The 143809-nt window shown below is 39.3% G+C and overlaps 6 protein-coding genes and 2 non-coding genes across 17 annotated transcripts; 5 read left to right on the forward strand and 3 right to left on the reverse strand.

The window, feature by feature from the left end:
• Positions 1-7674: 7674 nt before the first annotated feature.
• Positions 7675-19541, forward strand: LOC128780476 (uncharacterized). 2 transcript variants are annotated; one of them, XM_071220806.1, is made up of 5 exons: positions 7675-7793; positions 8605-8700; positions 9659-9766; positions 15274-15358; positions 15925-19541. In XM_071220806.1, exons 1-4 carry the CDS (start codon positions 7709-7711, stop codon positions 15336-15338), a joined length of 354 nt encoding a protein of 117 aa, XP_071076907.1. In that variant the 5' UTR covers positions 7675-7708; the 3' UTR covers positions 15339-15358; positions 15925-19541. The 2 variants fall into 2 exon arrangements, with proteins under 2 accessions (XP_071076907.1, XP_071076908.1); XM_071220807.1 differs by lacking the exon at positions 8605-8700.
• Positions 19542-35185: 15644 nt separating this feature from the next.
• Positions 35186-43017, reverse strand: GABARAPL1 (GABA type A receptor associated protein like 1). Its single transcript, XM_024579360.4, has 4 exons — positions 42659-43017; positions 38390-38468; positions 37203-37321; positions 35186-36461 (listed from the first exon to the last, which is right to left on the reverse strand). The coding sequence occupies exons 1-4, from the start codon at positions 42746-42748 to the stop codon at positions 36396-36398; spliced, it is 354 nt and encodes a 117-aa protein (XP_024435128.1). The 5' UTR covers positions 42749-43017; the 3' UTR covers positions 35186-36395.
• Positions 43018-57948: 14931 nt separating this feature from the next.
• Positions 57949-58052, reverse strand: LOC112322099 (U6 spliceosomal RNA). Its single transcript, XR_002976592.2, has one exon. It is a non-coding gene; the product is annotated as a U6 spliceosomal RNA (small nuclear RNA).
• Positions 58053-59106: 1054 nt separating this feature from the next.
• TMEM52B (transmembrane protein 52B) lies at positions 59107-65948 on the reverse strand. Of its 6 annotated transcripts, none has more exons than XM_045187014.3 (6): positions 65896-65948; positions 65311-65458; positions 63496-63542; positions 61638-61676; positions 60925-61091; positions 59107-60007 (listed from the first exon to the last, which is right to left on the reverse strand). In XM_045187014.3, exons 2-6 carry the CDS (start codon positions 65362-65364, stop codon positions 59763-59765), a joined length of 552 nt encoding a protein of 183 aa, XP_045042949.2. In that variant the 5' UTR covers positions 65365-65458; positions 65896-65948; the 3' UTR covers positions 59107-59762. The 6 variants fall into 6 exon arrangements, with proteins under 6 accessions (XP_045042949.2, XP_045042953.2, XP_045042952.2 ...); XM_045187018.2 differs by having other exon boundaries at positions 65311-65450; positions 65896-65943; XM_045187017.2 differs by lacking the exon at positions 65896-65948 and adding an exon at positions 65715-65889 and having other exon boundaries at positions 65311-65450.
• On the forward strand, positions 62165-62294 carry LOC112322107 (small nucleolar RNA SNORA41). Its single transcript, XR_002976599.1, has one exon. It is a non-coding gene; the product is annotated as a small nucleolar RNA SNORA41 (small nucleolar RNA).
• Positions 65949-72781: 6833 nt separating the features above from the next.
• OLR1 (oxidized low density lipoprotein receptor 1) lies at positions 72782-85372 on the forward strand. Its single transcript, XM_024579571.4, has 6 exons — positions 72782-72886; positions 76278-76379; positions 77955-78200; positions 82268-82407; positions 82705-82820; positions 83072-85372. The coding sequence occupies exons 1-6, from the start codon at positions 72811-72813 to the stop codon at positions 83274-83276; spliced, it is 885 nt and encodes a 294-aa protein (XP_024435339.1). The 5' UTR covers positions 72782-72810; the 3' UTR covers positions 83277-85372.
• A 14778-nt stretch (positions 85373-100150) lies between these two features.
• On the forward strand, positions 100151-115712 carry CLEC7A (C-type lectin domain containing 7A). Of its 3 annotated transcripts, XM_045187023.2 has the most exons (7): positions 100151-100187; positions 101169-101332; positions 103101-103199; positions 107524-107675; positions 109148-109266; positions 110974-111006; positions 114455-115712. In XM_045187023.2, exons 2-7 carry the CDS (start codon positions 101248-101250, stop codon positions 114588-114590), a joined length of 624 nt encoding a protein of 207 aa, XP_045042958.2. In that variant the 5' UTR covers positions 100151-100187; positions 101169-101247; the 3' UTR covers positions 114591-115712. The 3 variants fall into 3 exon arrangements, with proteins under 3 accessions (XP_045042958.2, XP_045042961.2, XP_045042959.2); XM_045187026.2 differs by lacking the exons at positions 100151-100187; positions 110974-111006 and adding an exon at positions 106075-106212 and having other exon boundaries at positions 101145-101332; XM_045187024.2 differs by lacking the exons at positions 100151-100187; positions 110974-111006 and having other exon boundaries at positions 101145-101332.
• Positions 115713-125897: 10185 nt separating this feature from the next.
• Positions 125898-143406, forward strand: CLEC1A (C-type lectin domain family 1 member A). Of its 2 annotated transcripts, none has more exons than XM_045186762.3 (6): positions 125898-126221; positions 136209-136307; positions 137681-137857; positions 140258-140409; positions 141094-141209; positions 142271-143406. In XM_045186762.3, the coding sequence occupies exons 1-6, from the start codon at positions 126107-126109 to the stop codon at positions 142449-142451; spliced, it is 840 nt and encodes a 279-aa protein (XP_045042697.2). In that variant the 5' UTR covers positions 125898-126106; the 3' UTR covers positions 142452-143406. The 2 variants fall into 2 exon arrangements, with proteins under 2 accessions (XP_045042697.2, XP_024435264.2); XM_024579496.4 differs by having other exon boundaries at positions 125900-126221; positions 141091-141209.
• The last annotated feature ends 403 nt before the right edge of the window (positions 143407-143809 follow it).

The following is a 143809-nucleotide window of genomic DNA, read 5'->3' on the forward strand; positions in this document are numbered from 1 at the left end:
AGGGTGGATCTGGGTAGCAATGACAGCAAGCAGACCGCGCAGACTCAGTCAACAACCTGATTCTGATCACTCTGATCAGAGAATGTGGACAACTACATGACAGACACCGTTAAATCAGTAGCTGTAAGTTCCCTCTAGTTTTCAGCCCAGAGGAGGAGCATCTTACATCTGCCGGGGTAGGTTTCCAAATCCAGGTACCACAGGTGGGCCACTGGCAAAAACCTATCTCTAAGACAATAATTCTAAGAAAAAGAAAGTAATGAGATCTACCCACAGGAATTTGACTGAAGCTATGGGAAGGACTTTGGGTTCTGCCAACTGAGTGTAGTGACCGCATGGATTCTGGGGCCTGCATAGTTGGTGATGTGCCAAAACAGCTGCATCTGTATCAGATTTCAAATAGTCCAGTTATCAGTGAGCCAGACCTATGTATTTGGGGGACCTCTGTAATTCAAGAGACCCCTGGGCCCATCACTTTTCTTCAGATGATGAAGGTGGGGGTAAAATTTCTGAAAAGGGGCCAGGTGCCACATTTTCAGGTGAAGACAAGGCCCTGCTGGAACCAGGCTACTTCCACTCTTGAATATAACAATTTCACCACACCGGGAAACCTCGTAGTGTCTTTCTCACACGGTTATTGTTGATTTCAAGTTGTGTCACCCAAAACTGAAATGTCAGGGCAAGGAGTGCCCCCTTGTTGGTGTTCCGTTTTCATAAGAAACTTGATTTAGAGCCCATTAGTAGCTGTTTTTCAAATGAAATGTAAAAAGTAGCCCTGTTAAGGAGAAAAACAGTATATATCCTCAAGGGACACCTTCAGGTGGAGACTTCCTTCCTTTGCTAAGGCTGCATTTAGTAACATTATTAGTTGCGGAACGTGGTATTCCCAAGGGTTATTGAAGTCATGAGGAGGAAAGCATGCGACCGCTTGCCAGATATTACCAGCAACCCCTCGAAGTAATCTGATTTGCAGGTTCACCATCCAATAGAACGCCCCATACTTTCTCCAACACCCAGTAAGATTCTAAGCTTCTTTGTTGGAAGTGGGAGTGAAGGTGAAGAGGCAGCAGTGTTTCTATGACTTCTGGAGAAATCAAGTATTGCCAATCAGCCCATGTTGTCCCAAGGAGTTACTTGCAGAGCAAAGTCGTGCTGGCTGAGTCATAATACCATTGCTGGCCAGGCCTGATGAGACCCAGGCTTCTGACTTCCCAACTAATAAAGCATTACCTGTATAGTGAATGCTTTGGACATTGGTGGGTAGAGACATTTCCTACAAATCCTGACACCCTCCACACACACACATGCACATGCACATGCACACGCACATGTGCACACACTAGTGGCAGATGCCAGGGAGTTTGTCCCTCTAGCACTTCTCTACATGGGCCTCTTCTGATCCAGGGAAAACTTCTGGCACAGGCGGGATGGAGAAGTACCAGCATGTAATACATCAGTTCCGACTATGCACTCAAATAGAGAAGCAACAACAGTAGTGCATTGAATTGGCCCCTAGGTCTGCACCTATGAGATTGTGCAAACTTTGCTTTTCCATTACAGAGACTGCCAAACCCCATCAGCTAAATCTAGGACATACCTTTTCTCTGTGAGATTAAGTATAGAGATGCCATGGGTGGCTGTAACAAACAGAGCCTTATTATATATGATTTAATGGGCAATGACTTATATACAAAGAAAGTATTTTATTTGACTTTTGTTTTAAAGAATTCCATGAAGAGAAATTTTGGGGCGAGGAGGATATATTCTAATATATCTTTCAAACTAAAGCCACCAATATTAAATGGACTCTGAATATTTGAATATTCGGATTTTTTCATACATTCAGGAATCCACGGCAAGTAGGCATTTACTGTGGTTATGCAGAGAAATATTGTTTTGTGTTGTTTAATTTCTATTTTTTCTATTTTTTATTTTTATTTGGTTTTGGTTTTATTATGGATAAAAAATTTCCTTATATGAATGTTGTACATTTGGCAGCAAACACTTCCAATTGACATCATTTAACAAAAAGAAGAAACGGAAGTATGTGCATAAAATTCAGAGTTAACAATCTAAAAGCATACTATTGAATATTTTTGTAGAGCATATTTTGACTCGTCAAACGACATTTCTGTCAAAGCTAAAGGACCCGCGTTTTGGCCCAGGAGTGCCTGGCAGGATTTCTGGTGATCTGGATTTGATGCGCCCGCTACCATAGCTAAGGTGGTGGTTAGAGAAACATCCTTTCGAGTACAAAAGTACCTAAATGAGTGTGAACTGTGTAAAACCAAAGAATTGTGTGTCATAGAAGTCACCAAGAGAATTAGGATGAAAGTTAACAATTCCACAGGAATCTTTGGCCAATTCCCTTCCCTCTATCCCCAGCTCTCTTAAGGAGTGGTCAGTAAAACACCCTTCTCGGTTATCACCTACCACACTTGCTTATGCTACAGATTCCTCTACCTCACCTCAGACTTACTGCTTCAGTTTCTGTGGTAGGTCATGGGAATCTGAATTTTGGGTAGGCACCACAGGAATTTCTGAAGAATAAGATTGAGAAGCATTCTTCTGCTTTTATAAACTTTCACCCATGTTCAATTAATTTTAACACAATTTCCTAACATGAGACTATTGAGTCAACACTGATTAAGTACCTTCATTCTTTTCAAATAGGCATTTATTTTCTAAATCTGGGACCTAATTACTGTCTTAGGATAAGGGCAAAGTTAAACTAAATCAGCTTCCCTCAGATTATTGAAAGAAAAATGTTCTTCCTGAAAGAGGTTTTCTGAGCCAGGCTTCATGTAAATGTTCAGGCTGCATTAACACTGTCTCTCTGGCTAAAAAGATTACCAGGCAAGATTTTATTGTGTTCGTATTTCGTTGTTGTTTTTCCAGTTTATTGAGACATAATTGATATATAACATTGTGCAAACTTAGGGTATACAAGACAACTTAAGATACATATATATTGCAAAATGATCACCACAAATAAGTTAACATCCATCACCTCATGCAGTTACAAATTATTTTCCTTGTGATGAGGACTTTTAAGATCTACTCTTGTAGCAATATACTAAAATACAACATAGTATTATTAACAGTAATCACGTATATTCATTACATTGTACATTACATCCCCAGAATTTATCTTACAACTGAATGTCTGTACCCTGTGACCACCCTCACCCATGTTCTTCGCCCACCATGCCCACTTCTGGCAACAAATATGATCTGGTTCTATAAGTTTGTTTGTTGTTTGAGATTCCACATGTATGTGAGTTCATGCAGCACTCGCTTACTCCGTCTGATTTATGTCACTTAGCATAATGCCCTCAAGTTTCCTCCATGGCATCCCAACTAGCAGGACTTCCTCTTCTTTAAGGCTCAGTATTACATTGTGTGTGTGATATACAGTGAGCACCTTTGTCTTGTTCCTGATCTTAGAGAAAAAGCTTTCAAACTTTCACAGTTAAAAGTATGATGCTATAGCTGTGGGCTTGTCATAATACACACTTTGTTATCTTGAAGTATGTTTCTTTTTTTTCTTTCTATTTATTGTTGTTCAGCCCCTCCTTTTCCCCATTGTCTGTCCCCACAAGTCCCACTCATGCAGAGGAGACAAGATAACCAGTCCCCCAAGATGGGTAAGTCACTCTGCCATCCACCATGTTAGGGTTCGGAGAGAGTCCACTTCCGACCGAGTTGCTACTAGAATACGAAGGCCGAGTGACAGAGGGCCCCAGCACATCCTGCTTTCTCACAGGCTGATTTTCATTGAGTTCTTTTTGTAACCATGTTATTAAACTTTCATTATCTTTTAGAAGCTGTTGCTTTCTTCAAGTTTTTAAACTGGAGCTTCTAATTGTTCTTGTAATTTGCGTGCCTCTTGCTCTTTATGTCTAGAGACTGTTCATCACCTTGTAATTCCTTTTGTTCCTTTCGTAATTTTTCTTACTTTTCAGCCAAAAGTTTCGCTTGCAGAATGGTAACTGTATTCTTCGGTTTCAATTAACCCAAAGTTTTCAGATCCCCTTGTAACTTTGCGAAAATTTCATTTGCCTTAAGAAGTTCCGCTGATAATGATCTTATGGTACTTTCAAGTTTTCCTAGTTGTACCTGATTTTTCTTGCCATTTTCTTCTAAACCACCTTTTGTTCCTGGATTGTGTCAAATGTTTCTTTTGTTCTTAAAACAAGTCCAGTGCGTCTTATAGTCCAAAAAATACGGTAAGTAAAATCATATGGTATTTGTCTTTCCCTGACTGGCTTATTTCATATCGCAAAATACTCTCCAGGTCTATCCATGCTGTCCAAAAAGGTTAAGATTTCTTTCTTTTTCATGGCCAAGTAGTATTCCATTGTGTAAATGTACCACAGCTTTTTTATCTGCTCATCTAATGATGGGCACTTGGGCTGCTTCCTCATCTTCCGTGTTGTAAATAATGCTGAAATACACATGGGAGTGCATATATTATTTCTAATTAATGTTTCAGGTGAGGTGTGGCTAGAAAAAGTCCAGCCATCATTAGTATAATGAGAATAGTTTGCACGACATCAATGTAACCTTGCAGCCAAAGGACTGGAATAGGCATGTGTGAACAATCTGATGACCTCGCTGTACCAGTCAGTGGGGGTGGTAGACACCATTGACTAAGCATGTGTACTGTGTGGCCGTTGCATTCAAAATGACTGAGCAAGTAGAGTAACAAATTTGCATCAAATTTTGCATTAAGCTTGAACATTCCTTCACAGAAACTATTTGGATGATTCAGAAGGCCACAGCTATGGGCAACTGGTGACTGGCAGCTTCATCACAACAATGTGCCAGCTCATGCATCATGTCTCATGAAGAGTTTTTTGGTGAAACATCAAATCACCCAGGTAACCCAACCCCCTTACAGCCCAAATTTGGCACCCTGCAACTTTTGGCTTTTCCCAAAACTCAACTCACCTTTGAAAGGGAAGTGGTTTCAGTCCATTGATGAGATTCAGGAAAGTACGATGGAGCAGGTGGTAGCAATTGGGAGAGCGGTGTGAGGCCCCAAGGTGCCTACTTTGAAGGGGACTGAGGTGTCATTGTCCTGTGTGCAATGTTTCCTGTATCATGTATCTTCTTCAATAAATGTCTACTTTTCACATTACATGGCTGGATACCTTCTGGACAGACCTCGAAGTCCCAGAAGTAGAATCGCTGGGTCATAAGGCAGTTCAAACAGACTCACAGATACAGAGAACAGACTGACTGCTATGGAGGAGAGGGGGCTGGGAGGCTGGGTGAAAAAGGTAAAGAGGTTAAGAACAAAAACAGTAAACACAGATAACAATATGATGATTTCCAGAGGGAAAAAGGTGTGGGTGGAGCTAGGAGAGGTTCAAGGTGGAATAAACAGTGATGGAAAGAAACTTTACGTTGGCTGGTAAACACACAGTACAGTGTACAGGTGACGTATTATAGAATTATACCCTGCAACTTATATAATTCTATTAACCAATGTCACCCCAATGCATTCATTAAAAAGATACAGTATTGGATACATTCACCATCTACTTAGAAATAAAGAGAGAACTAATCAATTGGAAAAGAAGGGGAACGGACTATTCAAGAACGAGTGTGAATGACCTGCGGACATGGGCCGTGGGGTGGGGATGGACTGCAGGAGTGGGGTAGCGGGCTGGGTGGAGGAGGCCAAGGGTGAAAAACCAGGACAACTGTCATAGAATAACAATAACTAAAACATTTATAAAGTAATTAAGTTAGTGACACTGTAAAAAATGACATTTCTGAAGCTTCTCTGCAAAATATAGTACATAAAGACAAAAAGAAATTAAACACAAAGCAACTTATATAAATACCTAAAGGAAGCATTCCAGAAAAGGTGAAGAGATAAAGGGGCAGAAGTGTTCTCTGTTAAATTAATAACAAAGACTTTTCTAATGATAATAACACATCAACCCACAAATTTATGAAGTCCAACATTAATCAGGATAAAAGAAAGAAAAGTACACATTTGATAACAGCCAATGAACATCAAGAACGATAATAAATGTCCAAAATCAGCACTAGGGAAATGGTAATTATTTAAGCATTTTATTTTTTGGTCTGTTTGATGTATCAGAGCTATGTTAAAATTTCCCCAAATAACTGAGTTTTGTTTATTGCTTCTTTTGCATATATACCATTTATCCTTACTATATTTTAAAGTAATTTGGATATATTACTATGGAATTGAAACCTTTATTATTATAAAGAAACTCACCTTAAATATTACATTTTACATTAAAATGTATTTCCTCAGATATTAAGACCTATGATTGTTTTAATTTCATGTATTTGCATTATCCTACATATTTTAATCTTTTATTTCAATCATTGCATAACCTTATCTATTAGATGTCACTTTGGTAAGTAACACACACTTAAATTTTTTTTAAAACCCAAGTAATAAGTTTTATCTTTTTTACTGGAGCATTTAGAGGGTTAACATTTACTGTTGATATATTTTATTTTTTAATCAGTATCATAATTCTGTGCTTCTGTTCACCCTTTAATATTTACACTAGTATTTAATGCATGTGTACTAAAATTGCTATTGTCTGAAACTGACCGATATCTTTACCCTCTTCCAAAACAATATGAGACCCAAGAACTCTATGGTCTCTCAGTCAAATTATATACTTTTGCTTTGAAGTTTATTCCTATCCTATCTAAGTTTATTTCTACTGAAGTTTATTTCTAGTGACACCTGTGGTCACTGTGGTGTGTACATCTCAGAGCACATATTAGAAGGAAGACAGAATTTTACATACACACACTTTATAAATGATGGTCACTAAAAATAGTTATACAGAATAGAAAACTACATGTGAAGTAAAAATTTACCATTAGTCACTCAATAGTATTACATTGCAATCTTCAAATATCAGCTTCAGTGTATACTATATTACAAGTGCAGGCATAACAACATTTTTTTCTACAAATATAATACAAAATTATATTATTCAATAACTTGTACCCTTTACCCACTTAATATATTATGGAAAATTGTCCATATCACTTGCAGAACTCTCTCCTCTATATTAAGTGACTATATATGTGTGTTTTATTTCAAGAACCCATTATGATTTATTTCATCATCTAATTTATTGATAGGTAAATTGTTTCTTTTACTTTTCTAAAGAAAACATCCATTGATCACTTGAGCAATTAATAAATGTTATGAATAATTATGTTAACAGTAGTTATATTGAGGGAACAGGGTGTATGATTTTTTCATCTATAGGGTATGTTCTAATATTGTTTGAATTATTCAAAATGGGCGTGGATATTTAAAACCACAAAAATACTTCTAATCATTAGTATCTGTTACAATCTTATTTAAATATATCATTTATTTACATAAAATGTTTCTGTCTCCATGCTTTATTCATTGTATTTGAAAAAACAAGACAGAAGGAATTATGCTTAATATAATTTTAAAGTATAACAAAAAGTGAACAAGTGTTTCATTATACGTGGAAGACTAACAAATTTAATCTCTAGGCGGTAAGTTACATTGCTTTCCATTTTCTTCAGTGGAAACGGTAGTTTACATACTATGCTCAGAGTAAACTTCCTGTCTGGGGTGCAACATTGAGATCTGCCTTTCTGATCCTGTCTCACTCTGGCCCTCTGCACACCATCTGATCCATGCAATCGGACCTACACCATGGAGCCACCAAAGACGCCGGCTCTGTCAAGTTCTGGTCCTGAGCTTTATCCTTTGACAGAGGAATCTCACGAAATAAACACAGGTAAAATCAAATGCTGTTATTATTACTAATAAGTAATACATACATTTGATGAGAAAATATTACAAGTTGATGGCCAGATACTCTTAGGAGTTGAAAATCTTTTGTCTTTATATATGAATTTGACATTTGCTTTCATTAAGTGAATGGAATTTAAATTTCAGACAATTTTTTTGGTGCATAAATATTTACAATTGGACTGCAATTTCACATTTTTCGGAAAAATGTTATTGCTTTGGTGCCTATGACTTCTGCTTCACTTTCACTGTAGAAGTACATGCAGTGTGTTGCTGAGAGAATTTATCTACCTAAGAAGAATTCAGTTATTTTTTCTCATGCTCCTTTAATTAAGATTAAATTCAATTATAGAGAAAACAAAGATAGGCATTTAGAATAATTTTTGTATTTCCACTCTTGCCTCTGCAATCAGTGTTGCTTCTGATGCTATTGGCCACTATATTGTTACAATTTCTAGTCCACACTGCTATCAGTAGCAGTCCTATGAAAATCGCATTGCATAATTATTGTCTTAAGCACTATGCCATTGACTTTATAGACAATAACTTAACCTTCACAATGTATCTATGAATGAATACAGTTGTTATCCCTATTTCATAGATGAAGAAACTAAGAATGATTTTTAAAAACTTGCTACATTTTACAAAGTAATGACATGATTGACTCAATATTAAAACTCTGTACACATAAAAAGGAATAATTTTTGTTTATTCCTAACATGATTTTAATGATATATTTATGTATGTGTCCATATTAATAATAGTTGTTGAATACATTTTTATTATATATCTTCTAGAGTTTTGTGAGAAAAGTGTGACATACTCACAACTCAGAATTCATTGTTCTTCAAATATTCAGAAAAAAAATGTAACTAGGAATTTGAAGATAAAAGGTAAAAATACATTTAAAACTTTAGATTCTTGTTTTCCTAAAGATTTATTTATTTTTAAAGAGATGGGAAGGGAGGAAGAAAGAGAGGGAGAGAAACACCATCAGTTGCCTCTGGACTGGGGGCCTGCCCCACCCACCCTGTGCCCGCACCCCGACCAGGGAAGGAGCTGCAATGTGGGCATGTTCCCTGACCGGGACTCAAACCCGAGACACGCCGGTCAGGGTTAGATTCCTTTTTGTTTGTTTGAATATTTAATGAACTAATCACAACAAAAAATATTCCTAGACTAATCTGTGAGTCAAAATCCATCTCTTGTAGCAATAGTATTTAATTTCATACTGATGTAAGGTGCTGTGTTAAGGACAAGTGAGAAGGGGCAGTGAGCCACTGAGGGCCGCAGTGGTGCAGGACGGTGTGCCTCAGCCACAGAACAAACAATGGTTCCTATGTAGTTTCCCAGCTGGGTATTTTAGACTTAAAATGCCTCCGTATCTCAAAAACAGCGTGGACCTTTGAAGTATTTCATGGTAAATGGATTTGTATCAAAACTGTCACAGAATGTTTGGGCCAATTGCTACTGTAACTGTTTTATTTTTACATAATTCTGCAACAAGATGGAAGAAATCATTTCATTAAAAATTTGGAGAAGGTGATAAATTAAATTTATGATAGGATTTCTGACGTGCTCTTTTGTGGTATTTGAAAGATTTCTTTCATGGTACCGTTTGTTAGTTCACAAACAACCCACCCATAGATAAAAAAAATACTTATGTTTTCCGTGGCTGTAGCCAAACCTGCAAAATAATTGTGCGAATTCCCCTCACAGGCTGGGCTCTATTTGCCCAGAGTGTGTTGCTCCCATGAGCTTAGATTTCGGTCCCATTCAAATGGGTCGAATATTTCTGGCCGAAATTTTTCTAATGCAGCTCCTTTATCTTGTTTCCACTGCTCACATCAGCACCCCGCTTCTCTCTCCGGACGGCGTCTCCGTGGGCCCTGGCCACTGTGGTGTTTGCCTGCCTTTATTTAATTGTTCTGGTCGTAGCTGCGATTATGATAGCTAAAGGTGAGTACGTTTCAGAGCTACTTAATTAATTTGTTTCAAATGACTAGAATATAATTTTTAAAAGCCTTTCAAACTTATTCTAAGGATTTTCTCGTGGTATTTTTTTCTCATTTGGTATCTTAATTACATCGAATAATTTTATCGATTCATTTTTTGAATTTTCATTAAGAACATTGGCCCATGTGATCTTAGTGAAGAAAGCGGTGGGTAGACAAGTGTTTTGATAAAAAATGGGAAATAATACCAGCATTGTATATTTTATCATATTGTTATGACATTATATTCACCCTTCTGAGTGTAATAAAACATGAAAATATTTATAGACTTTATTGATGGAACAATGAGAAATTAACTGTTAAGGCATCAAGTCAAATAATTTTAAAAGGAGAGTTTAACAGAGGGAAGAAAAGCTGGAGAGATGGTGGGCCTGTATTCCTCAAAAAGTGAAACCTAGTGACCAGAATGTTGGACTGTGTCTATACCTGGGTTGAACTCAATATGTCTTAATAGTATTTAAAAAACAGATAGCCTTTAAAAGAGTCAGTCCACAAAATTCTTAATAAAGTCAGCAAATCAGAAATGGAAAAAATGTCTTCAAATATAGAAAGTAAGGTAAGATTTATAAAGCGGAAAAAACATATACTCAAAACACACAGAGTATAAATTCATGCAGAAGGCATAATTAGATCTAAAACAATTTTAATCTTAAAATGAATTATTTCATAATATAGCAGAATATAGAATTTTAATAATAATAATGTTAATATATAATTTTAATACAAAATGTTTAATAAATAAAAAACGTTTGAACATATGATTTCCTACAAAGACACTTATGATGACAAAGAAAGGCTCAAAACAATGTACAGAAATTGAATAAAATAACTATATTCTATAGAAAAACTAATTAATCAGTAATGTGCACCCAAATAGACACATGACTGACAATTTTTAAGGATGAACTTTAAAGTGTCTTCATAACAAAAATTGACCCCTAGATAAACTGTTAGTAGCTAGCAAAAGATGGAAGGTTCTCATCGAAATCAGTAAGATAAGAATAGCATTATAACAAATTATCTCCATACAAAGGAAAACATTTAAAGACAATATTCCTTAGAAACATAAAGCAAAAATCCTTCATAAAAGAGGTAACATAGTACACTACTGTACTAAAAGAATGCTACATGATGACCAAACTCTGGTTAAAATCACAAAGGGGTTTGGACATTTATCACGAGATTTGTCAATATATTATAGAAGAGAAAAATAAATAAAAAGTAAAGGAAAACATTTAACTTCCAGCTAAGGCAGAGGCATAGTTAGATATGCTTCACTTCTTCACACAACCAAAATAAGGATAACAACCAATTTAAAAACAAAAAACAACCAGAACTGCCAGAAAATCAAACTGTTTGGAAGTCTGACAACCAAGGAGTTAAAAAAGAAACATTCATCCAAAATGGTAAAAGGGTGGAAACAGCAGCTGGGGCCGAAAGGGCGTGCGGCAAGGCAATGGTTGCTGTACCGGGCAGGTGAAGTGGTGTTTGGCAGACTGGGTGGTCCCACAGTCACATGTGGATAAACGGGGAAGAACAACTGGGGAGCGAGACAGATTACACAACCTGGGGTTCCAGCACCTGGAATAAAGCCTCAAAACCTCTGGCTGTTAAAACCTGTGGGAGTTACATGGCGGGAGAAACTGCCAGTCTCATAGCAGAGTCCACCATAGGGTCCCACAGGGTCCTAGAACATGCACAAGCCCACCCACCAAGGAATCAGTGCCAGGGTAGTGCCAGAAAGGATGCAACTCACTTGTGGGAAGTGGGGGAAGTGACTGAAAGTGGAGCAAGAGCTGAACAAGAGGCATTGTTCCCTCTCTGACTGCTTCTCCACAAACAGCACCACAGCACAGCAATGTGGGTTGCCCCACCCTGGTGAATACCTAAGGTTCTGACCCTTATAATGTAACAGGTATGCCAAGACAAAAATATGGCCTAAATGAAAGAACAGAACAAAACTCCAAAAATAGAACTAAGTGATGAAGAGATAGTCAACCTTTCAGATGCAGAGTTCAAAACACTGGTGGTCAAGATGCTCACTGGAATGATTGCATATGGATGCAAACTAGAGGAAGAAGTGAAGGCTATGGAAAGTGAAATAAAGAAAAATATGCAGGGAACCCACAGTGAAGGGAGTTAAACCAGGACTCAAATCAATGATTTGGAACAGGAGGAAGAAATAAACATCCAACTGGAACAGAATGAAGAAACAAGAATTGCAAAATGAGGAGAGGCTTAGGAACCTCTGGGACAACTTTAAATGTTCCAACATCCAAATCATAGGGTGGCCAGAAAGAGAAGATGAAGAGCAAGAAATTGAAAACTTATTTGAACAAGTAATGAAAGAAAATTACCTTCATTTGGTAAAGGAAATAGACATGCAAGACCAGGAAGCTCAAACAGTCCCAAAGAAGTTGGACCCAAAGAGGAACACACCAAGACACATCATAATTACATTACCCAAGATTAAAGATAAAGAATCTTAAAAGCAGCAAGAGAAAAGGAGACTGTTACCTACAGGAGTTCCCATAAGACTATCAGCTGATTTCTCAAAACAAAAGCAAGAGCTGAACAAGGCAAGAAGGGACCAGAAAGAAGTATGCAAAGTCATGAAAAGCAAGGACCTACATCCAAGATTACTCCATCCAGCAAAGCTATCATTTAGGAAGGAAGGGCAGATAAAGTGCTTCCCAGATAAGGTCAAGTGAAAGGAGTGCATCATCATCAAGCCCTTACTATATGAAATGTTAAAGGAGCTTATCCAAAAAAAAGAAGATCAAAACTGCGAAGAGTAAAATGACAACAAAATCACAAATATCAATGACCAAACCTAAAAAAACAAAATAAAAGCAAACTAAGCAAACAACAAGAAGAGGAACAAAACCACAGAAATGGAGATCACTTGGAGGGTTATCAGCAGGGTGAAGGAGTGGGGAGAATGGGGGAAAAGGTACAGGGAATAAGAAGCATAATTGGTAGGTACAAAATAGACAGGGGAAGGGTAAGAATAATATAGAAATTGGAGAAACCGAAGAACTTCTATGTATGACCTGTGGACATGAACCGGGGTGGGGGGATGCGGAATGCTGGAGGGAATGAGGATACCAAGCAGAGGGGGAAAAGGGGGAGAAAAAAATGAGACAACTGTAATATCATAATCAATAAAATATACTTAAAATTTTTAAAGAAAACATTTAACTTGATTAAGAGTATGACAACTTTCAGCAAATATTATTTCTTACAGTGAATAGTTAGAATCATTTTTAATATAATCAGGAATACAAGGATGATTAGTATTACTCAACATTTCTTTGTATGTCCTGGTCAAAGAAAAGCAATAACGGAAGAAAATCTATTTAGTTATGACATAAATATCAAAAAGTAAACACTGACATTGCCACAGATGGTGTGCTTTCTTATCCAGACATTTCAAGAAAATATACTGAAAAAATAATCAAAATAAAAAATCTGTAATAAGAAAGCTAGAAAGAAAGTTAACAGAGCTTTATGATATACCAGAGAGTTACATAGTAACATCTAATATCTAGGTCCATATTTTAAGCCTGTTATTGACATTTCTTCTTAGATAGTTTAAAAAATACTTAGCACACAACGTTTCCAAACAGTCTATCTTCTCAACCAACATCAAGAAAAAAATCGGATACTTTAATACTGTTTTCTTCCTTGACACTTGATATCCCGTGAAATGAATCTGGGAGTGGCCTGTGGTATCTAACTGTCACTGGTTATCTCAACTTAGTGAATTATTGCACTTCTCTATCCCCACATTACAACCCATCTAACGCAAGACAGTAAACTTTGTCTTGATAAGCGGGAGAGAAAAGAGAAGCAGTTGAACCAACAGAAGTGTTTCCCTGTGTCAAATAAGCTAATCTTTTGTGGGAGATCTTCCTGGATATTATGGCCATGTAACAAATGAACTAGGGATGAAAAAGCAAGCGACAAAAAAGGAGGGGAAATTCTGTAAACAAACAAGAATATTTGGGGGTAATCATTTTAGTCAAGCATGGCTTGCTTATCCAATGATGCCTTAGGATCTGGCTTGATTATTTGGCTTCTCATTTTAAGGACAGAACAGTGTGGGCAGCTCTTTCATAGGGTTGCCAGGGATCAGAGCCAACTCAATGGCATATGACACATACATTTTCCGTGAGATAGAAAAGTTATAGGTCCATAGTCAACTGACATCAAATCAGTGACTAGCAGCAGCTACTGTAGGAGAATATATTTAAAATATGAATAATCCAGTTTATGGAACAAATTTGGAAGACTGCAAGCTTGAGGGAATGGAAAGTTGGTGACAATACTTTCTTTTGGTTTCATTGAATTGCCATAAGAAAAAAATCTCAACTTATTACTCTAAGTGGTCTGGTGAGGGAATGATGCAGCAATATTTCTTTCATGTATTCCCATGAGTGCAGCAAAGCACTTAGAGTATCTCATCCGGAGAATAAATGGCACAGTGAGAGGTCGGTACTTGATCAAATTGAAACACTTTGTCCCAAACAAATTACACGACTTGGTAATTGGACTGGGATCAGATCTCGATAAAGCAGGCGTGCAGACAGATTTTTCTCCACAATCCCCTGAAGTAACCACAGACCATCAGAGTAAAAGAAATTCAAGCTAGGAACATTCCATGCCCTCTCTATTTGAAAATTCAAGTTGTGCCAGCTGGAGTTCCAGGTCCTTCAAAATAAAGTGACACAGCCATGGGAAATGACGTGGGTTAAAGGTTTTGTGTTTGAAGATAGTTATACATAGAGCGATTAAGAAAAACAGTCTACGTTTGTAATCTTTTAATTTTAATAAGTTTGAATTTCAGCCTATACACAATTGATCATCTCCAAAGGTGATGAGAGGGTGGTGTTGTTCAGGCTGTTGCAATGGAGGTGTTCACTCTGGAAGCATTTTGAGGAAAATGTTGGCAAATGAGAACTAGAGACAGTCAGCTTGTAGAACACTATAATGCTTGATATAAAAATAATAAAATCTGAAAAGGGAAAGTTTTGTGGTGTTGTGAAGAAGGGAACAGGTATATGAAGCATTGCGGTGATAGAACAAATACTTTGTGATTGATTGAACGTGCGCGACGGCAAAAGTGTTTGCGTCAAAGATGACTTAGGTCACAATGTCCTGACCTTTCCATGTTTACTAATTGCTTAGAATGGCATCAATCAAATGTGAAAACTTGAAATTATTAAAGCCTCGGTTATTAATTCATAAACCTCCATCCATCATCAGTAAAACTTTAATATCACTCACATGCGAATGAAAATTTATAATATATTCCTCAGTTAAGAACAAAAGTGATGAATAAATTGCATTTAAGAAATTTTAGATTTCAATTTTGTTTGTAGTCTCAAATTTTTCAAAGAGGGGATAGTCTTAAAATATATATTCATTTGCAAATTTTATGACTTTCAGTTCAGTATCTAGAGAGAATGCTAAAGGCGCAGGAGAGCAATCTGCAAAATGAGACTGCACATTAGGAAATCGTACAGGAAAACAGGTATGTATTGAATTACAATGGGAATCTTGTCCCACATGGAAGCTCTTGAAATCTAGATGTATATATACAGCTAATAGATATCAGATCGAAGTTGCATATCTATGGTGTGCTTAGCAGAAAAATGTTCATGTATCAGAACTTCCCTTGAAGTTATGGAAGATAACTAAAAATAATAATTTAAAAATTATAATACACTGAGTAACCATGGGTGATAGTTTATATTCATGCATGTACTTTTCAAAACATATTTTATTAAGTTCACATACAACATTACATGAGTTTCCCGTGTACAACAGAGCGATCCAGCATTTATCCACCTTGTGATGGGATCGCCATAATGTAGTGATCATCTGTCACCATACCAAGTTATTGCAATATTATTGACTGTGTTTCCAGTGCTATACATTGCATCCCCATGGCTTATTTATTTGATAAGTGGAAGTTTATACCTCTTATTCCCCTTTACTTTTTTCACCCATCCTCCCACCTCCCTCCCCCTGGCAATCATTCAGTTGTTGTCTGTATCTGAGTCTGTTTCTGGTTTTTTGTTGTTGTTGTTTGTTTAGGTTTTTTTAGATTCCACATAAAATTTCTCCTTCTTTAAAGAAACCTGATATATTATTTCTGCTGAAAATATAATCTTGGCAGCAAGAAAACACTTCTGAAGCGCTGAGTTCCAGTCTTATCAAGCAGGACAAATAGCAAGGAAGCACTGGACGTGCACGGCATGCTATCCATTCCTCTATTTTCTTATACAGAAGATAATTACAAATAGAGACTTTTCAACATCTTGTGTTCATTCAATCATGTAAAGCGACATATTATAATTGGAGATCTCTTCATCAAACAGCAAATATCGAAATAGGGACTTCAAATGATTGTGTAATTTTTCAATTTTAAATATATTTACATACAGATGTAAATATACAACCTGTAAAAATTTCAGACCTTGGTAAATAAATGGGGGAGAAAATCATGTGGGACATAGAAAACTAGACTTGGCACCTAAGATACGGCTGATGTTTTTTGATTGCTTCTCGTATTTCTGGCACCAGCACCTCAGTGACTGCGTGTATTAAAGCAGGTGCTGTCCCAATGTCCTGTGACACAGTGCTGTCATTGTTGCCGTCATAATAATAAGGAATCGAAGGCCCAGAGAGGGTGAGAAGTGTTTCAAAGGTCGTACAGCGAGTAAGAATTAGCATCAAGATTTAAGCCAAGACAGACTTTCTCTCGAGACGATGAACTTAACCTAGATGCTTTGCTGACCCCAGAACAGTAAGTCGTATCAAACCCAGCTGCATGAATATTGCTTCTTTGGAAACGGTCAGGGCTGCTTATACCAGTAGATTTATATTTTTCTCCCCTGGATGTATCGTTCAGACAGGAAAAATGATTAAAAAAACTTTCCAGAATCGAATTTCACAAAAGCTCGTTAAGTGATGCCATTAGACTCCAGCGGGCATGAAGAACACAGGTTTTCTTTATTGTTTGGTTCTCCTCTACTGTTTTCCTTTTTCACTGCGTCCAAGTTCTGTTTTCCCTTCAGCAAAGACTTCAAGCTGTGTCAGCGGTGGTGGACTCCTGGCATGTAGGCAGGCACTTTCCTTCTGGTGCTCGTGGGAGGCACTCCTCAGAAATACAGCATCCTTCCCCACTGAGGGGGACTCCACTTCGGATAATTTTCAACAAAGCGCATCTGAATGTCTCCCCCGTTGAACTGCTGTCTATATATTATGCTTCAAACTGAACCTGTATATACAGATCACCAGAGAATGCTTTCAGAAAGAGCAAGGAAAATATATTTAAAAATAAAGGTAAAAACAGGATATGGTCACACTATTTAAAGACATAGAAGTAGAAATGGGTGCTAACTACCCGTTATATATTCTTTTTAAGTGAAATGTGTTGGGGTGACAGTGGATAATAACTTAACTTTTCTAGGGACCCCACAGTCTATCAAAGGGTAGTTGGCTACCCCCCCTTCTTATATGTTTAGAAAAGATCTTATATGCTACATGTATATTCCCTGAAAAAAGGCAATATTGGCATCTCAGAAAGAAAGCAATGAGCTATGAAAAAATAAAGTATCTACTTCTCTTCACAGCCTGTTGACAATAAGGCTCCTGAATTTTGTAGCACTTGGGGTAGTCGGAATAGTCTCTCTGTCCATAAGAGTACCTCCCACCTGTTACTGACAAATTTGTATGCATGTGTTAACATTTTAAGTGACCTCATTTTTTAAATTCCATGGAGATATACACCAAAGTAAAAAAGCTAAACCCTGCCCCCTGGCTGGGTAGTTCAGTGGGTTGAGAATTCAGTGGGCCTGCGAATCAAAGGGCTGCCTGTTCGTTTCCTGGTCAGGGCACATGCCTGGATTGCAGGCCAGGCCCCCAGCAGGGGGTGCTTGGCAGGCAACCACACATTGATGTTTCTCTCCCTCCCTTTCTCCCTCCCTTCCCCTCTCTAAAAATAAATAAATAAAACTTTTTTTTTAAATGCTACCCCCCCCCCACCACCAAATTGTTACTTTTTTGTTTAGAATGACCATCTGGAAAAGAAAATATTTAGAAAAGAGAAGTGTACAGAAAACTAGGAATGCTGGGGTGGAAAGAGGCTGAATAGATTGTAGAATTCTGTTACGATTAGGTTGCTTCTGCGATAGTAAAATAGGGACAGTGGTAAAGCATAGGTGCTTACTTCCTGTGTGTACTTTGAGCCCGAGTCTGGTGGAGTGCACGAGAATGGTGCTCACTGTGTCTGAATGCGCACCACCCACGGAAGCGGGGACGTCTGCGAGAAACAACCCCCAGCTTGTCGCCGGCACTGTTTTAACTCTAAAGCCTTTAATAAATTAAACTGAATAACTGCTAACTGTTTATTTTTTTTAATAAAGATCCTCTGTGAGAGAACAACGTAAAGAAACTAAAATTCGATCACTGAGATTTTAAAGCCAAGTTCTCTGTAGCGCATCCCCGCGTGCGGGTCTAAGTAGTTGTCTCGGAGTCACGAAGTTTCAGCGTAAGTTGGAGTTTTGAATAGTGGTCGAGTCTGAAATCCACTTGCAAAAATGTCTGAACAATTTGATTTCTCGTGTGCCTCAGTCTGATTTCACGGACAGTCTCCTCATCGCATTGGCCGGCCTCCCCCTAACGTTCTAAGTGCTTTTTCACTGGCTCAGCCCAGCTCTTAAAAACTCTTGCACCTTTCCTTTCCGGAGTTGAATTCAACATCTCTCCCTGGGTGCAGTCGTTTGAATAGTCTTCCTGGCCTGTTTAATTCTGTTCAGTTAACATTTGAGGGATCTGGGTTAAAACTCTCCACTAATTCTTTGCACCATTCTTGCAACTTTTTCTGTAAGTCTAAAATTATTTTTTTATTTTGTTTTATGAAACTGGAATCTCCTCCCCAACTGAGGTTACTCATTAGTTTAAAAACTAGTAAAGAGTCAAGTATTTCTCCAGCAAACTGTCTTCTCTATAACCTATAGCATAGATTAACCTAATCATCGATGGGGTAAAGTTAGTGAGTATTTCAATCAGTAATTGAAAAGAGAATGTTTAAATTAAAATACTGCTATTTTGCCATGTGCAATGAGTTAATGGATATAGTTAATGATCATCAATTGCTGCTTAAATTATAAAAGTGAAGCACTAGATATTAAATATATCTGAATGCCAGTACACATTCCTTATTATAAAATAGTAGAGCTTTATTCCCCAAAATAAATACAATCTGTTATCAAGTATCTCTCTTACTATCAATATACAAGAAATAGGGAAAAACCACAAGAATGCATCCAACAACAATACAGAAGTGCCACCAGCAACGCAGGACTTTAGAAAAACTCTAAGGACAAGCAATCGAGTTTACTCAGCAATGTAAACGCAATCACAACGACAAAGGCAAGGGTGTATCAACCAGTCACGTTAGTGAATTCTTATTTAATTTGCTTTTAAAATATAAAATCATCAGGGAAATGTGAACACTGATAAAATAGCTGATGATATCAAGAAAAGACTGTTGACATAGAGGTTGGGTTATAAAAATGCATTTGCCTTACAGAGATTTACAGGGAAACGTCCATAGAAGAAATCATACGACATCTGGGATTTCAAACTCGTCTGGATTGGAGAATTGATGTTTGTTAAAGCTGGGCGATGGGCACTGGGCCATTCAATAAACTATTGTCTCTACACCGTGTGATGTTAGAAGTTTTTCCGTAACAGAAATTTAAAGAATATAAAAATACTTTTCTCTCCAGAAGTCCCTGGGTAAGGAGAACATGATTGCAGACTTGTTTTAGTGAGCTAGTTATGATAGGAAATAAGATCATGACACGAAGCTAAACAATAAATGTAGAAGAATAAAAAGACATTTCGAAAGTCGAAATGAGCATCCCAGAACATGTTGACGACCCACTGGAGGTAATTTTCTCCTAAAGCAGATTCCTAGGGTGAAGGCAAGGAATTTAGCATTAAGCAGAACATTGTACAAAAAACAAGTAGAGGTAGCAAAGAGATCCAATTGAAAGTGAAATATATAAAATAAAAAGGGATATTTATTGTGTACTTTCCAAGTGCCAAGCACTTTTCATGTGTTAAGTATTTAATCCCCACAACCACCCTATGAGTTATCCCTGTTTGTCAGACACACCACCTAAGTGCAGGGAGCATGTATATTTTGCCCAAAGTTTAACAGCGAGTAGCTGGAGGAGCTGGGCCTTGAACACTGGCAGCCTGGCTTCAGACCCTGCACATACAAACTCAGCTGTGCCAGTCAGTGGCCATCACAGCAGAGGGTGGGCCCAGCTGGCTAGGTGCAGGCTGTGTAATTGCATGCACATGCCTGATGTTAAGTGCACGCACAGAGCCCTCAGTGGTCGCTGTCTAGGATGGACGGATGATGATTAAGAAACACACACAGTAGGACGCTTACCTGACTGTGTGGTTTCATAATTTTAGTAGGAGCATGTTAATTCACTTGAAATCGACAGCATTAAAAGTTTTATTACGGAAGTTGCCTACAGTAATGCTGGAAGGGCAAAGAGATGGTAGATCAACTATCAACGTCAGAACCAAACAGACGAGAAGTGGTAGAACTGAACTGGTATCAGCCTCAGAAAGCAGGTCGTAACTTTAAAGCCTTTTGTCTGGACAAAGCCATTTTTCTGTCATCCTCCTAGTACCTGGCTTCTTAGAACTCATACTCCCAGAGATAAGTTACATAGGTGCCTATTTTTAGTACCAAGCTTGCTTGTTATATAATAGATGTTTTCACTTTGAATGTATTTGTACGCTTCCTTATACTTACTTGTGCATTGTCCTGGTAGAAGCTCACTCTAGTCCCGTGATACAGAATCAATATCTGTATCTTGTTAAATTAAGAGTCAAGCAAAAACAGTTAAGTGCTTAGCTGTAGCCAAAGCAAGAATAAGATAGCAGGAACAACTTGGGTGATGGCTCATCTGCATAATCAGGTCTTCCAGAATTCCCGAGCTTCTTGAACTATATAGTGGTAATTAGGGGAGTTTTGGAGTTTTGAAGGCCAGAGTAGATGAATGTACTGAAAAAAGTTTCAGACCCAGGGACCACAGACACGATCTTCAACCCACCCATTATTATCCTTTGTCAGATCAGATTCACACAACTCAAATGTAAGGAAAGGTCACTACAATCAAATGTTAAGGTTGAACCCTTCCTGTAATTTAGACCCTGGGTGGGCTGGCTTTTTATCATTCATGAAATTTCAACTCATCATTTTTTAAACAAATGTTGTATGCTGGATTATTTTGGTTTTATGCTAAAATGTTTCTGGTTCTGTGATACGTGGTCCATGTATATAAAACATTAGTTCAGTGAATGTTCTTGTTTTTCCACACATTTTTTATTTAAAACCTTTAGCTATAAAATTTCTTTCTTGTTGAGATTCACATGAAATTATCTATTTTGGATAAATTCAAGAGTGTGGACATCTATTATTTGCTTCTCAGTTTATATGTAGAAATTTTTTTTTCTCTAACAGATTTATTTTGGGGGGAAAGAAATGGATTTTGAGGGAGGAAAACAAGAAGCAGAGAGCTGTGGAATAGAAAATAAATACAAATGTAAGCTGTTTTGCTGATTGTTTTATCCACAACAAATGAGTACAGAGACTGCCCTGCATGAAACACCATGACAAAGGTCCAAGATCAAGGTGTTCCTTTGGCCAAGACTGAAGATTTCATCTCTGGTATTTGGAATTTAGGCTGCAGTCCTTGGTGTTGGATGGACCACTGGGGCTGTGGTACAGTCCACTTTCAACCGGATTGGAACAGAGGAATGGCCACTTGGCGCAGGCAGAAGCAGATGAGATGCCTGGTTTTTTGTCTCACCTAACTACCGAAGTTCCCTCCACGGTGCAGTGCCAGGTGGGGTTGTAGTTCTTGTCAAAGTCCTTGTTAATGCGGGCCGCAATATCCTTCTCTGTTATACCTTCTCTGTTATACTTCTCCAACACCAGAGTAGCACATTCCACGGAGTCCCGTTACATCTCCTCGGACACATGGGCATATTTTAGGACCGCCTTTCCGTAGCACACGGTTACAGTGGAGCAGGCACCGGCCCACTGCAGCGCTCTCGTGGGGATGGGGCTGGCGAAGCTCACACTCAGCGGGAGAAGCCTTGCTACCGAAGCCGCGGTGCTTCTGTATATACAGAAACTTTTAAAGGGGGGAGTTTCTTCGAAACAGATACTGTTATTTATTTAATAAATATTTATTGTGTGCCAAATTGCATAGTACCTGACACACAGCAGGCACAAATTAAATATTTATGTGATACAATTATTGAATGAATGAAAAATGGGCATGGGCTTTGGCTTCATGGAGACTATTCTTCCTAATGAAATTATGAAATCTAAGTACAAAAAGCAAATGAAAAATTCAAGTTACAATTAGTGTTATAAATGAAACAAAAAATCATTTGAGACTCAGAGCAATAGTGGAGGGAACCTGCAATATCTTACCAGGTGATCAGAAATTGTAATGTTTAAGCTGAGATGAAGTCTAAGAATGAGTGGGACATAAAGGCCTAAGAGAGGAGCAGTTCGGCAGAACACACCAGTGATGCACAGTCCCCACACAGGAAGTTGCTTAGCGCAGTTCCAGAAGCAGATAGAGGACCAGCGTGGGTCAAAATGAATTAGTGAGAGAGCAACTACCGTGCTATGCAGGAGGTTGGAGAGACAGGAAGAGGACTACTGTATAAATGTAATCTCTTTAGTGGACCTGACCATTATAAACAACGTTACTGAAGTGTATATTTTGTAGCTGCCGAGATTATTTTAATTTTTTATTATTTACTCTTATCTTTTTGAAAGCAATACCAAAAGGTAGTTCTAGTCTTTATCATACTGATTTAAAAGCTTAACCTCCTAAACAAACAAGGAGTTTGACAAAAAAAAAAAAAAAAGTTTTCATTTCCTTTTCCTTTTCCCGATTCAGCCTCCTTTATCCACCTGCACGAAGGAAGTTCTTCATTAACAATCTACGGACTGAGGCAGTAAGAACAATGTCAGGTCTGAGATATTTAAAGGAATTTATCATTGATATCTGCTTTTTGAACTGCAGTGATAGTCTATCAACAAAACTTCACCTTTTATAGAAGCAAACACTCTCAGAGATCTAACAACTGAGATAAAACATAAAGCATTTTGCGTTTTCCTTTTTATAAATTTTTATTTGGTCTTCCCCCCAACCCCCCTTTTTTGCCTCTTAGGTAACTCAAACAAAACAAATGAGGAAACAGATCTATGTTTTATCATTTTCTTTTAAATACAGTTTCATTTTTATTCTTGAATATACATCACTTTTAATTTTTTTGAACAGAAGGATTTCCATTGTCTGGGGTGTTAGTATTTAATCTAGATTCTGAGACACCAGAAGTCAGAAAAACAATTAAAAATGTGTAATGCGTCTGCCTCCTTTAGAAGATAAAAAAAAAGTTGACGATCAATGAAGATGATCTCTTATATTTCCGGCTACTTGGCTAGTAGTAAGAGTCTGTGTTCTTTGTCTACAAAAAGGTAACACACTCCTTTATTAGTGGCGAAAGAGAAAATGACAGTTGCAGCCACATACGAGGCAGGCTTGAGTTATTAAATGGATCTGGACTGCCACCTTGTGGCCACTGGTGCAAAGAACAGAAATCGTTTCAGTGATCTAGCTGCGAAGGAGCGGGAGCGAAGAGTAGGGTTTGAGGACAGCCTTGTAAGTTAGCTCATCAAAGCCTTTCAGTCAAATCAAAATAGAATCAAAGTCATTGTGGGCAGAAGACAGGTGGTTATTTCCTTAAATATGTTCAAGAAGCCTCTCTAGCAGAAATCTAATTCACTGACTGGGATTGTTTTAGATTCCACAGCCCCACAAGTATTGATGAAGAGGGAACTGGATCTGGCAAGAATTAGTCTAGGTCTGTTACTTAGTAGGAAAAATAAAGAGAATTCAGGAGAGAAGTTCCTGTTTACAGAACTGGTGCCCATGAGCACCCAGCTGAGATGCTTCTCAACCCTGGCTACAGAAATCATTTGAGGGGATTGTGAAATGTAAAGATGCTCAGAGCCTCCCCCATGTCCTTCCCAGAGTGATGCTGTGGTTTTCAAAGGCTGGCCACCGACACTACTGTGCCGCCAGTACTAGGAACACCACATAGCTTAACCTCAGTCAGCAGGAGAGACGGTGACTTCAAGTGGCTGCAGTTTATGAAGACCCAGGTCATCTCGTTCAAGAAAAAGCAAACAAAATCCACCTCACAGCCGTCATAGGAAGATTGTAACGCGCCAATATTATCCAAGCTTAAAAAGAATGACGGCAATTACAAAACCCAAAAGATCATTTTAATGTTTTTCCTTGCACAGGCCCCAGTAAATTTGTTCTCCAAAAGGTATCCCAAATGACATTCTCCTGGTCTTCATTGCTTTTTTAGGCCTAGATACTTTGTATTGTAGACTTACTGTTATTCTTATTGTGAATTTCTCTCATTTTTGGCAAGTATAACACTTTACCCGTGGCTCTCAAGATTCAATTGGCATACATAAACCTTGCTGAAAATGCAGTTTTCTGTATTTATCCCGAGAAATTCTCATTCATAAGTCTGGAGTAGCAGGTAGAAACCTCCTTATTTTACAAGCAACCCAAGCAAGTCTGATGTAGTTGGTTTCAAGCATCTCAAAGAAACACTGCTTAGTCATATTTCCAAATGCTTGTTTACTGAGGGTGCAGAAATGTGTTTTAGATAAGGAATGTTCTAGTACTTTTCTGTTACAGTGGTTTTTATAGCGTGGTCCTTGGCTCACAGCGTGGTTCTAATATCAGCATCACCAAGGACCTTTTCGGAAATGCAATTTCTAGCCCAACTCTATGAATCAGACATTCTGGGGGTGGGGCCCAAAAAGCATTTAACCAGCTCTCTGGTGTTCTGATGCACTCTGAATTTGAAAACTGATGGTTTCCTCAAACCCCTCTCCTCCTGGATGGCTTTTTGATGTGGCTTCTCCAAGTTCTTAGCATGTTTAACCAATCTCCTAACTTTACAAAGGAACCAGGCAGGTTCAGTCTTTTGCCTTGAAGGATGGGCTCGGACATCCAATAGTACAGAGAACAGTCTTTAGGTCTCTGATGAGCCTTGCGGGTGAGAATCCTGCAGCTATTTTAAGGAGCTTTAACAGGAGAGGGGGAAGCCCGCTCCGCCCTACTGCCCTCGCAGCAGAATGTCCTGCCTGTGGGAACGTGCGGCACCTTTGTCCCTCAGGACTGCGCTGAGGCGTCGGGTCCCTGGGAGAACTGTTTGGGGATGTGTGTCACTAGACACAGCCGAGCGCCATCTTCTCCAGGGCTGCGCTAAGGAGGGACTGCAAAAACTTCTGCCTGTGCTGCTACTGCAAATGCTACTTTTTCTCCCACCATCAGCGTGTTCCCTGATACACTTCTTTGCCAAATAAATCGCTGCATTTCCAATTTTATGTTTCAAGTAGAAGCCAACAGAGTAAAACCTAAAGATCAAATCGTGGTTAGTATTTTGATTGTTCATGTTCGTTTGAGACACAGGTTATGAAGAAGCAGAATTGCAGTAGGTACTTCTATCTTCTACAGAAATAACAGGGGGGTAAAAAGTAGGTTTACAGATGCGAGTGACATTGTTGAGTTAATAAAACTATTACAATAATCATACCCTGCATGACTTTCCCATATAAACAACTATAAATCTACTTTTGCCCACCTCTGTATTTATGTCTCTCTCTATAAGCTTGTTGATTCTGTTTCTTTGGAGAAGCTTGACTGATAGAGAGGGATGAATATTCCAGATAAATCTCTAGAAAGTCTTGAGTTTATAAAAGTCTTGGTGAGTTGGAGGAACTGAGAGACCCACGAAGCTACAGGATAGAGAGCAAAGGGCAGAGTGGTATTCCTTGAAGCTGCATGGAGAAGCAACTAAAAAACAAGTGAGGAAGTCACTTCGCAAGTTACACTCCATTCTAGCTGACCTTGAAGGTTCAATTTGGTCTTCAAGGGTGGCTCACCTGCTGGCAATTTTGAGATTTGTATTTAATATGCCAGGTGTGAAAAATGCCCAATCCGCTTTAGTCTTTATTGCTCTATTGTACTGCACAGTTGTCTTAGATTCAATAAAAATGTACCAAGAGCTAGGCACTGAGACAGAAAAATGCATGAAACATCATCCAGGACTTAAGGGAATCAAAACAATGAAGTAGAGGAATTTCTAAATAAAAATTTACAGTATTTTCGGATTAATACACACTCTAACATTTATGTACAGAATGATGTAATTCTGGGAGGCAGGCGTTATTATCTCCTGTGCCAATAAGGAAACTGGAGTTCACAGAGGCTGAGTGATGGGTATATTGTTACAGAGCAGCAAGCAGAGCAGGAGAATCCCGTGTTTATTTTGGACAGTCACGTGCTTAGTTACCTACGGGATGGAGAAAACTGGTTTCTGGGGAACCACAAGCCCTCTTCACCACACGTCTCAAGACTCAGCTCCTAAGATAATAAATACTTGTAAGACTCTTTCAAACGCTTAAAATTCTTCCAACCCTCCTAATTTGTAATTACTTGTGCTAGTCCCTATGGTAGCTCTCTGAAAGAGTATAAATACAACTGCCTTTTAAAAAGAACTTTCAGGCTGGTATATCTCTCCACACCAAGTCCCTCTCCTTTCTTGATGAGAGAATAAAAACTTGACTCTCTACACTTTCTGCTCTTTGTGAGTCCTTTCACAGCCCACCTCACTGACCACCCTAACATTTTGGTGGCCCGTACGGGGACATCCTCTATTCCTCCCTCTCCTCCGGCCTCCTGAGGCTTGTGAACAGGGGTGTGGTGGGAAGCAGAAGCTCGACCCGGGTTAGCCCTCAAACCCTGTCTCTGTGAGGTTTGCAGAGAGGATTCTGATCCTTCCCCGTCTCTCTGGACTCTGCGGGCAGCTTCCTCCTCAACCACCTTCGCAGCCAGCAACCAGACTGGGAATCACTGGAAGCAAGAACAGGACTAACTGCCCGCGGGGAGAAAACCCTGGAACAAACAGCAGCTTCCTGTTACAATGCCCTGACAGCCCAGGGGTCTCACAACAACCAACCCCCCACATTTTTAATCCAATAAAACCTCACAGCCCCCGCTCTTCAATGCTGGTGCATCTCTCCACACCATGCCCCTCTCCTTTCTTGGATAGTTAATAAAAACTTTACTCTCTACAAAAAAGAGAGAGAACTTTTACAAATATGCTCACAAGTTATAAATATACCAGCAATTAACTTTCCAAAATAGGTTGAAAATTTATAACTGGGAGCATCGTGCAAATTGCTTATCCTTTATCGCAAACTCGTTACAAGCAAAACAAAGGATTGAGACTGAGATTCAAACTACTAGCTTTACTTAATATCCACCTGTCTTAAGTCCATTGTGACTTGTTTTTGGTTGAGATAGAAAAAGAGACAGCAGGGCAATTAGCCTTATATTCATTTAAAAAACTCAGTCTCTTCTTATCCCTGGTAATAAAATTGACCCTGGGAGTTTAACAACATTCATGTTTTATTACTATGTAATTAGTACATTAAACACACTCATGAAGTTATTAATTGTATTACAAATACCACATTCTAAGTTTATCTTATAGTAATATTTCCCACATAACATTACTAAAATTCACGTCATTAATGAGATGAAGGGATTCTTAATCGCTTGATTAAGCAATTAATGCCAGGCGACGTCTAGATTAAGCTAAAGAGCTTAGGTGGATATGTTTTAAGAGTTAATACTGTCTATTAAAAAATACTAACTAGGCCTTTTGTCACCAAAAAGGATTTATTCAGGAAAAAGGAAGGCTGCAACCCAATGCGTGCAGACCTTCCACGGCAGTGCGTACTCGGGCCTGTGTGGCCAGGTGAAGGTATTTATGTCAGGGAAAGAAGGTTAAGGGAAGGGGAAGTTAGAACAATAGAGCTTTATTATAAAAACAGAGTACTTCCTGCAAGGTTCTTGAATGCAGGGTTCTCACACTTACGTAAAGGAGAACTTCCACAAGCCCTAGCTCCTCCCATAGGCCCTCCCAACTGATTGTGTTTTCTTCAAGTTCCAGTTAGTCTTCATCAAGACGCAAACATCATTTTGTAGTATGAGCATCCATATGCTTAGTCCTTCATTCCTCCCTTCAGTGATCACTTGTTCCTAGTCACTTATTGGCCAGCAGGGCACAGGGACACTTAAAATATGGTCCCAGGCCTTGAGGGCCTGAAAGCACCATTTGGTGAGCAAGATACCTTTAAAATAAAACAAACAATACAAAAAGTAGCACAATAAAACATAAGGATGTTTTAACAGAAGTACAGAGATGCAGGATATAGTGCTTGCACTGAGAACCATGTTGCTGAATTTTCCCAGCGTGGGAAAGGAGTTATCAGGGGCTGGTTCACACAAGAGCACCCTTCATGCTCTGGGTCCACAGCAATAAAGTTTTCAGCCAGGCAGATGCCACCTAGGTTAAAGGAAAAAATTTCCAATTTTCTTTGCAACTAGGTGTGGCGGGGCGCCTAAATTGTGGCCAGTAAAATACGGGGAACTGTCCTGTGCCTAAAGGAACCTTCCGTAAGAGAGAGCTGGACTTAAAAGTGGAGGAAAAACAGAGAGCGATAGAGGGACAGCTGACTTGGGTGCTGTCACCCTGTGGGTCTCTCCCGCCATCGATCACAGGAACACAAGGTGCCCTTGACCCTAAGGATAAGGATGCTGTGGAGCAGACCGTAGGAGTGGCCTGGGACTCCCTGAGGCAGAGCCATCATTGTGCCAAACCTGACCATTTTCAGATTAGAATGAAATAAACATCTTTTTGAAGTCTGTGTTGTTTTACAGTCCCTTGTTCCTGCACCTTGTGTGAGGTAATCCTCACACAGGAGCTACTCCTGGAGGGAGGTCAGTGGGCAGGGAGGGTGACTGACGGGGAAGGGCTTTGCAAACTGGCAATGCAAGGAGAGGGCCTGAGGTGTAAAATCCCCTGGTATATCTGTAAATAGCAAGCACAAACAACTCAGTTATAGGACAAGGGACTATGACAAACAACTTCAATCTTTGATCAAAATTTTGCATGGAACCCCTAAAGGCCCTAATCGGCGCTGACCACGGGGAAGACCCACGCATGAAGGTTGGACCTGGGCTTGAGTGTAACCACATGGAGCGCAACATTAGCCCTTTCGTCTTGAAAAAATTAGCCTGTCTTCTCCTTAGTTAGCAGCCAAATTTAATCAAAATATTCAATTACTCTCCAAGATTCAGCAAGACAGTGTTGAGAATGATGCAGAGGCAAAAGGCAGTTCCATTTTGCACTTGTTGAGGAAACTCCATACTGGTTTCCACAGGGCTGCACCAGTCTGCATTCCCACCAACGGTGCACTAGGGTTCCCTTTTCTCCGCATCCTCTCCAGCACTTGTTTCTTGATCTATTGATGATGGCCATTCTGGCAGGTGTGAGGTGATATCTCATTTTGGTTTTAATTTACATACATATCCAAAGACACCCAAAACACTACTTCAAAGGAATATATGCACCCTTATGTTCATTGCAGCATTATTTGCAATAACCAAGATCTGGAAACAGCCCAAGTGTCCATCAGTAGACGAGTGGATAAAAAAGCTGTAGTACATTTACACAAGGCAATACTATGCAGCCATGAAAGAAATTTTACCTTTTGCAACAGCATGCGTATTATACTAAGAGAACTAAGGAGAGTATTATACTAAGGGAACTAAGCCTGTCAGTGAAAGACAAACACCATATGTTCTCCCTTATATGTGGAATCTGATGAACAAAATAAACTGACAAAATAGAAACAGAGGCATAGATACATGGCACAGACTGACAGCTGTCGGAGGGGAGGGGGACTCAAAGAAAGAAGGTGAAAGCATCAGCCAAAGAACATATATGTTAACACATACACACAGATGGCAGTGTGGTGTTAGCCAGAAGGAAAGCGGGTGGAGGGTAGGTGGAGGTGGGCGAAGTGGGGGACATGGGGATGGAAGGCACTTTGCTTGGGGCAATGGGCTCAGAATGTAGTGTACAGATGAGGTTTTGTTGACTTGTACACTTGAAACCTGTATGGTTTTGCCAACAAATATCACCCCAATACATTCCATTTTTTAAAAAGAACCTAGCACAGTGATTTATACAAATATACACAATTGGTCAATAAACGTTTGTTTTCTTTCCTGCCCTTTAATTCACCTTCTTGCTCACTTCTATATGAGAAGTGTGGGTCCTTCAGGCATCTGTCATTTGGGGATTAGAAAGTTGACTACAAAAAGGCAGAGAAAAGACGCCTCACTCGCCACCCCAGAACCAGTCAACCGCAGCCCTGGGCGGCCCTCGGGAGGGGAAAGTGCTTCCGGTCGCAGAGCAGTTTGGGCTGTGGACCCCTGAGCCGAGGGCATCCTCTTTGGAAGGCAGCTTTATACTTCATCCTGCTTTGGGTGGTATAAAGGGAGGGAAACTGTGTTTGTTAATGTGTGTACAACATGATTAATATTTGGGCACTTTATTATTAACAGAAAAACTAAAATAAGTTTTTTAAAAGCGCCTATTAATTCCAGCCTGATAGTGCTGAAAATTTTCTAGCTTCTTGGTCCCACCTCCACGTTTTCCGGCTGACATGCGAAAAATCAGCAGTGCCATCTTTGAAGATAAATGGCAGCTCCAAGAAAATCAGTCTTCAAAGAGCTGAAGGGAGGAACACTGGCCTCTCAGCTGTTTCTCATCAAGTCTGCCAGCTATCTTTAGACACCCAGCTCAACATATTCCATTTTCTCTGACTCATGTCATTTCCTGCATTCGCCAATTAATATCCTGCGGTGTTACCAGTGAACCAAAACAAAAATCTTGATTTTTCCTGCCAAGTAGCCGTATTGCCATGTCTTAAATAAAATGTATTCCTGATATGCAATGTTTGTGGTTTGCAAAGGATTTCAGCCACATCAACCTATGGTGTAATTATCGTATCTGACAGGAAGGGAATTGGGGATTACATTTATACAAAAAATAAACTGGCCCATGTCACAGAGCTAATTTAAGTGGCAGAGCTGGGATTTGAACCCTATTTCCTGTCTCCAGATCTTCTTTCTAGTAAGCTCCAAGGGCTTCCCAAAGTTCCTTTCATGGTCCTTTTATAGCTGTGTTTTCATGGAAAATGTTTTTTTGTTTTTTTGTTGTTTTTTTTTTTGGTCAGCTGCTCCCCTGGTTGCAAGTCTCACGGGGAGCCTTACAGTTTAGGAGGAAATAAAACGTTCAAGACTGAGAAGAGACATGGGAAGGCTCTGGAGGGAAAAAAAAAAAAATGTAGTTCTTAACTGAACTACCAAACCCTTGAATGGAAATTTTCAGCCCTATCAGTAGCTGCTACTCTTTCACTATATTTTGGGATCATCTATTGAATATACGTCAGGCACTATTCTAACTAGTTTGCATCAACCAGTGAACACCACAGTTCCTGCCTTTGTGGAGCTTGCAAATCCAGTGAGAAACAGACAATAAACTTAAAATGTTGGGCGATCAGTGCTAACCATCAAGTACAAAGCAGAGCAAGGTGGGAATGAGTGGCGGAGCTGAGTGGGGGAGGACGTTGAAATACTAAACAGGGTGCTCAGGGCTTGAGATGACAGCTGAGCCAATACTTAGAGGCAGAAAGCTAGCCAATGTCAACACCCTTTTGAATATTGGCTTGTTGTTACTTTTATTCTTTGGATACCAAGCAGGAAGCAATCATCATGCTTTTGTTGCAAGATGCGAACAACGCTGAGCCTACTATTAGTGCAAACATAGAAAATGTGTTTCAATCATTTGTCCAAGAACTCAGGGTCACTTCGTGCAAGTCTTAAGTGCTGAACAGCTCTAATCCGAAGTCATAGGACCTTGAATAAATACACTGTGTTGGAAATAGAACCGTCAGCAGAGATGGTCCCGTGTTGAATACGCACCAGAATGCCTTCCGTCATTTGTTAGTCACTGTTGAAATATATGTACGCCTGCACGACAGCATGTCCAAATGTCATTTGACTACTTCCTGTTACTTCAAACTTTGAAAATAACCTGGCCGTATAGATTTACAAAGTATCAACGTGCTCATGCTCATGTCAACTGCAGAATAAGAGAAAAATATTTTTAAATGGTCCTACAATTCAGAAAAGCAACTCCACGGACATTACCACCATCTGTTTTTGACACAGGACTCAAATGTGTGCTTTTCATTCTGGGGTTTGTTTGTTTTTAACTATATACCAAATAGCTGAGAAAAGCAAGCTCTGTAGCCATGAGTCACCCACAGGATGATATGCCACAGGCAGAGCTGACCAAATTGCAGATGGAGCACCGGAACAGCCAGGTAAACAAGGCGGTGGGCGAGGAGGTGGGTGGCAGGCAGGAATTCTCTGGCTGCACTGAAGTGACAGCATGGACTCAGAGCCATTCCAGGACAAAATGGGCCAGGTCCTGAAAATAACTGGTGGTTTCATGCAACAAACATGAAACAGAACAAAAAAGAAATGAAGACTAATGTTTGGAGTTTGTTCAAATCTCTTAGAGTGAAATTTTATCTGAAAGAAAACACAGCTAGAAATAGTTGATCACATGTCTTTATATATAAACACTGGCTGAAAGCGATTTGTTCACTAGTTTATTTTCCAGAAATGATACATTTGTTTATTGTAGTGGCTGACTTGGTGCTGTATCCATGGGCAAGTGTACAGCATGCCCCAGCCCACACACACCATCTCAAAATTACACCATTCCTAGTACACATTTGGTGATTAATGACACAAATACAACATGTATTTACTAAATGTAACATTTCCACAGCAACTGGCACAAGTGGCAATATTTAACCAAAAGGGCACTATAACCGCCAGAGGCCTGTACACAAGCGGGGGGCACCGTTCCCACTAGCAAGCCCCATGGTGCCCCTGGAGCTGTGCCAGGCAGTGCCCCTGTCTGCCTACTTACCACTCTTCATTAGCTAAACACCATCTGTTTGTTTTTTGGAATCTTAACCTCTGACTTCACAATAAACTTTTTAAAATGCACTGTACTTTATAGGAAGAAAACAATTCTGCACTGGGGGAAAAATGGCAAACTGACATTCAAGAGTGGCATTCTTTTTCTGGTTTCCATCCACACTGGGTTCACAGCCGCACTAGGGCAGGAGGTACCTGGATGACAAAGGCAGTGTCTGTGTGTGTCTCTCTCTCTCTCTCTGGTGCGAATAAGCTCCCATTTTACACCAAGTATAAAGAGAGTGATCACATAATATTCTCGTCCATTGGGAAACTTGTAACAGTGAAATAAGGAAGCACACATCAATTAATCGGTACAATAGGCATAAATTGAGACTCTCCATGGTAAACCTAGACGCATGTTTACCCTACAAATAGACGTGAATTCTTTCTCTCAAAATATATAGTAAAAGCTGGACTCACTCACCTGATGGTAATGATGTCATTCTGATTCCACATGGAAAATGGGACTATTGGACACATCATTTAAGCTTGATTCCCAGAAAAAACTATCAGGGTGTCGGTCAACCTTACATAGGGACATGGGACCCAGATTATTAGTGAAGACATTTCCTAAACTGCTTTCACCCTGAGACGTGACTCACAATGGCCAAAGGGCCCAAGAAACTTTGAAACTTAACTAGCAGGAAACATGGGAGTGGCTCCAAGATACTGGCGTTCAGGAAAGCATCAAGTCCACACCAGACCACTGAAATATCCAGCCTGCCTTTGCCTCTGAACTTAGCCAAGTTATTTGAACGTTGTGGATTTGTAACATCAGAGGCCTGGTCTAACATGCTATGTAATGTCCCATTCAAGGACAAATTTGTCCAACAGAAGTCTAGAGACAGGTCAGACTGAACTAAGTGAAGGCCTCCTAGGGACACAGAGGCTCTACATTCAAAGTCCCTCTCTGGTTTGGCGATAACCCACAATCCCTTGCATGACAGGGAGTGCTGTGCACGTGTCTAGAGGACTGGGATCTGACGTGTTTACTTTGAACGTTCATCCCTTCTCATTCCTAGGCAGCGACTAAGTCTATTAGCCTCAAAATGTAACTTCATTTCCATTTGGCTGTATCAGAAGCAACACCTCAGTATTTTCGTAACGACAGGTGTCTATTTTCAGTGCTTTGGTGTCAACATCAAAATTCCTTAGTTTTAATGCATTAATTTGAGAGGAAGAAAGGGAGAAGAGAGAAACACTGATTTGTTTCATGCATTTATACCTTTATGGGTTGATTCATGTATGTATCCTGACTGGGGAAATGAACCCACAACCTTAACCTTGGTGTTATCAGAAGGATGCTCTAACTGAGCTACCTGGCTAGGGGCCTTAGCGCTTAATTTCCTTCCTCTGGTGCTTGCTGGGCTTCTTCCTTCCCTCTCAATCCTGGCCTTTGTCAGTCAGTACTCTGGGCATGGTTCAGTGATGGGTGGACTCCTGCCCTGATCTTTAGTAACCACCTACTTCCTTTCCAGAGACTCTAATATACTCCGTAACACTCTACAGACTTAGACACCACTTGGGGACATCCACGCAAGAGATTCAAGGGCCAGAGGAGGGTTTTAAAGTTCTTTAAGAATGCAGTTTCTGCTAATCTGTTTTTCACTGTCTCATAACTTGCACTCCAACTTCCTACCCACATAATGAACCCAGACTGTCTCAAGGACTGAAATGGTCAGAAGACACCAAGCTTGTGTGACCCTACGAGGCTCACGTAGGTGCCTGTCCTGCTGACCAAGGTGTGGAGGGAGTATGCTTGGTTGGTTGGGACTTAGAGCAAAACCAACTACACGGAGTAACACCTCTCTACCTTCAGTGTGCGGCAGACTCATGAGATTGAAAACACAGGCACCTACGCTGAGATTCTGAGTGGGCTAAAACTAGGACAAGGCTTAGACATCTGCACGTGTAAGCAGCACTCCCCAATTCCACCCCCTAAATGCTGATGTGGGCGGTCTACCCCCTTCACCTCTGAAAATTCACACAAAGCAGTGACAAAGCATTGATCTTCAGGGGGAAAATCACACACACACACCACCAAAGCACCAGACACACTTCCCCATGTCCACCTTTACCTGTGGACGTAACTTTCAGTCAGTAAACACGTACATGTGTGACGGCCTATGAGCAAACATTCTAACAGTCACCCCCTCAACACTTCCTGCTCGGAGGACCCATCTGTCATTCATTCTAATACACACTGAATCAAGGCAACAGTCCGGAACTCACGGTGGGTTTTTAAGGTATGCAATCACTTTATTTCCTTGGCCTGACAGTATAAACTTCATTACACAAGAGCCTGCAGCTGACAGAATCAACACAGATCCCCCCCGCCACCGGAAGGACCTGTTTCATTACCAGAGATGAACTGAAATGTCACGTCCGAGTGCAATTCCTGCTCCCCACCCCCACCCGTAACCCCTACAGTGAAAATAATCAGAATCAACAGAAACCCACAAATTACTAAAAGTCATCCCCTCAAACGTTTCTAACTAGCAGCTGCAGTCAATGAAAACCCACAGAGGGAAGCAGGCCACCACTTAGCATTTCTGTGCATGTGAGGCTGAAGGGACAGCGGGGAGGGAGGACATCCTTTGAGTCCGCACTGGAAACGGCCGAGGCTCATTAAACTCCACGGTGGGTAGGGAAAAGGGGGCACCAGAGAGACAGCAGGTTAGGCAGAGATGTTCAATACTTCATCATTTCCAGTTAAATGCTATCACACAGCTATCTTCCTAATCGCATATCCTTCACGCCTGGCCCCTAATTTCCTAAAGTAAGAGAGCACTATCTAAATTTCTATCAGGTGCCTATCACCACCACTGAGGCAGTACTGTGGTGTTCGTGTGGGACATTATGACTGGGATGGGGGGGTGGAGAGGGGGAGGAGGAGGTGTGGAGAAGAGGTGTGGCAATAGGAGAGATGGGACACAATGTTTTCATTACAATGTGTCTCTTTTGGTCCCCAGGAATGGTCCACTACCAGTAGTCCTAAAACATTCCCATCCTCTTCCCCTATCTAACTTGTGCAAATGTCAAAAAGAGAATCTCTGCTCAAAGAGAAGGGAAGAGCAGGAAGTCGATGCTGGTCCACAATCATCTCTGGCCCCAACTTGCTCACTTCCCGACTCTTCTATTAAAAAAAAAATTAAACAAAAATTCGCAGCAATGCTGTGAAATTGTATCGTCTCCATTCCTCAAGCAAAGCTAATCCAACAGCTCTGTCCTGACATGCTTTCTCCCTGGGCTGAGGAAGCAGCAAAAAATATCAATTGAGCAGGTGAAAATATGGTGACGGTGTGTGCGGTGTAGTGTTTCCAGATGTCTTCACCTTCTGTCTCCTCCACGGTGGGAGCCCCCCCTTCTCTTCCCCAAGTCCCACACACACCCCCTCCCCCTACCCCCGAGTCCAGGTGCTCCCATCTGCTGGACGTCCACCACTCACTTCCCATAGACACTCTCATCACTGTAGGCCACGTACAGGAAATAGTCTTCCTCATGGTTGTCCTGGGGAAGAGGTAAGAGGACAGGTTAGAAACATAATCATATTCTGTATCTCCAGGACTGTGATCCTCACACAACCTTGTAAAGTAAGTATGGAAGGTGTATCGTAGACCCCAGTAAAAGGAAGAACAGTGAATGTTCAGAATTGGTGGAATTCAACCGTAAGTCCACAAAAAACCTTCATGGAGAGTATCATACACACAGATGTCAGGGATACAAACATGACTAGGGCATAGTCCTTACCTGTAAAAGCTCATTCTAGCAAGGGGGACATAGATACATAAAACACACACATTGAAATATATACTACTAATGATAAAGTCCTTTACTCTAGTTTTCTCATAATAGATTCCGACAATTTACCAATTCAACCAAACAAAATCACATAACATATTCTTCCCAGCTGAGTTTATCTTTTAAGACAATTTAAAGATTTTGCCTTAATTATAAATTTCAGTTTATTTGAAATTTTCACAATCAGAAGCCATTTCCTGCTTTCAATAAAGATAACCTCATGTTAAAATACTCAACCAAGGCAAGACTAGAAAATAGCTCAAAGGGATTGAATCTAGTAGCTGCTCCGTTCCTAAAGGACAAGTGGTACCTAATGTCCCAGAGCCTGGGTACGTGGATCCTGAGCGACAACACCTCCTGCTCCACTTCCCGGGCATGTTACCAAAAAGCACTGGAACAAGAGCTGAAGGACACCCGACCCGTCGGTATTGTTGGGACCAGGACCATTACCTCATACAGCTGGCCCATGGTGGCGCTGGTGGGAGGGATGGTGTTGTTGACAAAGAAGAATAAGGCGTCCTCAGGTCTCAGGTGGATCCTCTTCCGGATTAAGAAGTAGAACTGGCCAACTGGATGAAGGAAGGTTTTAGAAACGGCAAGAGGGAAGAACATAAGGGATTAGGAGAAGGTTAAGACCCAGCAAAAAATCCTCCTATACCTCTTCCCTTTAAAGTACCACTGTACAAACCATCTGAACAGAACCCAGTACTGTCCTATCTATAGCTGTAGAAATAAAGTGAAACTCAAAGGAGTCTTGTATTCCCTAACATGCCAGCGAGGAGCTTATTCCTCAGAAAATAGGCATTTCCCATGTTTTACTCAATTTCAGACCTAATGTTGGCATACCCACTCAAGCCTGAGGTCGGCCCTGAGGGAATACCATGCACACCCAGACCGAAACATTTCCAGCACTGTCGAACCTGATTTGAAACACACTTGCATCTTACGACAAACTAGCCACGGGAAGAGGTCTCCTGGCCTCCAGTAATCAGTCTTAGCGCCATCACTCAATGCTGGGACAATGAGTGGAGCTCACTGCTTTCCCCTTTCACTGCGAAGACTGACAAAGTCCTAGAAGGTTGATATTTAAATCCAGGAACTCTGGAGCAAAAACATCTAGAAAACTTTCTAGTTTCTCATGGAGGCAGTGATTCTGCTAAGGATCAAGGTGAAGAATAAATATATCCTCAGCAATTTCAAACAGTATCTATAAAATGTTAACAAAACACAAAAACCCCAAAACAAAGAAAACGCAGCTTGAGAAAAAAAGTTATTCACTTGAGAATCTCTAAAATGTGATCCCCTGCAAGAAACTAGTCCGGAATTTCTTTTGGAAGAAACTGACATCACAGTGACACAGCTGATTTTAAGTGCTTTAACTAACTGACGTCTGATCTTCTCTTTCAATGTTTTGCACTTCCCTGTGTCTAACTCAAACGGAGGCACTATGGTGGGAATCACTTAAGGGAACTGGTCATGGGGAAGAATTATGCCACCGTTTCTGAATCGCCTAATTCTCCGGGAAACACACCTCACTTCTTCAACCCCACTTCCTCAGTCTCACAATCTCATGCTCGCAAGGAGGACTGGGAGTGCTCTGCCATGGGAGGAAGGGGCAAGGGAAAGAAGAGCATTACCAGTGAGGTCAGAGGGCACTAGGTACTTCCTCTTGTCCAGATCAGGCACCCTGGCCTTAGGAGCCTTCTCCACGATCACCTGAGAGGGGGCAGAGATAGGGAGTGAAAACTACAGAATCCAACCTAGTACTTTCCCTTCCACACCCTACAATCACCCTATTTGGAGTGAGTGCGACTAGTGCCAATAACATTTTTCCATTTCTTTTTCTCCCTTACCCCTTACAAGTGTATGGGGGAAATGGGCTTTCTTGGAAAGGTTGTAGTTTTATTACTGCAATAACAAGAGGATGGAAAGGGCATGCGATGAAAAGGAAAAAGAACCTTGATTTTAAGTATTTATAAGTTACCTGTAAAATATACTACAGGGTACATGCTTTCTGGTATTTAGTTAGAGCATTAAGATTGCCTGGGTATTCACAGATGGGCCAGAGTGCCTACCAGTTTCCTTTCTTGCAAATGCCATTTATTAAAGCTATAGATAACATGGTTTAAATTTTGTATTTTGTCAAAATTTTTGAGTATGACAAAAAGTATTGACACTTTAAATAAAAAAAGTAGTAAAATATTTCTTATAGTGTGACATTCTGCAATATAATATCAGTACAATAACCTATTTATCAAGAGTATGTTAGAATTTCAAGGGATTTTCAACATCTATAAATATTTCTATAATACTTGAAGGTTTAGAAAGATCATGTTTCTGTAATGAAAAGAAAAAATGAAGCAACATAAAAATTAAAGACTTTTATGCATGCAGATATATAAAATAGAAGACATTTATAATTTAAAATATTTAAATATATTTAATTTAAATTACAAAAAATATTTAGTATTTACAGATTTAAAAACTATGTATATTATATTACACATTTAAGTTTTAAATATTTAAAGATCTATTATGAATCCATGAGCTTTAGATTTTTCATTTAGAAAATATCATCATCTTAGATAGAGGGTATGGGAGGTTAAAGCAGCAGATATAAACCTTGGACAAGTTTCCCTAGTAGCTGTGTGACCTTCAACAGGTCCCTAAACCTCTCTGAGCTTCAGTATTCCAATGAGTAAAAGATGATTAACTTTCCAACACCTCCTTTAGAAAGTTATACTAATACGGTGAACTTGAATAATCCACAGAATTTTATATGAAATGCTCTGTAAATTATATAGAAATATCTAAACATAAAAACTGGCTTAGAGGGAGGGGTCTGAAGCTTTTAAATTTAAGGGGACTAATTAAAATAGTGAAAAGTTTACTTTACATATACAGAGAAAAAGAATACTATACCATTTAGACCAGAAGAGCAAGATAACACAATTAAAAATTAAAACTGGAGTAGCGACATGTGAATCAGAAATTAAAAAGAAAAAGTAGGGCCCTGGCTGGCAGAGCTCAGTGGTCGGAGCGTGGGCCTGCGCACCAAAGGGCCACCGGTTGGATTCCCAGTGAGGGCAGGGGCCTGGGTTGCAGGCCAGGTCCCCAGGAAGGGGCACGTGAGAGGCGACAACACATTGATGTTTCTCTCCCTCTCTTTCTACCCCCCCTTCCCCTCTCTCTAAAAATAAATATTTAGGGAAAAAAACCCAGAGAGAGCCCAGTGAAGGTCCAACAATCAGGAGGGTCAGGAGGCAGCAGGGTACTAAATTCGAAGCTAAACGGGACATGCAGCACTGTGTCCAGCAGGAACCTTGAAACCTGGAATTTCCAGCTCTGATCAGTAAGTGAAGGAAACCACAAGAAGGGAGCATGAAAAGAGCAAGTAAGACCAACTGCAAAGGTGAAATCCCCGGGTAGAGTGGAGGGCGGGGCGAGACTGGGGGGTGGGATGATCAGAGAGGGAGAGGAAGGGGAGGGGCAAACCAGGGGTAAACACTGGTTTACCAGAAAATACCTGTTTCAAAGAATCCCAACTCACTCACAGTGGGCCCTGGGCCAGAGGCTTTGTCTGTTTGGTTCTGTTTTTCTCATCTGTGAAATGAAATGTGGCTAGTACTCCTCGGGGCTATTCACGATTGAAAAAAAAAAGGCAGTCAGTGCCTAAGAGTTTCCTGCAATGCTGCAGGTTTTCAATACACTGTAGCTACTGAGATCATTTCAAGAACACAGGAAACCCTCCTCTCTCAAGGCACGAGCACACCTACTCAGGTGTGGCAGCTCTAGAGATGCTGATGGGCCTGAGCTTGAGCTACTGTGAGCAGTCACAGTGCGTGACTGCTCTAACACCCCCAAACACCGCCAACGGTCCAGCTGGAAGGGGCGCTGGAAATCACTTACTCCAACCTGTTCTGTAAACAGAACACTTCAGCAAGATTACGTGTCCTGCCCCAAACTGGAATCAAATCTCAGAATTCAGAGAGCAGAGCTCTTCTTTCTGCGTCACAACCAGAAAAAAGGTCACGGGCCAAAGTACCTAAGGAGCAGTCGGGAGGCTCGACACTAGTTAACACTTAACTGGAGGGGCAAGTTTTGATCCACGGTCCTAAGAGTTTACAAATTATACAATTTTGTATAACATTTAACACTGAACCTAGCAGGAAGAGAATAGGGAGAATTACCTGAAATATTCTGGGTGAATGCAAAGGGAAATGCGATGGGCTTGATTTTAAGGAAACAGGAATTTTAACTAGATTAAGGAACGGGTGCATTTCAGAGTTGTAACTTATACAGAGCTACTAGAACTGAGTCTCAGACTACTCTGTGAACTCTCGATAGAAGCAACTGCTTATTTCTCTATTGCCAATACCTCACAGTGTGAGGAACGCAGTATCCACGTAATTCTAAAGAACGGTACTAGAAACCGAGAAACACAGCATGAAGGACCCAGCAGCAGGGCTGCAATGCAAGGTTTCCACGGACCAACCAGGTGAAACCTATAGGCAGTACCATCATTTCTCTGTGCTGCAGAGTGTTCATCTGTGCAGCGGGGGGTTAATGGTGTGAGGATGACGACTACAGAGCACTCAGAATATGCTCAGGAACATGGTAAACTATCAATAAAAGTTAACTGTCACACTGATATGTTATTATCAGAAGTATACCACCACCAGAATTGGGAGAAACTTTTAAAGCAGTCATCCAATGAGAGACCAGCAATCCTTTTTGTGCACAATTTCCAGGGAAAAAATAGCCCGCAAGTCTCCTCTTGCTTATAGGAAAAGGACTGCTCGGGGTTTCTGCTGCTGGCCTAAGGCCCAGACTGCTCTGGTAGCTGTGAGACCAGGACAATTGGGTAAGGATTGGAGAGGAGGGCCAAGAGCACCTGCTGGTAAAGAAAGCACATCTTAACACCGCAATCCCTTTATCTGTAAGCAAGCGTTTATCTTAATGTCCCTGCCTGAAGATGCTCTTTCAGCTCCCAAATCCAACGGTTATTGTTTCCTCTAACACAAAAGTCTTCTGCCTTCCAATCCTGCTGTGCAGCCTACGTGAGAGGAAAACCAGGCAAGTGGCGGGGGGAGGGGAGACAGGAAAAACGCCCGGATGCAGAAAGATACCCTCTCAATTCCTCCTCAGTAACTGTATGAGTTTTATTACATTAACCAGGGTCCAAAAAAAAACCGAGAGAAAAACGCCTCAGGCTTTCCTGATTGTGTCCAATTACAATCTGATCAGAATAAGTAGCGGAGCAAGGCTGGCTGCCCCACACTCGCCCCGGGAGCCAAGAATGAGGCAATCCGGCTGTTGCGCAGAGAACGTGACCTTGTTTTCTGGGCCAGGCCTGTCCTGTGGCACTCCCCACCCTCCCCTCCAATCTTCAGAGAATTTAACACATAAATAAGTAAATAAGTAAATAAATAAGTAAAAACTGGTTTCCGAATCTTAGCCTCCCAAACCCAAACCTTTGGTCCAATGAGGACCAAAGTCAACTTGATTATGACAGAACCAGCTAAGGCATAAACCTATGGGAGCAAACCATAGATTATTCCCCCAAAACAATTTTCCTGAGTCTTAAAGGGAGCAAATGTACACAAGAGCCACATTTTAAGCACCTCCCAACCTACACGGCTTCTGAATACTGCTGAGTCATTCAAACGTAGGCTTCGCCCGAAGGATGCGGTCAGCTCCAAAGATGGGTACGGGCCCTTAGCATATGCGTTTTAAAAGGTCCGCAGTCAGAACGCCCAGGGCGTTGGTCCTCCTCGCAGTGAAGAGCGTCCTGGGTTAAGTAATTTTAGGGACCAGCGCTCTTCTGTCCCTTAAGGCAGCCATCACGACCCCCCCGCCTTCCCATATTTCCCCGTGCCCCCCCTTTCCGCTCCCCCGAAACTCACAGGGACCCTGTCCGGATATTTCTTCCGGATCTTTTCTCCTTCTTTTTTCCGATACTCAAAGGGATGGTCCTCCTTATACTGGAACTTCATGATGGACCGCAGGGTTCCTAAGATCCCCGGACGGGGCCTGCCTTCCTCGCTGATGGTTGCGTCTCTCTGGTCTCGCTTCCCTCCACCGAATTCCAACGGGTATCGGAATCGCCACGGAGACAGAAGCTCTCGACGCCGCGCAGTTCGGCAGAGCTTTCGGAAGGGATAGCGGATCCTCCCGTCTGCAGGTTGGGGGTGTCCAGGTAAAGAATTTCCGGTGGCTTTTCCCGAGAGCTGGGAACACAAAAACAACCAGGCGGTGCGTCGATGTGGTGACGTCACGACGCCCCACCCTTCGCCCCGCCCCCAGCGTGCCGGACCCTGCGGGACCCCGGGGGCAGGCACCTTGCGAGTTTCATTGTGTTCTCTTCCTACCTAACCTTTTCCCCCAATAGCGTTCGTTGCAAACGGAAACAGATTTTACTCCTTGTTTTATGAAAAGTGGGACGTTAAAGATGGTTTTAAAACAAAACATATGTTCTAAAGATGTCTTCTTCCCCCTCCCTCGCTTTTTCTTGGTTTGGCCCAAAAACAAACTTAACGTGGAGAAAACCCAGGTTTTTCCAGCTGGTTGGGATCTGGAATCTGGGGAAAGAGGGATTGAGGGTCCACGGGTTTCTTAGGCCAGTGCAGAAATGACCCGTGCTTGCATTTTGCCCTTTGCTCCTTCAAATGCAACCGCCTGGCACTTTGGAAACCAGGCTGGCTTCATGCGACCGTGACCCCTCCTTCACCTCGTTGGCGTCATTTCGTTTGGGTTCGTGCTGCAATTTGCTCCTAGCGCAGGAACAGAAACAAACGTGACTCAGGGATTCGAAGAGACAGACTGTTAGGTGAAGGGCATCGGATGTAATCCAGGTCCAGAGAACGGATGTCTGTCATGAGTACTAAGGGCTTCAAGCATGCTCAAATATAGAAATGATGCACGTTCTCCTATTACCTCAGAAGTTGGGCCTGTCTTATGGAAAAGAAAATATCAAGAGATTTAAGGGATTAATTCAGTAGTTTTTCTCACACATTCTTGTTTTCTTATGCAAAAATTAACCTGAAGAATGTACTACTGGTTGTGTCCCCAGCGTGGATAGAAAGCACCACTGGAAAGGGTGGTGGGCCAGAGTCCCGTGTTGCTGCCCTCTGGTGCTGCCCCCGTACCTCACCTAAAAGAAAAGGGTCTAAGGCCTTTCCAACCACTGTTAATGGCAGTGATTCCAGGGACCTACTGGGGAAGAGTAGCAGAATTGTGAAAGATTAAAGAGGGGGGAGGAATAAGGGGGGCTCTGCCCAGAATAAGTTTAGGGAGTTCTGAAAATTATATGAGACAAAGAGCAGCCCCTGTCACCTACCTTGTATCAAGTTCTCAGGGTCTCTGATTTTAAAAAGCCACAAAATAAAAGAAAGTAAGTTGCATTATTGAAACAAGAAAAATGAATTTCATAGCCATACTTCATGATGGCACCTTTTGATTCTTTTTATGTGTGGAAATCCAACAGTTACTTTATCACATTAAATGTTTATATTTTTTAGTCCTTATTTTCAATTTTAAAAATCTAGCTTATTTTAGCTTTGACCCAAATATAGCAAAATCTTCAAAGGGATACTTTACAACCAGTTGAGAAAAGTAATTTCAATGGAGATGGATATTTTAAGACTGTTGTTTTCTGATCAAATCTACTGGAAAAAAATCGTAACTAGAAAGAAGAAACTGGAAAGAAGTAACTGGAAAAAAGAGTTAAAATTCTGGTTTTAACTCTTATTTAAAAAAAACACGTAAGGACAGTGGCAATTTATACATGAAAAATCATTTGGAGATTAAATTTCAGTTAATCTTTCTGCCTCAGGTGTCTTCAAAATACCCAATCTGTCAACCTCTAAAGTTTGCTGTCATTATTTTCAACTTACCATTTAAAATATTATACAGAAGACAACTTTATAAATTATCACATTCGGTCAAATAAAATATTTCAAATTCCTTTTATAACCAAATTTTTAAAAAATATTAAAAAGCTCACATTTCAGGGACTCTCATTCATTGCTGAGGGAAACGGAAAATAGTAGAACCAGTTTGGAAGACACTTTTGTGGTTTCTTAGAAAACTAAAGATACTCTTACAAGCAATCATCCTCTTTCGTATTTACCCAAAGAGCTTGGGTACTCCTGTCCACCTAAAAACACATGAATGTTTTAAGCACATTTATTTATAAGTGCCCAAACTTAAAAGCAATCAAGATGTCCTTCAGTAGGTGAATGGATCTTGGCCCCAACCCACAGATGGGAGGAATATTAGAGAATTTGTGAGCATGTTTTAAAATCACCATTATTCAAACTTCTTCTTTTTTTAAAAAAAGTATTCATTAATTTTTTTAGAGAGAGGGGAAAGGAGAGAGGAAGAGAGGGAGAGAAACATCGATCGATGTGTAAGATATACATCAATTGCTTGCTTCTTGCATGCCCCCAGCTGGGGACCTGGCCTGCAACCCAGGCATGTGCCCTGACGAGGAATCAAACTGGTGACCTTTTGGTTTTCAGGCCAACATTCAACCCACTGAGCCATGCCAACCAGGACAAACTCATTCTTAATTAGTCTTTGATTTTTGTGTTCATTGTTTCTAGGAGAGAGAGAGAGGGAGGGAGGGAGGGAGGGAGAGAGAGAGAGAGCGCTAGCCCCCTGAAACCAGACTAAATATAATGTAATCATATTTCATGTGTCATTTCTTTTCTTAATATCATTCAGTGGTGATAGATTCTCTGTAGTCTTTGGGGAAAAGTCAGTAGAAACATTAGAATAAAGGTGAGGAAGTTTCCTAGAAAGCAAAATAGTAAGACAAAGAGATGGAAAGGGGACAAAGGATGTAAATTAAAGGTTGAACATTCAAATTCTAGGAGTCTCAGAGAGAGAGAATTCAGAAAGTGGGGAAGGGAGGTCAGATTTTATTTATAACAGCTAGTTATGCCTTAAAAATCCTAAGGGAAAATGTTTCTTCTCAGAATTTTGTGACAAGCCAAACTATCATTTAAATTATGAGGGTAGCACAAGATGTTCCTTAGACATGGAAACTCTCCAAAAATTCATTTCTTGTGCATCTGTTTTCAGAAAACACCTGAAAAATAAAAAAGTAAACTAAGAAAGGAAAAGACATGGGACAACAGAATTTAGCACATGGTGAGGATAATCTCCAATACTGTGTAAGTGGTTGATAGTCCTTAATGTTTTAATCTACAAGCTTTACAAATAGTATGGTATATTAACCCCCATAACCCTCACATAAAATAGTGTAACGTATATTTGCTCACTTTGTCCTCATTTTACAACAAGAAATTGAAGCATAGAATGATTAAGTGACTACACCATTCTTGGACAAGGAGTAAGGGAAAGAACCAAAACTGTAACCCATAAACCCTTCTTCCCATTATACTCATCTAGTCAAAATTGTGATATAACTGTATTTAGAAGCTAGGAGGGCACAAGAAAGGTTCAGGTGTGTCATGGTATTTCAGGAGTTCAGAAGAAGCCAACCCAAGTTATGCTCAGTGGTATGCAGATTACTTTGAACTAAAGGCGATATACAAAGAACCTACACAATTCAACACCAGGAAGATAAGTAATCCAATTAAAAATGGGCAATGGACCTGAATAGACACTTCTCCGGAGAGGACATACAGATGGCCAATAGACATATGAAAAGATGCTCAACTTCACTAATCATCAGAGAGATGCAAATTAAAACCACAGTGAGATATCACCTCACACCTGCCAGAATGGCCGTCATAAATAAGTGAACAAACAACACAGTGCTAGCAAGGGTGTAAAGAAAAGGGAACCCTCATCCACTGCTGGTGGGGATGCAGGCTGCTGCAGCCATTATGGAAAACTATGGAGTTTACTCAAAAAATTAAAAACGAAACTGTCTTTTGACCCAGCAACCCCACTTCTGGGAATATATCCTAAGAATCCCAAAACACCGATTGGAAAGGATATAAGCACCCCTATGTTCATAGCAGCATTATTTGCAATAGCCAAGATTGGGAAACAGCCCAAATGCCCTTCAGTAGATGAGTGGATAAAAAGCTGTGGTACATTAACCCAATGGAATACTACGTGGACATAAAAAAGAAGGAACTCTTACCTTTTGCAACAGCATGGATGAACCTGAAGATTATTATGCTAAGTGAAATAAGCCTGTCAGAGAAAGACAAATACTATATGTTCTCACTTATATGTGGAATCTAAGAAAAGAAATAAACTGACAAACAAAATAGAAACAGAGGCATGGATAGAAGGAACAAACTGGCAGCTGTCAGGGGAGGGGTGGGGGATGGATGAAAGAAGCGAAGGGGTTAACCGAAGAATGTCCACAGAACACACAGACCCAGACAACAGTGTGGTGATGGCTAGAGGAGAAGGCGGGTGAGGGCCAGATGGAGGAGGGAGGGGACGGGGAAGGAAACAGACTGCTTGGGACGATGGGCACGTGATGCAAGGTGCAGATGGTGCTTTGTTGAGTTGTCCATTTGAAACCTGTACGGTTTTGCAAATCAATGTTACTTCAGTAAATTCAATTAAAAAAAAAAAAAAGCTTAGACTCAAGAGAAATTCCTTCCCCTGCCCCCTGCTTTGACTACATGGAGGAATTTGAACTAGACCTTACCCATAAAAGAATATCAGACAGAACTTTGACCTATCTGCACATCAGGACAAACTACTATTGACTGCGCGTCTGCTCTTCTTATCACCCTGCAATGACCTTTGGAAGCCCCCGAGGCAGCTTATCTTAACTCTAGCTCAGAAGGCCTTACAAACCTCAAGCCTCCTGTCTTTCTCCAAACCTCTCATGTATGCAAGGTCTCGCATGTATGTGGGGTTCCCACACCCAACAAATTAAATTTGATTTTTCGCTTGTCGATCTGCTTCCTATCGATTTGATTATTTGGGCCAGCCAAAAGAACCAGAGGAGGAAAAGAATTTTTTCCATTTTCCACAGGAGCAAATGTAAGAATCATCATAATTAAAAATGGCTAAGTATTCATCTTTTATAATGGCAAGTTAATAAATGATGCTGCAAACTAAAAATAAAAATCAAGAACAACAGCATATGCATAGTATTTGGAGAACTGTAAATTTTACAAAATCATCTCAAAAGTAGAGTTTTTGTAAGAGTCTGTGGCAGGGAGGAGCTACGTATCCATTTGATTTAAAAAGAAAATAAATAAATTTAAAATTAAGAGCAAAATGTTTTTCCTTTTGGTGTTTAAAGTCCGAAGAGGTGGAGTGTAAAACCAGCTCGGACAGTCAGCTCCCTGCGAAGGACGTCACTTCTGTACGGTGCAGCCCCCAAGGCTGACAGAAGAGAGCACGGTTTGGAGCATTTAACGGTGCGCTGTCCGCGTGCATTTGGTAACGCTACTTAACGCTTATCTGATTTTCAATGAACTTTTGCCCCTTTGAACTGGATTTGCATTTATCTACTTTGGCATTTACTGAGTTTGAACGTATAAATCATTTGGGAGAGGGAAAAGGGTAGTACTCAGCAGTACCACCTATACTAATTAGTGTTAATATCCTAGGGGGGAGCAAATTCTTAGTGCAACAGGGGAGTATAGGAGAAATCCTGTACAGACAACTTTGATATACAAATGAGGACTCAAGAAAGGTCTATCCCTGGCTGGTGGGGTTCAAGGATTTAGTACTGGCCTATGAACTGAAAGGTTGGTGGTTCGATTCCCAGCCAGGGCACATGCATGGGCTGTGGGCCAGGGCCCCAGTTGGGGGTGTGCGAGAAGTGACCTATCAATGTTTTCTCCCTCCCTTCCCTTCTCTCTGAACATAAATTAAAAAGAAAGATCTAGATACTTGAAACATTGGTATCATTGGCCAAACAAGGACTACAATAACTGAAGGGCAACATTAACAATTAAAGACGAGTACTGTGGAGCTGAAATAAAGAGGAGAGTTGTTAAATTCAGCCTGCCTTTTTTTTTTTATATATAACTTTGCCTATAACAGCTTTTAGGAACGAAGTTAAAGTATTGTCTGTGGGGTAGCTCAGTGGCCATAACGGCCTCCCCGTCTTCCACATCTCACTTCTCTTATTCATCCTCCCCTACAGCCAAGCAGCTTACAAGTCACATGATCTCCTTCCCTCTTCAAAAGCTTAACAATGGCTTTCATATCGTAGAGGATAATGATCGAACTGCTTAAGCTCCTGTATAATGCTTTCCATAAAAATGTCAACCTATCTTTCCTGATACATTCTTATTATATCCCCCTTAGAATATGTAACACTCTCCATGATTCATAATCTCATTATTTCTATTTTTGCTCAAAGACAGAATATGCTCTTATACTGTTTATTTGGTGTTTAAAATTCTACCATCCAGCAGGTTCCAACTCAGATAATACCACTTTCACAATACCCTTTCCAAACTCTGAAAATCAAGAGGAATTCTGAGGTGGGGAACAGTGCAATTCTGGCTTCTCCAAGGTGAAGGTGCCGATAGAACACTGGCCAACATCACTCAGAGACAACATGCAAAAATACTTCCCACAGATGAACCCTCAGTGCGTCTTGGACTGTCCATAAATCACTGGAATTGTCTTCCCAGTCAGTCAGCCCGTTCCAGGGCAGACTTCCCATCATGGCCTCCCTATTACCTTCCAGCCAATCTGTTTACCCAGGGAAAAGAAAACACAGCTGGCTGTTCCCAGACTTCACAATTTTTCTTGCTCGTCTCTTAAATTGGTTACATAAATCCCATTTTTGCTTTTTCTCCGTATGCCTGTACATAAGTGAACTTAAATGTGTTAATCAGACCCTCTAAAAAAGGTGTGTAGGCTATACCCCTAAGGCCAACTCAAGCCTCCAAACCACAGATAAAAGCATGCATCAGAGCTCAATCTTCTCTCAGATTCGCCTTCCCCCACAGGAGAAAAGGAGAGCCTGTATTTTCCTGGGGAAACTAACATGCAATGGTCATTCAGGCGTCTCCAGCGATGTAGATATTGATACTTCTGGATACTGTTATCACACTCGATACAATACAGATTGTTTTTAGAAGTTTCTGTTTCGGCAAGTACAAAGTGATTGAAAAGGTGGTTTTTTAAAAAAAATTATTTTATTGTTGTTCAATTACAATTGTCTGCATTTTCTCCCCACCCCATCCAAACCCACCTCCTTCCCTCGATTCCACTCTCCCCCTTGATTTTGTCCTTGTGTCCTTTATAGTAGTTCCTGAAAACCCTTCTCCCCACTGTCCCCTCCCCCTTCCCCTCTGGCTATTACATTGTTCTTAATTTCAATGACTCTGAAAAGGTGTTTTTTTTTTTTGTGGGTTTGTTTGCTTTCCCAGTGCAATACCCCTATGCTCATAGCAGCGCTATTTACAATAGCCACGTGCTGGAGACAGCCAAAGTTCCCGTCAGTAGATGAGTGGAACAAAAAACTGTGGTACCTTTACACAAAGGAACACTACACAGCAAAAAGAAAGAAGGAACTCTTCCCATCTGCAACACCATGGATGAAACTGGAGAATATTATGCTAAGTGAAATAAGCCAGTAGGTGAAAGACAAATACCATATGATCTCACCTATAAGAGGAAACTAATGAACAAAATAAACTAATGAACAAAATAGACCACAGGCATGGAAACATAGAACAGACTGACAGTGACCAGAGGGGAGAGGGGATGGTGGAAAGAAGGGGAAGAAACCATTTAAAGAGCACGTACAAATGACACATGAACATGGACAGTGGTGTGGCAATTGGCTGTGGGAATGGGGATGGGAGTGGGCAGAAGAGGGCAAAGGGGGAAAATTGGGACAACTGTAATAGAATAACAATTAAAAAATCTTTTTAAAAAACTTCATTATGGTAACGGAATCTTTAGCATTTTAGAATTAAAGTTAGAAATGAAGGATTCTAACAACATTAACCTATCCATTCCAAAGTAAATAGCATTAGCAGCTAAATATTTTTATTAGAAGCACTATTTTTAAAAGATGCAACTAGCATGTCTGATTTATATTTTCATTATTCCTTTCCCTTTCAGGTGGTCTTCACAGAACTCTAAGCACTTGCTTAAGGCTGCTATGAACATTGGGCTGCATAGGTTCTTTTGAATTGGTGTTTCAGTGTTCTTAGGGTATAATCCCAGCAGTGGAATTGCTGGGTCAGAAGGCAGTTCCATTTTTAATTTTCTAAGGAAATTTCATACTGTTTTCCACATTGGCTGCACCAGTCTGCATTCCCACCAACAGTGCACTAGGGGTCCCTTTTCTCCACATCTTCTCCAACTCTTGTTGTTGGTTGATTTGTTTATGTTGGCCACTCTGAACAGTGGAAAGTGATACCTCACTGTGATTTTAATTTGCATCTCTCTGATGGCTAGTGATGCTGAGCATTCTTTCATATGTTTCTGGGCCCTCTGTATGTCCTCCTTGGAGAAGTGTCTGTTCAAGACCTTTGCCCATTTTTTAATTGGGTTGTTTGTCTTCCTGGAATGGAGTTGTGTGAGTTCTTTATTTTGGAGATCAAACCCTTGTCTGAGGTATCACTGACCAATATGTTTTCCCATACTGTTGGTTCTCTTTTCATTTTACTACTGTTTTCTTTAGCCCTTCAGAAGCTTTTTATTTTGATGAAGTCTCATTTGTTTATTCTTTCCTTTATATCCCTTGCTCTAGGGGACATATCAGTGAAAATATTGCTGTGTGGAATACCTGAGATTTTCCTGACTATCTTCTCCTCTAGGACTTAGCCAAGAGTTGGAAGCAATCTAAGTGGCCATCAGTAAATGAATGGATCAAAAATGCCATCAAAGAACAGCAACAGACACAAGAGTATGTGTCTCAAGGTTAGACTTGGGGCAAGTTCCTTGCGGGATGGTGAAGGAGTGGGTATCCAGCTTATTAGGTAGGGGCCAGACACACAGGGAGAGTTCAAGTTGGTGGGCAGAGGCAAAGTCAGACCTCAGCGAAGAAATATTTTGAGATGTCTGCGGAGTGGAGTTCTCAGATTCAATGTTACTACAGCCACTACAAAGGCTCCGGGTGGGTTCTCGGTTTGCAGGGCTATTGCAGTGTAAGCACGCAAGTGTTAACTTCTCCTATCGAAATACAGCCCCTGGCAACATTGAAAGGCTGAACAATGAAGAACCTAGCCCCCTCACTGCTGCTGAGGGGCAGGGTGCACCATCCACCCTGGGCTCACTCAAATCTGTAGACATGAGCTGCGGACACCCATTTGGGGATCCAGGACCTTTGGCTGACCATGATATGCCCCAGATACCAAAGTCTCGGGGGCATCGTGGTAAAAATAAGAACTCTATCACCAAGGTGGTGCAGGCTGCTTCCCCTCCTGATGCCATATCAGAAAAGAAGGAGACACTGGATTCTGGGTCAAAAGGTTAGAGTTGGGGCAAGTTCCTTTTATGATGGTGAAGGAGAGGTGGCCAACTTATCAGGAAGAGTGGGTCCAGATACACAGCAAGAGTTTGAACTGGTGGCCAGGGGCAAAGACAGAACTGAGAATTAGAAATAGGCTGGAATGTCTGAGAGAGGATATACTGTGGGGAAAATCATGAGCAGCCACTCTAGAAGGCTTGCGATGTGTTCTCTGTTTGTGGGACCTTTGGGATGTTGGTATGCAATTGATAATTTATCCTCTCACAACTGCAGCCCCTGGACACCTTGAAAGGCCAAAGAATGAAGAACCCAGCCCTCTCACAGCTGCTGAGGGGCAGGGTGAGCCATTCACCCAGGGCTCACTCAAGGCTGCTGTCATGGGCGACGGACACCCATCTCAAGGACCAGGTCCCTCCACCGACCACAATGTGCCCCAGACGTCCAAATCTCATAGGCATCGTGCAAGAAAGAAGACCTTTTCAGCCAAGGTGGTGCAGGCTGCTTCCTCCCCTGATACCCTAAGAGAAGAGTGAAAGACACAGGAGTCCGAGTTGAAAGGTTAGCTTTGAGGCGAATTCCTTGTGTGATGGTGAAGGCGTGCATGGCCAGCTTATTGGGAAGATTAGGTGCCAGGCACACAATGAGAGCTCGAGCCAGTGGACAGGGGCAAAGACAGACCTCAGCTAAGAAATCTGCTGTATACCTGCGGTGTGGTATCCTGGGGGGTAATATCACTAGCAGCTACTAGGAAGGCTTGGGGTGTGTTCTGTTTTTGTGGGCCACTGGGATGTAGGCATATAAGTGATAACTTGTCCTCTCACAACTGTAGCCCCTGGACACACTGAAAGGTCGAAGAGTGAAGAACCCAGCCCTCTCACAGCTGCTGAGCGGCAGGGCGAGCCATCCACCCAGGGCTCACTTAAGCCTGCTGTCATGGTTTTCACACCTCCATTGTGGAACCAGGTGCCTCAATAGACCATGGCATTCCGCATATTTCCAAGGCTCTGGGGCGTCGTGCAATCCAGAAGCCTCTTATGGCCCAGGAGGAGCCAGCTGCTGCCCCTCACTGAGCCTGTCCTACTAGGATCTCTTGAAATATATTTCCCTGATCCTGTCCTCGTTCTGCCAAGGAGGAGGACATACTTCTGGAAATACTTAGAGTCCGTTGTGGAGCTCATTTTCCCACTCCCTCTAGGAACTCTCTTACTTCACCGCTGTGACCTTATTCCTTTAGTTTCATGTTACTGTGTCACTGGGCTGGCTTCAATTGAAACATTAAATAAAAGGTTTTGTTGTTATTATATATTATGCCACTTGTGAGGATGATGTACATTCACATGCTGTGCCAGCATCACCTCTATCGATGTGATGATGTTCCATCTCCCAGAAGAAAACCCTGCACTGGGTGTACTACACCCCACTCCTCTGTCCCTGGCAAGGCCTGATCATCTCTGTCTTCTTTTGCCTCCTCTGGATGATTTCTATAGGTGGAATGTTACAATAGGTACCTTTTTGTCTTGCTCATATATGTCTGTAAAGGAATATCCCAGATGGGTTAGAGATCAGAAGTAAGGAAAGAATCCCTTTGGGCAATGTGTGCATAATATCGAGGTAGACACCTCTTTGCTATTGTGTCTGCAGGGCTGAAGCCAGGCAGGCAATGTCTGGCTCTTCCTGTGCCCCAAACAAAAACTAGAAAAATGCAGAATTCTGGAAACAAAAACCACAGGCTGGAAAACATTCCTTACACCCCAAGGCCAGAGAAATGTTAAAATCCCTGCCATGCAGCAAATTCTCGAAAGTCTGTGTTTTCTGCAGGGACAAGGGACAAGTGTGTGCACTTCCAGCGAGAGGCAGTGCTCACACCACTACACGTCACAGGTTCCTGACCTCCCCCATGGGGACCCACACACTGTCAACACTTGGGAGAGAGCACTGTCCCCATCCGACTGGCAGGCTCCTGGTCTGGCGGCAGCCAGCCCTGGGCACAGAGTGAGGAAGCAGAGGCCCCAGCAGATCCCCTGCAGAGAAAAGGGAAAGGCGCCTCCTGTGGGAGGACAGTGTGCAGGACCTGTGCACGTTTCATAGGTGCCCCCCTTCACCAGGCAGGGCTCACCCCAGGGGGCTGCCCCACAGAAACTCTTGCACAATTTCCTAAAGATGTGTTTTCCAGACTACCCATCAGAGCACTGATGAAATAGCTGGGCACTGGTAAAAACACTGACGTCCATGGAGAGGGGACAGGATCCACCAGTCCTGGTCCACATGGATGAGGGAGGGTGAGCAGCTGCTAAAGTGGGTGCAGGCATCTCCATGTGCCAACAGATAAGGACCACAGGGGTCCTCTCACCTGAGACACGTGGAGCAACCTTCTGCATCCAGGATGCCACCTGTTATACCATGTACATGTGATTTCAACAAGCAGACAAGTGTATGTGAAAACCACAGGATACTGTATATAGAGAATCCTAAAGATACTTTGGTAGTTTTTCCTACCAAAAAAAACCCCTTGCTAGAACTGATCACTGAATTAAGTAGCAAGATAAAAATTAATGTACTGAAATCAGTTGCATTTTTATACACCAAAAATGAACTATCAGAAAGGGAAACTAAGAAAACAATACCATGTGCAGTTGCATCAAAATAAATAAAATACCTAGGAATAAATCTCACCAAGGATATAAAAGACCTGTACTCAGAATCATGAAGCACTGAAGAAAGAACTTGAAGAAGATGCAAATAAGTGGAAGCCCCTACCGTGTTCATGCATAGGAAGAACTAACACCATTGAAATGTCCGTAGTACCCAGAGCAATCTACAGATCCAATGCAATTGCTATTAAGACACCTACGATGTATTTCAAAGAACTAGGTCAAATGTTTCAAAAATGTATATGGAACCACAAAACGGCCTGAATGGCCACAGTGGCCTAGAGGAAGAATGAGGCTGAGGAATCACAGTATGCAATATCAGACTGCGCTATAAGGCCACAGTCACGCAAACGACATGGAACTGGCCTGAAAACAGCCGCAGACACCCAGGGACAAAACGGAGTGCCCCGAAGGAAAGCCACACTTTTATAACCCCACGATTATATTTGACAGAGAAAGCAAGTGCATACAATGGGTAATGAAAGTTTTATTCAATGAATGGTTTGGGGAAAATTGGACAGATACGCGTATAAAAATGAAATGAGAACACCTTCTTATACCACACACGAGAATAAATTCAAAACGGACCAAAGACTTAACTGTTAGACCCAAAACCATAAAAAACATGAGACAACGTAGGCAGTGACATCTTGGACATTGCTCGTGGCAATATTTTTTCTGGTATGTTTCCCTAAGCAAGGGAAACGAAAGAATTCAAATTTTAAAAATCTATTACAGATATCTGTATATGTCTTAAATTACTTGAGATTTATTTATTTTCTTGTGTTTCTCTGAAAGTACATTAAAAGTATTGCTTTTAATTGTAGGTACACCAAACAAAGTGTGAACGTGTGTTTGATTTAAAAGATGTATTTAAATTAAATGTCCTTTTATTTCTTTACATATTGAATTCTATACAATAAGCATCCTGTTTAAGGAGAATGAATTCTAAAGAATGAGTGAAAAATAAGTGAGAATAACTAACTATAAAAGGCTGACTCTGGTTTCTTTTCCTTGTGTCTTTAATACACTACACTGTCTTTGACAACAAAAATGTCCTGCTTGTGACAGAAAGGGTCAGAAGTGGAAAAAATATAAGCAGGGAATGAACAATGCATATTTTCACAGCAGTGGTCAAATTACGCTTTTTCCCAGTGGGTACCATTTTTCTTTGTTGAGTGGGACCCTAGGAAGTTGCATGTTAATTGCTCCCGCAAAGGTGGTTTTGCTCTTCACAATTAGCAGGAAGCAAGTCCTTGGAGCTCTGTGACTTCTTCCTATATCACCTAAAAGGAAAGGAATCATGAAAATTTAAATCAGAGAGGCAGAAGCGGCAGCAACTAAGACCAAGTAGAGCTTGAGGCCTCCAAACTGGCTATAGGTCACTGTCATTGCTGAGTTCAACCCAGGCCATGGAGGAGCAACAGGTGGTCAGTGAAGACCCAGAGTCTGTCTCCACCAGGGAGGGAAAGGAGCTCCGTACCACGGAGACCCAGAATAATCTTGAGATCACTGTGGCCACGCAGTAACCTGGGGAACCAGGGCCCTCTCATGGACAGAAAAGAACATCTTGCCTAAAGCTGCCCAGGCTCCACAGAAAGCTGATTTCCAACCCCAATGTGGACCAACTTGCTCACGTTAAACAAACAGGACCAGGTGACCTGGTAGCCAAACAGAGTCCGAAGGTGAGAAGGTGGGGGAGGAAGGCATGGGAATGGAAGTGAAGGTACAAGAAAGCTTGTTGGGTGGCGGGGGGGGGGCTATGCCTGACACACAGGGAGCACCCACAGTGCTTGGCCAGGTGCAAAATTGACCTCAGACCACCCATGCTGGACTGTCAGGGGGGAGGACATGCTGGGGTGGGTCCTGGGCTGTGGCTTCCCTGGAAGCCTCGAGCTTTGTCCGTCAGTGGGAGGAGCATGGAAATGCAGGCTTGTGAGCCATCTTTTCTCCTCTCGCAACTTGAGAACAAAACCAAGAGGGCTCAGCTGGTCTACAAACAACCTTGCTCCATCTCCAGCCCTGACTTCAAATTGCACCAAGTGACTTAACTTAAAATACTTCAATGGCTTCTTCAAGCATGTGAAATACAGTGGAGACTCCTTGCCCTCAAGGCCCCTACTCTCTCTCAGGCTCCACTTCTGCAACTTTCTCCTGAGTTCACTAAATTAGCTACTCTAGTTGCTCTTTTTTTTTTCATTTCCTCAAATTTACCAAACTGTACTGTATCTTTGAACATGCTCTTCCATCACTCTGCCTTTCCCAAGATTTCTTTACAGTGTTCATATTTGCAGTCATTTTATTGTTGCTTTTTCTTAAGGTCTGTGAGGACCAGGAGTCAGATACCTGTATTTCTTACACACTTTTATACCCCCAGCTGCCTCTGCACTATTCTTAGCATGATTTCCTAAATGACACCTGTTGAACACATAAATTGTTGAATCAAGGTAATGCAAAGCACAATTAGAAGCGTTACTGTTGGGAAGCAGGCAGGAAATCTATTTCAATGGGACCGGAAGGAAGGAGGAAAGGAGAGGTACAGATCCACAAGGGTTGTAGCCTTGAGCTAGGAAGATATTTGAAAGCTTTGCTTTTCTCTCTAAACTAGGAGGACAAATCTCGTTTCTAGAATTAATGAGTAAGTTATGGGGTGTGAAGTTTGAGGAGAGACACTGAAATTTGAATTACTACTGGAAGGAATGGGAAAATGACTAAAGAAAAATCTAGAAGAAATGGTAAATGGCTCAGGAGTGTTGGAAACCATGACCTTGATTAAATGACCTCAATCACTAGAGTTGAGAGATTTTCTGCAGCTCTGCACAGCAGAATAGGTTTGGGGGAGAAATCAATTAGCTTCACTGAACCAACGTTTAAAGTTTGAATAATAGGTGTGAGGCAAGTTTAAAGGGGTTAACATTTGTTGAGAACAGTGGCAAAAGTGATTGAGCTGATTAACTGTTGTCTTAGATTGAGCAGATAAAGAAAGGAAGCCAACGAATGCTACTGAGCTTGGGACAAAACGGAATGGTGGCACGCAGGAACTCCCCGTCACTGGAGAGAAGGGCAAAGGGGCAGGGAGGGATGGGGCAGAGCGATCTCTTTAGAACAAGACAAGATTTCTTCCCAGATCTTTTTATTTTTATTTATTTATAAAAATATGGAACGCTTCACCAACTCGTGAGTCATCCTTGCACAGGGGCCATGTAATCTGCTCGATCGTTCCAGTTTTGACCTGTGTGCTGCTGAAGTGAGTACCCAAGATCTTTTTATACCCGACAACATTTTAACCTCTTTATGACTATGGTCTTGCAGGATGATTAAGCCAAGAATATTTTATGGAATGTGTGGTAATGAAGTGACTCATGTGGCAGTGGCAAAACAAGGCCACCTCAGGTGCTATTAACGAGTCATGCATTTCAACAATTTCCAGAGGCAATTTGATAAATGACTCAGGATAAATGCAGATCACCAGCAAGTTACTTTTGGGAAATTTTCCCTCTGGCTGGGGTGAGTGAGCTTTCCTCCAAAAAATATATTTAATGAGGCACTGCATTAATCAGTCATCCCTGGGCTCTGTAATGTCTCCCTTAGTATTGGAGCTAATTCCTTAAAAAACACGTTTTCTAATAAATCTGTTCACTACCTCTGCACAGAGCATATTAAGAATAATCACATATCGTTAGTTGTTTACCTCAATTAACCAATATTATTGATGAAACAAAGCTACTTCAGGTATGGCTTAGCAATAACATAACAAAAGGACAAATCAGAACATAGTTTTCAGTAAAACCATAGCAGGCAGAGTAAAACTTAGGCATCTGTATCAAGAATAACAAAAATACACATGCATACTACTTTACAAATCTTGTCACATAGACTTAGCTTATTTGATCCTTGCAACAGACCTGTGAGGTGTTACTACCGCCTGCCTGTCTTACGGATGAGAAAACTGTGCTTTAAAGATTTCATTGAGTTATCTAAGGTCACTGTGAGCAGTTTTTCACCAAATATAGTGGTACACTTTGGATGTAGTATGTTAGGTGGAAAGGTTAACATTTCTCAACAGGAAGGTGCCTTGGGAAGGATCTCATCCAGGCTTAGTTCAGTCAGAGCTGGAGAGGAGTGCAGACCGGCTCCAACAGGAGAGTGCATTTCTATTATGGCTACGCTAGGTGGCAGTAAATGCCACCCCTACAGACTAGTGTTTGTCACTATAGACACTTGGCTTTAAGTGGTCAAAGCAGGAAGGAGGAGAGAAGCAAAGCAATGCTGTTCTTTCACAGTTAGAAAAGGGTACATGTGTGCCCTAGCACGTGCATGCACACGTGTGTTCAGTGCAGAGGACCTGAAAAGGGCATAGAACTGTTACTGCACTCTGCACTGTGTCCAAGAGCACCGGTAGGTAGGACGAGCGTGGGAAAAAGACCTCCGTATTTGGCCCTTCGGTATAGACTGTGTTCTCCCAGCCCATACATGTAAGCCAGTTAAGTATTATGTGATGTCCAAGATTATCATCGTCATTGAGAATAAAAGTGGGTGTTTTCTCAAGAGAAAGCGTGAATTTGGTGCATTAATGCTTACGACTGTCTTTCTGCTCAAGTGTATTCTATCTATGGTATGAGCTGGCAGAGAAGAGCAACTCGTAGTGTCCATTGGGTAAGGGAACTCAATCGTTGAAGGAATTCAAGCAACTTTGATGTTTTTCTGGTTTGGTAGGAATCAGCACGGCTAGAGGTTAGCTGCAAATTTGGGTATTGGATAAAGAATGAAAGTTCTTGATTAGAGCATTCCACACCAGAAAATATATGTAGCTGGAAATGAAGACTTGGAATTCAGCTTTCCCACTGAACAGTGTTTAGATGTCATCCTAAATCTTCTGAAAGTTAGCCAAAAAAAAGAGTTCCATTTGTCTATCTTTACAGACTGTAGGGGTACCCCACCCTATTTATAAAGCCGAAGTTCCCATCAATTTGAGGAGTGTTCTACCCGAGGAGATTCCTTCTCCGTGGGAGGCAGCTGCTTTTCTTCCGGCACCGGGGGTAGGTCAGGCGCTTTCTGCCCACACCTTGCAACGGTGAAGCGACTCATATGAAGAGCTTCCTCATACCCAGGGAGGGTGTCCCCGGAGGAGGCCAGCTGGCCCAGGTTGCTGTGGGAGTGGGCCACTGCCAGGATCCTCCGAGCCGCAGGGCCAAACACCGACTGCAGGGCTGGCGAGGGAAGGAGAGGAGCTGAAGTAAATGCGACATCCTCAAAACTCAGACTTACAACAGGATTTCCCTTTACTCTTCACAAGTGTCCAAACTCACTGTCAGCCTCTGCCACAAATGTTGTGAAAAACCCTGTGAAGCTTGCTTAGAAACCGATTTCATTTTCTGCTGGAAGATTCTGTCTGCTCTGGTACCCTCGAATAACTGAAATTGTGCTCCCACCTCTCACCCTTGTTAGATTCACAACCTTTTAGACCAACCCACTGATGCCGCACACTCCTTAGCAATGTTTGTTTCTGCCTTATTCATCTCGTCTCAAAATGATTGTGAGACCTGGGAGGCAGGAAAGGTTATTCTTTTTGCAAAATAAATATCACAAGCGTTTTGCCACCTGCTGTTCTGCCTGGTATTTACTCTTCAATTTTAATAAAGGATATGATATGCCGAAGAGACCAGGAGAAAATGAAATGCCTATGGTTGTCAAAGGGATATTGGGGCTCATCCTTAGTGGACCAAGACTCGGAGAATAAACAACAGAGTACACACGACAAATTCCTCTAAATATATAAAAATTATAGGTAGAGAATGTAGGTTTTTACAAAACCCAAGATATTTTTTGAAAAAGGATATGGTCAGAGCTTAAAATAAGTACGGACTGGGTAATTCTTCTTACAAAACACTTCCGACGTTGTCTCCAGAATTTCAGTTCCCCTCCCTCTGCCATCGGTCAAGACCAGCGTTTGTGCATGCAGCTGTCATGAGAGCCCAGGTCACAGCATCGCCAGGTTTCTGGTGATTAACATCACTCTGAGTTCTAGAATCTGCGGTACCCGACTAGTGTTTTTGGAGCACTGTGCCATCCTAATCATTTGTTTAAACCTGGGTTCACTTCCCACACACAATGCGAGTGTACTCACAAGTGATGGTGTTCTGAAGAGTACTGTCATGATCGAAAGCGATGACCGTCACTTCGTAGGGTGGCTGGCCCTCATCTTCCCCGCCTTGCTGGCGACTCAGACAGCAGCGGAAGCACACAGAGGTCAGGCCACACAGGAGAAGCAATGCACCGATGACCACCAGCAACCTGCAAGGAGCCTGGGGGCAGTGAGGGCCCTGGGACCTGCTTTGTTCCCCAACCTACGCAGGATCCGCTTTCCGTGTCTGCGTTTTGATTCTTGTGTGAATGTGTTATAGAGTAATTATAGGGCTTTTAATTCCAAGGCTTTCACTTCACATATGGACTTCCTCATTTTGTCAGCAAGACTAAGTCAATCCATTGAACAATCAGCAAAAGATTTAATGTGGTTTGGAGGGCTGCTTTCTGCTTTACTGCAGTAATCTCCACAGGCTACTGCTAGAATTGATCTGAGAATGTACACAATAATCTGTTGATGTTGGCCGGGGAGGTGGTATTGAAATAGGAAATCCTGGCATATTGTCACATAGGGTAGTGAAGAGGAAAAGAATCTTTATTCCGTGTGATGCCAGCTAAGTAGGCTGGCTGTCTCACACATATTTTTTTTTCCTGCTGTCAAATATTTTAAAACTAAAAGAACTAAAAACATATATACCTCTGAGAAAAATAAAGTCCACTATTAACGTCTTTGTGAGTATTATAGCTAAAACTTACCATATATACCAGAGATGTACCCAATCTGTGGTCAGGCAACTATGAAGAAAGAACAAAGTTTTTTGCAATAAAAATATAGTCAATGCCTGTTAAGATACCTTGTTGTAACAGAAGCATCACAGGCCATATTAACTTCAATGTAACCAGCTGAATCTATTGTGTAATGGGATACTTTAACTAGTTTTATGCTCTAGATGGCATTATGCAGATCACTTTGTAAGTCATTTTCAGATAGACTAAAGTAGTCATCATGAAACAGTATTAACCGAAAATGTAACCCTGACCGTTGTAAACGGTGTGATGAGCTACCAAGAAAGAACTCCCAATGCAAGTGTACAAAGAGTGAGTTTGAAAGTGGATGTGAAAGTTAATGTTTGTATATGTGTGAGGTCAGTACATTTAAACATAAAGAGAATTTCAGTTGCAAGTATGAAAGCAATACAACTTTTGTAATTTATGTTTTGCAAGTTGTTGAAAAGAAGGGCCACCAAAAAACCACAAAAACTCCCACCATAAAAAAAGGTCCTTTCCACAGCTACTGCTCTGCAGCTGTTCTGCTGGTGCCAGCTGTGGCATTCCTCTGTGGGAAAGGAATTGTTACACAGTTAGACACCTCTTTCTTAGCAAAACAGAAAGTGGGCATATCTGTGGATATATGTTTTAAAAAAAAGTCTTAAATTTTCACATTAAGAATCAAAACTGATATACATAATGGCTGAGGCCAAACAAAACAGGGGGAAAATGTAGAAACCAACTTCACCAGGATGGAAACCAGTTAAATATTCTGAATTAACTAGCACAATTATCAATTTTCTCTATAAGGAGAAAAAATATGGGTTGCATGAGAGAAGGAGTATAGGATGAGCTCAGGAATGGGAAGGGGAGGGGAGAAAAATGTTTATTTTTAGAGATGAGTAAATTTAATAATGCTGTCTGATATAGTGATTTTTTAAATCTATTGAAATGCGCTCTATATCCTCTCTTCGGATGCACAGTTGTGGAGCTTACAGTTGGGCTCTTCACTAACAATGTCTCCTCTGGGTTTTCTCACATTCCCCATTTGTTCAAAGCCCTTTCTAGTGCCACAACATTACCATTCTGATTCTGTTAAAAACGACTTCCTATGGTGATCTCTAAAACCTCAGAGATGCTGTGAAAGGAACCAAGGCCATCCCCATTTCCCTTGGGTGTAAGATACTTGGCTATTGGGAAACCCTTCCCATGGCTCAATACGTGTTTTCCTTCAGCCTGAGTAAGTCTTTTATCCAAACTGTCCTTGACTTTTTTTTTTTTTTACTGGTATACCTCCAAGTAGATGATTTTTTCCCCCTTCTTATCCATGTCCTCCATGTCTACATAAGACTTAATTGTGACAGGTTTACATTAAGGACGAACTATTTCAAAGTAATAACTAAAGTCTGTAATAAATATTAACATGCCCTAAAAAATAGAAAATGTTCTTTAGATTTGAAGCGGTGAGGCATCTTTGGAAACCACCTAGATGGATCAGCTGTGACTAAGACATTGAATCCACTCTGTCTGGATGAGTCACCGAGAAACAAGGGTGAGAAAGTCTGGTGAAAATCTCCGTGACTGCCTAAGTTAAGATCAAGTCTGCTGCTGTGATGTGGAGATTGGCTTTGGAAGAAAATGCTATCAGCAGTGTTATTTTGTGTATTTAGGGTGACTCACATGCATGTCTTTTGGGGGTAATCAGTCTGTGAGATAAGTGGACCGATGCCCATTTAAGTAGAAATAAGGGAAGTCACAGATATCTGATGACATCTTAACCCTGTTCTGTGTATTGATGTTTATGTCTGTCTCTCCTGCCTCCCAGTTTGGACTCTCAGATACTTACTGTTCAGGACTGACACAGTTCTCTTCACATCTTGCCCAAGGAAGAAGCTGTAGGAAGGGAAATGGTCTCAGACAGGGAAATTGTCTCAGACAGGGAAATGGTCTGATCATCTCCCCCGGGGCAGCTTATCAGTCCCTCATGACTATGCTGTTGGGTCAGTTGGGGAGGGCAATATAAATAGCAGGACAAGGTCATAAGGTCAGCCATGTTTAGGACTATTTGTTTTCATCTCTCCCATGCTTATGCACTGCTACATTTGAGTGGGGAGAACCTAGAAGAGCTGATTTTTAATCTGTTTCTTTCCTTCCTTCCTCCCTCCCTTCCTTCCTCCCTTCCTTCCTTCCTTCCTTCCTTCCTTCCTTCCTTCCTTCCTTCTCCCTTTTTTTTTGGTGGTGATGGTGGCTGAGCATCACTGCCTTTGTGAATGAGAGGCAACATTTACATCAATCTGTTTGTCACAGAAATCTCCTGATCTGTCCCTTCAGCTTAGGGTGTTGTCATTGTCTTCCTAATTCTTTCCCAAGGCAAATCGAACTCTAACCCACTGCTCCCTTTCATCCCTCAGTACACCAATGACTCACTATACAAGAGAAGAAGGAGGGGGAAGACGTACTTATTGAATAGCTACTCTTTTTCAATAACTTGAAAGACTTGATATTTCAGGAAATCAACAACAAAGACCACAAAAGTCCTCTAAAAGTGACAGATTTATGCTTATTGGGATTTTATGGGTGGGTGGCCTCACACACACTCCTGACATCAGAAAGGACTTCGCAAAAAGACTAACAGCTGTCCCCCACTGGTAACATTCAAGAACCTGGGGTTTTGTTTCAATTTAAAATAGTTGGACACTAGCATGACAAGTTGTATGTTTCTTCAACCCAGACTTGGTACTTTGTTTCATTTTCTCGACTAAAGGCTGAAAATGCCTAAATTTCTCAGGAGATAAAATACCTAAATTTCTCGGAAGATAAAATGCCTATTTTAGGCCTGTTGCAAAAAGACAAGAAAAGAGAAAAGAAGGGAAGGGAAGGGAGAAAAGAAGGGAAGGGAAGGTCAAGGGAGAGAAAAGGAAGCAACAAGAAAAAAAAAAGAAATGGATTTTCAGAAATCAGTTTAACTGGTCTATACGAAGTGAAACTCATACCCCCTCCCTCCTAGGAGCTGTACAGGAACCTGCTAACAGGTAGTTTCTTCATTTGCTCTCCTTCTTAATAGATTTCATAGCTTGGTAAACTTCTCCTTGATAATTATCCAGAATCCCTCAGGCCAGTGACCCCTTTCCCAGTTAAGGAGTTAGTTACTCAGGGGCTTCCGAGTTTTAGTGGGGAGAAATAAAAGATCCCAAGTATTTTTGAAGCGCTTTCCCTCTTATTTCTGATCTGGCAGCCCCTATAAACTTCAAGATTAGTATTAGGGCTGATGTGGGTGGGACACTCTGTTCAGGAGAATTACATAGCTAGTTGTAATAATTTACTTGGAAATTTGAGAGATGGGTGATAAGACTCTGAAAGAGAAAAATATACACTCATAAGCAGCACTTCCAAACTGCTGAGCTATCTTCCTTGTGCCCATGGTTGCCCTGGTGTCCGTCCTCTGTTTCACTGATGTTGTCATTCATCACGCCCACACTATGTCACCCTGTAACACCAAGGGAGCATTCCAGGTACTCATTTCCCACTACCCCCTTGGTTTTATGTATGTCTGTTCCCCTCATTCCTTTCCCCCCAGATTCTTCTGAGAGTTGGTTTATCTGAGAAAAAACAAAAAAAACACAAAAAACAAAAGCTTTATTCTTGTGTTTTCACAACTTACCTGGATGCAATACACCAGGGCAGAGACCAAGATGGTGTGGACTTTCACTCCCATCGGGCCGAACTCCTACTTCTTGAGGAGTGCTCACCGGGCGTCTCCTACCTCCTCTCCATGCTCTGTGCCTTGTCTGACTTCTTGACCTACACAACTTAGGAGAGAGACTTTTCTTAGCAATAAATCATTATTTCTCTCCCTCCCACTCTCCCTCCCACTCTCTCTCTCTCTCTCTCTCTCCTTATTTCCCTGGGCTTTTATTTTCTGTGGTTTTTCCCTTCCCTTTCATCCTGGCTTCTTTCTCTATTTCTATTTCTGGTTTTAGGGTCTCCACATTTTCTTCCTTTGTCTTTTCTTTCCTTTTACTATTAATCCTTTCTACATGTCACTACGTTTCTCCCACTGCCCACAAAAGGAAGACGTTCAAGGTGGACAGATCAGTCCTCTGAAGTAAGTATTTTTCTAGGCAGTGATGAAAACTTGACTTGGAGGAGGATCCAAGGCAGACTGCTCTTCTCCATCAGAAAAGAAGTGACACTCTGGGCTCTTCACCACGGCACACCAGGGTGCCTGTGGAAGGTCACAACTCACCCTGCCAAACCCCACTCACTCATCCTTCACATGATTAGCCCTCCTCTCTTACTCTTTGAACCCTCCCCTTCACTGTGTTGATAATCAACCCTCCTGGTTCTGGGTCATTTATTTCCAATCATTGGAGTGGAATTGAGAGTTTGCCAAATGAACTGGAAATCCACCCCATCTTTGGAGAAAGCAGATTTGGAGATTAGAATTTCTGGGTCCTGTCCATGAAATCCCCCTCCACTCTGACTTAAATTCCCATTGAAATACAGAAGTCAGACAGACATATTTAAAAAACACAAACTGGGTTTCAAAACACTTCTCTCTCTCTCTCTCTCTAGCAAATAAAATCTAAGTTAAGAGTAAAAATAAACACATATGGAAAAGGCATAGAATCATATAATGTTTGTAAAGAAACATATCTACAGGCACAAGTAAATGCCACTTAAATGATTTGTACCTAAGTTGGTAATCTTTTACTTAATACAAAGTATTGAAAAATTTTAACACAAAGTATTTCATAAGAAACTTAGACCTTAGTTTATAGAGATATATTTATCTCATACTAATTGAATAAAATCACCCCTCAGATCCCTTTTTTAAGGGAAACTGTTGAGTGGAACTGATTCTAAGAGCCCTCACACAGCATGACAACATGTGAGGATGGAGAATATAAACTTAATTTTTTTTATTAGCTAAGGAAATCAAACAGTGAGAGAAAAGCCTAATGTGACATTGATGATTCAAAACCAGTCAGTTCCAAAACTACTGAGCAGCACCATTTTTTTACTTAAAAAAAAAAAGGTAAGGAACTTGGTTTTAGGTGAACAGTATTTTCCAAATTTCAGCAGAAAGCTTGGCAAAGGTCGGAGGTATTTCATAGGAAAAGGAGAGCAGAACTCTAATCTAGGCCCTCCACTGAGTTATTATGTCATTTCTCCAGTCCTTAATTTTCTCATTCGTAAAACAGGAGTGGAATGTCCACTTGACCTGCCCTAGCTCTTGTTTTATCTGAGAATACAATCCGAGACACAAAGGCATTTTGATTATAACATTTCTTGCCGCGTACATGGGTAGCATTGTTCATCCTTCCTGTCTCTTTCTCATGTCAGAAAGATAGCAGTGCACGATGGCTAAGAATCCAGCTCGGCTTTCTGGGACTACATACGTGTTTTCTCACTTACTAGCTGTGTTATATTTGGCAAGTTATTACATCTCTCTGTTGGTTAAGTTTCATTATATATGAAATGGGATGATAATAATAATGATGACCTTTCTTCATAGATTTATGGAGATTAAACAAGTTAATGTGTGTAAAATGCATATAATCATCCTGATAAGCATTTTATAAGTGTTAACTATGATGATCTTGATTTCCACCAAGTTTTACCAATGACCTTCACCTTCATGGATAACTGATGTGCTCCGTGATTATCGTTGTTACCATGACCGTGTTTTGCCTTTTCTGACATTTCAATTCATGGTTAGTTTCCCTTGCTATCCTGGCCATCTATCTATTTTCTCAATCATGCCTGCCTTCACCTGCACAAACAGGTTTGCCAATTAACACGACTTCTTTCCCTCCCAGAGCACTTTCCTGCCATGTGATTACCATCAACTTTCTGCCCTACAGCCTCTTTATAGGTTTGAACAAAATAAGATTCTGTTAATGACCTCCTAGCTACTTTTCTTAGAATTACTAGTGCCAGTTTTTTTGTTTGTTTGTTTGTTTGTTTTTTGGTTTTACTTCATTGGATTATTTCCTGGAGAAATAAGCTTTTTGTTTATCCTAATGAAAGTGACAATTTCAGCTCTGAGCTCAGCCCCACACAAGAAGGAAGACTGAAGAAGGTACACAATGGAAGGGCAGGTAGCTGCGGGAAAGGGGACTGATCTTGTTATGATCCTACAGACCTTATATCCATTAAGCTTGTGAATCATTAGCTTATACACAGGTTGTGAAGGACTTGGAGTGGAACTGATGGAGGGCACATGCACACAGGCCTTTTCATCTGTGCTTCAGGGAATTGTTATACAATAGCCGTAACAAGTGGGGCTAAAGAATTACTTAGTCTTGGCTCCTTTGAATATTCTCCTTTTGACCTTGCCTAGGCCAGGTGACCAGATTCCCTTCCTCTCTGTGCCTCAGTGAAATAGAGGCCAGGACTATTATTACTCTGAAGCATCAAGCATGAATTATAAAGAGCTGAGCAGTGAGCAACAACCCTGGCTTCAAAAATGAATAATATGGCAGAAGAACCCAGTTCCATTTTGCAACCCTTGCACAAATGAGCCAGTTCTTCATTCTGAGTATTAAGCGGCAACTTCAGAGACTTGAATGTCAGCAACAAGATTAAGTTTAAGGAAGTTTAACAAAATAGGAAGACGAAGTTTGTCACAGGAGTATTAGTTTTATGCACCTTGTAACACATTACCACAATTATATGAACAGCAATTGCAAAACAGCATGTATTATCTTACACGGTCTGTGAGTCGGAAGTGTGGGCACAGCTTCGATGACTTCTCTCCTTCGGGTCTCCTGAGGCTGCCATCAAGGTGTTTGCTGGACTGCGTTCTCATAGGAAGGTGCAACTAGAGAGGGATACACTTCCAAGCTCTTTCTAGCAAATTCATTTCTTTGTGGTAGTGGTATTCATGTAAGTTTGCTTCTTTAAATCCAGGCAGAGAAAGAGAAGAGGGAGAGAAACTCTACCATATGTAATCATGTATACATGACCACATACATGCAATCACCTTTGTCACACTCCCAGACACAAATCGCACCCACATTCAAAGTAAGGAGATTACACAAGGGTGTGACCAGGAGGAGGCAGGGATAATGAGAGCCACTTAAAGTCTGTCCAGTCAGCCCAGCTATCTGCTACACAAGGGTTATAGAATTAACCCCCTGGATCTTTAAAAACAGGGGGAATCCAGTATCTCCATCAATGAATGAATGGAGAAACCAAGTGTGGTCTATATATATAATGGAATATTATTTAGTCTTCAAAAAGAAGAAACTTTTGACACATGCTATAACTTGGATGAACATTGAAGACATCATGCTCAGTGAACTAAGTCAGATACAACAGGATAAACATCACATACTGTCACTTATGTAAGGTACCTACAGTAGCAAATTCATGGAGACAGAGAATAGAATGGTGCTTTCCAGGAGCTGGAAGAAAGGAGAGAGTTTTGTTAGTCAAGGTCCTCCAGAGAAACAGAACCAATAGGAGGTGTATACTGAGAAATAGATTGATTATAATAAATTGACTTGTGCAACTACAGAGATTGGCAAATCTGAGACCCTGGAAAACCAATGACACCGTTCCAATCCAAAGGCTGTCTGCTGGAGAAATTTACTTATTTGGAGAAGGGTCAGCCTTTTTGTTCTGTTTAGGCTTTGAAATGATGGGATGAGGCGCAGTCACATTAAGGAGGGAGATATGCTTTACTCTCACCATTAAAATATCAATCTTACCCCAAAATATACCCAAAGAAACACTCGGAACAATGTTTGACTGAATATCTGGGCACCCTGTGGCCCAGAGAAGTCCACACACAAAAATAGCCATCACAGGAGTTACCATTTAATGAGTATAGAGTTTCCGTTGGAGAAGATGAAACAGTTCTGGGAATGAAGCGTGGTGATGGTTGCCCAACAATGTGAATGCACTTAATGCCACTGAACTGTGTAGCTAAAAATGGCTAAAATGGCACCCGTCTTGTTAGGTAAGTTTTACCCTAAACGAATAGAGCAACCCCCTTGTTTCTATCAGGCTTGAATAGAGAAAGGCTAAAAGGCGGTTCTGAGGAGCCAGATCACCCAGAAGATGGCGACTGTCAAACTCTCCAAGTTGTGGCTCCTCAGTATGAGCTTCTAGTTTGAGGGAAGTCAGAAAAAAGTTGAGGGTGACCCTGGTTGGGTGCTCTCTACCTCACACTGTACTGTTCAATTCTTCCAGAGAGTACATCGTCTCTGCCCTGGGGACCTGAAAAGTCTCTTGCTCAGTTCAAGAGATCCTCATACCGAATTTATACTATCTCAGCTGTCACCTATGTTTTTGTTTCCAATTAACTGACATAATGGAAAAATCTGTGAGCTGAGCTCTTGTCTGGCATCTTACAGAAAAGAGTTATTCAGCAAACCACCTAAACTTTCTGAGCTTCTGTTCTACTTCCTCAACATAAAGGAACTAAAATAGATTTCTGTTAAATTTCTTTGTATTTAAAAAAAATCCAGCTTATGCTATGTGTTTACAAGTAAGAATCTCACATATTAACTGTCTATACTTTGCAGAATATTATACAATTTTTATGGTATGCCAGAGTGGCAGGAAAGAGTGAATTTTCTTAATACAAAGGGGTCTATCTTTACTATTAAAGGACTTGTTATTTAGTCGGTGAGATGAAATAACATTGATGGAGTTGAAAATCAATACAAGCACTGCTAGATATATTAAATAAGGGGAGAAAAGAAATTGATGATAACTCTACTTGTAGATGCTAAGTAGAGAGGATTTTTTTTTTTAAGAAAAAAATACATCATATTTGAAGTAAGTACAGGATTTATAGAGCTCATTACCAGGTCCTGGCTACTTAGTGTGACTTCCTGAGTGTTGACCCCTCCAAAAATGGATGATTATGCTCTCCCAGGTCTCGTTGTTAAAGTGTGGAGGTGAATATCAGAAGTCTGAGAGATCTACTCACTTATATGTGTAATCTGATGAGCACGATAAACTAAGAAACAAGAAAAGCACAGAAGCTTAGATACAAAGAGCAGACTGACAGCTGAGGGAAAGGGTGGGGGGGAAGGGAAGAAATGTGGTGAAGGGATTAACCAAAGAACCTTTAAGCTTAACTAACCACACGGACCACAATGTGGGGATTGGCTGGGTGATGTAGGGGAAGGTGAGAAAAGCGGGAACAACTATAACGGCTTAAATAGTATTAAAAAAAAGGAAACATGAACACCATTAGGAAATCATACTAAGGACATAACCACAAAAGAAAATCACAAAAGAAAAAATACAAATGGTTAACAGACATAATATTCCATCTCTCTAGTAGAAATAGATATAGAAATCTTCTCAAATTGTCAAATACTAAAAGTACTAACAATGAAATAAACATTTCATATGTACTTCTAAAAAATAAAAAATAAAAGAAATATTTACTTACAACCTAAAAAAAAAAACAAACAAGTGAGAGATTTAGCTCAATCTTAGGCCTCCTCTCAAGAATACGATCCTTTCTGGTGCTGTGTGTATCTTTGGGTGCTTTAAATATAGCCACATATATCATTTTGAGGCACTTCTTACCACAATAATCCATAGACTATACTCAATACTAGTGAGACAGGTGAGTAAGCCAGGACAAGTGAAATAGGGAAACTGAGACATAGTTAAATGGCCAAGCAGTTTACAGCCACCTAGTAAATCAAAAAATCCTGTGTTCTTTAACCAGGGACACTTAGGAATAAATGGTTTCCCCCTCTCCCCATCTGAAGGGTAAATAGCTTAAATCACCCTACTCAGAAAGATAACAGAAAACCAATTAGTGTAACTTGTGCCAACCATACCCAAGACAGATGAAGTCTGGGAATAAGTCTCTTTTTGGCACATCAGCAAAAAGCTGACGAATATTTGGGTGAGATCCTCTCCTAAGACCTCCCCTAGAATTCCTGCCTTTGGCCTTTGGAAAACATATGAAAACCTTAAGACAAATGACCCAGCAGGAGCTCCTCCCCTCTGGAGCACACCACACCTTTCCCATTTCCTTCTTCTTCCTCCCAGGCACATTACCTTTGCCCTTCCCTCTCCTAAGTTCCAAGGACCCTCCTTTTGCCTCTTAACTTGTTTCTTGAGCTGACACAGCCCAGCTGACTCACTTCCAGTACCTCTGCAATTTTCTAAATAAACTTTCACTTATAATTTGAGTTCCTTAGCTCTGATTCTTTCTCTGCCAAACTCAAGAACAGAGGTCCCATTGCTGGTAATACCTGGTGCCGTTTTGCCACTAAAATACTAGGATATGATGTGCTCACCAGAAATATGTGTCATGTCCATTTGATCAACAAGTATACTTATATGTCTCACTTTACTCCACTAGAATAATGATGGGATAGGAAATAACTGAGTCACTGTGGGGACTGATAACGTGTCCTCATCATTGTATCATTTCAGTATTTATTAGTTCATTATTAAAAACAATCTCCCGAGCTTCCAATGACGTGGAAGTCACCATGGTGTATGCAGAGATGGATCCCACTTGCTTCCTGGCACTCCCGGTCAAGGGGAGTGGGATAGGTAGGGCTTGAGTGATAAAGGTAAGTAACACTGATATGTTCAAGCTAATTGGACTGGAATATATTTGTTACATTCTGAGATTTTGTGTGTGTGGGTGTATAGAATTGTGTCATGGAGTAAAACTTTAAGTGGCATATAAGCTGTTTTCAGTTTGGTCTCAAATACCCTGAACAGGAAAAGGGAATACAGTATAGAGATCACCTACTACAGTGAAAAACAAGCAAATATGGACCCTGGAATCAAACTGGTCCAAGTGCACACTTCTTCATGAATTCAGTGTGTCTCACCCATTTGAATTGCAGTTTCCTTATCTGAAGAGTGGGTACAAATTCCTCTCCTCTAATGCTCGTGGAAAGTACAGTCTTTCCTTTCATAAATCACTTAGTGAAATATCCTGAAATGCTCTCAGAATCACCACTTTCCCTGCCTGCAACAGAAATAACCCAAGAATTTGCGTCAGCAAACATGAAGCAAAACCTCTCCTTCCTCCTACCAATGATTGAGTCACTCTGTTAGATAGCAGGCCCTATTTAAACACTCCAGCAGGAGCTCTCCCATTTCCACTTTGTAGAGGTCCTGGACTGCTTCACGCTCTGTTCTTGGAGTGAATTTGGATATGACTTTTGATGACCTCAAGAGCAAGACTATGAAGGACCAACCTGATCAGAAGGCAAAAGGAGAGAAAGCTAAAGGTACTAGGAGTGAGTGTATGTGTACATGGACAGAATCCCAGGATTAACTTAAACATGTAAATTAACTGAATATAGGATTAAAGAACTAAAATGCTTGAGAATAAATAATTAATAACTTTTACTTAAAAGAAAAGCAAGTTGAATACAGTGGAGATGATGATCATGAAGATGGTGATGATGGAGAATGAACTAACTCGGTTTGCATGATGATGTAGTAGACAATGATGATAACTTTTATTGAACATGTACTATATTCTATGCTATTGACTTTACTTGCATTAGTTCTCTGAAACTTCACTCTGTGAGATTAAGGCCGTGTGGGGGGCTCCGCCCGCAGAGTACCCGCATCCGCCATGGATGAGAATAAGTCTACCAAGACATGAGCAGCTTGGGTAGGAAAGGTGGCCAATCTCTCAAAGGAGAATGGCCAGAAGCCTGTTCCTCAATCAGCTTTTATTGGGCTCAATTTGCACAGGAATACAGGTAAAGCTCATCAGTCATTGTCAGGCAGTAAGGATCAAAAAACAGATAACATACAAAGAACTGTGTGGGCTTATTCTGAGTGAGGGTCAGTCAGCTAAAGGGCCATAAAACTTTAGGAAACAAACTCATTTTATGCTTGGACACTTATCAGAAAGCTAAGGATATTCTTAGCAAAGCAGGTTTCACAGGATTTTATGCATTCTTTTTTAGGCCTGATTGCCCCGGGGGAACCCACCCTTTCCAGCACAAAGCTGTACTGCCCTCCAGCATTGTTTCAGGTTTAAGTCAGGCAGGAAGTAAGGCGCCCAAGAGATTAGGAGACTTCTGGCAGACAAAATTAGGTCTCAGGCTATGTCAAAGCCGAGGGGCAAGGGTCCATCACCCCCTTTTTCTGTAGCCCCCCAAGTCCTTCCCTGAGGGCTCCTTCATGACCAAGCCTGTCTTAGGTCGTCCCTCCCTTGAGGAATCTTACCTGTCATTGGCTAACCAGTCATCTGCCTGGGGCCAAGCAGGGTGAAGTAAAAGGGGGCAGAGGCAGCACCCCTACGAGCAAGATAAGCTTTGTCTCTTTAGTGGCTTCCGGTCCCAAGGTCTCTTTACTCAGCCTTAGCCATGGGGGGTTTCAGTTTCTGAAACCAGGCAGGGCAGTTCCCAACGTAAGGCTATAATCATCCTTTTACGGGGGACTAACTGGGGAGCAGGTTTCACTGAATTATCCACTTTTATGCAGCTAGTAAATGGTAGAGCTAGGATTGTATCACAATCTCCCAATTGTCTAGAATCCAGTCTATCAGATGGTTCAAAAAATGTTGAATTTACCCAGTTTATATGAGACAATTATTATAATAGTCATTGAGGCATTGCAAAAATTATCATATTTTATGAATTATACAAAGCAGATAAAATAATATTCAGTATAGTTTAGCATAATTTTGTTTTATTACATACCATTTTTGAAAAATTATAATTTGTTTGATATACACAGTAAGCTGCTTAAGTAAAAATTAATTTATAATCCCAAATCATAGACACTCTAGATAGATTGCCTTTTATCTTATATCCACTTTGAGAGAAAGGAATAAAATATAGAAAAGGGAAGTTATACAAATGAAGTCGCACAAATTTAGATAAGACATTCCAGGGTATGTTTCCATCAACAAAATGAAAATTTCTCTCAATAGCAAATACAAGTGTGAGTGTGTAATAATTTAACATTTTAGCTGATGAACTTAACCTAATATGAAAACAGTACTGGCATTTGTAGGTAAATCTTTGAGTTAACAGTCAACATTTGCTCATTCTTCATTCATTCATTTGTTATTCATTCGTAAATACTTTGTGCCTGGCTGTTGGTACAATTATGAAGAAAATTCTTTTCTTAGAACCTGTGTAGATCATCACCTATCATACGTTTGATTGCTTTCTGATTAGAAAATTGATAGGAGGAGCAAGGAGGTGGATGAATGCTCTCTACCTATCAAGGAGACAGGACAAAGGGTGGACTATAGAAAATGGGGACATGTTCCGTCCCTGCACTGGTGTGGATCCTGTGACTTCTAAAAACTCAGGAGTTTCATCATTCAAGAATGTTGGACATACTTGACCAGCTACAGAATGTACCTTTAAGATACTGACCAAGGGCAATGTTGTTTGAAAAACTGACAAAGATATTTGCCCCTGAAAGTAGGATTAGGTAATTATTTGCACAAGACACAACTATTTTCTACTTCTTCTCTACTAACTTGCCACACATACTCTAGGAGCTTAATAATTTTGAATCAGTAAATGAGGCAGATTCCTTCCTGTGAAAGTTTCTGTTTTGTTCGTATCATCTGTAGAGCCTAACAGAAGTGCTTCTGACACATGACAACTATGAATACATTTGACCATTGATCGATTTAGATCACTACACATTTACACTGGATAATTTGTGATACAATGTTCCAAGTCATGTAGCTACTGACGATTGAATTAAATACCTATGTCGGGACCTTAATGTCTGTGTGATCTTAGAGAGTCACTAAATCTTTCAGTTTCCTTAGTTGTATGTACAGGAGAACATTACCAATGCTTTATTTGTTTTATCTCACAAGATGAGGAGTCCAAATATATGAGATGTTTTCCTGCTGAACCAAAGTATCTGTCCTTTTGTTAGGTGGTAGAACACATAATTAGACATACATGCATGTGAGTTACATAATTTGTTTCCTTCTAAATTCATGGTGAGTTTTTTCTTATAACAACAGGGCCACAGCTGCTCTAAGTATAGAACATAATATTAATATGAGTCAATTGAGTATTGAGGTTTCATTTCTAGTTTTCTTTGCTCAATAATCTCAGTTCCTATATGTAATTTTAGTGGAATAAAAGTTGAATAGCACAAAATTATCTTGTAATTCTTTAAGACAATACCAGTTAATTAACTGACTAACGTTTATTTGCCTGACATCAGACATTCATTTGTGGTATGTTGCTTATTATAATACACACTGTGTGTGCTTGTATGTGTGTGTACGAGCACAGACTTGGTCTATAAAAACATCAGATTCTCTGTCCTGTGGGTAAAGTTGATCCAGTCAAGCTGGACGGAGGGTTTCCTGAAGGGTCATTGCCAGGGGAGTAGCCAAAATAGTTGCATAACCTTTCGAATCAGATATGTAGAGTCAAATATCTTGTATTGAATTCTGGATCTTCAATTGTGTCAGTTGTGTGACAGTGAGTAAATTGCTTAATATCTTTAATTGTCCGAATTTTTCATCCGCAATTATGACTAATGAATTATTTGCAGAGTCCTTGGAAGGACTAGGAGTAAGTAATGCAAAGCACCAGGTACAGACAAAATCCAAAGAACTGTTTGATTACTTGCCTTTGTCCTTTTCATCTTTCTGATTTTATCCTGTTATTCTAGGTCTTCATTTGCTTTCTTCCCGGTGGTGCTGCCCTGTGGCTGTGACTCTAGGGATCCTTTGCCTGGGTTTACTGGTGGCCATTATAATACTGGCAATGCAATGTAAGTGCTGACATGGGGAGCTGATAGATGAAAAAAATGAGAATTTACAAACACGGTTTGCAAATTGGGTTCAGAATACCGACAAACAACCTTGATTTAGACACATTTTAGGCAAACAGTTTTTAGAATGAGTGGGAAGATGAATGGGTATATTGTGCTAGTGTCTCAAAATGATTGAGGCATGGAATGAAGATAATGAATCATAGGTTTTTGCTGCAATTAGTCTTCATAGCCTCATACACGGAGCCTACATAAATCCAAAAATAATGAGGAAGAAAATAATTTGAAGCTAATTATCCACAAGGTCATCTGAGAGACCCAAAAATAAAAGAAACCTTGTTTAGCTCATGTTGAGTTTAATGGAGATAATTAAATGCCAATTTAAAGTTAAGAACAAGAAACAGTGTTAATAAATAAAACATTTAAAATAAAATATACTTTACATTTATAGTATGAGCATACAGGAAAGAGGTTTTTCAAGGAAAAGAAGTGAAGGGAGGATGAGAGTGGCCGAGGAGGAAAGAAAATGATGCCAATTATCCACCTAATCCGCCTGAGTGTGCGTGTCCTTGGGCTGTAGGTCTAAGTAACGGTGGCCGTCTAGACCCGGGTTATAAAGGCCTTTAAAGTGCTGTTTGTTTTTCAGTTGTTGCTTAAGGTCACAAACCGTTTTTTTTTTTTCAATAGATAAACAGTAAGGTCTTTCCTAATGATTGAGAGAAGCACTTTTGACTAGTGATGGTGATTGGAAGGGTCTTTCTCTGAGGCTCTGCTCACTTTACAACAAGGTTAAATCTGGCCTTCAAGGCAAGGAGACTGCTTTGTACTGAACCAGCAAACTTCTAGAACTGAGATACTTGACCCTTAACATTTGTTGCCTGCTTGATTTCATAACTTTTATTTCATCTCTACCTTACCTAAAATGAGCTATAGCAAAAAAAAAAAAAAAAAAGTTTGAGACTCTTGTGACACAGCCACTTAAAATAATTCTGTGGGAGGGTGTCTCAAAAAATGGGGTGAGCGTCATAGTTCTTAAATAAAAGTAGGAAGTCTGACAGGGTAGAGAGAGGTCAGAGGAATGAAGACACAAATACAGTAAATCATTAACGACATTCTTACTAATAGTCATTGAGTCTGGCTGGTGACTGGCTATTTTTAGGCTGTCTATATTTTATTTACGCCACTGATACTTATCTTGGGATTTCTTTTAACTTGTGTGTAATTCTCAATAACAAATAAAACATGGAAAATATTTTTTTAAATTACAGTGTCTGTGAAGTTTCCTGATATATATTATGATAAATATATAAAATGATATTAATATAATTAACATCATAATATCAACGTATATTAATACTCTATATTAATATTAATTATATTTGTGATAATATATATTTTGTAGGGATCTCAAATAACTTTTAAATCTGTAATTTTTGAGTAAATTTGGGTCATTTTCCAGCAATTTATCTGTTGTCAATACAGATTATTTGATTCAGTCCTTTGATTTGTTCAAAAGTCAGTGGAGGGATTTTTATTGGTGATTGGAAATGAAGTTTTAATTCAGCTGTAATTTAGTATCCCAGGTGTCTGATCTTCTAAAGGAACAGCAAGCAAACCTGACTGACCAGGAAAATAAACCGGAGGGACAGATGTTAGCCCAGAAGCAGGAAGAAAAAGCTTGCCATGAACTACAGAGGGAACTCAAGGGGATGGTTGAAACACTTGCCCAGAAGCTGGAAGAGAAATCCAAAAAACAATTGGAACTTTATCAGCAGAACCTGAATCTCCAAGAAGCTCTGAAGAAGGCAGCAAACTTTTCAGGTATGGGTGAGAGAGGGGTAAGGAGAGGTACTGGAAGCTAATCTTAACTATCTTTTTTTTTTGAAAAGCCTCTAGACATAAAATTAGCATATTGATATATGTATCATTATTTACATAATGTTATAACATCATTTCATAATGTTCTTTACTGGAAGCTCTCTGTATCTGTCGTCCTCACCCTATCCTACATCAAATTCTTAAAATATCTGATTTAATTAAGCACACTTTTGGTGGATTAAGTTTTCCTTCCTCATGGGAGTTTTCTTTCTTTTTAAAATTCTAGTTTCGAGATTTTTCTGGAAGAATCCTTCTACCCTTACTGCTTGCTACCAATTCTCATCTCTTTCCATTCCAATGTATCTTAATCATCGATTTCCTTTCCTAAACAGTCTCCTTTGTTGCTGGAACTCCTACCTCTATATTAGCTTTATTCTATGATGCTGTTTCTTAAAATGTACTACATCAATTTACTTTTTTTCTTTTTTAAAAGTTTTACTTATTTTTAGAAGCAGAGGAAGGGAGGGAGGGAGAGAAGGAGAGAAACATCCTGGGTGAGAGAAACATGGATCGGTTGCCTGTCACACACCCACAGCTGGGGACCTGGCCTGCAACTCAGGCATGTGCTTTGACTGGAAATCAAACCTAAGACCTTTCAGTTCACAGGCTGGTGCGCAATCCACTGAGCCACACCAGCCATGGTTGTACTATATCAACTTAAATAGAGTCAGTGAAGATAGGCTGACTTGGAAGCGTTAGGTAGATACTTCAAATAAGACAAAATTATGAGCGGCCTGGGTAGTCAGTTTATGTGAGAAGAATTGAATTGATCTCAGCTGTGTAGTGGACTCTAGAAGGCAGGTAGAAATAGTAACACCTAAATGAAGGAGATGATGATGTGAACTCTGAGGTTACTACAGAAGTGATCTGATTTATTTAGTCTTTCTGTAATGTGTAATTGCCATGCAGATGATTTTCGTCATAAGGAGAAGTGGAGGGTGGGAGATGGAGAACGTTACTTCCTTGAAGGCATATGGACCCTACACTAGGCATTAATAACTACCACCAATAACCAGACATGTCTCCAGTTTCTAAGTTGTGCGCTCAGGGAATCTCAACCATGCCATTTCTTTGGACAAATACTATGTAATAACAATTTACAGATAACCTTAGATCCCTTTATTTTATAGACAAAAAACTGAAATCCAGATAAGTTAAATGATAATAATAATGACCAGTTGTTCTGTATAAAGTTGTGCAGTTTATAAATCCTTCTAACATTTACAAGGTTATTTAAATTTCAAAATAAGCAGAAATTTATAGGCAAACTAATCTTCAGCTAGTGTCAACCATGTATTTAATCTATTTAAGGAGGGAGTTATTGAGGAAATAAAAGAACACTCCATTTCAAAGAAGGCTTAAAGGAAGAAGCTAGAATATCAAGGATACAAATGTTTATATAAGCAGACATAGCTACATGCCAGCCAAAGGTTTATTTCATAGGTGGAGCTGTAAAAATACTTTTGTTTTTTATCAGTGGCATGGAATTAAATTTATGTCAGGAACACACAGTACCATCTGTGAAAGATTCCAGGCCTGGAAAACTAATTAAAAATAATAAGTGGTATGTCTTTCGCTGGCAGATAAACTGGATAACCTGCTCCATTCCTTGACAGTGTCAGATAAAGGCTAGTTGTAATACCAAATGCAGTACTGTCTTTTTATCAAGCAGATTTGAGAAGATTCTCAAAAAACATTAATAATAAAACACCATATGGAAATAAGTGCCAGTTTTCTCAAGTTTGAGACAAATTTTGTCTTTCTTACCAACAAGTCTATGGTCCTCCGAGTATATATAAGAGGGAGGAACTCTGAGAAATTACCACGTGCTCTTTGCTTGAGGTCATCCAGCTGGAAAGATTCAGGGTCTTCACAGTAACAGACTTCATATTTAGCCCCAGAATTAGTGGTGGTTCTCAACCTTTGGTATACAAAATTATTACCCCAGTAGTTCCTTAAAAATGGCAGGTTTACCCAAAGATTATATATCAATTGCCTTGAGGGACACTAAAGAATATTTCCTGCCCTGGCTGGTGTGGTGCAGTGGATTGAGCACCAGCCTGTGAACCAAAGGGTTGCTGGTTCGATTCCCAGTCAGGGCACATGCCTGAGTTGCAGGCCAGGTCCCCAGTGGGGGCACGCAAGAGGCAACCACACATGGATGTTTCCCCCCTCTCTTTCTCCCTCCCTTCCTCTCTGTCTAAAAATAAAATAAGTAAAATCTTTAAAAAAAGAATATTTCCTCCATTGACTCCAACTCAGAAAAGTTTGACAAGTAGTGTGATGTCAATAGATGCTAGAGTTTGACTGCCCCACGTCCAGTTCCCATTTTCTCTGTCAAATGAAGAAAATGAACGGAACCTATGCCCCAGTGTTGTTATGAGGATTAGATGAGTTAATATATGTAAAGTATTGCTAACAGTTTCTGTGTTTGGTAAATAAAAACCATAATTAAATAACGATTACATACATAATACTTAAAATGAATACAGCTTGTTTGAATACCACATTTGGAGAAATGTCTTTCTCACTTTGCCATAGCTTGGCAAACCTGCTTAAACTGCCTTTTAGTCCACAACAATGAAATACACGGTGGGCTAAAAGTAGCTTAATAATAATAAATGGTACAATAATTAATAAATAAATAATAATACAAGAGTAAACGCTGTGCTTCATGTACTCAAACTGTAAACCTATTTTTTCCCACCCCTGTGTATTCTTTCCTTTTACCTGAGATGATGGGACTAAGCTGATGGAAAAATATAGTAAAATTTGCTTTCACTGCTTTCATCCTGGCCTTTTCATGCCCTGTTTCATTCACTCTCTCCTCCATAGTTCAGCACCCTCCTACTTCGTCCTCTCTGACAAAGTCTACTCTTACAAGGTTATCTAATGCTCTTATGCCACAATGATAATACACATTAAAAGGTTGCCTTTCTAAAGGATTTTGGTATTTTTCATTTTGGGTCATAGCATAGACCAAAGGACTCTGTTTCTTATTAAAGAGATTGTAAGGGCTACTAACAGAAAGAAGAGATGATGATGATGATGATGATGATGATTGATGGGGAGGGGGAGGAGGAGAGGGAGGAGGATTTGGCAGATTCTTTAAAACATCCATAAACATACAGACATTGGCATATTTTATTTGTTGCCTAGACCCTCATTTGGGTTTTTTGGACTCTGTGAGGATTTTGTAACTGAAAACTCCCTGTTTTCTGAAATCTTACTGAAATGAAGATGCTCACGTTCATCGATATACAGTTCTCCCGAGAACATCTCTGTTCAAAAGAAATAGCGTGTGTGCCACGTATGCATCATTAAATATTCGAGTAGCCACACTTAAAAGTTAGAGAGAAACAGATGAAATTAATTTAGTAACATATTTTATTTAACCCAAAGTATGTAAGAGTTTTTCAGCACTAATCAGTATAAAAATTATTCATAGGATACTTGATATTTTTTTCATATTAAATTTTCAAAACCATGCATGTGTCTCACACTTACAGCACATCTTAATGCAGACTAGCTGCAACTCAAGTACTCAAGAGCCACATATGAGCTACTTCACATATGTCTTAAATTAGGAGGCGTGATATTTAAGCCTGAATTCATTATTCAAGGACATGAAGTTTTACAATACATAAGCATACTATTTTAAATACCAGAATGGGTATTGAGTACTTATTTCCCCAACTTTCACTTCCATTTTTCCAAACTTAATTTAAAAAAAAGATCAGATTCTGCAATTACATTCCAACCCAAGCTTGGTTTTTAACAGCCTTGCTTTCTAGTTTAGGTTGATAAAAACAGAGTGTTTTTTCTTTTATTCCAAAAAACGGAGACATAAGCACTCTATAGCTATTGAGGTATTTGCAGAATCTGAGTGTAAATCTAATTAAGAAGAGGTGGTATGCATGTGAGAATCTTGAGGGGAGACTTGATTTAGGAATTACTGAAATATTTTTATTCAGGCATAACTCACTGATTAGATATTTCATACTTCCTAGGCCCTTGTCCTCAAGACTGGCTCTGGCATGAAGAAAACTGCTACTTCTTTTCCTCTGACCCATTTAACTGGGAAAAAAGCCAGGAGAACTGCTTGTCTTTGGGTGCCCAGATGCTGAAAATTAATAGCACATACGATCTGGTGAGTTTTTAAGGATGTGTGTTGGGTTGCTGTATTGGCTTAGAGGGAAATAAATCAGGTGTAGGCCCCGTGTGGAAGAGTCTCTGTTTGGGAGTCAGAATATCTGTTTACTAGCCTAGCTTAGCCACGAATTCCACACATGACCTTTGACAGGTTATGGAGTATCTGTGCTTCAGTAAACGTTTCTGTGAAACCATCGAGAGGATGTTGAAGATCTCTTTTGGCTCTTTAGTTTTGTGAATCTGTAAAACAACCGTGCTGACTCCAACATCAACTCCGAAACGTTGTTCCCCACAGGAATTCATCAAGCGAGCAAGTGCGCATTCCAATTTCCCGTTCTGGACGGGGTTGTCTCGGAGGAAACCAAGCTACTCATGGGTCTGGGAGGATGGTTCTCGTTTGATGCCCCACGTGTAAGTTTCCTGTTCTTTGTCCAACCTCCTAGTGAAGGTACTGCAGCGTTCCACACAGTGTGCTTTTCTTGCCAGAGAGAAGCTTGGGGAGTTTCTGAGAGTCCCTTTCCCCACCCCTGTCACACAGGGAGCTGGCCTTCTTCGGAGCTTTCCACAGTTATTACTGATTTGAAACTTTGAGACAAGGCTAAATTCCTGACACAAGGTGGCAGTAACCTACTTTCTTTCTTTCTTTTTGTCCCCACCTCCAGGTTTAGACTCCAGGGAGCTGTTTCCCAGAAGCATCCTTCAGACACCTGTGCCTATATACACAGGGGAGCTGTTTTTGCTGACAACTGCATTTTAATTGCATACAGTATATGTCAGAAGAAGGCAACTCTTATTGAGAGCATGGTGAATTTGAAGGCTCTGGAAGAAATGGAGGAGCCGGTCTTTGAACTTTTTTCTGGAATTTAAGCTATTCTTTTTCACTTGGTGCAAACCATGAGAGCCCCAAGAACAGGTGTTGGGTGACCATAGAGCTCTTTAGCAGAATGTGGGGCTCCAGCTGACTGACACTTTCATATCAAAAGTTTTGATTCTATCTCTGTCTATGGTTTTTCACCCAGCTTGTCTAAAGCCTCCCAGCCAAACTTTGGTCCCTCGTCCCTTGTTTATTTTAAAGTTTTGCTCCTCTCCAAGCCTTGGGAACCCTTTCTACCTTGGTACCATCTTCCCCTCACCCTTCTGAAACTACATAAAGAAAGATAAGGGAGGAGTTGCCCAACTGCAACAGAAGGGGGAAAAAAAGGAAGCATGCAAGGAAAGCAGAGCACATGAACAAGTAGAAAAGAGGAAAGGCCATACTGCCATCAAGAAGCTCATGTTCTCAACATCAAAAGCTACCACTCGTTGGTCTTTGACATCGGGGCCTCTCTCAAAGATCTCCACGTATGCACATGCGTGCACACACACACACACACACTCACATCTTCACATTTTGGTGCAATTGGGGTATCCCGGGAAATACTTCGAAATTGGATGGTCTTTCCTGTGAACTAGTTTACAATTAATTCTGAAGTCAGTCATTCTTCATCTTTTCTCTACCAAAGGACTATTTACTGCCTTTAGTTCTTCCAAAGAGTATTAGATTCATGGGGCGGGTGCCCCAGAAGGAAAAATAGTTAATTTTCCCCTTAATGTTTATAGATAAACTCTTCTCAATCTGTTTCACTGTGCTACAGTGCAGAGCCATACAGGACCAAAACGCAATGACACTCGAGTGTGGAGCAAACTGAGTCAGGTAAAGAAATGTCACTGAACAGGAACAAATAGAATTAGAAGTATTTCTTCTATTTTCAGTGCACATATTTAAAATGCACAGTCAACAAGTTTTCACATCCGTAAACATGTTCCCTTGAAATCTACACTACAAACAGGATAGTGAGCACGTCCATCACCCCTCAGAGTTTCACCATGCTCCTCTGAAATACTTCTCGCCCAGGCAACTACCAGTCCACTCTCAGGGGGAATTTTGTAGTACTTTATATGAATGAAATCATACCGTGTGCCTTTTTTCTCTAGCTACTTAGCATAACTATTTTAAGATTCATCTATCTTGTTGTCAGTATCAATTTTTCATTCCTTCTAAATATTGAATATTATTCTTATGTGTGAGAAGACCACAATTTGTCTACCCATTTACCTGTTGATACCATTCGGATTCTTGAAAAGAACTCAGAAATAAAGCTGCTATGAACGTTTGTGTATAAGCGGTTGTATGAACGGGATTTCCCTTCTCTTGAGTAAGTATTTAAGAGTGTAAAGTCTGAATCGTCAGCAGGTGTATGTTTAGCTCCTCAAGAGCCTGCCACACTGCTTTCCAAAGCTGTATCAGGTTACATTCCTACCAGCGGTGAGCTAATGTTCCAAATCCACTGCATCGTTGTCTATACTTGGTACGATCAGTCTTGTAATTTTAACTATTCTAATAGGTATACAGTGCTATATCAATCACTGTAGCTTTAATTTGCATTTCCTAAATGGAGAATGATTTTGAGCATCTTCTTTTGTGCTTGTTTATTATTGTACATTTTCTTAGATAAACTCACCTACAAATTTTTTGAAAAACTTTTATAAGATTTTATTTATTTTATTTTTAGACAGAGGGGAAGGGAGGGAGAAAGAGGGAGAGAAACATCAATGTGTGGTTGCCTCTAGTGTGTCCCCCACTGGGGACCTGACCTACGATCCAGGCGTGTGCCCTGACTGGGAATTGAACTGGTGACCTTTTGGGTTGTGGGCCGGCACTCATACTACTGAGCCACACCAGCCAGGGCAAATTTCTTGAAAATTTTTATTTTAGTTATTTTTTCTTATATATTGAGTCTTATAAGCTCTTTCTGTTCTAGATAAAAGTCCTTTATCAGATATTGTTTTGATATTTTTGTTCAGTTTATGACTTGTTTTTTGGTCTTTGAACAATGTTCTCAGAAAAGCAAAAGTTTTAAATTTTAACAAAGTCCATTTTCATGTTTCTACTGTTCTTTCTAAAAGTTTGTTCCCTAACTTAAGGTCACAGAATTTTTCTCTTATGTTTTCTTCTAGAAATTTTATTTTATTTTTTCTGTAAAGATTTTATGTATTTTTTAGACAGAGGAGGAGGGAGGGAGAAAGAGAAGGAGAGAAACATCAGTGTGCAAGAGAAACATTGATGGATTGCCTCTTGCACGTCCCCAACCCGGGACGTGGCCCACAGCCTGGGTATGTGCCCTGACTAGTAACTGAACCAGTGACTGTTGGGTTCACAGACCTGTGCTCAACCCACCGAGCCACACCACCCAGGGCTTCTTCCAGAAATTTTATAGTTTTAGATTTTACATAGAAATCTGCGACTAATTTGGGGTTAATCTGTGAGTTATGTATCAAAGTTTTTTGTTTCGCTTATGGATAGTCAGTTATTTTAGCAACATTTGCTGAAAAGGATATTTGTTCTTCACTACACGGCCTTTGCATTTTGTCAACAGTCAGTCATCCATGTATGCATGGGTCTATTTCTGGCCTTGGTTCTGTTCCATTGATCAGCTTGCATAGTTTTGCACTACCATGCTATATTGAATCCTGCAGTTTTTTAATATATCTTGAAATAACATAGTGCTAGTCTAACTTTTTTAAAACTTGTTTTGACTTATCTAGGTTTTTGCATTTCTTTGTAAATTTTTGGTTTCTGAATTTGTAAGAAGAAAGCTTTAGGAAATTTTAATGTAATTGCCTTAAATCTGTGGACAAATTTGAGGAATATTGAAATCTCAAAATCTTTATTTGTTAAACTCGTGAAAAAAGTCTCTCTCTCCATTTATTTTAGTGTTCTTTGATTTCTCTAAGCACTGTTTTATAAGATTCTCTGTACAGATGTTTCGTATATTTTGCTAGATTATCATTGTATAGTTCATATTTTTGATGCTACCACAGATGGTTGTTATAATTTGTAACTTTAATGTCTGTTGTTAGCATACAAAATTACAATGTAAGTTTAAATTTAACTTAACATTCTGAAACTTCATAAGCTCACTTATTCTAGTGATATTTTTGTGGATTCCTTGGATTTTCTACATATATAATGATGTCTGCTAATAAAAACACTTATTTCTTTCCAACGTGGATGCCTTTTATTTCTCTTCTTTGCCTGTTTTAGTAGACCAGAATCTCCAGTTCAATGTTGAATAAAAGTGGTAAAAGTGCACATCCTTATTTTTTTCTTGATCTTGGGAAGAAATCACTCAATGTCAAACCATTGAGTATGGAGTAAACTGTATACTTTTCATAAATGACCCTTATCAGTTTGAAGAAGTTCCCTTTAATTCCTAGGAAGCCGAGAAATTTCATCAGGAACGGGTGTTGATTTTGTCTAACACTTCCTCTACATCTCTTGAGATGATCATTTAATTTTTCTATTTTTTGTTTCTATTGTATTAATTTCTACTTAATTGTTACTGCTTTTTTCTACTTAACTATATTTCAGTTTGCTGTTCTTTTTCTAGTGTCTTTTTAAAATATGGAAGCTGAGTTTATTGTTTTAAGATCATTCTTCCTTTCAAATATAGCTATGTAGTGTTATAATTCCCCTGAAATACTGCTTCATAGTGGTATGCAGTGGACTTAGTGATATGTTGTGTTTTCATGTTCCTTCAGTTAAAATACTTGCTAATTTTTCTTGTTAATTACTTCTTTGATCCATTGGCTGTTTGAAAGCATGTTATTTAGTTTCTATGTATTTGGGGATTTTTTTCAGAGATCATTATATAATCAGTTTACAATTTATTTCTATTATAAGTAGAAAACATACTCCTTATGACTAGAATCTTTAAATTTATTGAGACTTGGTGCACGTTCTATGTGCACTTAAGTAGAATCGTTATTCTGCAGCTGCTGAGGACGGCATTCTAAAAAGAGACATTGGATGAAGGTAGCTGATACCTTGGTGCATGTCTGCTATATACTTACTGATTTTTTATCTGTTAGTCCATCAATTATTGAACAAAGAGTATCTAAACCTCTCACTATAATTATAGTTTTGTCTGTTTTTCTTGCAGTTGTACCAGTTTTGCTTTGCTTATTTTGAAGGTCTGATGATAAAGACATAAATATTATGGATTGTTAGTCCCTCTTAACAAGTTATGCCCTATATCATTATGAAATGAACATCTATATCTCTGACTTGCTCGGAAATCCACTTGAGTGAAATTAATGTAGGCACTGCTGCTTTTCTCTGATTAATGTTAATGTGGTTAATGTTAACATTAATCATGGACACATTTTCCATCTTTTTACTTTTAAACTATTTTTTTGTCTTTATACTTAGGTGGTCCTTCTAAGTGCACTATCATCACCTTGCTATTTTATGTAATTTGCTAATTTCTGGCTTTAGTTTGAATGTTTAAGCCATTTGCATTTAATGTAATTTTTATATAATTAGATGTCTATTATATTTACATTTGTTTTCATTTTGCCTCAACTCATTTATGTTTTTTTCTTTTTTACTGCTTTCTTTTGTATTAATTAAATATTATTTACTATCCCATTTTTATATCACCATTGTCTTATTACCTCTTTCCCTTTGTTTTGTTATTTTAGTAGTCAGTTCAGAATTTATAATATACCTGTACATCATAACTCATTGCATATGATGTCATATACAGGAATACAGCTTTATGACAGTGTACATCCATTTCTCTTCTCTCAGCCTTCATGTTAACATTGCCATACATTTTATATTTATATATGTTCTAAACACCAAAATACGTAGTTGTTACTTTTGCTTTATCAGTAAATAATCTTTTAAAAATATTTAAAGAATAAGAAAAAATGACATACCCATTCACTTACCATTTCTGGTGCTCTTTATCATTTTTCTAGATCCAACGTATCATCATGTGACATTTTCATTTTTCTTAAAGGACTTTATCATTTCCTATAATGCCCATTTGCTTGTGAGGAATTCTTCTTGCTTTTTCATCAAGTTTGAAAAGATTTAAGCTACTAAGCTATTATCACTTTAAATATTTGTTTCTGTCCTCTCTCATGCTCACTCCCCGCACCCTGCACCCCATTAAGGGACTCCAACTACACGTGTGTTAGGCAGCCAGAAGTTACCCCACAATACCCTAATGCTTCTCGCTTTCTTCTTCCCTCCCTCCCTCCCTCCCTCCCTTCCTTCCCTTTTAAAATTATTTTCTCTCATTGTTTTATTTTCGATAGTTTCTATTGTTATGTCTTCAAGTCTATTAATCTGTTCTTTAGTTGTCGAATCTATCATTAATACCATATAGTGCATTTTTTAACCTCACTATTTTTAGTGTTTATCTCTCTAGAAGGGTGATTTTAAAAAATTTCTTTTATGTCTCCGTGTAGCTTTTAAAAATATATGACTACATTAGGATAGTATTAACCATTTTAATGTTCATGACTTTTAATTCTAACTTAGGAATTGGTTTTATTTTTCACCTTATGACCTTATCTTCCACAGGGCCGTGTTTTTCTGACCCTTTGCATGCTTGCTAATCTTTGGTTGAAGTTCAGACACGGTTAATTTTACTTAGGTCAATGCTAGCTTTTATTGTGTTTCTATAAATATGCCTGAGTTTTACTGTGAGATGTTTTTAGGTTACATAGAACAGGGCGATGCTCCTGAGTATTGCTTTTATGATGGTTAGGCAGTCCCAAGAAATTCTCAGTCTTGGGTTAATTATTCTCCATGATGAAGGGAAGCCTTCTGAGTGCTCTATCCAAGACTCCATAAACTGTGATCTTTTCCAGCCTTGCTGTAGGGAAGGGGCACTGTCCTCTGACCCGTGTGAACACTGGGTATTATTTCTCTTGTTTCTTTCATATGGTTCTTTCTCCCATCGCTCTGCTGGCTCTCTCACACTCACGTTCTGATCTGTGCCTCACTGATACCGCACGGAAGACCCTCTGCAGACCTCTGGGGTTCTCTGTCTGCGCAGCTCGTGTCTTCTCTCTTGTGTTCTCCTCTGAACGCTTGCTGCCCTAGTCTTTCTCAATTCAGGTGTTTTCCAATATGCTTCTCAGTTCCCCTTCCCTGCGTGCGGCTTGCAAACTGCGTAAACACGGTCACTGGGCACTGACAGAGCTCACCTTCTTGGTTTTCATCTCTCATGGATCATTGTTCTTTTGTACTCATACCCAGTGTTGTTTTTTAAAATAATTCCTCCTTTATATATATTTTCCTGTTGGTATTTATTTGATTGTACCAGGTTGGAAGGTTGCATTTTGTTTCTCCATCTTAGTTCTAGGCAACAGTCCAGGAGAAGGATTTTGTAATTGGGTACTTAAGTTTCTCTTTCTGTTGGAGTTACTGGTATCTCTGAACAAAGACACGTCGAGCTGAAAAGATCCCTGGAAAAAAATATTAGTTCAGGGCCAGAAGATGAATTTGTTGCCTCTGTGTCTGGCATAGTTTCTATTTCTAAGTTGATGACAAAGCTCTTTTCTTTAGTCAAGCTGATAGTGCCTAGGAGGCAGGGCCCTATCATCCTTGCTATTTCTGTCTCCAGTTTCTGTAGACGTTGTCTTCCCAAATCTTAGGCTCGGAAGCAATTACCCTGATCTGATCTATCTTAGGGATTTCTTTCTGTCTCTTAGACTTTATGCGGCTTGTTTATCCCAGCCACATAAATGTTACTATCCTTGTCATTGTTTAAGTCAAGGCTGTAACTACAGCTTTTGGGCTGCAGCTTATTTATGTATGCCCTGAAAGCTAAGGCTGGTTTTCCCATTTTAAAGTGTTATTTAAAAAAACATACAGCAGAGACTGTCAGTGATCCACAGTCTAAAAATATTTACTCTGTCATGTTTTGCAAAAATCTAAAAATATTTACTCTCTCGTCCTTTCAAAAAAAAGTTTGCTGACCCCTGATGTAAATAACTTATCGTTTATGCTATGTTTATTTGTCATTAAAGAAATGCACAATGACTCTGACTTTGGACTAGTTGAGTTTAAACCTCAATTACTTAATTTCTGTTACCTAAGTCAAGTTACTTAACATCTTATTACTTTGATTTTCTTAATTAAATGATAGAAATAACACTAATAACTTATAGATCCTAATATGCTATATACTAGTTCATAGATATTTGAGGACTTAATGGATAATATTCATATAATACTTTAAATAGTGCCTAGGATTTGGTAAAAATTCAAAAATATCAGCTATTTATGCTATTAGTTAATTTTTTCCCTGTCTTTATGAGGTCCTCCAAGTGTTTCTCTTTTTGATAGTAAGTTCTTAACCTATTACAGAAAATTGACCAAATAACTTACTTTCTTAATTTAGGTTTAACCGTGTTTATCAACATCGCTTGGAATTTGTTGGTGTCATTGTTAAAATAGTGTGTTGTGGAACTACACTGACTCGGCATTTAGTTTCTTAACCAGAGAAAATATTGTTCAGTATTTCTTCAAGAAGATTTGTAAAGATTTCCTGAGTTTATTAGGGATCTGCAAGGCATTTGGGTCAGTATGGGAATAGATGGTATTTACATGAATATTGTTTTAAATACTGGTTTACCTTAGAGTATTTCATAGACTTAGGTTGTTGTGGTTCAGAAACTTGCAGAATATGTATGCTTAACAGCTCAAGTTTTTAAATCTTAACAAGTTAAAGGAGCAAATTTAAAATATCTGATCTTTATATCGTAACATCTCCAAGTATATCTTTTTTGCACCTACGTTTACTTACAAAATCCTCCTAACCTCCACCTCTCTGTGCTCATTCATCCTTGTGCATGGTGCACAAAGCATCAACGTGTGAAAGGTGCCATGAACCAGAAGTTGATGGGCCACTAGGTTTCTGGGAATAACTCTTTTTAATGAGAGAGGAGTAAGTGGTTTCAAGCATTTGCACAAGTGGGAAACTCAGAACTCTAAGCATTGGACTTGTCTCTGGACCATAATCAAATCAAAGTGGCTTTGAGATTATTAACTTGGTCCTTGTTTAGGATACAGTTAAACTTATTTGCCCATGTTATCCCAAAGTGAACAGTCACATACCTCAGCTCTTTCCTAGTTCTTTACTTCATTAAGAGCACAGCCAACAGATAATTTATAATTCTACTCTTAGAGAATGAAAAATTCAATAATAATATAAATAATTTAAGTTCAGTGAAGCATCCTATAAAACTGACAGCAGGAATCTACCTCAATAGACTCAGAAACACGAAATCATCTTCCTTTGCTAAGCTCTTTTCTGTGACATGCTGAGATAACACTATTTTTTAATTTTAATTGTATTTTATTGATTATGCTGTTACAGTCATCCTAATTTCTACTCTTTGCTCCCCTCCACCCAACACCCCCAACTCCCTCAGGCAATCCCCACACTGTAGTTCACTATCATGGGTCATGCACATAAGTTCTTTGGCTTCTCCATTTCCTATATTCTACTTTATTTTAAAAAATAGACATAGCACTAAAATGTTAATTTATTTACAACAAACGCAAGCATTTAAAAAATTAAATAAGCAACTTTTTCCCTAAATACTGTGCCCATCTTATTAAGCATGTATGTTGCATTTTGAAAATGATGTGGGGTGACTAATACATAATTTTAAATACCTGATTACAGTCATGAGTGGCATAATGATGTTTCAGCCAACCACACACCGCGTGTACCATGTGGTCCCATAAGACTATAATGACTGAAAAATTCCTACCCAGCGACATCACAGCCATCGTGATGCGGCAGAGCAATGTATTGCTCACGTGTCTGGTGATTCGGGTGTAAATAAACCGACTGTGCTTCCAGTCGTACGAAAGCACATACAACTGTATATATAGTACATAATACTTTATAATGATAGTAAACAACTATGTTACTGGTTCAGGTACTTCCTATACAATGCTTCTTACCATTATTCTAGAGTGAACTTGTTCTACTTACCAAAAAGTTTGCTGCAAAACACTAGGGCATGTTACGCTGGCAGCAGCCTCATACGTACTGTGTTTACTGTGTTCCTTGATGGCCTCATTTTCTCTTGTATTTTAGTCTTGTGTTGTTTTATTTATTGTGGCCCCTAAGCACACAACATTCGCTGCTGCTCTTGCCAGTAAGAGGTTACATCAAGTGTTGGTCTGAAGACAAAATTAAAAGTGATCAGGGCTACAAAAATGGAAAATCTGTGATGGTTACTGCTCACCCGTCACGCATTTCAACGTATCTATGATCTCGAAGAGAAGAACAAGGTGAGAGACACTGCTCAAGCATCAGCTTTATTGAAGGCAATAAAACAACAAACAGAAATTGAGAAGGGCCTATCTAAGACGTAGAGACACGTCTAATGACCTGGACTGCAGACCAGACACAGAAGTGTATCCCTGTTGCAGCCAAAGGAAGAATTTGTTTGTGATGTTGAAAGAAAAGGCTGGACCCACCAACAGCATTTAATTGCTTACTAGCTCTGGGTGATTCAAACAATTCAAGACTCATTGTTTATTACATAATGGGTGAAATGTTCCTATTCTGGAAACAGATGCCTAAAAGGAGTTTCATCGATAAAGAGATCAGTCAATGTCAAGGCTTCAGGGTTTCAAGGCTTTCAAGGACAGGATGACAGTGTTGTTTGGAGACAGTGTTGCAGGCTCCAAACTGAAACCCTCTGTGGTCTGTCACGGTGAGAACCCCAGGGCCTTCAAGCATATTCACAAGCACACACTGCCAGTGTGCTACAGGAGCAGTAGGTCCTAGATGGCCTGTCACGAGGGTGGGTCCTGAGCAGCCCGGCACCAAGGAACAGACAAGAGTCACACGCAGTAACTATGCTATTCACTCAGTGTTGCTGAATGCAGGTTCACTCAAAGTAGAACATCAGCATACATTAATATTCTACTCACACGCTAACAGTCTAAGAGAACTGTAACACACACACACACACACACACAGCAATCAATGGGGGATGATGAACCTGAGTCCAAGAGTCTCAGTCTGCAGGTTGGGGAGAGAGTACTGTGGGCAAGGGAGTTGTCAGCATCTTACAAGGAAGGATCTCCAGGGATCTCCAGAGCCAGGTGGGCTGCAGGGCAGACGAGGTCCCCCATGCAGTAGGGCAGAACCTCCTGCAGCTGTCAAAGGAGATCATTGTGGCAGGAAGCAGCATTCTGCTGTGTGGAGCTCAGCTGACTCAGCAGTGGCCTGGAACCTGCCTCAGTTATAACTTGAAAGTTGTATCCTCCACCCTTCTGGGTCTTTCTGAAAACTGTCTTGGCACCCCTGATGCCAAATGTGGAATTTTCCCATGATCCTGTCAGTGGTACATGGCTATTCTGTCTGACACCCTTGATGACAAGTGTGGAATTTTTCCAAGAGCCTACCTATGGGTGGTCCCACTCTGCAGACATGTCTCCTCTAACCACATGTGCACGTATCTTACGTGTGCCTCCTCCCTGACGTGTCTGCTCTGACTTGATAATTCCCTCTTGAACAAAAGTGTCATGGCAGACTGGCAGACATTTTCACTGACTTGAGTGACTCCATTTTGTTTTATATGCTTTATGCTCTCTTGACCAGACCGATACCATTTTAGTGGCCCTCTCTCCACGTGGCCAGCTTGTCTTCTAAGATGCCCATTTGAATTGCTATGCCAGTGAAATGAGGTACTGTTTGGAAAAACACATGCCTTTTAAGATTAAGCTTATTGTTGATAAAGTCCCTGAAATCCTCCTTTTATTGGTGATCTTCATCCCAATTTCAGAATGGTGTCTCTCCTTTCAAATGCCACCTCTTTGATCCAGCCAGTGAATCAAGGAGTTGTAGCAACTTTTAAGGCCCATATTCTGAGGATGCCCTCTGTCCAGGGTATTGCTCCTACTAAGAAAGGCCCTGAGAAGATGCTGATGCAGTTCTGGAAGGATCACATCTAAGCCTGCATCAAGAACCTTGCGTGGACTTGAGATGTCAACAAGAAGTGTGTGAATGACATCTGGAAAAAAACACTCAGGAGGTTCTGCCATGAATTCAAAGAATTTGCCAAAGATGAGGAAGTTGCGAAAATCAAAAAAGTCTGTGGCTGAGATGGCAGAAAACTTTAAACTTGAGTGTGGATGAGAATGACATTGAGGAGCTCTGACAGGCAGTTCCTGAGAAACTGTCTAATGAGGACTTGTTAGAACCAGAACGAGAATGCATAGCCGAGGAGGCAAGAGGAAAGAAAACTGCAGGAGAAGACGGCCCCAAAACCATTCCCAGTGAAGGGTTTACCAGAAGTGTTACCTTTATTGAGGTTGCAGACCTCAATAAGTTCCTTAAAAAGCTTTAAAACATGGGCTCAGACACTAAAAGGTGTCCATGGTTAGAGAGAAAAATGTTCAGGGTGTCTTATCTGCTTATGGTTAAAAAATAAAAAGAAAACAAGCACCACCAGGGACATATTTCCGAAAAGAGTGGCACCTCCTCAAGGAGGGCCTCAGGCAAGTTGTTCAGGGAGTGTCCCAGAAGAAGGCATTGCCATCCCAGGAGACAGCAGCTGAGAACATTCCAGTGGGACAAGATGTAGAGGTGGATGACAGTGATACCGATGACCCTAACCTTGTGTATGTCTGGGCTAACTTAAACACCAAAATAATAGTATCAGGATGTTTTGGTTACTCCAAGTTATTTTAGTTTGTGTTGACAAGGAGATATGTAATAGAAGTTTTTCTTATTTATCGGGTTCATTCATTCATTTAAGAAAGGGGGAAGGGTTTTCAGGAACATCTGTAGAGGACACATGGACAAAACCAAAGGGGGGTAGGATCAAGGGTGGGAAGTGGGGATGGCTGGGTGGGGGGGAGTTGTGTGGGGAAAATGGAGACAACTGTACTTGAACAACAATAAAAAAAGTTAAAAGATAAAATAAAATAAAATGGTTCTCAGGAAAAAAAGAACTCTCTATCAAATGCCTTCTTTATTTAGTGCTAACTGGGCAGACAGTAATAAATACACATAGAAACCCTTCTCATGGTGCTGACAGTCCTGTGTAGAGGAAGAAAATAAACAATTAAATTAAGATCTCTACATTTGTGCTATTTTATTCATTTATTTAATTCATGCAAGTACCACTGTAGATGCTGGGAATTAGTAGTAAAAAGATACATTTCTTGTCCTCTGAAACTTACGATATGGTGGCAGAAATTAAAAATAAAATAAACAGATGTAGTAATTGTTGAAGGAATCCATTGGCTGCTCATAAGAGAAGATACCTCCTAACAGCCAAGTTCCTTAGAGATGAAAAAATAGAGATGCCTTTAAGCAGAATGAAAGTCACATTTTTACTATGAGTCAGGCACAGCCTATAGAGATTCATCAATTTCACTCAGTGAATAAAAGATTAATTTCCTCTAACTTGCCTTGAAATTTCTAATACAGAGCAGCAGATGGCGCCATCACCTAATTCACCCCTACCTGATTTTGCTAAATCTTTCTGATGACTTCACACTGACTCAGATCCCGCACCACAGAACACCGGTTTTCATCTTTGTTATCCGGACCTCTCTTATTTACCATCCAAGAATCACAACAGAGATTTAAGACCCATCATCATGTGACTGGTGAGGAAAGAAGCTGGGAACTCAGACCACACATCTAAAGTCGCTCAGGCAATCAGAGGCAGAATCAGAAACAAGGCAACAGGATGCATTCATTAGAGAGAACATAGACTTTGGGTGTAGAAATTCTTCCAATAACACGGGTATTTTTCCCTTATACAATTATGTTGCCTTATCTGGGGTTGATTATTCTGCACATATATTATCATTTTAAAGTATCTTCATTTACTTCTATGTATTCTTTTATACATCAACCCAACATGTATTTATTGATAAACTACAATGAATCAGAAGTTAGTCTGGGTTTTTGGAAACTGATGTAACCGAGACAGGCAAGATTTTAAGTATATGGACCTTACAAACATGTGGACAGGTGGGTCTATTCCTAAACAGATGAGATATATTTGAATATTGCAAAGTGCTTTGGAAAAAAACAGAAAAACTGTACTGTATGATTGAAACTGATCGGCAGGCACCCTGATTGTACCCTGATTCAGACTAAGTAATAACGTAAGACTTTTTGGAGAGGGTGATATTTGAACTGAAAACTGATTTTCAAGAAAAATCCTACCATGCAAACTCCTGAAGGCAAAGGGTTTCAGCCCAAGTGTAAGTCCAAAGTCCCTGAGACAAGAACAATTTGTTGTGTTCTTATGATAAAAAAAAAAGCAGGCTGGTGTTTCAAGATAGTGAAGGGAAGATGGTTAGAAAATGAAGTTAGAAAGATAGTGGGCACTGAATTATCTGGACCCTTATAGGGAAGAGAAGATATCCCAGGGACTGCTCAGCAGGCAATAAATTCACGATGATGAATTGTCTGTAGGGAGTTTAAAAATGATAAAATTTATGAAAAGTTAGTGTGTCTTTTATATCAACAAGTGCCGGTGATACTAAACAATGTCAGTGATAAAATATTCCCTGAAAAGACCTTTCGTTGGCCAGAGCTTTAAACAATTATTGTGTTTACTTTTATGTTTTAAAACCATCTGTTCATTTATCTACACTGTCAATTTTTTTACTCATGGTAGTTAAGTTGTGTAAAGTCACAGAAAACACTGAATAACTATTGCATCTGGGGAAAACATAGGGTTAGGTTCCTATGAGCATCTGCTCACATTTTTGCTGACAGATTAATGTAGAAACTTGTTTGACATATGTTGCTGTTTAAAGACACCTTAATTAACATATGCTGTTGACTCATTAACACTGAACTCATAGCCAATAGCACTATTGTGCCTAAATTAAAGTTAGTAAAGCTTTTCTGGCAGGCTGGATTAGGGAAAGAAACTCTCATATATACTCTTCATCGTGCTCTCTTTCATTTTGATATGTGTTAGTGAGAACTGCAGGACTCTTGGCCTTTAACAGCTTTGTCCCAATCTTTGCACCACGAGACTTGTTCACAAACTGTAGCATGGTATCTAGCAGTTCAAGCTCATGCCCCTACTGAGACAGCAGAGGGACTTGGGCCCAGGATGGAAACTATGAGGTGACCAAGAAGCCAAGTCTAGACCAGGTGGTCAGAAAAAACACGGGATAAACTGATGGTAAAAATGTCACCACTCTTCCACTCCCTACTCACAAATGCAGAGGTAGCTGATTTTATCTTTCTTCTAACTGCATGCTTAACCTACTGACCCGCATGCACAACTGACCAAGGTCCAGTGGCTACACGGCCTTTCTGATGTGGCGGTAATGAGCAACACCACCATCTTGCCCCCACAGGGCAAGCACAAAGGTAGTTGCCAAGCTACCCCACAGAGGGTCAAGTAACCTTACCCTGACATGGAAAATTCCACTCCCAAACCCTTCACAAGCCCACCTTTTCCAGAAGCCCGCCATTTTGCACAGGCCTGCTTGTCCCCAGCTTATAAAAGTGGCCAGCTCTCAAGCCAGTTCAGAAGACATTCCTTTTCTCCTTGCTGCCTCCCTTGTGTTTTAGCAGAAGCTTAATAAAATCTGTCTGAAAATTTCTCTGGGGTTTCCCCTTAATCTCCATCCTGGGGAACCCAGGAACCCCACTAAAAGACAACCCTAGGTAACACTAAAAATGCCTGCCTAAGAAAGAGCTTAACGCTTGCCCTGCTGGGTAGCTCAGTTAACTCTGTTCTTCCAGGAGAATTTGTTGTTGCTTTCAGCCAAAACTTAGTGATTGACAGGCCCTCTTACAGCAGTTATTTTAGAAAGCTTGCCATTATAAATCCTTTCTCGGCCCTTTGAGATGAGACTCTACCACCCAAAACTTTCTTTAAGGACCTTAGAGACATCTCTTTGAAAGCAAACATTTAGGGAATTCGGGAGATGACTCTTGCTTTCCACTCTCTGTGGGAGAGAGAATAAGGCTGTGTAACTTCAGTGGAAGCCCCGCCCAGCTTCAGCAGGCGCCACCACCTCCTGTCATAGCAGAAGTTTCTCTTCTGGATAACTGTAATTAACAAATCCATGCAGACAACTTCCTCTTGTGGCTTTTAGGATTCTCTCTGTGCCTTTAACCTTTGCCATTTTAATTGTGACTGGTCATGATGTGGGCTTTTCTGGGTCCATCTTGTTTGAGACTCTGCGCTTCCTGGACTTTTATGTCTTTTTCCTTCACCGGGTTAGGGAAGTTTTCTGTCATTATTTCTTCAAATAGGTTCTTGATCTTTTGCTCTCTCTCTCCTCCTTCTGGTACCCCTAGAATGCAGATGTGACATTACATACATGTGACACTGTGTGTTGTCCCAAAAGTCACTCAAACTGTTCTCATTTTTTAAAATTCTTTTTTCTTTTTGCTGTTCTGATTGGGTGTTTTTTTCTACTTTGTCTTCCAAATAAGTGACTTGATCCTCTATTTTATCGAAACAACTTTTATTCCTTCCAGCGAACAAGGTCTATCCAGAGGTATCCAGCCATATAATATGAAAAAAAGACATTTATTGAAGAAGTTACAAAAAAACAAAGACAATGACACCTCAGTCCCTTTCAAAGTAGGCACCTTGAGACCTCACACAGTTCTCCCAGTCCCTGTCAGTTGCCCCATCTTTTTTTCTGAATCTCATCAATTGCTTGAAATCTCTTCCCTTTCAAAGGTGATTTTAGTTTTGGGAAAAACCATAAGTCACAGGGCACCAAATCTGGGCTGTAGGGGGGCTGAGTCACCTGGGTAATTTGATGTTTCGCCAAAAAACTCTGCAAGAGAAGTGATGCATGAGATGGTGCATTGTGGTGATGAAGCTGCCAATCACAAGTTGCCCTCAGCTGCAGCCTTCTGAATCATCCAAATAATTTCTGTGGAGGAATGTTCAAGCTTAATGCAAAAAAAATTTAAATATTTTATTTATTTATTTTTAGAAAGAAGGGAAGGAAGGGAGAAAGCCATCAGTGTGGGAGAGAAACAATCAGATGTCTCTCGCATGCCCCCAGCTGGGGACCTGGCCTGAAACCCAGGCATGTGCTCTGACCAGGAAATGAACCAGTGACCTTTTGGATTGCAGGCCAGCACTCAATCCATTGAGTCACACCAGCCAGGGCTTAATGCAAAATACGATGCAGATTCATTTCTCTACTTGCTCAGTCATTTTGAATGCGATGGCCACACAGTATACTTGCTCACTTAATGGCATCTACTGCCCCCACTGACTAGTACAGTGAAGTCATCATTGTTCACATATGTGCATTCCAGTCCACTCTCCTTGCTGCCAGGTTACATCAATGTCACACAAACCATTCTTGTTATATTAACAATAGCTGGACTTTTTCTGGACAGGCTTTGTATTCTTTATCTCAGAGAACATTATTCTAAGCAGGATAAGCCAATCAAAGAAAGACAAGTATGATATGATTTCACTCATATGTGGAATCTAATAAACAAACTGAGCTAACAAGCAGAATAGAGTCAGACTCAGAGAGCAGGCTTAGGACAGAGTGTGGGGGTGGAGGGATTGAGCAAAAAAGAAAAAAAGAAAGAGAAAGAATTCATGGACATGTAGACCAGTACGGTGATTACAGGGTGGTGGCGGAGGTGGGTGGAGGTAGAAGAGGGTATAGGGGATAAATGGTGATAAAAACAAAAGAACAAAAACCAAACAAATTCAGATGGCCTAGTCACATGGACTAACTTCCCTAATGCCACTCAGTGCATTTTCCTTGGCGTACTCCAGACTTTAAAAAGTCTCTATCTTGGGGAAGTTGAATTCAGTTGAGTTGGGTCCTCTTCTGTCCTCATTGCTTCAATGTTGTTCATATTCCTTCTTCATTTGGCTTGCATCAAAGTTTTGTAAATAAGTTGGGTACCTCTCTAGTTCCCAGCAATGGTAAGTGTTTTGGGGGGCATTACTATGACAATTGGAATAGAGAAAAAAAATGAAACATTTAGCATAATACTTCTGTCTCAGAATTCTTCCTAATGGTGCTTGCAATATAAGTGGACCTATAAGTGGTGAAGGAAGCAGTGTAGCAAAACAGAAAAGATCATAAGTTTTGCGGAAAGAGTAGACTTTGGTTTGATTCCTTATTTCAGTATTTTTCTAGCTTCTTAAAACTGAGCAAGGGACTACAATTTCTGTCTTATCATTTTCATTTAAAAATAGGAAAAATAATACCTATCACATGGACTTGTTGGGAAATTAAGATTGAATGAGAATACATGCTCACTGGGTAGTACCTAGATCCTAGTAATTGTTCAATAAATAATTTATACTTTGTATTATTAATCCCTGACAAATCCAGAGAAATTTGTTTAGTCTTTGTGCTGTTACAACAATGTACCTCTTTATGTCATCCTTCACCTACCCATCTGTAGGTTTCCTCTATGAGATAATAATTTTCTTCTTTATCCTTATACCCCCAGCCCCTGCCATTTCAAAAGACAGGTATTCAATATATGTTTGGTGAATGAATGAGAACATGAATAAATGAATAAATATATAGTAAAACGAATGTATGGAAAACTGAAGGTACCAAAATTGTTTAATAGTTTACATAGGTCAAGTCAATTTCTGATGTCAAATTTATTTGTGAAAATAATGAAAATAACATAAGGCTTTCATGTTTTCATGTTTCTATTATTTCTTGTTTTTGTTCTGAAATAAACACCTGTTTATTGTGTTGTCTCATAATATTCTTAAGAGTCATCAATCTCAGAAACAGGATCTAAAAGTACAAACGAGCACTTACAGCATCCTTTACATTTCCTGTTTTTGGATAACTGGTTGGACTACTTAAGCTCTACTCGCTAAAGCTCAATCTATGTGTGTCTCACATGAGTTGACTCATAGATCCTCTTTTGGCCACAGGCAGTTGTCCTAGAAGAGAGGGAAGAGCTCTCGAATGCTGTGCCAGTTGAGAAACTCAGTAGAACAATAGAATAGAACAATGGAAAATTTGGATGAAGATGGATATACTCAGTTGGACTTCAGCTCTCGAGGTTTCACCGGGAGACCTGTGTCCTCAGAGAAAGGTATTTTTTCTTTCTGCTTTCAACATTTTCATTCTCATAAACTCAAACACTTAAGTAGAAAAAATTTAAGAGGCTTGTGATCTGTAGGGGTTTTATTAATATATTTTAAAATGTTTTTGGAAGTCACTAAAGATAATTTGAACGTGCACTAAGCCTTTTCTCATGACAACCATTCAGTGACCAATTATTAATCTTTAAAATAATTATGATGATGACAGACATTACTCACACTATCTGTTCCATAGAAATAGGTCAACAGTGAGGGGCTAAGAATAAGTATGATGAACTGCAAAAATGGAAGAATTTCAATAGGAGTGACTTGTTCATCTGATAGAAGTCAATTGTAGAATGGAGGTCAAAGAAACTTAAAGTGTATAAGTATATCCCGATGAAGAATATCAGGGTATTGGAAATAAGAAAGCGAACAATGAGCCCTGAGCAGTGCAGCTTAGTTGGTTGAGCCCTGTCCCTGAAACCAAAGGTCACCAGTGTGAGTCCTGGTCAGGGCACATGCTCCAGTTGCAGGCCAGGTCCCTGGTTGGGGTGCGTGCAAGCGGCAACTCGATCAATGTGTCTCTTACATCGATGTTTCTCTCCCTCTCTTCCTCTCTCCCTTCCCCATCTCTAAAAATAAATAAACAAAATCTTTTTTAAAAAGAGAAGAATGGAAAGATCAAAGGGAGGTAAGAGATAAAAACGAACCTGTGATTTTATGGTAAAGGCCAAAGGGAAAATGGAAACTATAGGATTTAGAATCCTGAATAAGAATTTTTTTGTGTGGTAAAAGCTTGATTTGGATTTTTTTTTTTTTAACAAAGGCAGTTCTTTGTATACCAATGAAGAAAATATTTGTGTTAGATGAAAAGGCCCTATTAGTAAAACATGAGCCTTAAACAAAATGTAAAAGAAGTGAAATATGGAGAAGAGCATTAAGAAATCTCTCTCTCCCTAGAATGAGCTATTTAGTCCCCTCTATAGTTCTCCTATTTGTCAACTCTCTGAAATGTTCTTATTGCTTATTCTCAGTCAAAGGTAAGCTATGCTCTTGGTGTGGTGAAGTTAAAATAGAATAAGTTCCCTGTTATCAAGAAAGAGGTTATTCACAGGTTTTGACAGCATAATTTTCTCTCTTCTGCTTTCTGGTCATTCATATTGCACAATTATTTTGCTCTCTTCACTTACGTAATTCTTTTCTTGGGCAACCTTTTGGGAAAGAGTGGAAAAACTGGATGATGTAAGAGCTAGAGAGGTGTGTGTTTACGGATATGTGTAGACAAACAGTGAGTTACCTATAATTTTCTAGTAGTCTCTAAACAAGATGACTTTCCATGTGTTAGCTTAATTCCCACAATAATCCTTTGAAGTATTATTACCTCATTTTTCACAAAGAGAAGTGAAAAAGCAAAGGAAGTAATTTGCCCCAAATCAAGCAATGTCTACGTGAAAAGGGAAGATCATCCTTAGTAACCAATGCTATTTCCCTACATTAAGCTGTCTCTTCTAAGAATGAGCAGGATTTCAAGAATCCTGGTGACTTCGAGACCAATAGACAATCAGCGTGGAACTGAAACTAGGTGTGCATAGCTATCAAGGCACTGTGCTTAAAGTACAGTTTCAGAACCTAGATAACTAGATAGTCTGGGTATCAGTGATTAATGTCTTACTTTAGAATTTGCCGGGTTTGGATGAATTGTAGAACCGAAGTGCTTGCTCTGTGACCCACCATCCTATTTCTTCCTTCAATCCCTGCTCCCTCTGGCTCCTTCAGGACCTTGTGCTGCATCTCCTCCTTGGCGTCTCATTGTTGTGACATTGGGAATCCTGTGCTTGGTAATACTGGTGGTAGCTGTGGTCCTGGGTACAATGGGTAAGTGTTGCTGGAGATTAACAACAACAGATTTTTTTTAAATTTTATTTTATTGATTATGTTATTACAGTTGTCCTGATTTTCCCCCCTTTGCACCTTTGCACCCAGCATCCCCTGCTCCTTCAGGCAATCCCTAACCCTTGTTCCTGTCCATGGGTCATGCGTGTAAGTTCTTTGGCTACTCCCTTTCCTATACTGTACTTTAGAGCCTCATGGCTATTCTGTAACTACCTATTTGTACTTCTCAACCCTCTCACATCTCACCCATTCTCCCACACCCCCCTCCCATCTCTTTATCTTTAAACTTTGGCATTTTAATTATGATGTGTCTTGGAGTGGGCCTCTTTCTGTCCATCTTGTTTGGGATTCTCTGTGCTCCTGGACTTACATGTCTATTTCCTTCATCCAATTAGGGAATTTTCCTTTCATTATTTGTTCAAATAGATTTCCAGTTACTCATTTTTCTCTTCTTCTGGCATCCCTATGAAGCGAATGTTCGATTGCTAAAAGTTGTCTGGCAGGCTGTTTACACCATTCTCCAATTTTTTTTGGGGGATTCTCTTTTTTTCTTGTTGTTTTTGCTTCCTTATATTCCAAATCATTGATCTGATTCTCAGCTTCATCTACTCTACTGTTGTTTCCTTGTAAATTGTTCTTTATTTCAATTAGTGTATCCTTCATTTCTCACTGGGTCTTTTTTATGCTGTTGAGGTCCTCACTAAGTTCTTCGAGCATCTGTGTAAACTGTTTTGAATTTTGTATTTGATAACTTCTTATCTCCATTTCATTTAGCTCTTTTTCTGGAGTTTTCTCTCATTTGTTCTCTCCCTTGGACCATGTTGCTTTGTCTCCTCCTTTTGGCAGCCTCCCTGTGTTTGTTTCTATGTATTAGGTAGAGCTGCTTTGACTCTGTGTCTTGGTAGTATAGTCTAATGCAGTAGGTGTCCTGTAGGGTTCAGTGGCACAGCCTCCCCTATCACACAAGCTGGGTACTTGAGGTGCACCCTTTGTGTAGACTAAGTATACCCTTCTCTTGTAGTTGAGCCTCGATTGCTATTGGCAGGTCAATGGGAGGGATTTACCCAGGCCAGTCAGCTGCAAAGACTGACTGTGACCACTGACCACCACCCTCTGCCCTCTGTGGAGGATCGGCTATGCAGGGGCAGGGTGGTGGTGCTCCACTGTGGTCCATGGCTGTCCACTGAGTACTCTGGCCCTGGGGTTTCCCAGGTGGTGCAGGCCAAGATCAGCCCCAACCCGCGGTTTGCCCAGGACTACTCTGCCTGACTTATAAAGCAATCTGAGATGGCTGCTATTTGTGTTGGGCTTAGAGATTTCCAGGTGAAGCCAAACTGTGAATCTAAGCTGCTAGTTCTGGACCTGTGGCTCAGTGAGGCCAACTGTTGTTTGTCTGAGAGAATTTAGGAAGTTGAGAAGCCTGACACCAGCCATTCATATGGAAAAGCAGCTTGGGTGGGGCCGTAAGTACAACAACAGATATATAACGAGCATTTATAATGTGCCAGAAACTCTTTTAAAATCTTGATATGTATAATTTAATTAACTCTGCATTTAACTCAATTGAATTGATGCTGTTAACTCTGATTTTATTTATGAGGGAAGTGAGAGATTAGGAGGCTAGTTTACTTTTCTAAAATTATGATCTAGTTAGTGGTAGGACCATGATTAGGAATTTAGGCAAATCTGTCTTAAAAAAAACTCATGCTCTGAACTATTCCTCTTCTACCTTCCTTGTAGAGCTGGTCTCAGAACTGGAATTACCAGGATAAATTAACGGAAGGAAACCAGTGGAGGTGAAAAAGGAAGTACGAGGTGGTGCTATGTTCTTAATAACATGAATTCCCCAATAAGACTATAAACTATTTGTATGTCTCATGATTTAAGAAAACTCTTTTACACCTTATGTTATTCTAAACTCCACTGAATCCCAGAAATTGTTTGAGGCACTTACTAAGTAGATATTTTGTAATGAATGAATACATTTTCTTAGATTTTACATCTCTTATATCCTATTGTCAATAAAATATTACTTTGTTTTCAGAGTCTTTATTAAATTTTTTAATTATTCAAGTGTTTGTTGGGTACAGTCTATGTTACAGGTACTGGGCAGGTTGTCAAGGAGCTCTCATTTTTAAAGTACACAAGAAAGGTAGAAGATTTATTACTACTTCAAATCTACTATGGCTCCAATTGACTTTATTTCCTTTGCCTCTTGTTTTATCCTTAATATTCTTTCTTCTTCTCTAACTGCTTCATTTTTCTTTCTTTTTACTATACCACCTTCCAGGAAGTTGCTTCTTTTTCTCATCTATAAGCTATTATCTATTTTATCTATTTATATACCATCTATCTTTACTTCTTCATCAGCAATGTGTTATCTCTTTATCATTAATCAAAAATGTATTGCTTTGCATTTCTTAATCCCTTCGCCTTTTTGCCCCCTCTCCTATGGCAATCATCAGTCTGTGTTCTCTGTGTCTAGGAACCTGTTTCTATTTTATTTGTTTGCTTTTCTGTTCTTTAGATTCCATATGTAAGTGAAATCACATGGTATCTGTCTTTCTCTGTTGACTTATTTAAGTTAGCATAATACCCTCTAACATTTAGTTCTTTTTCTGGCTGAGTAATATTCCATTTTATGTATGTACCACAGCTTTTTAATCACTTGTCCATTGATGGTTATTTGGGTTGCTTCCATATCTTGGTGACTGTAAATAACACTGGAGTGAACATAGAGGTGCATATATTCCTTTGAATTAGTCTTTATATTACAGCAAAAATATGGGTTTTGGAATTTCAATTTTCAAACATAGTAGAATGACCCTTTTGTCACTATTGTTGTTGGTAAATGAAGGTGTTTGGAGATCCAATACAGGAAGCAACCCACTGAAGAATAACAATTTTCCATCAAGAAATAAACAGAGCAACAGTCAACCCACACAGTCATCCTTAGAAGAGAGTGTGGCTTCTACCAAGGCTCTCACAACCACAGGCAAGGGCAGAGTTAAATGATTAATAGAATTATTGACTTGGGAGGGGTAATTACTGGTGTTATGGCCTGGAGGGGGAGGGGAAGAGAGCATTTTTACCTGTAGTGATTGTACCTTCAAGGAAAGCTCACATCAGTGGTATCTCAGTCGAATATGCTCCTGTCACATATACAATAAATAATGTCATAAATGCCCCGTGCACTTGGCTGGACAGTTCTACCTTGAGTTTTTTAAAAATGATTAACTAATTTATCACTGTCCATGTGTTTAGGCCTACAGGAGATTGTATAATATGAAATATGTTTTCTGCCTTGTGGAACTGACATTTTAAAGTGATTCAGTAAGAATAAGAAATAGCACATCATAAAGGAAGAAAGGGAGGGAGAAAGGAAAGAAGACAAATGTTGGTGAGAATTAAGGGCAAAGTTATATACATGTGGAAAAGAGAAACCTAATAGCTATGTTCCCGAAAATGCTGGTTAAATTTGCTTTTCTTTTTAATGTATTTATGTATTTATGTGTTTATTTATTTATACAGAGTGGGAGGGAAAGAGAAAGAGCAGGAAAGAAACATTAATGTGTGGTTGCCTCTTGCATGCCCCCACTGGGCACCTGGCCTGCAACCCAGGCATGTACCCTGACTGGGAACCGAACCGGCGACCCTTTGGTTTGCAGGCCATCACTCAACCATTGAGCCACACCAGCCAAGGCTGTTTTTCTTTCATCATACAATTTTACTGATTTTATTACAATTTATACACACTTGATCTTCTAATTTCATCATAATTGACAATAAAAACATTTTGACTTTAATTTTCCGTCTCTGGACACATTGTTCCTCATGCTTTGTATCAAGTAGCTAATAATACAAAATGGAAGTGCACTGTAATGTGAATATTTGTTCTTATGCTTTTCTCATTTGGAAAATTACTGTCTGAAGTGGATCTCACACTTGTCAAATAAGTTAACATGAAATTACTGTGTACCTCAATGATTGATTTTGAGTGGATGTATTTTAAGAGCTTTGAAGAAAGGAGTTCTGGGCTGAATTTGAAGGATTGGTAGATAAGAAGGAAAGGAAGGCTGACTATGTGAAACACTTTAATAGTTAATTCATTTTGAATTTTAAACAAATGGGGGCATTTCAATGTGACCTCTTTTATAAAGTCATATTCTTATCATTTGAATTGAAAATGAAATCTTTTAATGGTGATTCACTAATTATTTATTGTACGCTCGGGATGGATGGTGCCTGCACTGAAAGAGTGAAATGTTATGATGTAAACCACATCATATTTATCTTTCATTTCCAGGAGGTGTTTCCAGCCCTTGTCCCCCTACGTGGGTTGCACATGAGAACAGTTGTTATCTGTTTAGCACAACACTGGATTCCTGGGATGGAAGTAAAAGACAATGTTCTCAGCTGGGCTCTTATCTCCTGAAGATAGAAAGTTCAAAAGAATTGGTAAGTATAAATTTCTATTATAATTATTTGTGGTTTATACGGAGCAGAAAAATAGAGGTAGATTCCAGATAATCTTCCCTAAGAAAAAGTGATTTTTAATATTCTCCATAATTCCTTGGCTGGTGTGGCTCAGTGGATTGAGCACTGGCCTGTGAACTGAAAGGTTGCTGGTTTGATTCCCAGTCAGGGCTCATGCCAGGGTTGAGGGCCAGGTCCCCTCTGGGGGCATGTGAGAGGCAATCACACACTGATGTTTCTCTCCCGCTCTTTCTCCTTCCTTCTCCTCTCTCTAGAAGTAAATAAATAAAATCTTTAAAAAAGTTCTCCATAATTGTTCCAATAGCATGCATTAACTGGGTAATGTTTTTAATATACACATTTCCTTTTAATTAATTGATTAAAAAATAAGCATGTTGTATTTTAAAACAATTCCTTCCAAATACACTACAAGTTTTCATGACTATAATAATCAGGTCACTGCTTATTTTGGGGTTTAGATTTCAATTTTTAAATATGGTGACAGACCGTTCTCCGCTTTGTCATCATAATTATCAAGAAAAATAGCAGCAGTGGTAATATACAGTTATAAATTATTTACTCTTTACAAGATACTGGGAAAGGTAAATATTTGGTACAGGCAACAAATGCGATAGGAATTCAGAGAGAGATCTCTGTGGACAGAAAAAGTTTACAGAAAAGATGGGACTTACAGTGCATCATTACTGAAGGCTAGATCTTACCTGTGCTGTAAGAAAGGTTAATAGTCAGGACGCATCCTACACTGTAAATCTAGACAATCTATAACTTCTACGTTAATTTGCACTACTTTCAATTATTTTTTGTTTCTATCTTGTCTTATCCAACAGCTGTAGTTCACATAAGAATTAATGAAAGTTTGTGGGTGGCAAAGAAAAAAACTGGAAGTCTGTGTGGATTTTAGGCCTCCCCGCAATGGCCACGACAAGTGCTGCATTTGTCAGTGATTCCAATGTCATCACTAAACCCCGGGTTACTTACTCATAAAACATGCGATCACCGTACATTATTTTTATTTTGTCATCCAACTCTGAGAAGCATTTCTTGACAAAGGTCCTATAAATTCATATGTCTAACTTGAGGAAAAGACAGTGATTAATCATCCATGAAAGTTGCCTAGGGGACCTTGGATTTTGTCAGGTGGATTGAATAGAGGGAGTACAGTTTTGACATTTGATATATATTCTTTGTGGAAAATTAAACAATAATGAGTCTGAGTAAATGAAATGTGCCTTTTGAGACACTCAGTGGCATTCAAGAATTGATGCCAGGGGTACGCATGCATCCTTCGCCCAGGTGATTCATTTTGTTGTCTCTTTCTCAATGTCTAGAAGAGTTTCTCTCTGTCTCTTCTCTGCATTTGCCTTTATCTCTATCAGCTCTGATTATCTCTCTCTCGCCTTGACATATATATGTGTATTTATGTTTCCCTACAGAAATTTATAGTGAAGGAAATGTATTCCCATCCTCATAATTCATTTTGGATGGGGCTCTCTCGCACTCAGACTGAAGGACCGTGGCTCTGGGAGGATGGCTCAATATTCTCTTCTAAACTGTAAGTATCTAGAGAGACAAAGTCTCCTACCCTTTCTCAGGAAGGGAAGAGCATGTCAAGCAGTTCAGAATCTGACTTTGTCTTGACCCTTTATAAGAAAGACAAAGAGAACCATGGATACTGATGGGGAGAAACAGAAGGTGAGCCAAGAAAAAAAGAAAAGAAGTCGGTAGCAGAGGACTTCACAGTCAAAAAGAGCTGAGTGGCCATTTAGTGTTTTCGACATGAGTTCCCTCATCTGTCTCTCCGGAGAGCACTGGCCGCTGGCTTGAAGTTAGTTGTTCAGTAGGGAGCAGTCACTGTTGGTTTGTGTAAAACTGTGGTGAGGAGCATGGGCTTTGAGTCATGTCTCAGCTTGAATCAATGATTGGCCCACTCACGTGTGAAATTGGATAAGTTGCTCAACCTCTTTCCTCATCTGTAAATAAGAATAAAAATAGCAGCTACCTCTTAGGATTTTGAGATAAAGGAAACACAAGTGAAGTCACTTAGCATAGTGTTTTGCACATAGTAAATATGTAATATACACTATTATCATTAGTTTTAAAAGCAACTGCATTTCATATTTTATAAAGTTTTTAAAACATTTTTCACACTTGTGTGATTATAAATTCTTCCTCATTGTGTGTATATAAATCTGGGTTCTTCAGAGAAACATAACCAATAGGAGATCTACATAGATCTACATAAATCTTCTCTGGAGACCCCCAATAAACACACAATGAGGAAGAATTCAAATGCAGAGATTTGTTATGAGGAATTGACTCACATGATTGTGGAAGCTGACAAGTCCCATGATCTGCCCTCTGTCAGCTGAGACCCAGGAAAGCCTATGGTGTAATTCAGTCCAAGCAGAAAGGGCTGAGACCCAGGGGAGTCCATGGGGTGAAACCCAAAAGTAAGGCAGGACAAGATGAGATGAGCTGAGCTATCTTAGCTCACACAGCTGAAGTAGAAACAAAGGGACGATCCTTCCTTCCTTCATTTTTCCCCCAAATATGTACATATAAGCCTATAATTTTAATGTATTTTCACTGTCATTGAGCCTGAAATACCTCCATTTTCATCATGAGTTGTTCTTTAAATTATGTTACTTTAAAATATATTTCTTAATTTATTTATATCTGTGTAGTTATAATTATCTTGTTGTTTTAAGTTTCAGCTTAACTCCATCATGTTAAAAATGAAAAAAAACCCTACTAAGTGTGATTGAAGTTCTCTGATTTTTTATCTGTTTCTTCTTCCTGTACTGGGAGAATTATATTAAAATCTTCCACTGTGATTTTCCTTAAAATTCTGCAAACATTTTAGTTGCTGTGTTGAAGCCATATTATTAGATATACACTAGACTTAGATGTATAGATTTACGCAGTTCATTTAGATATTTCCACATATTTATGATTTCCTTTTCTTCTTATTCCTTTATGCGTTTCCTACCTTCCATTTCAATCATTTTCCTTAAAATTGAAGATTCTCTTTAATATTTCCTTTATAGTTGAAATTTTAGAGTTGAATTCTCTATTTGTCTAAAACTGTGTTATTTTGACTTTTTCTAAAAAATATTTCTCTTAAAATTACACAGTTATAGCTTTCTTTCTCTCAGCCATTCAAAGGTATTATTATAGTGTGTTCTATTTTTTATTATTGCTTTTAAGAGTTCAGCTGTTTGAAGGTAATAAGTGTGTTAAATCTGATGTTTCTTTTCAGATTTGGAATAACTCAGCCATACTTTTTCAAATGGTGCGTCTACCAAGTCTTTCTTCCTTTCTCCTGGGATCCCATTTATATACATTATAAAACCAGTCACAATATTTTCTGTCTTCTTTGCTTTTGCCTATATTTTTATCCTTTTTTTCTTTAATCTATTTATTTACTTGTCATATATCTTCCAGTTAATTTTTTCTCATCTGTTTCTATTCTGCCATTAAAAGTATCCACTGAGTTAAATTTTGATTAGTGAATTTTTCATTTCTATAATTACAATTAGTTCTTTCTAAAATCTACCCCATCACAATTTGCAATTCTTAGCTTTCTTTAATCATTTTCAATATTTTCTTTTTACTCCAAAAATATAGAGTATAGTTGTTTAACATTTATCTTTGGTAATTCCAATATCTTATAGTCATGTGTTTCTGTTTCCACTATATTTTTTCCTATTTTTCATTCATGTTCTTTTGCTTCCTTATATGCCTGATTGTTTTTGACAGTGTGCTTAACATTATCTTTTATTGTTGATGCTATTACAGATGTCCCCCCTATTTTCCCACCCCAACTAGCCCTTGCCCCCCTCTCCTGGCCTTAAATATTTATAGAATTAATTTGAAGTTTACAGAGTGGTTTTTCATTTGCTTCTGGCAGACACTATTGGGTTGGACCATGGCAAAGTGCTGAGTATGATCACATTTTGATTTTAACACCACTTAACTATTTCACTTTCTGCTAGCACAAGCACAGTGAATTTATTGACAAACATTCTTGACAAAATACATATCCTACATTTCTATAGCACTTATTTGTCTTGAGTTTTCTTTTGCTCTTTCAACATATAACTAGTGGACTCTTCCTATTTTGTTACATGGAGTAAAATACCTTTTATTTTTTATTTTGACATTCCATGTTATTCTATGTTAGTTTCACGTACAATATAGTGGTTACACATTTATATACTTAAAGTGATCTCCCTGATAATGCTAGTACCCCCCTAGCACTATGCATAGTTATTGCAATATTATTGGCTACCAATATGTGATTTTTAATTTCTTCACATTTTTCACCCAGCCCTCCAACTTTCTCTTTTATCTGGCAACCATCAGCCTGTTCCCTGTATCTATGAGCCTGTTTCTGTTTGTTGTTGTTGTTGTTATTTATTTTATTCTTTAGATTACACATATAAGTGAAATCATATGGTATTTGTCTTTCTTTGCCTGACTTGTTTTACTTAGAATAATACCCTCAAAGTCCATCCATGCTGTCACAAATTTTAAGAGGTTGTTCTTTTTCAAGGCCTAGTAATATTCCCTTGTTTGCACCACCCCTTCATTTAATCAGATATCGATTAGCACTTGGGTTGCTTCTGTATCTTGGCTATTGTACATAACACTGCAGTGCACATAGGGGTGCGTATATCTTTTGAAGCAGTGTTTTGGGATTCTTTGGATATATTCCCATAAGTGGAATTGTTGGGTCATAAGGCAGGTCCATTTTAATGTTTTGAAGTAAATCCACACTGCTCTCTATAGTGACTGCATCAATCTGCATTCCCACCAACAATGCACAAGGGTTCCCCTTCCTCCACATTCTTACCAACACTTGCTTGTTGATTTATTGATGAGAGCCATTCTGACAGGTGTGAGGTAATATCTCATGGTGGTTTTAATTTGCATTTCTCTGATGATTAGTGATTTTGAGCACCTTTTCATATGTCTATTAGCTATCTGTATGTAGTCTTTGGAGAAATGTGTCATTTCCACTGTCCATTTTTTAATTATATTAGTTGTTTTTTATTGGTAAGTTGTATGATTTCTTTATAAATTTTGAATAATAACCCTATATCAAATATATCATTGGCAAATATCTTCTAATAAGTAGGTTGTCTTTTCATTTTCTTGATGGTTTCCTTTGCCGTGAAAAAACTTTTTAGTTTAACGTCGTGCCATTTGTTTATTCTTTCATTTGCTTCCTTTGCCTGCCAAGATATATCAGAAATGCTGTGCTCTTTCTAAAATCACAAGAGTGGGCCCAACTTAATATTTTGATATATTACTATGCCTAGGTTTTCTGGGTGGCTGTAACATAATCTAGCTCTTTGATATCCAAAAACTCTTGAATGTCAAGAAAAAGTTTTAGAGAACACTGGTCAGAATTCTCCCTGAGGCCTGGTTCAAAATTGTTTCATGTTCTTAGCTCATTCGTTTTTACAGAAGAATTCTCTCAGTCCTCCAAGCCCAGGCCCAAGACGAGATAGACGGGCAAGATGGAGAGTATGACCACAGCTGTCACACCAAGGCGCAGTGACGCCCTGCCTGACTAATTAGCACTGCTCCTTCAGGAGACTGAAGAGCAAAAGGAACAGAGTCGTGCTTCCACTTACCCATGGCTGTTATTGTAATTATCTAACATGGTCTTCTAACGTAATTCTGCCTTCAGGATACATTAAAATATGCAGGGTTTTTTGCCTTTTCTTTAAATGGCTTTTGATATCTCTGATTCTTGATTTAGTTCTAGATCCCTTTCAGCAATAATTTTTCTACTTGGTCTACTCTCTAATATACCCAATAGTAATTTTGCTAAATATTGTTTTATTTGATAAATATACTTCTAGATAAGAGTTTGAGAAATAAGCAAAAAGCCATCTATAGAATATTAAATGTATTTTTTGTTAGAAGCTTTATTGAATTTTATGCAGCTGGTGGTAGTTCTTAAAAATATAAGCAGCCCAAGTACCCATCTGTAGATGAGGGAATAAAAAAGCTGTGGTACATTTACACAATAGAATACTACTTGGCCATAAAAAAAAAAAAAAGGAAATCTTACCTTTTGTGATGGCATGGGTGGACCTAGAGGGTTTTATACTAAGTGAAATAAGTCAGTCAGAGAAAGACAAGTACCACATGATTTTCCTTATAAGTGAACTCTAATGAACAAAATGAACAAGCAAAATAGACACAGACTCATAGATACAGAGAACAGACACCGCTGTCAGAGGAGAGGTGGGTGAGGTGCTGGGTTAAAAAGGTGAAGCTATTAGGAAAAAAACCACAATATAATGTTTGCCAAAGGGAAAGGAGGGTGGGGGGAAACAGAAGAGGTCAAAAGGGGGATCAATGGCAGCGGAAAGAAACTTGGTTTTGGGTAGTGAGTGCCAATGCTGTGTGCAGATGATGTTTTATTGACTTGTACACTTGAAACCTGTATAGTTTCATTAATCCCAATAAATTCAATGAAATACATTTTTAGTCATTTTTATGCCTGAATAAAAATGACTAAATGATATGCCTTAATAAAAATGACTGAATGATATGTTGCCATTTGAGAACTAACACAATCTAAAGTCAAGTCCCCTCTTCTGATGATATAAACACTTCAGAAACTCTTTTTACTAATGTCTTCACCAGTTTATTTCAGCATTGTGTAGACAGTAGACAATATTTTTAATGTTTGTTCTAACAACCTCATTGTCTTTTAACAGGTTTGAAATCAGAAACACAACTACCCAGGAAAACTCATTTCACCTTTGTGTATGGATCCACATGTCAATAATTTATGACCAGCACTGTAGCATACCCTCATACAGTATTTGTGAGAAGAAGCAATCGATACAATGATGAGGGTGTTGACATGAAGGAGCAGAGAGAAGTATGCTAGGTAGTGAGGAGGACAGAACACAAAACATGAGAGAGAGCTATTTGAAGTCAAAGTAAATGCTTAAACTATCAAAAGAGCTCAGCCATCTTTAATGTTAGCCAAAACACTGGATGGGAAGACTGTGATTGTTTGCACATGAACTCTATTGGTAGTTCGATATTATGTTCTGATTAACAGAACCCAGGAAAGAGAGTCAGAGCAGCAGAACGTGAATTTCCATTCTACAGTTGACGTGGCATTTACCTGGGGCTAACCACAATTGCTTGGTATTTCAAGGAGATCTTAATTTCTGGCTCTCCCAGAGTCATTCTTGACCTTAAAAAGTGCCAATGGAGCCGACAGGACGTGTTGCTGGGATTTGTTCCTCCACTTACAGCCATGCGTCTGACACAGGAGGAAGGCACAATATAATTCTGAATGAAGAAATGAAAAGAAATACTTTACTATAATCAGAGCTATTTTATTATTTTGTTTGTGAATGTGATCATGATTGGGATCAAAGCACCATAACAAGCAGGAATTCCACCTTTTTTTTCTCAATTACTTAGCCCAGAAAACCTGTCTCCCTCATCTCTGAATGATAAGCTTTCCTATAGTGTGAAATTGTAGGAAAACTGCTCTGTAAAGAAAGCTTCCTCCTTTTTTTGTTGTTGCTGTTTAGTTACATTTTAAAATTTTTTTATTTTTCAATTCCTGTTGACATTCAATATTACTTTATATTAGCTTCAGGTGTACAGCATAGCGGTTAGACATTTATATGCTTTACAGAGTGACCCCACTGGTAATTCTAGTATGCACCTGGGACCATACATAGTCATTACAGTATTTTTGACTGTATTCCCTATGCTGTACTTTGTATCCCCGGGACTATTCTATAATTATCAATTTGTACTTATTAATCCTCCACCTTTTCCATCCGGCCCTCCAAGACCCCTCCCCTTTAGCACCCATCAGATTGCTCTCTGTATCTCTGAGCCTGTTTGTTTTGTTTGCTCACTTGTTTTGCATTTTAGATCAGATGTGTAAATAAAATAATGCAGCGTTTGTCTTTCTGTGACTTATTTCACAAAGTGTAATACCTTCAAGGTGCATCCATGTTTTCACAAATGGTAAGATTTCATTTTTTATGGCTAAGTAGTATTCCAGTGTGCGTATGTATCACCCCTCATCACCCAATTATCTATTGATGGGCACTTAGTTTGCTTCCATATCTCGGCTGTTGCAAATAACAAAGAGAGGGAGAGAGACATTGAGGTGAGGGAAAAACACCGATTGGTTGCCTTTGCCTCCGCAAGTGCCCCCATGAGGGCAGAGCAGAGAGACTGCAACCCGAGCATGCGCCCTGATGCGGAATTACGCCCGTGACATTTTGGTTTGTAGGACAACCACCGACCAACTGAGCCACACTGGCTGGGGTAACTTTTTGTTAGGTTGTATAAGTAAGTTCTTTATAAACTTTGCATATTAACCTTTTACATCATGGGAACATATATTCTCCCAAGTAGTAACTTGTCTTTTCATTCTCCTGATTTTTTTTTTACTATGCAAAAGTTATTTTTTTAGTTTGATGTAGTGCCATTTGTTTGTTCTTTCTTGATTTTCCATCGCCTGTGGAGATATGTCAGAAAATACATTACTAAGAGCAATAATAGTTTATTGCTTATGTTTTTTCCTAGGAGTTTTATGGTTTTGGGATTTACATTTAAGTCTTTAATCCATTTTGATTTTATTCTTCTATATGTTGAAAGAATGTAATTTAGTTTCATTTTTTTGCATGTATCTGTCTAATTTTCTCAACACTATTTATTGAATAAACTGCCTTTAGTCCACTGTATATTTTGATTCTTTATCATAGTCTAATTGACCACATGGGTCTGAGTTTACTTCTGGGCTCTCTGTTCTTTTCCATTACATGCTGTTTTGATTACTACAGCCTTATAATGTAGGTAGAATGAAATTTACAACATTTTTCCTCAAGATTGCCTTGGCTCTTCAGATCTCTTGTGGTTTCATATAAATCTTAGAATTATTTCTTCTAGTTCTGTGAAACGCACCATTGCTATTTTGATAGAGATTGCATTGAATCTATCGATTGCTTTGGGTAGTATGGATATTTTAATGGTGTTAATTCCTCCTATCCATGAGCATAGTATAGACTTCCATTTATTTGTATCTTCTTCAATTTCCTTCTTCAATATTTTATAATTTTCTCAGTACATGTCTTTTACCTCCTTGGTTAAGTTTATTGCTAGATATTATCTTTTGGATGTAATTGTAAATGGAATTATTTTCTTAATTTCTCTTTCTGATAGTTTTTGGTGTATCAAATGTAATTAATTTCTGAATATTAATTTTGCATCCTGCTACTTTATTGAAATCATTTATTAGTTCTAATAGTTTTTGATGGGATTTTCAGGGTTCTGTATATATTGTGCCATGTCATCTGCAAATAATAGCAGTTTTACTTCTTTCTTTCCAATTTGGATGCCTTTTTTTTTCTTTGATTGCTATGAGTAGGACTTTCAGTATTATTTCAGTACTATGGTGAATAAAGTGATGAAAGTGGACAACCCGTCTTGTTCCTGATTGTAAGGAGATCACTTAGCTGTGACTTTGTCGTATATGGCCTTTATTATGTTATGGTATGTTCCCTGTATTTCCATTTTGCTGAGAGTTTTTGTCATAAATGGATGCTGTATTTTCTCAAATGTTTTTTCTACATCTATTGATATGATCATATGAAATTTATTCTTCATTTTGTTTATGTGGTATATCACGTTAATTGATTTGTGGGTATTGAACCAACTTTGCCTCTCAGGAATAAATACCACTTGGACATGGCAAGTGATCTTTTTAATGTATTGCTAAATTAAGTTGCTAATACTTTGTTGGGAGTTTTGCATCTATGCTCATCAGGGATGTTAGCTGATAATTATTTTTATAATGTCTTTGTCTGGTTTTGAAATCAGGATAGTTGGGGCTTCATAACATGAGATTGGGAGCCTTCCTTTCTCTTGAATTATTTTGGAATAATTTGGAATGATAGATGTTAATTATTCTGTGAATGCTGGGTAAAATTCCCCTGTAAAGCCATCCAGTTCAGGACTTTTGTTTGTTGGGAGTTTTTTGATTATTGATTTGATTATGCTGCTAGTAATCCATGTGTTCGGATTTTGTGTTTCCTTTAATTCAGTCTTGGAAGATTGTATGTTTCTAGAAATGTATCCATTTATTCCAATTTGTTGTCTAATTTGTCAGCATATAATTGTTTGTAGTAATTTCTTATAATCCTTCATATTTCTGTGGTGTCAGTTGTCATTTCTCCTCTTTTATTTCTAAATTTATTTATTTAGGTTTATCTCTCTTTTCCTTAATGGGCCTGGTTATAGGATTGTGTTTATCTTTTCAAAGAACTAGCCTTGATTTTTTCTATTTTTTTAAGAATCTGTTTCATTTATTTCCACTCTAATCTTTATTATTTCCTTTCTTCTACTCTGTGCTTTACTGTTCTTTTTATAGTTCCCTTAGGTGTAATGTTAGATGGTTAACTTGAGATTTTTCTTGGTTTGTGATGTTGGCCTGTGTGGCTCCGAATTTCCCCTTTTAGGACTGCTTTCACTGTGTTTCAGAGATTTGGGGTCATTGTGGTTTCATTTTCATTTGTCTCAATGTATCATTTGGTTTCTTCCTTGATCTTACTTCTAACCCATTCATTGTTTAGTAGCACATTATTTAACCTCCATGTGTTTGTATGTTTGTCAGTTTTTTTTTCTTATATTTGATTTCTAGTTTCATAGCATTGTGGCCAGAGAAGATGCATTATATATATTTAATATTAAATTTATTGAGGCTGGCATTCTGGCTTAACATGAGGGCTGTCATAGAAAATGTTGCATGTGCACTTGAAAAGAATGTATATTCTGCTGCGTTGGGTGAAATGCTATAAAAATACCAATTAAATCCATCTGGTCTAGTGTGTCAATTAAGGCCATAGTTTCCTTGTTGAGTTTCTATCTGGAAGATCTATCCATTGAAGTCAATGGGGTATTAAAGTCCCATGCAATGACTGTATTCCTGGAGATCTCTTCCTTTATATCCATCAATATTTGCTGTTTATGTTTAGGTGCTCCCATGCTGGGTGCATAAATGTTTACAAGGGTGATATCCTCTTGTTGGATTGATCTCTTTATCGTTATGAAATGCTCTTCTTTGTCTCTTACTGTATACCCTTTGTTTTGAAGTCTATTTTGTCAGATATAAGTATTGCTATCCCAGTTTTTTCGTTTTGTTTTCATTTGTATGATGTACGTTTTTCCACTCCTTTACTTTCAGCCTGTGTGTGTCTTTTGATCTGAAGTAGGTCTTTTATAGGCAGCATATATATGGGTCTGGTTTTCTTATACATTTAGCTACCCTATATCTTGATTGGAATGTTTATTCCATTTACATTTATAGTGATTATTGATAGGTACACAGTTATTGCCATTTTAATATTCATATTTATGTTCTTTTTCTTATTCTTCTTCTTGAAGAAGTGCCTTTGACATTTCTTGTAACACTGGTTTGGTGGTTACGAACTCCTTTAGGTTTTCTTGCCTGGAAAGCTCTTTATTTCTCCTTCTATTTTAAATGTTAGCCTTGCTGGGTAAGGTAGTATTGGTCATAAGTCCTTTCTAGTTTTATACCATTGTGACCAGAGAAAATGCATGATATAATTTCAGTCTTCTTAGATTTATTGCAACTTGTTTTGTGGCATTACATGAGGTCTACCCCGGTAAATATTGCATGTGCACTTGAAAAGAATGTATATTCTGCTGCTTTCGGTGAAATGTTCTAAGAATATCAATTAAATCCATCTGGCCTATTGTGTCATTTAAGGGCACTTTGAATATTTTAAATATTTTGTGCCAATCTCTTTTGGTCTGCAAAGTTTCTGTTGAGAAATCAGCTGACAGTCTTATGGGAATGCCGTTGTAGATAAGTAACTGCTTTTCTCATGCTGCTCTTAAGATTTTCTGTCTTTAACCTTTGGCATTTTAATTATGATGTGTCTTGGTGTGGGCCTTTTTGGGTTCGTCTTTGGGACTTTCTGTGCTTCTCGGACTCATGTGTTCTTTTTCTTTACCAGGATAAGGAAGTTTTCAGGCATTATTTATTCAAATAGGTTTTCAATCTCTTGCCCTCTCTCTTCTCCTTCTGTATTTCCTGTGATGCAAATGTTGTTGTGTTTGATGTTGTCTCAGAAGTCCCTTAAGCTATCCTCATTTTTTAAATTCTTTTTTCTTTTAGCTGCCCTGATAGAATGTTTTCTGCTACCTTATGTTCCAAATCACTGAACTAATCTCTGCTTAATCTAATCTATTGATTTTTTCTAGTGTATTCTTTATTTCAGTTATTGTAGTCTTCATTTTTGACTATTTTTTATTGTTTCTATGTCCTTTTTTAATGCATACTATCTCTTTGTTGAAATTCTCACTAAGTTCCTTGAGTATCCTGTGTTCTGAATTCTGTATCTGGTAGATTGCTTCCCTCTATTTTATTTTATTTTTTCTGGAGATTTCTTTTGTTGTTTAATTTAGGACATCTTTTTGTCTCCTCATTTTGACTTCCTCTCTGTCTGTTCCTATATCAGGTAGATCTACTAAATTGCCCCTTCTTGGCAGGGTGGCCTTATGTAGTAGGTGCCATGTTTTGTCCAGTGACATAAACTCTGTGATCACCTGAGCTGGGTTCTTCAGGAGAGTCCCTTGTGTGGGTTGTGCGTGCCACCCTGTTGTAGCTGAGCCTTGATTGCTATTGCCACTTCAGTGGGTAGGATTGACCTTCAGGCTGACTGGCTGTATTTGTCGTGACCACAGCATATGAGCTGCTGCATGGGGGCTTACCCCACAGAGCAGCATTTGCCCCTGCAGGGTCTGGTACCTGTTTACCACCCTTTGGGAGTGCCATTTGAGGAGCTAATCAGATGGAGCTCTGTTGTATTCTGAGGTTGGCCATTGGGTATGTTGGTTCTGAGGCCTCTTAGGATTCTCCAGTTTAGGCCAATGTTAAATGCTGCTTGTTACTGGCCTGGGGCCACCTGTTAGGAGCTACAAAGTAATCTGTACTTGGCAGCTGCTTCTGTTGGACCTGGAGGTGCATGAAAAAGTCCATGCTGCAAACTGAGGTCACCTGCTACCAGTAGTGGGCCTGGGAAAGGCCAGCAAAAGTCACAAGGCAGCCTGAGACCTGCTGCTGCCTGCTTGTTACTTGTAAGGCTCAGCCTCTGTAAGAGCCCGGAGGTATATGAATAGGGTGAGGCAGGGTCTTTGAGAGTTGCCAGGGTGAGGTGAGTCCTATTTACCAGGTTAATCTATTTTCAGATTTGGTACAAGTGCTGAGCTTGTGGCCACTCATCAAAAGTCACAGTGTACACTAAGGCTGGCCACCACCTGCCTGGGGGTCTCTGGACTTCTGTGGTGAGTTGGAGTCTCAGAGAGTCATCAGGGTGGAGTCAGTGGAGTTCACTAGGCTAATGCACATTCAGATTCAGTCTTGTGAGTGGAGGGCTCAACACAGGGACAATGGTGGCCCTTTCCCTGAAGCCACATGACTCAGTTTCTCCCTCTATGTCTCTGGTGCCCTCCAAGCTTGGCTAGAACCCCTCAAGAGTTTTTAACAAAAGGTGATTGTGAGCAAGGCTGGCTGCCTGCCTGTGAAAGAGCCAGCGGTGGTTTGGGAGTTGGGTGGGGCGGAGTCTCAGGGAATCATCAGGGTAGAGCAAGTAGAGTTCACCAGGCTAATGCAGACTCAGATTTGACCACGATGTGGGAAAGCTCCACACAGGAAAGATGATGTCTGCCTGCCAGCTGCCTTAGAGAAGGACTCAACACAAGGCCAATGGCGGTCATTCCTCCAGCCCCTCCACTGGAGCCACACAACTCAGTTTCTCTCCATATGCCTCTGATGACTCTGAGGTGCGGTCCCTCTGCCAGAGCCCAGGGTGAGTGACTGGGAGCGTGTTTGTCTGCGGGCCCTTTAAGAGAATTCCTGGGTTTCTAGCAGCCTTCCTTCTCACCTGGAGAGATGGAATCACCGCTGATTTTCACAGACAGATGTTTTGTGGGCTCTTTTTCCTGGAACTAGTTATGAGCTGGGGAGCCCCATATGGGGATGGGACCCTTTGCTCCTCAAGGGGGAACCTCTGCAGCTGAGATACCCCTTCCTATTCTCTGCTGACACATGTGGGTGTTGGGCCAGCCCATTTTGTGTCTTTGCCTCTCCTACCAGTCTTGAAGTGTCTTCTTTTTTACATCCTTAGTTGTAGAGTTTCTATTCAGCTAGCCTTCAGGTAGTTCTCCAGGTTGATTGTTCTATAATTTAGTTCTAATTTTGATGTGGCCATGGGCGTTGGTGAGCACAGCTCTGCCTATTCCACCTTTTGTACCAAAACCCTTTGGTGGGACATTTTCACTTTCTCCTTTTTAAACACCATCAATTGAAAAGAAGACCTGGTAATGAATATAAAAATTAATCAATTTTATTAATGGAGGTATTAACATTTTGGAATGTAAAACACATTTTATTATTTTTTATGATTACTGTTTTGCAGTTTTCAGCAATTCCTTAGTAATTGCTATAAAAAGGTATTATTGGAGCATAACTATATTTTCTCATTTGATGATTTGTTTTTTTCTTATTTTCTTTTAAACTTTACCACTGGTGCTATTTTTATTTCCAGTGGGGATTTCCATATTATTGGAGGGGCATTTACTACCTTCCCATGCTTACCAATATGTGAACAGAAATTGTTTCAAGTTCCCTGGATTTTTATTTTAAAATGGTAAATTTTATGTAATGCAAATTTCACTTTATTTTTATTTATTTATTTTTAGAGAGAGAAGAATGGACGGAGAAAGAGGGGGAGAGAAACATTGAGGTGATATTTGAGAGATACATGATTGGCTGCCTCCTGCATGCCCCCAAATAGGGACCTAGCCCACAACTCAGGCATGTGCCCTGACTGGGAATTGAACCAGCAACCTTTCAGTTCATAGAGTGGTACTCAATCTACTGAGCCACACCAACCAGGGCCAAATTTCACTTTAATAAAAAATACCAAACTAAGTTTGGCCTCCAAATTATGTGATGTGTATAATAAACACTATCATAACTAGCCTTCTCCCCCAAATGATGATGAGTTTGGCACTGGGGGAGAGCTAGTGGAGTAATTTTGTGTTGAAGAGTAAAATTGGAATCTTAAATATTTAAAATTCTGAGAGAAGAAGATACATATTTTTGGTGAATTTATAGTAGTTTTTAAATATACAAACCTGTATTGTCACTCTCTGAAAAGAAATGAAGAAACAGGAAAGATAAATCAAGTTGAGACTTAAATTAAGACACAAAGTGGAATTTCAAAGAGATGCCATGTATTTGATAATTGTTTTTTGTTTGATTGGTTTTTCCTGAGTCCCCAGGATGGAGTGGATAATTTCAAAGAATCATAAAAATCCAGGGAAATAATTGTGGGTGCCGAATGTCCAGCTGTACTTACCTAGGACAGACGCAGCAACAACAACCTGTGACTTAAATATAAAAGCATGAAAATGACAACAATGATGGTGTAAAGGAATAGTGCTCTAGGTTGTCCAAGGATGCAATGTCTGATGTGTTAACACATGTTCATACCACAGGTAACATGGAAATGCACATGGGAATGATCAGAAAACATCCGCAATTTTCCAAGAGACAGAAAAGGAAAATAGTTGCTAGCTGAAATTATGGTTAAAGGGTAAAATTAAGAAGAGCAATGAGAAAACGCCATCTTATCTTCTTTGAGCTATTGCAATAATTTTTAAAGTGTTCTCCTAGCATTCACCTTGTCCTTCTATAGTTAGTGAGTTGGCTAGAAGTTCGTTCATTTTTTTCCCTAAGATGGCTCTAGTAGTGCTTAGTTTTCTTTAACTGCACTTGAAATAATTTTGTTAGATTATATTGCGACAGCTGTCTTATCATTATGCATTAAAAAAACTTATCAAAATAGGTGAATTTTTGTGTAGCCATTTAATATTGAAGAAAGAAAATAAGCAACATTTTTGGCATATTATGCATGATTATTTCAAGAAAGGTAAAAATGCAACTGAAATGCAAAAAAAAAAGATATGTATAGTGTATGGAGAAGGTGCTGTGATTGATTGAATGTATCAAAAGTGGTTTGCAAAGTTCAATGCTAGAGAATTCTTGCTGGATGATGCTCCACGGTCAGGTAGACCAGTTGAAGTTGATAGCGATCAAATCGAGACATTAATTGAGATCAATCAACATTCTATGACATGGGAGATAGCTGGCATACTCAAACTATCCAAATGAATAAAGTTATTGGTGAAAATGTAAAGTGTGTCTTTTACAGAAAAAAAATACAGGTTTTTGGCCAATACAATATTTCTAAACATAACAGAGTGATTCCATTACATTTAAAACAAATCATGTCAGCCTTCCGCTAAAACTCTCTATGTTTTCCTATATATCTCAGAGTGAAAAAAAGCAGAAGACCTTTAAATTGTCTATTAGACAATTACTGTGGCCCACTTTCCTCCTTTGAGCTAATCTATTCTCTTATCTCATTCCACTTAGGGCACTGATTTCTCTATTGTTTCTCATCTATAGCTGGCTTGCTTCCACCTCAGCTTTTGAGCCTCCCTGTTGCCTTATCTGACTGATTCTTACCCCAGAAATTTGCAGGCCTTTCACCTACTTCAAGTCTCTGCAAAAATATTATTTCTTAATGTGACCAAGTCTACCTTATGTAAAATTAGCAACCTTCCTACCTGTACATTTTTAATCTCCCTTATCCCCCATATATTTTCATATATTATCATAGTCTAATTAGCTCTACTGTTTACTTACTACCTTTCTTGCATATCATCTGACTTCCTCCATAGAACATAGGCTCTAAAAGGACAGAGAGTTTTATTTTACACTGATATGTCTCAGAAAATAGTAGCAGCAATAATGTAGGTGTTCAAAAAATACTTTTGTCATTGTTGAAAAAAATTATTTAAAGACAAGTAGCAAAACGTTTAATACAGATAGTTTGGCAAAAATTGTCAAGGATCTACATGAATCACTGATGTTTGGAAAATAGTTCTAATTGCTATTTCACTAGAATCATAATTATCAGCACCTCCTAAATGTGTTTTTTTCAGGTCCCAGCTGTTTGGATTTCTAAAATTCCGTCTTCCTTCTTCATTCTTATATGTGCTTCACTTATTTTACTACCTTCTTTTCTATGAACTTTCTAATACACCAAGTCAAGGGAAATGGCCAAATAAGTTTTTCTGTCCTACTTTTTACAAGGCAAGAGAAAGATCTCTTTAGTTTTGTTTTATTTAGAATAAATAGTACATAGCTTGAGACACATGATGACTCCACAATATAATTTCTGATGCGTCCCTGATAAGGGCTGGCTCCTCTAATCCAAGGACCCTCTGCACTCTATATTTAGTATGCTTGATTTAGCTGAGCTATTTCTCCAAATATAGAAAAGTATTAGTGGAATAATGTAATTCTATTGTACTGATTTGGAATTTTTGGACATTATCTGAAATAAGCTTCTCATTTCCTTCCCTGCTTAGTATATTTAGGCACCAATTGTTACCTAGCTTCCTTAAGTCACAGGTAATAATTATTACTTTTAGTAATAATTCCAAACATCTTTACTTCCAGTAAAATGTGTTCATGATTGTGATATACCTGATGTACTATAAAATGTTAAATTGAACCCAATACTGTAAGAAGAAAGAAGATTGAGTTGACAACCAGAAAGTACTTTTAAAGCTAAGCAGCTATGTGACTTTAGAGCCTTTTCTCACCTAGTTTAATCTTCCTTTTTGTAAAATGAAAGAGTGAATCAGTTAGATATCCTCAAAAGCGCTCTTTTGTGCTGACATTCTATGTAGACGATGCTTTTATACTACAGCCTTGGAGAAAGGAAAAGGCTGGTCCTATAGTCTCTTCTGCTTTCTCAAAGACGCAGAGAAGTTAAACTTAATCTAAGTGGCTCAGTGAATGTGTAATGGGTAAGAAGTACGTACCATGTCCCTCTGAGAGATTACTGTTTTTCAGAGTCTGAAGGAGTCTCTCTGCAATTGTAAGGTGCTGCCTTCTTCACACAGTTAAACAGGAAGTACAAATAGAAGAACAAAAGAGATCTGAGAGGCCCAGCCCCTTCGGTAATTGTTCAGACACAGACCGCCCAAATAGAAAACACATGCTATTTCCCCTCTGCCTGACCAATTTGGCATGCAGAGTACAAATTCACGGCAGAGGGTTGGGCCTCGCCAGGCAGGAACTGGAGTCAGAGGCTTCCCTGCTACTTGCTGGGAGAGAACATCAGGAATGCCTGTCAGTGCCTTGGTTCCTGAACTGCCTCCTAGAAGCCAGGCAGCGTGGAGCAACCCAACCACAGCTCACCCTCACCTCTGCAGGAATCCCGATGCAGGCCAAGTACAGCAGCACGAGGAACATGCTGGATGCTGATGGGGACACCACCATGAGCCTGCACTCTCGGGCTTCTACTACATCTCATCGTCCAGAGCGTGAGCACACAGGTATTCTGTCTCCTGGAGTCCAAATTGGCCAGATCCTTGAGAAATGCATGAGATACGCTGCCTCCCCAAGGAATGTACAAAATAGAGGAAAGGGAGATGAATGTTCTCATGATGTACAATTAATGCAAACTCTTCACTTTCCACCTCTTGCATGTGACCTCCTATATGAACATCTGAAAAATTAAGCTTAGTATATACACAGATGTTTGTTTTTCTAAGGTTTTCTTGCTGGCAGAGTGCTTTGCATTCGAGGGTGTGTTGTTTCTACCTTACCAGTTAGGTAGAGTGTACAAAGGTGAGAGAGTATGTACAACAAATAAAGCATCATGCCTTCCCTTCCCTGCCATCCCATGAAGGCCAAGTCCAGTGCTCTTTTATTTGTCATCTGTGATCTGATCTGGACCCTTAGATTATAAAGGCTACCTTTTTGTTATTTTTGCTCTCACGGCTTCAAAGTGGGGTTTTCAAGCAGATACATCAACCTGGTATTTTGTAATAATTGTTCTGCATCGTGAAGTTGTGAGGGCTTGGGAGAGTCATATCAGCATCAGCTGTTAGGCTTTATCATCTGCGAAACGAGGGGACCGTTAAAGCAAATGCCTTCTAAGGTCGCTTCAGCTCTGACATTCTGTGATCCATTGATTTATATGGTGGCCTCAAGTGCAATTACATCCCATCGCCTCTTCCCTTTTGTGCTACTGAGTTCCAGAGCACTACTGAGATGATTGAATGAAGTTATGAAAATATTTAACTTCAGTTACATTTAGCTTCCATCTTTTGCTTTTATTCCAATGATTCACTCTGTGACATATTGATAAAATATATGTTTTCAGTCTGTAGAAGGGATAATTCACATGCATAGAGAAGGATCTTATTTCTCAGGCAACTCAGCCAGTCTAAGGTAAAAATGTGTCCTGAGGTCCAGTGGAAAGGCCTCACACTGCCAAACGGACAGGACTAGGTAAGTCACTTACTAATTGTGTGATACTGGACACACTTAAGTATTATGGACCCCAGTTTCTTCATGTATAAAATGATGATAAACATGCACATAGTGATTAACATGTGCCTGGTATTGCTTTAAGTGTTTTGTACATATTAATTCATGTTAACTTTAGCCAATATTACGTAGAAGCAACAGGTCCTCACATAGAAGATGGCTGTGATAGTTAGGTCGATAAGCTATGTAAAGTCCTTGGTACATTGCAGACACACCAAAAGTGTGAATTTCTTTTCAATAACACATTCCCTTGAGAATTCCTGAAGGGCTCTGTTTACATTTTGGTGTCAGTCTGTATCTGAGAAGTCCTCACTTAATGCCTGTATCTTGACATGTCCTTTCTCTTTTCACCATATCCTGCTTTACTTCACCTTCATGAATCTGCACATGCATTTTTCTTGCGTTGTCTTCCATTTCTCTTTAGCTTTAGGTTTTATTCCTTTCCTCTACTAAACCTTTCCATTCAACTTCTATTTATTGCATGATCTGCCACCTGAGAATCACTGATGTGAGTTTTTGGTTTTTTCCTAAGCTCTCTAGTAAGCTGTGAGGGAATCCTGGGGGATTTCCAGCCTCCTTGATGTGAACCAAAGTGTCAACTCTGGAATGTCAGTTTCTGTAGCCACCAGATATGGTGTCATAGGATAAGAGAGTTTTCCTCTAACAGATCCTGTGAAGAGTTGGAGTTTAGGGCTGTAGTTTTAAGTAGTTTGTGTATAACATCACGTTTCACCTTTGATGAGAGCCAGGAACTCTCACAAGGATTAGTGATCAGCATGATGAGGAACAGGGTGTACAAATAAATTCTACTGAGGATTGAGGGTGGAGAGGGGAGGTGGAGTGGAATAAAACACTAAAACATCTGGCAACATTTTTGTAAGAAGTGGAAGTTGAAACAGTAGGAGTAGAGGTTACAAAGCAGTGTCTTCCAGGAAAACACGGCATCTGAAAATATTGGGTTGGCCAAAAAGTCCGTATTTTTTTTCCTGTAAAGTAAAATACACATTTTTCATTTTCATCAATAACTTTATTGATTTGGATATTTTGAGCATGCCATCTATTCCATGTGATATCATGTCGATTGATCTCAATTAATGTCTCGATTCGATCGCTATCGACTTCAATGGGTCTATCTGACCGTGGAGCATCGTCCAGCAAGAAGTCTGTAGCACAGAGCTTCGCAAACCACTTCTGATGTGCTGCATCTGTCACAGCGCCTTCTCCATACACAGCGCACATCTTTTTGTGTGTGTGTGTGTATTTCAGTTGCATTTTTATGTTTCTTGAAATAATAAAGTATAATATGCCAAAAATGTTGCTTATTTTCTTCCATCTTCAATATTAAAATGGTTACACAAAAATTCACCAATTTTGATAAGCTCCTTTTTAAATGCACATTGACATGGCAGCTGTCACAAAACAACCTAACAAAATTATTTCAAATAAAGTTAAAGACAACTAAGTGCCGCTACAGCCATCTTATGAAAAAAACCAAACGATCTTTTTGGCCAACAATAGTTATCTTACCCTCCATGTATGATAACTTGTTTTCATCTTGTGATAATGCAAGTATTTAGAGCAATGTTACCATAGAAGTCTATTTCTTAGAAAAATGGATCTAAAATATTTTGTTGTTAAAAAGACAGACTAAAAAAATCTCTGGGATTCTTTTTTCTTTTTTTGGCAATGCAGAAGATTCAGATTCAACATAATACTGTGGGAAAATTACAACTATAACATTTTAGAATTAATAAAAATAAGCGATATACATTTATTTTCTAGATTTTCATTTTTTTCAATATAAAGTTGTTTGCATTTAAAAAAATAGCTAAACAATTAGGAAGATAGAAAGTAAAAATATAAGTTAATACCCTCATGCCTTCTTCCCATAAGCTAATGCTTGGGGTCACGCTATCCCAGACCTGTTACAAAGTACTGGGGATAAAATGCCAAACATGATATGATCCCTGTTGATGAGGAAACTTAAATTCTAATACAGTTCCCAATTCAGCAGTAGGTGTGATACGTTCCGTGATGAAAGCATTCACATGGGACAATGGAGAGCTTGGTCACTTCTGTGTGGTAGAGGAAGAGAGGATCAGGAGAATTTTGAGAGAGGGGGTAACCATTCAGTTGAGTTGACTTTGAGATGTTCCTCATGATATGGAAGCAGAAATGGGAAGGTTTAAGGAGCTGGGTGCCCTGTGGGCAGACACATGAGAGAAAGCCAAGGAGGTCTTCGTTAACTTTGTGTTTCGGAGAACTGTAAGCAATATGTTATGGCTGAGGTGTAGGGTTGGAGAGGGGGAAGCTTGATAACAGGGTAAGTCTGGAAAGTTAAAGAAGACCTTTTATATCACACTGAGGTATTCTGATTCTATTCAGCAGGTAAAAGGAGTTAACCGAAGGATCTAAAGCAGTAGTAACATAATCCATTTTGGGTTGTTAGAAGACCATCTAGGCTACAATGAGGAGGATGGATTGCAGGAGTATGAAGTTAGATGAGCTAGTACAGCTTTTGCACTAGGATAAGCATGGTTAGAAGAACCCGATCTGAGGTAGTATTGGCATGAGGGGAAGAAATCAGATATGAAAAATGAGAGGAGGAAGAATTTAAAGGATTGGAGACTGGTTACAAGGGGGAAGAGAAGGGAAGGGAGAGCTTAGGCTGTGTTCCATCTGATACTATGTAGGTGGTGCTGCCCTTAACTGAGATGGAAACTACAGGCAGAATAGGAAAGATGATGAATTCAGTTTGAGTGTGAGATCCAGTAAGAGAAGGGACATGCAGTTGGTGTTGCCCAAAGACACTTGTATATACACTGTGTGGGTTGGAGGTAAGGATTCTGAGCTATATATTTATGTGAAAATAAATTCCACTTAAGTTCCACTTTTCATTACTCATATTAATTACAATATTTTTCAATTTTCTTGCATGTTTTAGCTTTATTTTCTCAACTACAACATAAACGCTTCATTGAAGATTCATGGCATAAATCATATCTAATCAATTCAATAAATCTTTTAAGCATACTACTAAATATCAAGACTTATGGTAGACACTGTAGAGAATCTATTTTAGGTGCTTAGAGAAGTAGAAGGAATAATCTGAATGAATAATTCTAAGAAATGTTATGTAGTCCTATGGAATATATGTAGGAGGTCACAAAAGTAAATAGGAATGAATAACTTACTGTGTTTATTCATGTGCATATTTTTGAATGAGGTGGCATTTGATCTGGTCTGTAAGGCTGAGTCCGGGTTTTCCAGGTGGAGCGAATGAGGCACTGGTTGGCCTTTCCATTGCGAGGGCCACACGCGCAAAGATAAAAACAGAGCGGTAAGGAACTGGCTTGGTGCAGTGTATTCATGGGTAAAACTAAGAATGACAAGCATTCAGAGGGAAAAAATGAAGTGTTAGTTTTGGATTGGAACTTAGATGAGGATAAGAAAATTTGGGGAATCGTCAGTGGAGTGAAATATGATGACAAGGTAAACAATTAGGATGGTGAGCGGTTCGTCCTTGAAGCGAGAGGTGTGTGGGCGATTTGGGCAGGTGAGGCAAAATGTAGGGTGGGGTCCTACTGTACAGGGCTTTATGTAGCATGCTAAGAAACTGTGTTTCTTTAAGGATGAGATTAAATTTATGTACATTATAATGTTCACTTTGGTGGTAGAATGAAAAATGTATTATTTAAGGTGACTATTACTGAAATTTTACAATATAGAGGTAAAAATTTACAAGTGACAAAATCTGAGAGTCTTTCTTTTTTAATTTTAATTTTTTATTGTTATTCAATTACAGTTGTGTGCCTTTTCTCCCCATCCCTCCACCCCACCCCAGCTGAACCCACTCCCTCCCCCACCTCCACCCTCCCCCTTGATTTTGTCCATGTGTCCTTTATAGCAGTTCCTGTAATCCCCTCTCCTCACTGTCCCCTCCCAGAGTCTTTCTATAACACTATGTGGAACTGCCGTATAAGGCAAATATTAATGTGGGATTTGTTGGGTGGATGAGAAAATGATTAAAACATTCAGCTCTAGAATGAGAGTCCTTAGACAGCACTTCTGTCTCCAGCACTTACCAGCCGTTCAACCCTGAGCAAATGAAGAAACTCCTCAGTACTTCAGATTTCTTATCCAGTTAAGGTGAAAAACAGTGCCCTCTTGAATAATTTTTGGGAGATTCAAATGAAATACCACAGCCTCTATAACACCTTTGATAAGTATTATTATCAGAAGCTATGTGTCCTTGGGTAAGTTAGCTAAGCCTTCTGGGACTCAATTGCCTACCTGTGAAATGGGGATGACAATAGCATCTACCTCATAGAAACTTCTTAAAGAGAGATGAGATCATTCATAAGACATGCATCTCAGTAACTCACGGAACATAAGCAACTGTCTTTAATAGTAGTTTTGAATTATACGTATTTCAGAAATGAAATTCCTTGATTGGGATATCAAATTGACTCACCCTAATTTTACTCAAAAGAAAAAGTATAATTGAGTTTCTAAATCTAATCGCTGTAAATAAGAAACTTGGCATATTCTGGAAATAGTGTATGTTTTCAGATGTATATTCTATTGGAAGTGTAGGAAGAATAATACCGTTTTGCTTTCAGAGAGAATGAAACTAGCAAATACTTGAACTAGACTCATAAGAGAAAGGAAACGTGCATTCTTACGAACACTGAAAAACGCTCCCAACCCAAGGGCCCCAAACACTCTCCCATGAGGAAGGTTTACTATGTGCCACATGCAAAGATTAAGGAAACAAGAAGTTTCTAGAGAAAACCCAACATTTAAAAATTCAAAAATATATCCAAAGATCAGATCTAAACTAGCAATAATTGAAAAATAATTGAAAAGAACAGTGAGCTAAAGAATGAGATATGTATTTTCTAAAATGTTAACCCCTGTTTCTCTGTGAGTCCTGGCTCACAGGAGAGTGTACAAAGTGTGGTGTTAACACAACAATGTAACTAGTTTAACTAGTTTGCACAGTGTGGCTTTCTGCAAATTGTTTAAATTCTCTTTGTCTCCCCCAGCTTTTACGATCCTTTCCACTTTGGAGGCATACTAACTGACTAATTTAGTAATATGTGTTTCATTTCTTAGAGGCCCAGAGAATGGAGGTGTGTAAACATTTCCCTCTGTTATGATGCCTGATGAAGAGTAACTGGTTGAGTGCGACAACTTTCTTCATCCACAAAGTTTCTCATAACGACAAAGGAATTTGTATTTAAAACTTGACCTTAGCGCTGTAGCCTTTTATAGTATAGTTATAGTAAGAGGATACAGGAAAGGGCTGTTTTTTTCTATATATATCTTATTATTCCCAGGGATGTTTATATCATTCCTCTGCCTGTCCACACCTTTTTCTAAACAAGCCTTGGGAGACAGCATCGGGTTCTCTTCCAAAAAATGAAGATGCGCTGAAGCCAAGCCAAACTGAAGCAGCTTATTTTTCTTATTGTAGTGTGGGAGGGTCCCTAGAGAGAGACCTCATTGTAATTGGGGGCACTTGTACTAAAACTCAGGAATATGAAACCCACACTTAGGGAAAAACACCCAGAGAAGGAAAAAGAAAAAGTGAAACTTGCAACTCCATAGTCCTTCCATCTGAAAGTCTAGTTTCTTAGAAATAACCATACCTGGTATAGAAACTCCCCAGGGTTTTGTTTCTCTGGGTCTTTAGAGAAAACAGGAAGGTATTTTGAATACTTAGGGAGAAGGAGGAAGGGGAGGAAGGGAAGCAGAGAGAAGGAGGGAGGGAAAGAGAGAAAGAGAAGTCAGAGTAGAAAAATTCCCAAATGATCAAGGAAAGATGATTCCCTTAGAAGTTAATTTTTTAAACTTTGTTTCCTTAACAAAAAATATGCTACATTTCTTTCCTATTCTGTCCTAGAAGCAGCTTTAGGAAGGATCGTGTATTTATTCTTACATGGATATAATTATTATTAAATAATGTTTTAATCCCTAAAATCCATGACCTCACTTCACAATAAGGATTTAAGTTTTCATTTATTAATCCTTTGCACAGAAAATCAACACCTTCCTTACCCCTAATATTATATACAGGAAAACAGTTTTCTTAAAGAATAAATAACTTGGTTGATTTCATAGTTCTTATTCTTTACCTTTTTGTTACCTTTTATTTGTCCAAAGAAATATCATAAAAAGAGACATTATTTTTAAAAAATTATGCCTTTACATGTGTATTAATATAAATAGGTCTGAGCAAGGGAGGCAAGCATGGAACAGATACTTACGAATCATAGACTCATTCATTCATTCATTCATTCATTCATTCATTTGACATTAACTGAACTCATTTCAACTGATGTTCTATGTGCTAAACAATGTTCTTTTCCATAACGGAGCTTGCTTTCTCCTGGGTAAGGCAGATGTAAACCGAAAGAAATAAGATATATAATATATCTGATGGTAATAAGAGATATGGAGAAAAATAAAGCTACCGGGTGGCTGGTCCACAGATGCATGTGTGTCTCTGGAATGTAGAAACATCCACCTGGTTGATGTTCTTTGACTATGTAGAACTTTAAAAAGTCCTGAGGTTTTGGAGAAGATGTTTCTACTCTTGTTTGTTTATGCTCTGCTAATCTGAGATACTCTAAAGGTCAATGCCTTGGGAAGTCAGAAGTTTCTAGGAAAATGTAGACCAAACACATAGGCCAGATATCTCAGATCTGTTCATGATTCAGAATCTCATGTCAGTGGACAGAATCCAGTGCAGCTGGGAGATGAATTTACCAAGTCTGCCCTCTGCTGACAGGAAGATTGATGAAAAGTCAATAGATTAAAAAAAAAAAAAATCAATGTTTAAGGTTTAACTGGAGATAATCTGTGCCTTTGTAAAAGTCAGGTAGTTTAGATAATATTCATTTTTTTAATGATTTCATTCTTCATTCATTTATTCATTCAAATGGGTATTCAGCCTTTCTGTGCCAGGCTCAGTTTTCAGTACTGGAAATACAATGCTGAACAAGATAGACAAGATCACTCTTTATTTTTTTTATGTTTTTTATTCAGTTACAATTGTTTGCATTTTCTCCCCATCCCTCCACCCTACCCCAGCCAGTCCCACTTCCCTCCCCCACCTCTACCCTCCCCCTAGATTTTGTCCTTGTGTCCTTTATAGTAGCTCCTATAGACCCCTCTCCCCACTATCCCCATATAAAAAATATAACCAGAGACATTGAAATTAAGAACAATGTAACAATAGCAAGATTACTCTTTCAATGCAGTGTACTACATCCAAAGGGGAGGAGAGAGAGAAAACCAAACAAAAATCATGAACATGATACTTAATAATCTTATTTTTATAAAACATACACAATGGGGTAATGTGCTAGAGATGGGTGCATGGTTCTCTCCTAAATGTGTGCCATTTAAACATAAAGCTCAATACCAGGAAGTAGCCTCCCAATAAACCCAGCTGTGGATTCATTGGTGCTGGGGAAGAGGCAGAGTTAACACAAAGGCACTGAAACAAGGACAAGCTTGTTTGTTTCAAGGATGGACAGAGGCCACTGTGAGCAGAGCATTTGCCCGAGGGCACAGTGGTACAGAAAGGGATGAGACGACCAAGTAGGGTCTAGATGAAAAAGGTTCTTAGAGAATTTTATTCTAAGTGCAATAAAGCTATTGGACGTGTTTAGTTTAAGTTGGGAAGTACTATAATCAAATTTCCATTTTTAAAAAAAGGTCAACCTGAGTCTTTATGAAAAGTGATTTGGATTTTATTAGAATTGTCATGCAAGCCACTGAAAACTTTTTGAAGGAGATGATTATTAAGAGAAACTAAGAATCACATTTTAAAATGTATAAATGCCTGCTCCATGATTTCCCTACTAGATTGTAAATTCCAAAGGATAGTGATGATATTTTCTACTTCTGTACATCTTTACCACTTCTCATTCCCTGTTTGGAAATAATATTTAGTATTGTACAAATTTCTGTACCGAGAATATATTCTGTGGTGGACTTTTCTAGAGAGGAAATGCACTTATGTATCTTTAATCTTTCTGTTTTAGAACCTGACTTGAATTCCCAATAAAGAGAGCCTCCCAAGTCATGAAGAAATCCGTGGGTTTGAGGGTTTCTCTCTCCCTTTGGTTCATTTTAATCACAATGCTGGATGCTGCCTGCACTGGTTAGGGGATCTTCCTTGTCAGATATAACAGGTCACTCAGACTGGTAGCTGATCTGATTAGGTGATGGGCTTATTTCCCACTAAGTGGAGCCCCTAAAATTACCACATGGTAAACTTGTGAGGGTGGGGACAAGGGATATTGTCTATAGCTTTTTTATTACTTAATTGGCTCTCAATTGACATAGCTTGGATCTCTCTCTTGAGAAATTGATGGTCACGTTTCCATCTCTTTTTGGAAAGCTATAATTTAATGAACAAATAAAATCATTACCAAAGAGGAACTTTCACCAAAGAAATCCCCCAAAGAAACAGTAAGATGATCATTTCTCTTTACTGATACGCAGTTTGGTTTTTGGGAAAAGCATTTATGGAACTTGGGAGGGATGGTATTTTGCAAAAGTGATAAAAAAATTAATTTCATCTCTTCTCTGATGATGTAAAAAATTGTTCTTTGTTAAGGCATTTACACAAGAATCTTTTACAACTTGAATTTTCACAGGAAAAAAGTTATATAAACAACTATACAAAGGTAACAGGAAGGCACAACTCCATTACTGCAAAGCAGGACTGGGTGGGTGTGGGGAACAGAAGTGGGTGGGGCTCGTGAAAGAATCCAACCTTGACAAGTGAGGCTTGGCCTGCAGGTTTCGGACAATGTTTTTCTGAGGACAGAAAGAATGTGATCTAGTCCCTGATTACTGTTGTCCTGCAGAATATGTTCTTTCCCAGAACCAACTCCCCTTGCTTGAAGCTGACATACATCCAAGACGATGAAAAAGTGAAACCCGTCCTTTTCTTTTGTTCCCTGCAGAGCAGCGGCCTCCCTCTTCAGCTTGGCGTCCAGCGGCCTTGACCCTGCTCCTTTTGTGCCTGGTGCTACTGATTGGCCTGGCAGTGCTGGGGTGTGCATGTAAGTCTGCACTCTGACTTGGGGGAGGATCCTGGCCCCAAGGTTTGTGTGGGATGAGAAATATTTGTTATGGAATATTTCTTCACACTTTAATTCTAGAGCCTGCAAATAATTCAATTTACCTTATTCTAAAGTATCTATTTAAACAGTGAGTAGTGGAAGAAGCATTAAAATACAGAAATCGCTTGCCAGCTAGACTTTTACATTCTCTTTGAGATAAGAAGTTTTTTATCCCTTTGTTTATATTCCAGTATTTAAAGTCAACAATTTTTAATAAACTCATGCTTCAGCTCCTTCTTTTCCACAAAAGAGTTGAGGCAGTGGTGTTTGCCCGTAGCACGCCTGGCTCAGTGGGCTAATGCCGAGGGAAGAGATTTCCTCTATACCCCAACTCCGCAATATAAGGAGGACAGACCAGGTCCTTAATCACTGTAATATTTTTCAAAAGGTCCAGGAAGTTATAAAATCATTTTGCAAAAAACCTATGAAAGTTAAAAAGGAAAAATTCATGCATAAAGTCAATTACAAACTAGTAAGGACAAGTTCAAAAACTTAAAAAAGGAAGTGGGCACACTTCCTTGATCAGACGGACACCATGGCAATGTTTCCTAGAACGGTTGAAGAAGGTGGTGCAAGAGAAAAGGTTACATCGAAGAGCAGGTTTTAATGTCAAAAATGTGGGGTTCATGGGAAATTTTCAAACTTTTGTTATCTTAAATTTTATAATTAAATAATTAATGTCTTTACCCTGACCCCAAAATTTCTATTTTATTTTAATGTAACTATTGTTTTGCACCCACCATTCATTCTAGGGATGTAAAGCAACATTCATGATTCATAAAGGGCTTTTATCTTAAATTTGAGAACCTGGTTTTTAAACCTAAGTGTTGAAATATTTTAACCATGTGATATTAACTTACTTATTCTTACTGAGCCAAACTGCAAATGTATAAAAATACAGAAATGGTAATGTGACCATTTTAATGACTGAATGAGGTAACAATGTATGGTACATTGTCAATTCTCAATGTAATGCTCGAACTATACATAGATTTACAGTTTGGGGTTGAGTAATGGTTTGAGAATATATACAAAATATTTATTAAACAGTAAATATGATTAAGGAACTCATTCCTGAAGTTAGAAACAATTACTATGACTCCATATTTTCCTGTAAGAAACATACTTGGAAAATTAATTTGTCCACAAAAACAGAACTTAGTATGTACTACATTCCAACCTTGAATATAGGTAATATGAGATCTCAGAGCCTGATATCATAAACAATATACTGTTTTGTCTTCTTCAAATGTAAAAATAGAAATAGAAATAAAGAAATAAACTGTCTAGTCTGACTTGGTAACTTGGGTTAGTTTTTCAGTTCTACCAGCTCTCCAATACTCAGAAAGACAGCATTTCTACAATGGAAGAAAGATTGGGGAATCTCTCTCAACAGCTGCAATCTCTCCAATCCCAGAAGAGGAAGCTTGTAGGAGCTCTGCAACGTGTGGCTGAAAAATTCTGTCGTGAGCTCTACAACAAAACTGGAGGTGAGTCCTGGTCACTGACAGGACATCTGCCCTCAGGACATCTGTCACTACAGGGCTGACTTTCCCATCAGTGTGCCAGGAATCCAATGTGTTAATTAAATAGCTGTAGTATTTAACTAGGTATCTGACAAACTTAATAGTTTGGGCATACAGATTATGTCCACTTATTGGGGTCTTTTTGCTCAAACACATCTGTACAATCATACATGAAGGGATTCTTGAAATTCAGACATTGCAGTCCATGAAAGAGCCCTATGATGTGAATGTATCTTCATATTCAAGGAATAATAAGGAGCCTATTACCTGGAGTGAGTGAGTAGAAGACTAATAGGAATGAGGTAGATATTATTTATGGCATCAGGAGACATTGTAAGGGAGTTGGCTTCTATTTTGAGCAAGATGAGGATTCATTACAGGATCTAGAGCAGAGGAAATACATGTCTGACATGAATTTTTAAAGACTCACTCTGCAAATATGTTGAATATGGACTGGAAAAGGGAAGGAAAGGAACAGAGAAATCATATAAGAGATGGCTATTGCAGCATTCCGGGTAAGAGATATTAGTGGCTCAAACTAAAATATGACCAGTGGAGATGAGCGCATGATGGAATGAACGGGTTGTGAGAGAAAAGAGTTGTGAGAGTCAAAGATATCTCCAAAGTTCTGGGCCAAAGCGACTAGAAGCACAGAGACGTAATCAAGTAAAGTGGGGAAGAATTCTGTGGTTATAAAGGGGAGGGTTGGGAACCAGGAATGCTGTTTTGGGCAAGCTGAATTTGAAATATGTATGATTTAGATATCCAAGTGGAGACATGGAGACGCAGTTTGGTATACAAAGGATAACATCTGGGCCAGAGACATAAACTGACTGACTAAGAAATCTCCCAAATTATTTATTTGTTTAAAACTTTGTTTTACCTTATGTAATATTTCATATATACAGAAAAATACAAACAATAATATAATATCCATTTGTATTAACCACTCATATTTTAACATTAACATTTTGACACCAAATTGTTTTTTAAATAAAGACACTTTAATGGAATTACTGAGTTCCTATTTCACCATATACCCACAAGGAACTTGCTTATGCGTCCCCAACTCTCAAAGGCCAGAGGCCATGTTCCCACATATGTACTAAAGCCACAGCTGGCAGGGCTTAGTTCCTATATATACAACCTCTTCCCACAGTAATCCATCTTACTCTCGACCTCTGCACTTAATTCTCTAGCTTTGGTGCCCATCTTAATTTCTGATACATAGAGATATACCATTCTAATTCATACTTGGCTTAATATTTATTTTTTTCTAAAATTTTATTTACTTGTGTTTAGAAAGAGAAAAGCGTTCATATCTTATTGATACACCAAGGTCTGTCAGGAAAGAGTGGAGTCATGGTCAATATAAGAACAGTTTGTATGACATCTGTGTAAGCTGGCAGCCAAGGAGAGTGGACTGGAATGTGCATGTGTGAACAATGACAACTTCACTGTACTAGTCAGGGGGTGTGGTAGATGCCATTGAGTGAGCGTGTGTACTGTGTGACTGTCCATTCAAAATAACTAAGTGAGTAGAGTGATGAATCTGCATCAAATTTTGTGTTAAGCTTGAACATTTCTCCACGGAAACTGTTCAGATGATTCAGAGGCTTTTTGGGGATGATGCAATGAGTGCAGAGCAAATAAAAGTGTGGCACAAATACTTCCAAGATGGTCTAGAACCTGTTGAAAGTGATCCACATTCTGGAAGGCCTGCAACAAGCAGGACACTTGAGATGTTCAACGTGTATGGGCTGCAATCAACACAGATCTGTGTGAGGTCCCAAAGTGCCTACTTTGAAGGGGACTGAGGTATCATTGTACTATGTACAATGTTTCTTGTATCTTTTATCTTCTTCAATAAATGCCTCTGTTTTTCATAATATATGGCTGGATACTTTCTGGATGGACCTGTATATTGCATTAAAAAATATTTTTAGTAGTATATGAGAGGATTTTGAAGAATAAAATTTCAAAAACTTCAATTGTTTCTTATGTGCAATGCATGTTGCGTTTTGGAACATATGAAAAGTTCTTTATGCATTGAACATCCTCTCGGTATACTGAATTGCATAGGCCAAGAACAAGGAAGTTCCAGTCATTCATTGCTAGATTCCGTATCCATGAAAGCCAATAGTCTCTGTTTTAGTTTCCACTGTATGCTCAGGACCAATCACAATTCCTGGCATATAGTGGGTTCTAGGTAAACGTTTGTAGTTATCATTGCCTGGGCAATTAAATATCTAAGAGAAAGGGAATCCATTCTTTCTTGGGTTATCAAATGCTATATAATTTCAAGGGAGGAAAGAAAACAGACCTGGGTAAAAAATAACTTATTAAAATTGGTTTCTTCCCAAGAGCACAGGTGTAGCCCTTGCCCAGAAAAGTGGAAATGGCATGGGGACAAATGCTACCAGTTCTACAAAGAGAGCAAGAGCTGGCAGGACTGTGACTATTTCTGTACTGCTGAGAACTCAACCATGCTGAAGATGAACACACAAGAAATCCTGGTAAGGTCCAGAGTTTTGGGAAGTATTCTCAAAAAGATGTCTTTGAAACAGCTATGCAAGAAGAATACAGGCAGTCAGGGTTCACAGACCCTCCATTTATTTCAATCAGGGATATTTATCAATTTATACACATTTATGCGTATGAAAACATATGAACATTTCTCTTTCACCCCTTCCTAGTATGAGACATAAATCATCTTTTCCAATTCTTCTTTTACCTCTTTTGACATTAAATTGTATTCATTGTTCTCTTCTCCTTCCTGGTCAGTGCCTTTTGCATGTATTTATAAAGGTTACTCCCCCATTCCTGCATTTTTCCTTCCATTTCCCAGAATCACTTCACATCTCTTTGTAAATCTGCCTTCCATAATTTTATACCAAATCTTAGTGTTCACCCTGTGATTTGAAAGTAGCAGGTCACTTAAAAGGCTTGGTTGATGTGATTCTTGATTTCAGAATATTAGTATATCTTCTGTGCTTAGAAAGACAAAGGAAATCCTTTAACTTGGACAAATTAACTGACCTTAGCATAGATGCTTTCCTCTTATGTGTCCTATTATCTATGTGAGGCAGGAGTCTTATGTTCTCATATTAAAAGTGTTGGCTGGCACTACACATCTCTGTATATATGTGTTATTGTAACATCTCTAAAAGCTAAACATTTTCTTGTGTGCCTTTCAGCAGTTTGCCATGCCTCACAGCTACTCGGAGTTTTACTACTCTTACTGGATAGGGCTATCACGCAACGGCAGTGACAAGGCCTGGCTGTGGGTTGATGGAACGCCATATGCTTCTGAACCGTAAGCCCTCAGAATATTTTGTGGGAGAGGCATGTAATAGAGAGGTATTGCAGCAAATTGGCTCAATAAGCATTAATTGAACATCTGCTTTGTATTAGATACTATATTTATAGGAGGATATCCAAGGATTTATAAAACTGCTTGCTCCTTAATGGCTTCTAAACCAGTGAGGGAGACAGATAAAAAGTGTTAATAAAACAGTGGAGAAAGTTCTTTGTCTGGGTGCTTCCAGAAAATTTCATTTCAGGCCCTGAAGTTTCTTGGAGCATTAACATTGTCTGGAATTCACTGAAAGAGAAAGGGGGGGAGGGGAGAGAGAGAGAGAGAAAGAGAGAGAATGAATCTTCTATAGATTAATAAACTGAAGCCCAGGCTGTGATAGTGGCTTGCCTAAGGTCACAACACTTCAAACTTGTCAATACCCAGAGACAGTATAAGACCTCAGAATTCTTGGCTTGCTGTGCACTGAAATGGGGGCACATCTTTAAAAATGCAGTGTCTGAGGATAGATTTACTGACAATATAAACAATATTATTATCAAAAGTTAGGTCTACTTGTGTAATTTGGATAAGAGTAGGCATGATATTCTTTGAAATGAGTAAATGTAATATCGATGCTAAAATATATTATGATTTAAAGCCATATTTGAAAAGACACCTCTCTTCTCTGTGTACAAATAGGATTTATCCTTCCAGGAAATAGGACATATGCAATGTAATCATTTATATTTTATAATTAAGTAAACTGAGTCACAGAGAAGGTAGGTAATTTCTCAGAGGGCTGTAAAATTACATGTTAAAGTTGGACTATAACATGTATCATAGCTTTAGAAACTGATTTTGTTGTTTTGGGTGACCTGATGCTTCTAAGAATGGCAATGGAAATTGAAGGGCTGAAAAGAAAGAGCTTGGTGACTCCATCTTCCCAGTAAACTCATTCTGTGCACCTTTGCTATAAATTTTATCAAGCTAGGAGTATTTCTTACGTACTTTCTAAGTTCTTAGTATTTCTTTTTAGAAATAAACAATAAATAAATTAACATTTTTTTTTCTTTTTTAAGGTTTAGGATTATAACAGATATCACCAGCATAAGAGACAGGGACTGTGTAACCATCCTCAATGGAAAGGTTTTCTCAAAAAACTGCCAAGAGTTGAGACGGTGTGCATGTGAAAAAATGGCGGCCACAGTCAAGCTAGAGAGACTCCTTAGCTTCTCTGAACCATTACGTGGAGTTGACTGACTCTCTAGCTGCAAATACAACTTCGCACTCCCTTCAGACAAACTGAAGTTTAGAAGAAAAGTTCATCTCTTTGTGTGCACTTGGTTTCAAACTATTCTCTTTCATTTGATCCACATTTATACAACAATTCAACAAAAGTTTGAGCCAAAGCAAGTGCAATGCAAAGGATATTTGAGACATAGGCAAATGGAAAAAAATCAGGAAAGGCAATCCCTTGACTGACACAAGAAGGATTTTCATGTTTCCAGCTCAAGATCACCAGCACTTCTGAACTCGGGAATTCGTGAACATATTTACCAGCGTGAAGAAATCCCAATTATGTATCATCAACTGATCCTGGAAACCCATAAAATTATTAGCCACCTTCTTGATCTTGAGATAACTTTCTAGTGTTCTTCCCTCTCAGCATCTAACATCATTTCCTTTTTACCATGTGTTCCATGTTTATTTAGAGGAGTGAGGAACTTAAACGGAGGAAATAAATGTATGTAACATCCTCTGCGCTGATAGTCAGTCCTTGAGAAATCTGATACTGTGCTACCAAATACACAACTAATTTTTTTTTTGCTTAAGTTATTTTTCTTCCCTTCTCAATCTGTCAGTAAAGACTCTAACTGCTGTGTCCATGGCCTGCTTCTCACCAGGCTAATTGTCTTTATTAGAACCTTAACTCTTACAAACCTGTCTCCCCATGTCTATTTAAGATTCCAGTGATTGTCTCCTTCCCCGAGGAATTTCTTCTGTGATAGAAATATTGTCAACTCAGTCCCATGTCAGAATTACCATCCCTGATGCTCACGTCAGAGACTGCAGACCAGAACAGAAGTCAGTCTACGTATGTGCATCTGGAATAGTTTGGTTTTAGTTTATATTTTTTTCCATTTGATCCATGTTTATACCTTTCAGGTACTAAAGATTTAATAATAAAATAATGTGAAGTACGTGTGATTTTAGAATGAATTTGTGATTTCGGGAAAAATTCAGTGCGTAAATGCTCTTCAAAAGATCCTAAAAGTCAGTGTTCTGTTTGCGCTTTACTGAGACTTTGGGCTCTGCAAGAGTACTGATCATTTGAGTATTTGAGGAAAGTAAGAAGTCTTTGAGATGCATGCTGTCTTCAAGAGGATGGTTTTAACAGTTTTTAAAATGAAATCCTCTGAAGCAGATTGTCTTCAACACGTGGCTCAAGGTGAGTGAACTGAATTGCAATGGGGCAAGACATTCAGGCAGGTCACAGGCAGTGGGACACTGGGACACACACAGCTGGCTCCTCGTGGAGGCGGCCCTCCCTCAGGATGGCAGTACGCACGACCACCCAGGGGTCACTGCAAATAACATCATCGCAAACACTGACCTCA

This window comes from Desmodus rotundus, chromosome 3, assembly GCF_022682495.2.
Source record: "Desmodus rotundus isolate HL8 chromosome 3, HLdesRot8A.1, whole genome shotgun sequence".
NCBI lineage: Eukaryota > Metazoa > Chordata > Mammalia > Chiroptera > Phyllostomidae > Desmodus > Desmodus rotundus.

Coding starts and splice junctions, on each gene's coding strand:
- LOC128780476 (XM_071220806.1), top strand. CDS start 7,709: ATGGAGCCACCAAAGACGCCGGCTCTGTCAAGTTCTGGTCCTGAGCTT. Junction 7,794..8,604: donor ATCTCACGAAATAAACACAG/GTAAAATCAAAT, acceptor TATATCTTCTAG/AGTTTTGTGAGAAAAGTGTG. Junction 9,767..15,273: donor TGCGATTATGATAGCTAAAG/GTGAGTACGTTT, acceptor TATGACTTTCAG/TTCAGTATCTAGAGAGAATG.
- GABARAPL1 (XM_024579360.4), bottom strand. CDS start 42,748: ATGAAGTTCCAGTATAAGGAGGACCATCCCTTTGAGTATCGGAAAAAA. Junction 38,469..42,658: donor AATATCCGGACAGGGTCCCT/GTGAGTTTCGGG, acceptor GCCCCCTCTCAG/GTGATCGTGGAGAAGGCTCC. Junction 37,322..38,389: donor AGTGCCCTCTGACCTCACTG/GTAATGCTCTTC, acceptor TCCTTCATCCAG/TTGGCCAGTTCTACTTCTTA.
- TMEM52B (XM_045187014.3), bottom strand. CDS start 65,364: ATGGGAGTGAAAGTCCACACCATCTTGGTCTCTGCCCTGGTGTATTGC. Junction 63,543..65,310: donor CCCTGGTGTATTGCATCCAG/GTAAGTTGTGAA, acceptor CCCTTCCTACAG/CTTCTTCCTTGGGCAAGATG. Junction 61,677..63,495: donor AACTGTGTCAGTCCTGAACA/GTAAGTATCTGA, acceptor CTTTCTTCATAG/TTGCCTGACCACAGATTGGG.
- OLR1 (XM_024579571.4), top strand. CDS start 72,811: ATGACTTTTGATGACCTCAAGAGCAAGACTATGAAGGACCAACCTGAT. Junction 76,380..77,954: donor TATAATACTGGCAATGCAAT/GTAAGTGCTGAC, acceptor GCTGTAATTTAG/TATCCCAGGTGTCTGATCTT. Junction 82,821..83,071: donor TCTCGTTTGATGCCCCACGT/GTAAGTTTCCTG, acceptor CCCCACCTCCAG/GTTTAGACTCCAGGGAGCTG.
- CLEC7A (XM_045187026.2), top strand. CDS start 101,248: ATGGAAAATTTGGATGAAGATGGATATACTCAGTTGGACTTCAGCTCT. Junction 103,200..106,074: donor TGTGGTCCTGGGTACAATGG/GTAAGTGTTGCT, acceptor TGGTAAATGAAG/GTGTTTGGAGATCCAATACA. Junction 109,267..114,454: donor TCAATATTCTCTTCTAAACT/GTAAGTATCTAG, acceptor GTCTTTTAACAG/GTTTGAAATCAGAAACACAA.
- CLEC1A (XM_024579496.4), top strand. CDS start 126,107: ATGCAGGCCAAGTACAGCAGCACGAGGAACATGCTGGATGCTGATGGG. Junction 136,308..137,680: donor GGCAGTGCTGGGGTGTGCAT/GTAAGTCTGCAC, acceptor AACTTGGGTTAG/TTTTTCAGTTCTACCAGCTC. Junction 141,210..142,270: donor ACGCCATATGCTTCTGAACC/GTAAGCCCTCAG, acceptor TTCTTTTTTAAG/GTTTAGGATTATAACAGATA.